The sequence below is a fragment of the Hemiscyllium ocellatum genome, chromosome 7 (assembly GCF_020745735.1).
Source record: "Hemiscyllium ocellatum isolate sHemOce1 chromosome 7, sHemOce1.pat.X.cur, whole genome shotgun sequence".
NCBI lineage: Eukaryota > Metazoa > Chordata > Chondrichthyes > Orectolobiformes > Hemiscylliidae > Hemiscyllium > Hemiscyllium ocellatum.
The window spans coordinates 64,930,467-65,073,506 of NC_083407.1; the positions used below are offsets into that span (position 1 = coordinate 64,930,467).

The following is a 143,040-nucleotide window of genomic DNA, read 5'->3' on the forward strand; positions in this document are numbered from 1 at the left end:
GTTCAATACAGTGTTAAAGACAGGATTCTTGGCAGTGTGGAGGTACAACAGGATATTGGGAACCACGCACATAGATTCCTCAAAGTTGCCACCCAAGTTGATAGGGTTGTTAAGAAGGCTTTCATTAACAGAGTTTGAGCTCAAGAGCATTGAAGTTTTGCTGCAGCTCTATAAAAACCTGGTTAGACCACACTTGGAATATTGTGTCCAGTTCTGGTTACCTCATTATGGGAAGGATGTAGATGCTTTAAAGAGGGTGCAGAGGAGATTTACCAGGATGCTGTCTGGATTGGAGGGCATGTCCTATGAACAGAGGTTGAGTGAGCTCAGGCTTTTCACATTGGAGAGAAGAAAGAGAGGTGACTTGATGGAGATGTGCAAGGTAGAGAAAAGCATAGATAGAGTAGATAGCCAGAGACATTTCCCCAGGGCAGAAATAGCTGTCACGAGGGGTCATATTTTTAAGGTGTTTGGAGGTAGGTATTGGGGTGATGTCAGAGGTAAGTTCTTTACACAGAGAATGGTGGATGTGTGAAATGCACTGCCAGTGGAGATAGTAGAATCAGAGATATTAGGGAGACTTAAACGGCTGCTGGACAAGCACATGGACAGCAGTAAACAGTAGGTTAGGTTGATCTTAGAATAAAATAAATGCTCGGCATAACATTGTGGCCCGAATGGTCTGTACTGTGCTGTACTGTTCTCTGTTCTATGTTCTATCATACAGTTATAAAGATCTACAGCACAGAAAAAAGGCTTTTCAGTCCATTCTGTCCATGCCAGCCAAAAACAGTCACTTATCGACTTTAATCCCATTTTCCAGCACTTGGCCCATATCCCTATATGCCTTGGCATTGCAAATGCATATCTAAATACTTTGTAAATGTTATGAGGGACTCTGCCTCTACCACCCTGACAGCTCGTGAGTTCCAGATTCCGACCACACACTTGTGGTCTAAACATGCAGCCTCTCACCTTAAAGCTATCACTCTTGGTCACTGATCCCCGGGTACTGAGTTGGATGATCAGCCAAGATCATATTCAATGTTGGAGCAGGCTTGATGGGCTGATTGACCTATGCCTGCTCCTATTTTTAATGTTTCTGTGTTACATAGGGAGGACATGTAGTTTGTGTGTAGTAAATTAATTGGGTGTTGATATGCAACTTGACATCCCAGTGGCAGGTTGAGATGCAGAGATCAGGTCAGCGACATGTTTGTGGCAGTAAGAGTCATACAAATAATATATTTGCAACTTCTGGCTATTCACAAATGTGAAAGATTTTTCAATGAAGTCCAACCTTCAAAATAAATTCATCATTACATTAGAATTATGGAGCATCTGGTTCACGATCATTTGAGGGTGGCACATCTTTTTGACTTTACACAGTTGCATGTGTGAAATCAGCAGATCCTTGACAGCATTTTGATTCATGTACAATATTTTAGTTACCCTTGATGTTGTTGTTGGACATCTTTTAGGATGCAAAGAAGGGAGGGTCAATTAAACCTCTAAGTATAACTGTCTCCCAGGTGCGTAAAACACCAGGTACTAACATGAACTTTCAAGAAAGATTGAAGAATATGCTGTTTTCTTCTACAAGAAAGTGAAGTGGGATTTGACACGGGACATACTAACACAGAGCACACAGATGCAAGATGGCCACTGAGCCATTTTATGGAAAAGAACAGCGAAGCATATACAGATACTGCCTGAGGCCAACAGGATACCAGCACAGATCATCAATAATTAGTTTAAGGTGGTGGGGGAGAGAATATATATCAGTGATATGTACTGTACTGCCCGCTGAAGTGTCTGATTCCAGCCTTCAGATTGTTAACTACTTGAGACTGCTTGTATACAAATGTTAATACCTTTGATTTACAGTAATGGAAAACGATCTTCCTTCTCAGGAAGAACAATCAGGACCAGTTGCTGCAGAACCAGACTTCTGCTTAGCTGCTGAAACTGACAATGACCCTGTAGTGTTTTCTGTAAACAAACCATGCTGCTCAAACAAAGACTTGATATCTGGACCAACATACCATGATATGTATAAAATATCATGATATGTGCTCCGAGGGTGAGAGAAGGCTCATAGCTGATAGCTGTGCTGGCAGACGTATCTCTCTCCTCAGTGCTCCGGTTTCTTTGTACAATAAACTCTGTCATTGAATCCCAATTCTGACTCTGAGACTGGTGAATTTCCCCACAGTGAAAGGAAATGTCATAACTCCCTTGTAGACATTAATGTGCCCCAATCATGAGGCATGCAGTACAAGGATCCTGGTGTTATAAACATGTGATTTATGAATTTATGAACGCAATCTCATTCCGAGGTGTAATTTGAAAGAACCAGCATATGATCACTTCCTACATTTATGAGATGCTCCTTTACATTGTCCTGCATTGTGTTCGGAATTGCATACAAATCAACTTGTGAATGGACTCCAGAACAGAGAATCTGCTTGCAGCCCAAGGACTCACTGTACATTTAACTCTCTGACTAAGCTAGCCTTAATAAAAAGTGATGCACACAGGAATAAAGTGCATGTGCTGAGTTCAACCACTAGTATTGTTTTGTTAAAGCACAGTGTGAGTCACAAATTTTTTGAGTGGACGTAAATGCTCATGAAGGGATGTTGAGTTCATGAAGTGACGTTATTTAAAGACCTAGCCTTTTAAATATTAATAAAAATAGGTGTCTGTGTCAACAAGAGTTGAAAAAAGTTCCGATGGAGCAATTACAAGTGCTGTTTGCTGAAATTTGTTAATATAATTTCAGTGGCTATCATGAATGTTTGGCTGCTCTCTTGGCTTGGCTGAATGGATGTTTCTCTTTGTGGGAACCACCAGAAATAGGGTGTCACCATTTCCAAAACAAGGAGTCTCCCATTTAAATGGCGGTTCAATCAATTTTTCCTCTTAGAAGGTCATGGGTATCTGAAATTCTCTTCCCCGCAGAGAGGAGGACACAGGATCATTGAATACTTTTAAGGCTGAGGTAGGCAGATTCTTGACTAACAAGACAGCAAGGGTATCAGGGCGGGTAGGAAAATAGAGATAAGATGATTATCCAATCAGCCAAGATCTTATCGAAAGGCAGAACACACACAACTAGTAAAATGGCCTATTCCTGTTCCTATGTATATCCACACACTGTAGTTATTTCAGTGGGTGAGGGAGCCCTAGTTTCACAGCTTAGTGACATCTTAAAGAGATTATTGAATGGTTAGCTGCCTTTAATGTGGTTTTATGAAAAAGGAGTTTGTCTTTATAAGGGACATATTATTTGAGGTTTAAGAACTTTAAATGATCCCTCATTAATGGGAGCGTTCCTTTTCCAATGCACTGAAGGTTAAAATGAACTTTTTGATGTTATTGCCATTTTATCACATTGTACTCCTAAAATCTGCCCAGGGTAGATTCTGAAAAATGGAATGTGTAAGGGCTTTGGATGGTAGTAGGGATGGCATCACATTGCCAAGGGAGCAATACAGTGCCATGAGGTGGCTGCAGGGGATGGGTTTGCCTTAAGCTGGCACGAAGGTATGGAGGTGCCATGGTGATTGGGAAGGGGGACATGACGCAGTGCGAGAGGTGAGGTCCAAAGGAACGAAGGATTAACAAAACAAGTGTGACAAAGTCCTAGAGAACTGAGGCAGCCTTTTAACCAACTTGCTTTGGTACTTGACAACCCTTATGGCCATTGTTGATCTACAGCTAAGGGATTGTGGGCCTGACTCTATCCCGCAATTGCCCCTGCCCCATCAAATACTACCTGCCTGGGAGTGAAAACCTGGGTCTGAGTACATTAGCATTGCAAACAACACCAATCGTTTATGCCTTTCAATTTGTCTCTGGAAACTGAATATTGCTATTGAAGATTCAATTTCCTCATCTTCTTAATGATAGCTGTTCTCCAAATAACATGTTCTATACTCATTCTGAAACAAAATACAATCTACTCATCATTGATTCATGGATTGACTCAGCTTTTTAAGCCTCAAAAGCATCAGTCAACTCACATAAATGGATTCATTTAATTATAATTTTTTTCACATTTGATATGAATGAAATCAAAGAAATATAGTATAATGACTGAGAGCTTAGAGAAAAGCAATGAAATTTAAATGTTACATTCCATGTTAGGTCTGCAACGGAAAGGAGATATAATGACAGTTTTAATGAATGAGAAAGTTTGCTCTGTTAAATGAGTATAAGGCACAGAATATTGATTAACAACCACTATAATTTGTGTAACTGAAAGCTTTGTTAGATATAGTTCAGGAGAAGCAATTCTGTCACACCTCATTTATGTCAGGTTCAATTCTTTGAAACTACAGAACATCATCCTCTTTCAGAGCATCAATGTGTCTTTCATTGATTCCACCAGTTGCATTAAAACAGTTTGACACGGAATAGATAAAGACACCTCAACCTGGATTTTCTAACAGGGTGACATGCTGACCTGAAATAGGGTGCCAAGATCTGCATTTCCTTATACTATGTTCATTTGTCTTGTGCCATCCTCATAAATTCACTGCAGTTCATCTGTTACTCAACTATGCCTAAAAGACCCTTCTATCTACTATCTTCAACTTTCTTGTCGAGAGAAGATTTCTGTAGCTGCTTAGCTCTGACAGAATGGCCAAAATTATGACATTTTCTTTCTGAATGTCACTTTTTAAGGGTTTGCTTTTGATGTTCTGATTTGAGAATCTACTAATTTGTTTTATAATCTATAAATGAAACTTTAGGGATGCATCTTAAAAGGTATCTATCATTTATTGTTCAAGCTTACAGAGCCTACACTGCAAACAGTCATCATAAGCATTCTGCAAATCCAAATACAGGACATTTCTCTGTGCAGTTAAAGCATGTAGGTCACTCCCTACCAGAATATTGCCAGATTTGCTCTCCTTTCCAAAGTGTTATATTCCATGACAAAAAAAGTTTTAAAAATGAAGACTTTTTAAAGAACAAAAAAAATTTAAAAATAAACATTAAAAAATATTTGATGCTTCCATTTTCAGAGAAAAACAAATTATCTACCAAAGCGCAAGAATTTTAAAATATTTTTAATACCCCAGAGATTCTGTTTCCATGCTGTACATCTCTATGACTCTATGACTCTAAGAGTAGAAAAAGTAAAAGCAGTACTTCTGCTAGCAAAACTAAAAAGGACTAACAAGCATCTGCATATAAAGCAGGGACAAGAGTAAAGTCATAGAGTCATAGAGATGTACAGCATAGAAACAGACCCTTCAGTCCAAACTGTCCATGCCGACCAGATATCCCAACCCAATCTAGTCCCACCTGTCAGCACCCGGCCCATATCCCTCCAAACCCTTCCTATTCATGTACCCATCCAAATGCCTCTTAAATGTTGTGATTGTACCAGCCTGCACCACTTGTTCTGACAGCTCATTCCATACACGTACCACTCTCTGTGTGAAAAAGTTGCCCCTTAGGTCTCTTTTATATCTTTCCCCTCTCACCCTAAACCTATGCCCTCTAGTTCTGAACTCCCCGACCCCAGGGAAAAGACTTTGTCTATTTACCCTATCCATGCCCCTCATAATTTTGTAAACTTATATAAGGACACCCCTCAGCCTCCGATGCTACAGGGAAAACTGCCCCAGCTTGTTCAGCCTTTCCCTATAGCTCAAGTCGCCCAATTGGCAATATTCTTGTAAATCTTTTCTGAACCCTTTCAAGTTTCACAACATCTTTCCAATAGGAAGGAGACCAGAATAGCATGCAATATTCCAACAGTGGCCTAACCAATGTCCTGTAAAGCTGCAACATGACCTCCCAACTCCTGTATTCAATACTCTGACCAATAAAGGAAAGCATACCAAACGCCTTCTTCACTATTCTATCTACCTGTGACTCCACTTTCAAGGAGCTATGAACCAGCAGCCAAGGTCTTTTTGTTCAGCAACACTCCTGAGGACCTTACCATTAAGTGTATAAGTCCTGCTAAGATTTGCTTTCCCAAAATGCAGCACCTTGCATTTATCTGTATTAAACTCCATCTGCTCATTGGCCCATCTGGTCAAGGTCCTATTATAATCTGAGGTAACCCTCTTCGCTGTCCACTACACCTCCAATTTTGGTGTCATCTGCAAACTTACTAACTATACCTCTTATGGTCGCATCCAAATCATTTATGTAAATGACAAAAAGTAGGGGACCCAGCACCGATCCTTGTGACACTCCACTGGTCACAGGCCTCCAGTCTGAAAAACAATCCTCCACCACCACCTACTGTCTTCTACCTTTGAGGCAGTTCTGTATCCAAATGGCTAGTTCTCCCTGTATTCCGTGGGATCTAACCTTGCTAATCAGTCTCCCATGGGGAACCTTGTCGAACGCCTTACTAAAGTCCATATAGATCACATCTACTGCTCTGCCCTCATCAATCCTCTTTGTTACTTCCTCAAAAAACTCAATCAAGTTTGTGAGACATGATTTCCCATGCACAAAGCCATATTGACTATCCCTAATCAGACCTTGCTCTCCAAATAATTGTACATCCTGTCCCTCAGGATTCCCTCCAACAACTTGCCCACCACCAACATCAGGCTCACTGGTCTACAGATGCCTGGCTTGTCCTTACCACCCTTCTTAAACAGTGGCACCAGATTAGCAAACCTCCAGTCTTCCGGCACCTCACCTGTGACTATTGATGATACAAATATCTCAGCAAGAGGCCCAGCAATCACTTCTCTAGCTTCCCACAGAGTTCTCGGGTACACCTGATCAGGTCCTGGGGATTTATCCACTTTTACCCATTTCAAGACATCCAGCACTTCCTCCTCTGTAATATGGACATTTTGCAAGATGTCACCATCTATTTCCCTACAGTCTATATTTTCCATATCCTTTTCCACAGTAAATACTGATGCAAAATGCTCATTTAGTATCTCCCCCATTTTCTGTGGCTCCACTCAAAGGCCGCCTTGCTAATCTTTGAGCAGCCCTATTCACTCCCTAGTTACCCTTTTGTTCTTAATGTATTTGAAAAACTCCTTGGATTCTTCTTAATTCTATTTGCCAAAGCTATCTCATGTCCCTGTTTTGTCCTCCTGATTTCCCTCTTAAGTATACTCCTACTTCCTTTATATACTCTTCTAAGGATTCACTCGATCTATCCTACCTATACTTGACATATGCTTCCTTCTTTTTCTGAACCACACCCTCAATTTCTTTAGTCATCCAACATTCCCTACACCTACCAGCCTTTCCTTTCACCCTTACAGGAATATACTTTCTCTGGATTCTCGTTATCTCATTTCTGAAGGCTTCCCATTTTCCAGCCATCCCTTTACCTGCGAACATCTGCCCCCAATCAGCTTTTGAAAGTACTTGCCTAATACCGTCAAAATTGGCCTTTCTCCAATTTAGAACTTCAATTTTTACATCTGGTCTATCCCTTTTCCATCATTATTTTAAAACTAGTAGCCCCAAAGTGCTCCCCCATTGACACTTCAGTCACCTACCCTGCCTTATTTCCCAAGAGTAGGTCAAGTTTTGCAGCTTCTCTAATAGGTACATCCACATACTGAATCAGAAAATTGTCTTGTACACACTTAACAAATTCCTCTCCATCTAAACCCTTAACCCTATGGCAGTCCCAGTCTATGTTTGGAAAGTTAAAATCCCCTACCATAACCACCCTATTATTCTTACAGATAGCTGAGATCTTCTAACAAGTTTGTTTCTCAATTTCCCTCTGACTATTAGGGGATCTATAATACAATCCCAATAAGGTTATCATCCCTCTCTTATTTCTCAGTTCCACCCAAATAACTTCCCTGAATGTATTTCCGGGAATATCCTCCCTCAGCACAGCTGTAATGCTATCCCTTATCACAAATGCCGCTCCCCCTTCTCTCTTGCCTCCCTTTCTATCCTTCCTGTAGCATTTGTATCCTGGAACATTAAGCAGCCAGTCCTGACAATCCCTGAGCCATGTTTCTGTAATTGCTATGATATCCCAGTCCCATGTTCCTAACCATGCTCTGAGTTCATCTGCCTTCCCTGCTAGGCTCCTGCATTGACACAAATGCAGTTTAATTTATTAGTCCTACCTTGACTGTTTGATTCGCTTCTGTTCTCAACTGTACCAGTCTTGGGTTGATCTCTTTCCTCACTATCTCCCTGGTTTCCACTCCCCCCACCTTACTAGTTTAAATCCCCCCCAAGCAGTTCTAGCAAATTTCCCTGCCAGTATATTAATCCCCTTCCAATTTAGGTGCAATCCATTCTTCTTGTACAGGTCACTTCTACCCCAAAAGAGATTCCAATGATCCAAAAATGTGAATCCTTCTCCCATACACCAGCTCCTCAGCCATGCATTCATCTGCTCTATCCTCCTATTCCTACCCTCACTAGCTCGTAGCACTGGGAGTAATCTAGATATTACTACTCTTGAGGACATCCTTTTGTAAATTTCTGCCTAACTCTCCATAATCTCCCTTCAGAATCTCAACCTGGCACCAGAGAAGCAACACACCATTCTGATTTTTCTCTGCTGACCACAGAAACGTCTGTCTATAACTCAGACTAGAGAATCCCCTAACACAATTGATCTCTTGGAACCCAATGTACCATCGTTGCATTAGAGCCAGTCTCAATACCAGAAAGTTGGCTGTTCGTGCTACGTTCCCCTGAGAATCCATCGCATTTCCTAAACAGCATACCTGTTTGAAATGGGTATATCCACAAAAGACTCCTGCACTAGCTGCCTACCTCTCTTACCTTTCCTGGAGTTAACCCATCTATGTGCCTGTATCTGAGACATCCCCCCCTTCCTATAACTGCCATCCATCACATACTGTTGCTGTTGCAAATTCCTCATTGCTTCTAACTGTCTCTCCAACTGATCCATTTGATCTGATAAGATTCACAGCCTTTATGGCAGATATAATCCTCAGTAACCCTTAAACTTTCTTTAAACTCATACATCTGACAAGAAATACATATCACTCTATTAAAGGTCATTTTTGCTCCTTCACAATCTACAGACCCAGAAAATAACACCATCTTAACCCCCTTCAAAACACTGCCCCAGGTTAAATTAATAGTTATGGCTTATATTTTAAGTTTAACCAAGAGATATATCTCCAAACACATATAATCAAGAAAGAACCCACTCTACTCACTACTGCAGATGCTCTGTAGGCCAATCTTAAAACAACGATTAACTTATCTGATTCTGTGCTCTGAACTTCGCCCAACAGTTCGTCCAAGATCTGTTGTCAATTTCACTGTTTGTTCATTTTCCCAGATGCACTTTGATGTCCAATGATACACTAAGTTGCATTGAAACTTTGGGAACAGCAGTAAACAAATGCAGGTGAACAAAACTTGTATATAACAATTAAAACATAATGTGCATTGAATAGAAATTCAATGGAAGAGTAAATGAGGAGGAATTTCTACGCTCGGAGGATAGTGAATCAGCGGAATTTTTTTACTGCAGAGGGCTGTCTTGACTGGCTTGTTAAATATATTCGGTAAAAACAATGACTGCAAATGCTGGAAACCAGATTCTGGATTAGTGGTGCTGGAAGAGCACAGCAGTTCAGGCAGCATCTGGGAGGCAGTAAAATCGACGTTTCGGGCAAAAGCCCTTCATCGGGAATACAGGCCTTGGATGCTGCCTGAACTGCTGTGCTCTTCCAGCACCACTATTCCAGAATCTTGTTAAATATATTGAATGTTGAGCTAGACAAATTTTTAATCAGTAGGGGAATCAAAGATTATGTGGCACAATGATTCAGTGGTTAGTACTGCTGCCTCTCAGCACCAGGGACCCGGGTTTGATTCGAGCCTCGGGTGACTGTGTGGAGTTTGTACATTCTCCCCGTGTCTGCATGGATTTCCTTCAGATGTTCTGATTTTGTCTGACAATCCAAAGATGTGCAGGTTTGGTGAATTGGCCACACTAAATTGCCCACAGTGTTCAGGGATGTGTAGATTACATGTATTAGTCAGGGGTAAATATAGGATGGGGGAATGGGCCTGGGTCGGTTACTCTTCGAAGGATTGGTGTGGACCTATTGGGCTGAAGGGATTCTAATTCTAATTCTGAAAGTGGAGTTGAGGGTTATCCAATCAGCTGTGATTTCTCATCAAATGGCAGAGCAGTGTCGATGGGCGAAATGGCCTACTTCTGCTCCTACTTCTATGGTCTTTTGTTAAAAGTATATTGACAGCCTTTTATGAATATTTGCAATGTCTGATTTCTACAGTAAACAAAAAGAAAAATCAAACCCATAGTAGATCAAGTCAAATTTCACTATAATTATCTGCTGGAATTATAGTAATATTTTGTCTTGCCAACAATATTTAATTAAAGTAGTGTATTATTTTACAGTAATGGAGACAATAAGTATAACATTGCCGTGTTAATGGTTAACAAACACAGAACACAAGAAAACACACTTTGGCAATTATGTGGATTTGTTTCCTTTGTAACTTCAAAATATAACTGGAAGGCCATTGTAGGCAACACTGGGCAATGTACAATCATTTTTCTTCCGACAAGCACAGACAGATTTGGTGATGCAGATTTGGGCGTTGGTATCTTTCTCCCATGGTGGTGCAATTTCCTGCACTGATAAATAGGACAAAATTTATAACCTTAGGTTATAAAATTTTACTAATGCTGCAACTAAATGTGAGCCTGCAAGTGACTGTTTTTGCCCTGCATGGGAATCTGCTTCAGTTTTTGTTTAACAGTACATGTAAAGTAATTTTCTTTCACTTGATGGAAGTGTTTTCTTCAACAGTGCCTGGCGACAATCCTGATATGGCCACTATTCATATGTAAATGTATGTTTTGCAAAGTTGTTCCACCACAGACACGTCACAATGACCTGAAGGTTACACCTGGGCACTTCTTGATCTGTATGGCAGATGCCTGACTAAGCAATTCATATTAATTTTACTGTTTCATTCAGGAACACAGGAACAGAGCAGGTCATTCGACTCCTTGAGCATTCAATTGTATTATTGCTAATCTGTGACCCAATTCTACATAAGCGTTTTTACCACATATCCCTTTACATCTTTGGTTAATAAAAAATTGCCAGATCTGGTTTTAATAATATTTGATCTGCATCGATTGTCTTTTGCAGATGAAATTTGAAAACGTCTAAGCCAGTTTAGTGCAATTTAATTTTTCTTTAATTTCTTTAATTTCAGTCCTGAAAGATCTGCTATAACCTAATCCTAGAATCTCACAGTTGGACATAGATTTCCTCTTTATCTGTTCTCCTTCATATAGAATCATAAGATAATATAGCACAGGAGCAGACCTGTCGGTGACAACTTGTTTGTGCCGACCAGGTATCCTCATCTGACCTAGTATTGTTTGTCAGCATTTGGCACACATCCATCTAAACCCTTGCTATTCATGTACCCATCCACTTGCCTTTTAAATGTTGTAAATGCACCCACCTCCAACACTTCCTCTGGCAACTTGTTCCATATAAGCACCAAGCTCTGTGTGAAAAAGTTGCACCTGAGATCCTATTTAAATCTTTCCCTTCTCACTTTAAACTGATGCCCTCGAGTTTTGGACTCCCCTACCCTTTGACTATTCACCCTATCCATGCCCTTTATGATGTTATAAAGTACTAGGAGAAAGTGAGGACTGCAGATGCTGGAGATCAGACTCAAAAAGTGTGGCGCTAGAAAAGCACAGCTGGTCAGGCAGCATCCGAGGAGCAGGAAAGTCGATGTTTTGAGCACAAACACTTCATCAGGAATGTTGCGGGGGGGGGGGGGGGGTGCCCAAGGGGGCTGAGAAATAGATGGGAGTGGGATGGGACAGGAGGGAACATAGCTAGGAATGAGATAGGTGAATGAAGGTGGGTGGTGATGGTAGTAGGTTGGAGCGGAGGGTGGGGTGGATAGTTGGGAAAGAAGATGGACAGGTAGGACATTTCAAAAGGGCAGTGCCAAGTTGGAGGGTTGGATCTGGCTTAAGGTGGGGGAGGGGAAATCAGAAAACTGGTGAAATTGACATTGATCCTGTGTGGTTAGAGGGTCCCAAGTTGGAAGATGAGGCGTTCTTCTTCCAGGTGTCGGGTGGTGAGGATTTGGCAGTGGAGAAGGCCCAGGACTTGAACACCTCATCTTCCGCCATATGACCCTCCTAACACACAGATTTAATGTCGATTTCACCGGTTTCCTCATCTCCCCTCACCCCACCTTACCCCAGATCCAACCCTCCAGATTTGTGTAGAAAGTTATGGATCATGGTCAGTAGCAATGTAGATGCAAAATTGGTTGAGTTATAAGAAACAGACAATAATGGACAATGGATTTTTTTTTTGCCCAGGGAAGAGTTTGTTTTGGAGTTTCCCAGGAATTAGTACTGAGACCTTTATTTATTCTGAGGTGTGTGTGTGTGTGTGTGCGCAGGGGTAATTTCAAAGTTCACAGATGACACAAAACGTGGAAGAAATCTTTTAACATTTTCAGGCAGAGGGTGGATGGAATGAGCTGCCAGAGGAAGTGGTGGAGCCTGGCACAATTGCAACATTTAAAAGGCACCTGGATGGGTAGATGAATAGGAAGGCTTTAAAGGGATATGGGCCAAGTGCTGGCAAATAGGATATCTGGTCAGCATGGACAAGTTGGATCAAAGGGTCTGTTTTTGTGTTGTACATCTCTATGACTCCATGACTAAATGTTAACTGTTAGGAGCTCAGTGTTGAACTCTAGAAGATTTTAGACTTCTATGTTGGTGGAATGGGCAATTGGGTAGCAGATGCATTCTGAGGTGATGCATTTTGATGGAAAGAACATTGAAGGACAATATATATGTGGGGTACAATTCTAAGGGGGGGGGGGGTGTGCAAGAGCAAAGAGTCCTGGGTGTACATGTGCATAGATCATCCAAAGTGACAGGACAGGTAGAGAGAGCAGTAAGTAAAGCATACAATATTCTCAGCTTTATTAATAAGGGCATAGAGTACAAGAGTAAAGATGTTAAACATGAATAAGACGCTAGTTAGAGCTCAAAAACAGAAATTGCTGGAAAATCTCAGAAGAACTGGCAGCATCTGTGGAGAGAAATCAGAGTTAACATTTTGGGGCCAGTGACCATTCTTCAGAATTGATGGTAGCTCACAAAATGTTGTTTTTATGCAGAAGGTAGAGGGTGGGGGAGGGGATAAGCAGTATATGATAGGTGGAGCTACAGCCAAAGAGATAGATTCATTGGACAGAAAGAGGAGTGGATAATGTCTAGCCTAGGAGAATGAATCAGGACTATTAGTGGCTAACCATGGGTTGTGTGTAATAGCAGACTATGTGATAACAAGGTCTAGGGGTGGGGTAACGACATGGAAGAAGGCACCTCAAGCCCTAAAGTTATTGAACTTGATTTGAGCCCACAAGGCAGTGGAGTTTCCAAACAGAAAATCAGGCGCTGTTCTTTCAGCTCATACTGAGCTTCACTGGAGCACTGCAGCAAGCCTGAGACAGAAATGTTGGCCAGGCAATAAGCTGGTGCGTTGAAGTCTGGAAGCACCTTCCTACACACGACCCATTGTTAGTCACTAATTGTACCTATTAACAGCCATTTATTCTCTGAGGCTGACCACTATTCACTGCTTTGTCTGTCCAACTGTTCTCCTCTTTTTTGGGCTCTATCTCCACCTATCCTTTACTCCCCCCTCCCCCCCCCCCGCCTTTGTTTCTGAATTCTGGCATCTGCAGTTCTCTCAGTCTTTTGATGAGTTAGACTTTAGGTGGAGTATTGTATACAGTTCTGGGTGCCATATTATAAGAAGGATGTGAACAAATTGGAGAGATTGCAGAAGAAATATACAAGAATGGTTCCCAAAATGAGAAACTTGGGGTAGGAAGCCTGATTCAGACAATAACAAGGGCTGCGCTATGTACCACTCCAAAAGATAAACAGAATTTGGGCCTGTGCTTTGTCATACAGTACCTTTTATTTGGAGCAAGTTAGACAAGAGCTGACAAGTTTAATTAAATAGAGGAGGGTGGTGGTGGATTGCAATTGTTCAGGTCTCCCTTCAAGGAAGAAGTGGAGAGCCCTGAAACTGTCGGGCCTTTACAGTGAAGAGGAAACTGTGAGGTTAGGAAACTGGGAACTGTTGAAATGACTTTGGGTGGCTGAAGAAGCTCAGATATAAGTTAGAAGAGGTTGGACAAGGGGAGAAAGAATGGCATCAACATCAGAAGAATTAAGTTGAGTGGAGCAGGAGCAGGCTGAAACAATGGGTCAGCCAGGAGATCCCTGTCTGTGAACTTTGGGATTGAGGAAGTAATGGCTTTTTGGATTGTGAGGTGGGAAGATCTCAATCAAGGGAAGATCTCCAGAGGAGATGAGGTCAGTAACCATTTTGTAAACAGCGACGTGATGGTCAGTGGTAGGGTCATAGTCCAGGGGGAGGTAGGAAGAAGTGGCTAAGAGTTAGCATTCTGCCAACAAAAGACCTATCATTCCCCTGTCATTTTCACTCTTTCTGGTTTCTTTACGACAACCATTCCCACTTCTTTTACCTTTTGTTCCATGGCACCTTTGTTATTTAATCTCTCCTATCCTCTAACCTAGCCCAGACATTTACTTTGTTTTACCACCCCCTCCTCATGCTCAACATTGAACCTCACTCTCCCTTTCTTCAGCACATAAGACCCTATCACATTTCTACTCTTTTGAGTTTAAGAGAAATCCTTCAACTTGAAATATTAACTTTGTTTCACTAATGCTGCCAGACTTACTGGTTTTATTTTATCTGGATTTATTTCAGATTTTCAGAATCTGCCATTTTTCCCTTTTGTATTTCTGCGAGAATGTAGATACTGATTACTTCTATGTAATAAGCCTTTTTCGTTTATAATGTTTACTTTATATGACTTTTTTTCTTTTTGCTTTGTAAACACAGGCAATGCTGGTTATTAACAGAAGGAACGTAAATTGGGGGGGTGTTGATACATAAGGAATAAGGGTTGAATTTCCTACTATTCTAATTGGATTAGTTTGTGGATAAGCTAGCAGCTTTGGGTGACTGTGTGGAGTCTGCATGTTCTCCCTATGTCTGCGTGGGTTTCCTACAGGTGCTCTGGTTTCGTCCCACAATCCGAAATTGTATAGATTGGGTGAATTGTGATGCTAAATTGGTCATAGTGTTCAGGGATGTGTAGGTTGGGTGCATTAGTCAGGGGTAAATGTAGAATAGTGGGGGAATGGGTCTGGGTGGGTTGCTCTTCAGGGGGTTGGTATGGACTTGTTGGGCCTAATCTTCGAGTAAAAAGTGAGGTGTGCAGATGCTGGAGATCAGCGCTGAAAATGTGTTGCTGGTTAAAGCGAGCAGGTTAGGCAGCATCCAAGGAACAGGAAATTCGACATTTCGGGCCAGAGCCCTTCATCAGGGCCTAATGTCCTGTTTCCACACTGAAGGGATTCTATGGTTCTGGGATTGATCCTATGAAAAAGATTCTACTCCCTCAATGTGCCAAAAAGTGAACAACCATATGTAACTGAGTTGTGAATGAATTGTTAACTTCACATTAAGGCATGACTGCTCTGTTTTGTAGCAGTCTTCTGTGCCATCTGTATTTGACTCACCAGGGCATGTCAAAGACTGGTTCCTCATTGACGGGTTATTTATTAATAACATAACTCATGTTTCAAATCTGGAACCCATATACATATACAACAGACTTACAATGAGAGCTATTCTCCACCTTGAACATTATAAAGAAACACCAGCAACATCCTCAAGCCATGTTTCTGCTATGGGTTGTGCAGGAATACTGTTATCTAAGAGGGGCCAACAGGTCTGTGTTCCATGGAATCTTGATCAGTATCCTGGGCTAACCCTGAGAAATCTTCCTGACTTTTGGTGAATGGATTAATGGACTGTTGTGATGCCCTGGAAATCTTTTTCAATAGCGGTATCTAGAGTTATGACTGTAACAGTTTGAACTTTCACTGTAGATCTGCAATGGAAGTTTTATTTAAGACAATGGAAACTCTGACATTAGGTCGAGGTAAAACTTTGTGCCAAGTTAGTACTGCTCTCCTCTTTGGTTTTGACTCTAAGAATAGGCTTCCTGGTACACTCAGCATTTGACTATATTCATCCAACAGATTTTTTCTGGATCCTGGCCCATCAGAATCCCTGTCTGACTCTTTGACAGCAGAATTGGCATATGACTTCAACTTCCAGTGAGGTGGTAGCTGCACAATATTTTCTCCCTGCTCTGTCTTCTGAGCAAGTGTGCCTATATCTCATCAAAGTCCTTCCTCTATTCTAGCCTCCAAATTACATAAAGTGTCAGTCTTTGAGCTGTGGTTGTGAGTCTTTTCACTTTCACTGCCTTTTTCCTCTTCCTCCACTGAGAGGGAAGGTTTCAGTTCTTAGGTGTCAGAAATATGAAAAGGATAAGCGTTGGGTTGTGGTCAGAATAGAGGAGAAAGTAAGAAGCACTTGCTAATACCAGCTGCGGCTTTAGAGTTACAGCAGATTGTAGTGTGAGGGAGATGTGGGATCAGAGGAGGATCAGGGCAAAACGGAGACATGAGATAGCTTTGGCAAATAGAATTATGGAGAATCCAAAGGGTTTTTACAAATATATTAAGGACAAAAGGGTAACTAGGGAGAGAACAGGGTCCCTCAAAGGCGGCCTTTGTGTGGAGCCACAGAAAATGGGGGAGATACTAAATGAATATTTTGCATCAGTATTGACTGTGGAAAAGGATATGGAAGATATAGACTGTTAGGGAAATAGATGGTGACATATTTCAAAATGTCCAGATTACAGAGGAGGAAGTGCTGGATGTCATGAAATGGTTAAAAGTGGATAAATCCCCAGGACCTGATCAGGTGTACCCAAGTACTCTGTGGGAAGCTAGAGAAGTGATTGCTTGGCCTTTTGCTGAGATATTTGTATCATCGATAGTCACAGTTGAGGTGCCAGAAGACTGGGGGTTGGCAAACATGGTGCCACTGTTTAAGAAGGGCGGTAAAGACAAGCCAGGGAACTATAGACCAGTGAGCCTGACGGTGGTGGGCAAGTTGTTGGACGGAATCCTGAGGGACAGGATGTACATGTATTTGGAAAGGCAAGGACTATTCGGGATAGTCAACATGGCTTTGTGCATAGGAAATCATGTCTCACAAACTTGATTGAGTTTTTTCAAGAAGTAACAAAGAAGATTGATGAGGGCAGAGCAGTAGATGTGATCAATATGGATTTCAGTAAGGCGTTTGTCAAGGTTCCCCATGGGAAACTGATTAGCAAGGTTAGATCTCATGGAATACAGGGAGAACTAGCCATTTGGACACAGAACTGGCTCAAAGGTAGAAGACAGAGGGTGGTGGTGGAGGGTTGTTTGCCACACTGGAGGCCTGTGACCAGTGGAATGCCACAAGGATCAGTGCTGGGTCCTCTACGTTTTGTCATTTACATAAATGATTTGGATACGAGCATAAGAAGTACAGTTAATAAGTTTGCAGATGACACCAAAATTGGAGGTGTAGTGGACAGCAAAGAGGGTCACCTCAGATTCCAACCGGATCTGGACCAGATGGGCCAATGGGCTGAGAAGTGGCAGATGGAGTTTAATTCAAATAAATGCGAGGTGCTGCATCTTGGGGAAGCAAACCTTAGCAGGACCTAGACACTTAATGGTATGGTCCTAGGGAGTGTTGCTGAACAAAGAGATCTTGGAGTGCAGGTTCATAGCTCCTTAAAAGTGGAGTCACAGGTAGATAGAATAGTGAAGAAGGTGTTTGGTATGCTTTCCTTTATTGGTCAGAGTATTGAGTACAGGAGTTAGGAGGTCATGTTGCAGCTGTACAGGACATTGGTTAGGCCACTTTTGGAATATTGCATGCTATTCTGGTCTCCTTCCTATCGGAAAGATGTTGTGAAACTTGAAAGGGTTCAGAAAATACTTACAAGGATGTTGCCAGGGTTGGAGGATCTGAGCTACAGGGAGAGGCTGAGGGGTGACCTTATAGAGGTTTACAAAATTATGAGGGGCATGGATAGGATAAATAAACAAAGTCTTTTCCCTGGGGTTGGAGAGTCCAGAACTAGAGGGCATAGATTTGGGGTGAGAGGGGAAAAATATAAAAGAGACCTAAGGGGTAACATTTTCACACAGAGGGTAGTACGTGTATGGAATGAGCTGTCAGAGGATGTGGTGGAGGCTGATACAATTGCAACATTTAAGAGGCATTTGGATTGGTATATGAGTAGGAAGGGTTTGGAGGGATATGGGCCGGGTGCTGGCAGGTGGGACTAGATTGGGTTGGGATATCTAGTCGGCATGGACGGGTTGGAACGAAGGGTCTGTTTCCATGCTGTACATCTCTATGACTCTATGACTATATATTTGTCCTTCTTCAATTCTTTCCCACTGTTTGATTGATTCATTTATTTCTTGTCACGTATACTGAAGTACAGTGAAAAGCTTTGTTTATGAGCAGTATAGGCAGATTATTGTAACTGAAAATGTGTTGCTGGAAAAGCGCAGCAGGTTAGGCAGCATCCAAAGAGCAGGAGAATCGACGTTTCGGGCACGAGCCCTTCTTCAGGATTCCTGAAGAAGGGCTCATGACCGAAACGTCGATTTTCCTGCTATTTGGATGCTGCCTGACCTGCTGCGCTTTTCCAGCAACACATTTTCAGCTCTGATCTCCAGCATCTGCAGTCATCACTTTCTCCTCGCAGATTATTGTAAGCAAGGATGTACAGATTAAAAAGACTTAGACAGAGGTATATAGTTTACATTGTATAGGGAGTGTGCTAGGCGAGATTAACGTTAACACGACCAGTATTATTTGAGGCTAGAGAATCTATTCATCAGTCTAATAATGACCAGGAAGAAGCTGATGTGTGTATTCAGGCTTCTAAATCTTCTGTCTCATTGAAGAAGTTGTAGGAGATCATTACTGGGGTGTGATGAGTCTTTGATGATTTTGGGAGCTTTTCTGTGGCAGCAAGCCATGTAAATAGATGCCATGGATGGACGATTAGCTCCCATGATGGCCTGGGCAGTTCACACCACACTCTTTAGTTTCCTAAGGTCCTGGGCAGAGCTGTCACCATACCAAACCATTATGCACCCAGACAGCATGCTTTCAATGGTGTATCTGTAGAAATTGGTGAGGGTCCTTATGGATATGCCAATTTGCATGAGCCACCTGAGGAAGAAAAGGTTTGTTGTGCTTTCTTGACCATCACATCTACATGGGAAGTCCAGGATAGATTGTCAGTTATTGTAACTCCGAGGAACATGACATTTTCCATCCTCTCAACCTTAGTTCCATTGATGTGGATGCAAGTGTGTTCTCCTCCTTTCTTCCTGAAATCAATGATCAGTTTTTTAGTTTAGCTGGTGTGGGGAGAGAGGTTGTTCTCATTGCACCACGTCACCAATCCCTCAATCTCCCGTCTGAATTTTGACTCATTGTTGTTAGATATCCATTCTACTATGGTGGTGTCATCAGTGAACTTGTAGATGGCGTTTATTTGGAATTTGGCAACACAGTGGTGGGTGTGCAGGAAGTACAGTAGGCGGCCGAGGACACATCCTGATGGGGCTCCAGTGTTGATTGTTATTATGGAGGAGCTGAAGTTATCTATCTTCACTGATTGCAGTCTGTGGGTCAAAAAGCTATGGTTCCAGTTGCAGAGATGGAGCTGACACTTCGGTCACGGAGTTTTCAGATTGGTCAGGAAGGGATAATTGTGATGAAGGCACAGTTGTAGTCAATGAGCAGGAGTCTGATGAAGGTGTCTTTGTTGTTCTGATGTTCCAGGGATGAGTACAGTGCTAGGGATGTGGTATCCACTGTGGACCTGTTACATAGGTAGGTAAATTGTAGGGGATTGAGGCTGGTTAGGAGACTGGAGTTATTGTGGGTCATGACCAGCCTCTCAAAGCACTTCATGATTACTGAGGTCAGAGCCACTGGGCAGTAATCATTAAGGCACATTGCATGTGCTTTCTTAGGTACCAGGCTGATGGTGGTCTTCTTGAAGCAGGTGGGGACCTTGGCTTGTAGGAGGGAGAGGTTGAAGATGTCGGTGAATACCTCCACCAGTTGGTCCACACAGGAACTGAGTGCTTGGCCAGGGACACCATCCAGGCCTCTCACTTGATGCTTATGGCCCTTCAACCTGCAAGAAACAGAAAATGTGTCAGCAAATGTCCTGACTATGTTTTAATGATATTGTTGACTGCCTGCAGTATGTGCAGGTTGTGAAGAGTAGAATGGTGTTAAATATGTAACAGTGAAATAAAGGACATTAATTTTATGTTTGTGTGCTGCTTCAGAGTGATGCCTTTTGTTGCAATGGGTCAAACCCTGGTTCTGAACCAGAAGCTCCGAGTATGAGTTCTAACTCAGAGCTTGCTGGTCAACAGAAATGATTTTGTAACATGGCCAGTCAGGTTGGGTATCTGCCTGCCACTCCAACCAATGCATACCAATAGTAGTCTGTAAGAATAGGAGAGATTTTTGGTCAGATATTTGGTAGAAACAGTATTGGAGCCACTGGAATTGCTATCCATTGTTCAAGATTACAACATGTGTAATGTGGTCTTCCTGAGTGAACTGCAACTTAGCATCACCATAGATTAACACAACTGTTTGCAAAGTGAATAACTACAGTAATAAATTGAGCATTGGGTCTTAGACAACAGAACACGGAAGAGGCTGGACCAGCCGCTATCTCTGGACGAGCTGACCAAGGCCCACGAGTCCTTTGAAAAGAATAAAACTCCCGGAAGCAACAGCTTACTGGTCAAGCTCTATTCTGCTCTGTGGGACTTGATTGGCAGGACCTGCTGGAGGTGTATGTCAGTATGCTTCTGGCAGGTACCATGAGCGAATCCATGAAGAAAGGCATCATCACCCTCATCTACAAGGGGAAGGGGGAGAGGGAGGAAATCAGAAATTGGAGACCAATCTCACTATTGAATGCGGATTACAAAATCTTGTCCAAGGTCATCGCCAACTGGGTCAGGTCTACTCTGGGATCGGTGATCCACCCTGACCAAACCTGTGCTGTACCGGGCAGGAAGATTGCTGAGAGTCTCGCTCTCTTCAGGGATACGATCGCTTACATGCAGAACAGGGGGTTGGACACCTGCCCCATCAGCCAGGACCAGGAGAAAGCCTTTGACAGGATATCACATACGTATATGAGAGATGTTCTCTCCAAAATGGGCTTTGGGGAGGGAATCCGTAATTGGATCATATTGCTCTACACCAATATTGTCAATGCCGACTCAATCAATGGGTGGGAATCAGATATCTTCCCAGTCAGATCTGGAGTCAGGCAGAGCTGCCCTCTCTCTCCTGCCTTGTTTGTGTGTTGCATAGAGCCATTTGCCGAGTCCATCAGGAAGGATGCGAGCCTGAGAGGGGTGACTATTCCTGGCAGCAGGGGCCTACAGGTTAAGGCTTCTCTATACATGGATGATGTCACTGTTTTCTGCTTGGATCCGCTGTCCATGCACAGACTCATATACATCTGTGACCAGTTCAAATGGGCCTCGGGAGCCAAGGTCAACCGAGGCAAGAGTGAGGACATGCTCTTCGGGACCTGGGCCGACCAACCTGAAGGTGCTGGGTATTTGGTTTGGAGGGGCTGGGGCGTGCGGCAAGTCTTGGGAGGAGCGTATCAGGAAAGTGAGGCAGAAACTGCGCAGATGGAAGTTAAATCTGCATCACAGGTAAAAAGCTGGTCATCAGGTGTGTGGTACTGTAAATGTTGTTATATGTGGCACAGGTCTGGCCTATTCCCAGAAACTGTGCCGTCGCAGTCACCCGGGCCATCTTCCATTTTATATGGAGTTCAAAGATGGCCAGGGTGCAAAGGGGCTTGATGTATAAAGATCTGGGCAACAGGAGAAAAAACACACCCAATGCCACCCTCACCCTGATGGCCACCTTTGTGTGTGACTGCATCAAGCACCAAGTTTCACTACGTACTGAGTTTCTACCTGTTCCTGCTGTTGCGAAGGATGGGGCTGGCCTCACTGCCGCGGAACGCTCCAAGTAGTTGGACCGTTCCGTATCACCTATCCTTTGTGGCGAAATTTATGATGAAAAACACCTTTGACCACAAACCCATCAGGAAGTGGTCAGCACATGGTGTCCTTGAGACCCTTCGGGAAAAGGAGAGGGTGGATCATATCGAGCGGTTCCCTGAGCAGACAGTCAAAGCCATTTGGCAGAATGCCTCATCGCCAGAACTTTCCAACAAGCACCAAGACATGGCTTGGCTGGTGGTGAGAAGGGCTCTGCCTGTGAGATCCTTTATGCACGCCTGGACTCTCTGCCTCACCGCACGCTGCCCTCACACACCTCCTTCTGGAATGTGCCTATGCAAAGGAAGTCTGAAGAAGAATGCAGTGGTGTTTGTCGAGGTTCATCCCGAGCAGCTCCATGACGCGGGACTCCGTACTTTACAGTCTGTTCCCCTGGATGCACACCGAGACGAACATCAACTGTGCCTGGAGGATCATCAACTCGGTAAAAGACGCTCTTTGGTCTGTCCCAAAACCTGTTGATCTTCCAGCTGAAGGAGCTGACCACGACTGAGTATTGTTGACTAGTACATTCCAAAGTCCAGGACTACATGTTGAGGGACATGCTGAAGCTTGGGGCAGCTACCACCACGGCGCGGTGGGGAAAGACCACTGTGCAACGTCAGCTTGCCAAAGAAGAACAGAGGGCCCACTCAGTAAGTGGGCTCTGCTGACGCCTCAGCTAAATATATGGATGATAAACGTACAGACCTGTATATACGAATGATTAATTCCAATCTCTATATGTAAAGAAATGCAAGGTGCGCCTATGAATGGCACCACCAATTGTACAGATCATCAAAATATTTTACGAATAAAATATATTTTTGAAATTTTAAAAAAAATCGAGCACTGGTTGCGATTAGTGGTGCAGTTGGTAGAACATGCCATTTAGATAAACACACTCACTTTCACAGGTCATGTGATATCATTAGACTTTTTCCTGCATTGATGTTAGGCCAACACTCCTGGCACTGATCTCCATCACAATTTGCTCCTACTGCCACTTCAGCATAAATCCTGAGGTTCTCCTCCCCTGCAGCAGATTCATTCTCATCTCCTGTGTCTCTTGCTCCAAAATCTCCAGTGTACAGTCGTGGTGTGGCTTCTTATATGTTCAGCCACAGCCCAAATCATCTCAGCCCAAATGACACATGAAGAAGCTCCCAGCACTCCATGCAGCAAAATGCACCTCCCTTTTAAGAGTTGCAGTCTACTTTAAAGCACTGATAGCCATTTAATATTGAGCCTCCTATAGATGGTTACAGCCAGTGAAAAGCACGACCTGCGCATTTCAATAACTTAAAAGTGTAAGTGATTAATTATCCTATTTACAACCCAATGAATAACAGTCATACCACAATCTGTGTGTGAGATTTTAGGAGTTACCCAATCTTTCCCTCCTCTTATAGTATCTAAATGTTATAAACCATCAATATTACAAATGCAGTATTTGGAATTTAGTCTATGTCTTATAATTGTGGAAGGATTTAACAACCTATATTACTGATTTAAAAATTAGTAAAGGATAATTTCAAAGTCAGTTTTTCTCATTGCATACTGAGCAGTTTAATATTTAGTATAGAAACTGATGTAGTGAAGAACAAATGCAGGCAATGTTTTTTAATTAATACTTCTTCATTTGTTGCAGTGCAGCTAAATCTTTTGGATTAGGAATCTTGTTCAACATGATTGGTGAGATTAGCATCACTGATCTAGGAATGTCTGACACACAGTTCACAGGCCTGTTGCATTTTATGAACTTGTGTTATTTGGCCACTGAATGCTAATGCCTGAGTCTTTTATTTGCTTGAATGTGCACATAATGTTCTACTCAAGCTGCTTTCTCCAGCTCGTTATATCGGCTTCAGCTGTTTTATTCTTTCCCTCAACCCCCCACCGTCTTTAAAACTTTCCTTTTCCTTCTTTCTTCAATTCCCTTTATACAGTATAATTAGAAATACGTGAGCATCCAAGAAATTGTATCTCTATTTACCAATTTGTTTATTTAAAATTCTAAGTATAGTATACAATTATACGAATATATTTTGTTAGCTTTGTTCTTATAAAAGTGAATTCACAATCAAATATCTCCTTTGCTACAATGGATCATTTTTCAGGAAATACTGTCCATAGAACTGACCATCTTGGCACTCCTCAGCACTTCAACTTATAGTATTTTCTCACCCTTATTTCATTTTAAGCAAATATGATACATTATCAGCTTGCCTCTTCAGATTGGTGCAATAAATAATACTTGTAGGTTTTTTTTGTATATGTTCATGGAATGTGTATGTTCCAAACATTTATTGGCCATCTCTAATTGCCCTGAAGAATATGGTGAGTCCTGGTGAGCTGCCTTCCTACATGCTGCAATTTTTGGGGTGTAAGGCTACCCACAGTGCTGTTAGGAAGGAGTTCCAAGCCTTCGAACCAGCGACAATGAATGAACAATGATATCTTTCCAAGTGAGGATGGTATATGACTTGGAGGGGAACTTGCACTCATGCATCTGCTGTCCCTGTGCTTCTAGATGACAGTGGTCATGGGTTTGTCAAGTGTTGTTAGAAATGCCTGCTGAATTAAAGCAATGCATCTTGTAGATAGTGCACAGTGCTGCCAGTATGCATGGTTGGTGAAGAGGTTGACTATTGATAGTGGCAGATGGGATGCCAATCAAGGTGGGCTGTTTGTTCTGGAAGGAATCAAGTTTCTTGAGTATTGTCAGAGCTGCACTCATCCAGGCAAATGATGTGTATTCCATCACAATCCTGAATTGTGCCTAACAGATGGTGGACAGGCTTTGCAGAGACAGAAAGTGAGTTACTTGCTACTGGATTCCTAGCCTTGGATCTGCTCTTACAGCTACAGTATTTATTTGGTTGATATAATTCAGTATCTGATCAATGATAACCTCCAGGATGTTAGCAGAGGGTAATTCAGCAATGATATTGCCATTGAACTTCAAGGGATGATAGTCAGATTGTTCTTACTGGCAATACTCAATGGCACACGTGAGCCACAAATATTACTTGACACTTCTGATCCCAAGTCTGAATGTTGTCCATATCTTGATGTAGGTGGACATGGACTGCTTTTGTATCTGAGATGTAGCGAATGGTGCTCAGCATTGTGCAATCATCAGTGATAATCTCCACTTCTGACCTTATGATAGAGGGAATGTTATTAATAAAGACGTTGAAGATGTATGGGTCTAGGACACAACTATGAGGATCTCCTGCAGTTTAGATCCAACTTGTTTTGTGCCAGGCATAAATTCAATCAGCAGAAAGTTACTCCACCTCCCCCCCCTCCCCCCCCCCCCCCACCGATTCCCATTGACTCTAATTTTGCTAGGGGCCTTGTGCCATATTCGGTCAAATGCTGCTTTGATGTCAAGAGCAGTCAGTTTCACCGCATCTCTGAAGCTTTGCCTTTTTGTTAATATTTGGACCAAAGCTTTCAGCAGCTGAGTGGCTCTAACAGATTCCAAACTGGCTTTCAGTGAGCAGGTTATTCCTTCTCCAAGTACTATTTGACTACACTGTCAATGACTCCATCCTTCAGTTTACTGATGAGCGAGAGTAGGCTGACAGGTGGTAATTAGCTGGGTTGGGTTTGCCCAGGCAATTTCCCACATTGCTGAATAGATGTCATTGTTGCAGTTGTACTGGAATAACTTCAGTGGGAGATTGTTAGTGCTGGAATACAAATATTTAGCACTATTGCTGAAACATTTTCAGGACCCATATCCAGTGCCTTCAACTATTGTTTTATGATGGACAGAATTGAATAAGTTGAAGACTGGCATCTGTGATTATCCACTTGGAACATCTGGCTATAGACAAATACAAATACTTTTGTGTTGTCCTTTGCACTGATGTGCTGTGCTCCCCCATCATTTAAGATGGGGATATCCTCATACTCTAGTGAGTTTTTTAATTGTCCAGCACTATTCATGACTGGATGTGATAGGACAATAGAGCTTAGATCTAATCAACCGGTTGTGAGATCACTCAGCCCCATCTATTGCATGCCGCTCTTACTGTTTGGCTTGCAAATGGTCCTGTGCTATAGCTTCTATGGGGTGATACCTCATTTTTAGGCATATGCGGTGCCACTTCTGGCATGCTCTCCAGCACTCTTCAATGAACCAAGCTTCATTTTGCAGATTGATGGTATTAATAGTGAGGGACATTCTGGGCCATGAAGTTATAGATTGTCAAAGAATTCAAATCTGCTGCTGCTGAATCAATAGTGACTCAAAGTTGTCTAATTTAGAGTTGATAGCTGTATTTAAAGTCCATCCTAGTTAGTTAAAAATCACACAACACCAGGTTATAGTCCAAAAGGTTTATTTGGAAGTACACGCTTTCAGAGTATTGCTCCATTGTCAGGTAGCTGGTGGGGTAGGATCCAACACTGGCACCTCCACATCATCCTATTTAGTACAGCAGTAGTGCCACACAATAGGATTGACGGTATCCTTACTGCGAATACTGCACTTTGTCTTCATGAGGACTTTCGGGAGGTTGTTTTTATTTGCTTGTGGGACTATTACTGATCTTCATGGATGGATGCATCCATAACAGAGAATGTTTTTTTTCCCTTGTTGATTCCAACACCATTTATTGCAGACTCAGGCTAGCAGCTATGTTCTTTAGGACACAAGCAGCTCAATGATACGAATGAGCTACTCTTGGTGATGAACATCGATGTCCCCCACACAGAGTACATTCTGTACTTTGCTATCCTCAGTTCTTCCTTCAAACTGGAGGAATACTAATTCATCTGCCTTGGTAGAGGGCAAGGGGGAGGTAGGTGCTAGTGAGTTGTAGGCTTCCTTGCCCATCTTTGAACTAATGCCACGAGATTTCATGAGGTTTACAGTGAATGTTGAGGATTCCCAAAGCTACTGTTTCCCAGCTGTAATCATAGTGCTGCTACATGAGATGGGTCAGAGATAGTAATGGTGGCGTTTGGGACATTATCTGTAAATATGATTGTGTGTGTGTGTGTGAGAGAGATTATGTCAGACTGCTGCTTGTCCATGGGACAATTGTCTAAATTTTGGACCTGGACAATCCCAGGTATTGTTAAGAAGGACTTTGCAAGATAGACACTGTAGTGTTTGCTGATGTCATTTGTGGTGCCTAGTATGATATCAGATGGTTTATCCAGTTTCATTTGTTTCTTTCAACTTTTCCCAGTTAGATACAACTGAGTATCTTGGAAGGTCATTACAGAAGGCAGTAAATGTTGGCCTAACCAGTCTCACCCACATCCCGCGAAATAATTTTTACAAAGGCCAATGTATGGATGGTAGATTTCTTATCCTAAAAGATATTATTGAACCAGATGGGTTTTTACAACATTGGGTAGCATGGTGGCTCAGTGGTTAGCACTGTTGCCTCCCAGTGCAAGGGAACTTGGTTCAATTCCAGCCTCGGGCAACTGTCTGTGTGGAGTTTGCATATTCTCCCCATGTCTGTGTGGGTTTTCTCTGGGTGCTCTGGTTTCCTCCCACAATCCAAAGATGTGCAGGTTAGGTGAATTGGCCATGTTAAAGGTATGCATTGTGTTCAGGGATGTGTAGGTTAGGGGTAAGTGTAGAGTAGTAGGGGAATGGGTCCGGGTGTGTTACTCTTTCGAGGGTTGGTGTGAACTTGTAGGGCTGAATGGCCTGTTTCCACATTGTAAGGATTCTATGTGACTGCCATTAAATTTATTTCCTAATTGCAGACTTTATTGAATTCAAATTTCATAATCTGTTTAGGTGAGATTCAAACCCATGTCCTCAGAACATTAGCCTGAGGTTCTGGACATTTTCACTTCACTAATATTTATATTTTTAACACAGGGACTGAGTAGCTCTGTTGTCACGGTGGCTAGTCTTCATCGATTCATGTTCTAGTTGAGGTACTCTTGAGATCTGCTTCCTTGCCCTGCCCTGAGAGTGGAAGGCACTGGTTAATTACCACTGGCAAAGCTGCCAAAGAAGCAACCTAGATGAAACATCAGCAGACAATATGTGGTGCAGATATTCATCAGATATCAATATCAAAAATGGTCTGCGGGGGACGGTGGTTCAGTGGTTAGCACTGCTGCCTCACAACACCCAGGACCAAGGTTTGATTCCAGCCTTAGGTGACTGTCCGTGTGGAGTTTGCACATTCTCCCCGTGTCTGTGTGGGTTTCCCCTGGGTGTTCTGGTTTCCTCCCAAAGTCCAAAGATGTGCAGGTCAGGTGAATAGGCCATTGTAAATTGCCCGTAGTGTTAGGTGCGTTAGTCAGAGGAAAATGGGTCTGGGTGGGTTACTCTTTGGAGGATCGGTGTGGACTTGTTGGGCCAAAGGGCCTGTTTCCATACTGTAGGAAATCTAATCTTAAAAATTTAAATTAGAAACAGTGGGCCACCACTAAATGTGGCATATCAAATCATTCACGAAGAATCCTAAAGGCAAGCAGGAAAATGCCAAGTCATAATTATTTTGTTTGGTGCAGTTCAATGCATAATGGGTGACTGTAGATGGATGAAAATTTCACCTACATCACACGATTTCAGGTCTCACTTTAGAGTTTTGAGTTCAATCTAGGCTGGCACTTGCTGGCAGACAAAGACATTGAAGGAATGTATACTGGATCACGGTTGATGGCCACTGGTGCTGATGTTTGGAAGAGACATTAAAATAAAAACTGGTTGGCTTTCTGAATTGAACGTAAAAAGATCCTTGACACTATTTCAAAGATAACCAGCGTATGTTTCCTTTGCTGGCCAAACATTATCCTGGAGTCAACATTACAAAAGGAATATCCTGCCATTACTCTCCGTGGGAATTTGCTGTATCGAAATTGTTGCAACATTTCCCGCATTACAGCACTAAACTTCAATGCAAAGTGGTTGTATCAGAGGTTGTTAAAGGTTCTGAATAAATAAAAGTATTTCGTTTCCGTATCTCCCCCTCCCCCATATTACCAACCTATTGTGGCTCGACTTGAAAAGTTCCGATGAATATTCATTACCTGTGCATGAACGCCTCTAGTATTCTGCTTGCAACAATTAGACTGGCTGATCAGACTTTAATAGATTACTACAAGTAGTCAACAATAATGCAGTGGTTTCTGTTGGAAATAGTGACCGTTAGTTGCCTCAATGAAAATTGCAAAATAAAACAATTACAACGTCCAAGGGCATGATCTAGATGACTGGATTGCTGGTTCGCGTTTGAAATACCTGTACAGTAGAGTTTTGAGAAGCTCGTGTTCTACTGAAGTTAGACAAGTTTGAGCAGCGCCTGCAGTAGATACCAGAGACCGAGGTTGAACTGGGGTGGGGTAGAGAAACGAACGCTCTCGGCTGGGGTCAGGTTACTTGCGGCGAGCTACTGATGGTGGTTGGGAGGGGCGAAGTGAGGCGAGGCATCACCGTCACTTTATAATCTCATCTTCAACGCAAGGCGGCTACTCAGAATAACAGCCCGAGATCAGACAAAACATTAGTAGGCACTTTCTGAGAGATCAGGAGGCATTTCCGATATGGCGGCCCCGGAGCGATGGCTTCTTATCTACCTGTCCTTGCTTTCTCTCAACAAATGGACTTCAGCTTTTAACTTGGATACCGAAAACGTTATTAAGAAAACTGGAAAGCCGTCAAGTTTGTTTGGGTTTTCTCTTGCTATGCACTGGCAGCGAAAGCCAAGAGATCAAAAAATGTAAGTATGTGTAGGTTTGATTTACTTTAAGAGAAGGCTCTATTGTCAGGCTGGAAGAACGGTACAGAAAGTTCCTCTGTGTGTTATGGTTTGACCGGGGAGAACACTTCACCTCAACTGAGTCCAAAACAGCTTTAGCGAACTTTTACATTAAACTTTGTGCGAAATGTTCCCGAGCTCCCTGCAGCAACCACTTTTCCGCCTGTGGCTGCCCTACCTGTTCACACTGAAGCTCAGAAACAGCGGCTGACGCAGAATGGTCGTCTGTGTCCCCCTCCACCGGGAACAACTTCACAGGCGACCCCTCATCCGGGTGGGGTGGAGGTGAACCCCATGGCCACTTCACTGCTCTCTGTTTCCCAACTGGTTTATGCCAGGGCCCCTTCTTAAGTGTTGATTCCAAAGTTTTTTTTCAATTGAGGGCAATCCTATGGGAATCTGAAGTGAAGGGGATTGTTTGGACTGAGCAGTGTGTGCCTTCCCGGTCAGTGGTCGTTTCAGGGATCATTGATGTTTAGGGCAGTGTTGAAGTTTTATCGGCTCCGTTTCGTTCTCCAGGGAACCTGATTGCAATCTGCCAGGGTCACATTACAGCCCCGAGTTGATCCCAATTGTCTTCAGTGAAAGGAATCCGAGCTTTATTAGCCGGTCCTTTAACCAAAGTGTAGAAGCAGGTTGTTTTCTGAGCAAATCTGATAGGGTTTTCCTTTCTTCCAAAACAAAAGGTTTGCAGTTGTTGCAATCTATTTTAATCATTCGGACCGAAAAATGCGGCGATTGTTTGTGATCCCGAGTTTGGGTCAACACCGTGGTGTACAAACTTTGGGAATGTGTTGGCTGTTGGGGGTTGGGGTGGTGGTGGTGGGGGTGGGGGAAGTGAGAGCTGCCTGGTTGAGAGTGCCATTGGCTGGGCGCTCCGGCTCCTCCCCTGCACAGACGCCGCTGCCGGGCCCTGGTTGCTATGGTGCAGAGAAATCCCGGAGCCTCACTCAGTGCAACAGGCTCCATATGGGGGCGGGGGACCCAACCGAAATTAAAAAAAACACACACTGAATGCTATCTCTTTCCTTTTGGAATGAAAGACCCTCTGACAAACAGCATACATTTAAAACCGAATGTCAGAATGTCATCGGCAAATAACCTTCACTTCAGACCAAGTAGCTCATCATCGACAAACCCAGTCTTTTTTTTATTTTCAGGAAATGCATACAATCTCCCCCCCCCCCCCCCCAGATTTTCTTTTTACTGTAATTGAACATATTTTAGGTGTGGAGCCGCATGCAGTTGGGTGTCGTCTTGTATCTGATGTAATTGGAGTTGATTCATTTTCACAAGGACAGCGAGTTGCATTTATGTACTGCCATGAGGTAGAAAGTATTCCAAAGTGATTCGAAGGTAAAAGGGGAAAGGAACAACAATAAAGATCTTTAAAGGAGCATTTTGAAAATGGGCGAGGAGATAACAAGGCTCGGACGTGACGGTTAGGGAAAACGTTCCAGAATAATCAAAACATCAGAAGTCCCAGGTCGGTTAGAGCGAATACAATTCAGACCAGAATCTGAAAAGTGATGGATGCGTGTTTGCAATATAAGGTTGGAGGAGGTTTCGGAATGGGGAATATCGAAGTTTTGGAAGGACTTAAAAGAACAGTGTAGGTTTTGAATGCATGGTATTGTGAAACTAAGAGCCCACTGGAAGCACAAGGACATTGGAACAAATTATTGCAATGCTGGGATCTGTACTGAAAGCAACAAATGGTGGGGATCACTGCGGGTCAGACAGCACCCATGAAGGGGGGGGGGGGGGAGCTTTCTTTCGATGATTACTGTCTAACTCGCTGTGATTTCGAGCATTGTTTGTTTTCAGAAAGGATTGAACTCGGTGAGATAAAATTAAGGTTTCCAACTCTAGTTTCTAAGCACAACGCAACATAGCAAGCTGTTTTAGTGAAGAGTGGGATGAGTGTTTGTGCAGCTGAAGGTAAAATTCACACAACATCAGGTTATCGTCCATCGCTGAAGAATGAACAATTTTTCAGTGGTGGAAATAGCTTCACTGGCTACACCACCCAGATTTGACACCCTCCTGCTCCGTTAGCGTGATCAAACCAGATTAAACGTGCATCTAGATATTATCCGTGTCTCCTTGATATCCCTCAGAGCAATGGGCATGTATGATTTCGTCAGGGGATGCCGAGGTTTTGGTGTTCTGACAATATTGCTTCTGTTCTGTCATTCGTGACTTAATGTCAAGTTGCTTAGTATCTCAAATGTAGCCAGGTGATGGAAAGAAAGTAGTCAACCTCAGTTGGCATGTAGACATTTTACTTGATGTTGACAAGGAAAACTTTGTTGGTATCTGAATCTGGGGCTAAGACTGGGAACTTTGGGCACTCCCAAGGTAACCACATTAGGGTGTGGTTTGAAATCAGTGAAGATGTCTTGACTTTGGAAAGTAATTGAGGAGCACAGCTTGATTTAAATACTGAGGTCTTGTCGTTGTTGTAACTAGGGTGGTCTTGATGTAGTGCACAGAGCAGAAACAGAATGGTGGTATTTGAGTAGGAAAGAAAGACACAGCTAGATAACAATATGTGGAGGGTATTTGGGTGACAGAGCTATGATGGTAATCGGAGAACTTTAAGAAGTGAGGGTGAAGTATAAAGGAGCAGTCTATGCAAGGGGTTTCCTAATGATGTGAAAAAACATTAAGTTAAGGAGATGTAGTTGATAGAGTTGGGTAGGAGGGGGAGTGTGGCACAAAAGTGGGTCTGTTAAAGTTCGAATTGGGGCTTGGAAAATGTCCAAACTTGGAAAGAGGAGGTTGAAATGGATGAGGAACTACTCTTCATCTTTAGGAAGAAAGGTTCTAGAAACTCATCTGGTTGGTCTGCATTTGGTTGATCATGGGAATTGAAACATTGCTTAGCTCTTAAACCTATTGTTGGTGTTATTTTGTGAGGCAGAAAAATAATTATATATTTTAAAATCATCTGAGTGACCTGAATAGCAATCACTGCACAGTTGGCAAGACCCTCAGCCTAGGATTTTCTTTGCTAAACTATTCAGTCTTAGCCTCATTTTCTAATTTTAGGCAATCTTTCAAATCCACCTCCTAGAACTGATGACTGATAATTAAACATCTTATTATTTGGCTGTGTCAAATTTGTTTCATAACATCCCTGTGAAGCACCTTGGGATGTTTTACTGTGGTAAAGGGTCTATATAAATACATGTCAATGTATGAATCTCTGCATCTAAGGTGAAAATTAAGACCATAAAATATTGTAGAGTCATAGAGACGTACAGCACGGAAACAGAAAATTCTGGAGAAACTCCTCAGTCTGATAAGATCTGTGGAGAGAAAAATATATTTAAGCTGGTGTGTAGTCAAGGAAGCTGAAAAATGTGTTGCTGGAAAAGCTCAGCAGGTCAGGCAGCATCCAAGGAGCAGGAGAATCGATGTTTCAGGCATAAGCCCTTCTTCAGGAATGAAGAGGGTGTGCCAAGCAGGCTAAGATAAAAGGTAGCGAAGAGAGACTTGGGGGAGGGACATTGGGAATGCAATAGGTGGAAGGAGGTTAAGGTGAGGGCGATAGACCGAAGAGGGGGTGGGGGCAGAGAGGTCGGGAAGACGATTGCAGGTCAAGAAGGCGGTGCTGAGCCCAAGGGTTGGGACTGAGATAAGGTGGGGGGGGAGGGGAAATGAGAAAGCTGGAGAAATCTGCATTCATCCCTTGTGGTTGGAGGGTTCCTAGGCGGAAGATGAGGCATTCTTCCTCCAGGCGTCATGTTGCCATGGTCTGGTGATGGAGGAGGCCAAGGGATTGGGGGGGGGGGGGGGGAGTTAAAGTGTTCAGCCACTGGGCGGTTGGGTTGGTTGGTGCGGGTGTCCCAGAGGTGTTCTCTAAAACGTTCCGCAAGTAGGCGGCCTGTAACCCCAATATAGAGGAGGCCACATCGGGTGCAGCGGATGCGGTAAATGATGTGTGTGGAGGTGCAGGTAAATTTGTGGTGGATATGGAAGGATCCCTTGGGGCCTTGGAGGGAAGTGAGGGAGGAGGTGTGGGCGCAAGTTTTGCATTTCTTGCGGTTGCAGGGGAAGTTGCTGGGAGTGGAGGTTGGGTTGGTGGGGGTGGGGACCTGACGAGGGAGTCGCGGAGGGAGTGGTCTTTCCAGAACGCTGATAGGGGAGGGGAAGTAAATATATTCTTGGTGGTGGGGTCTGTTTGGAGGTGGCAGAAATGATGAAGGATGATACGATGTATCTGGAGGTTGGTGGGGTGGTAAGTGAGGACCAGTGGAGTTCTGTCCTGGTGGCGATTGGAGGGGCGGGGTTCAAGGGCGGAGGAGTGGGAAGTGGAGGAGATGCGGTGGAGAGCATCGTCAACCACATCTGAGGGGAAATTGCGGTCCCTCAGCAATAGCTTGCTCCCTCGTTGGTTCTATTACATATTGCTGAAGAAAACCAGAGTTGAAAAATGTGGTGCTGGAAAAACACAGCAGGCGTTGCCTGAAACGTCGATTCTCCTGCTCCTCGGATGCTGCCTGGCCTGCTGTGTTCCAGCACCACATTTTTCAACTCTGGTCTCCAGCATCTGCAGTCCTCACTTTTCTCCTTGCTGAAGAAAATTATCATGGATACATTCAACAAATTCCTTCTCAAGGCTGCCCTGACTGAGCTGGTTCAACCTATAGATTAAAATCCCCTAGGATAATTGCCATGCCATTTTTACAGGCATTAGTTATTTCTTTGTTTATTGCCTGCCTCAATGTGATGCTATTATTTGGTGGCCTATAGACTACGCCCATCAGTGACTTTTTCTTCTTAGAATTTCTAATTTCATTCCAAATGGATTCAACTTTATTCTCCATAGAACCTATATCATCTCTCAGCACCACCCTGATGTTGTCCTTGAATACTAAAGCTACACCACCTTCCTTACTTTCCTGTCTGTCCTTCCAAATAGTCAGAAGACCCTTGGATATTTAACTCCCAGTCATGACCATCCTGTAACCATGTCTCCGTAGTAGCTACCAAATAAAATTCATTTGTGACGATTTGTGCCATTAACTCATCAACCTTGTTACGAATGCTATATACATTCAGGTAAAGTGCCTTTATGCTAGCTTTCTTATCCTCATGATTTCCAACATCTCTAACATCTTCTGAATTATCTTTCATTTTTACCTCTTTCATTGCCTGACTTGAACATAAACCCTCCTGCACAAATGCTAACCTGCTGCTTACCTTTTTATTTACAATCATGCTTCCTGTCTTTTTCCCTTTCCCTTCACCCAACTCACTAAAGTCCTAGTGATCACCCTATTTATCCTCTTCGCTAGAACACTGGTTCCAGATCATTTCAGGTGGAGACTGATCCATTGTTACAGATCCCACTGGTTCCAAAACTGATTCCAATGCCACATGAAGTGGGAACCCCTCTTTCCCACACCATTCCCTTAGCCACATATTTACCTCTCTAATTTTCTTATCCCTAGGCCAATTTGGCATGTGGCTTGGGCAGTAATCCACAGATTTTGACCCTCGAGGACCTGTTCATTAATTTTATTCCCAGTGCTTGATAATCCCCGAACAGGCCCTCCATCCTAACCTTGCCTATGTTGTTTGTCCCAACGTGGACCACAACAATGGATCGTCCCCCTCCCGCTCCAATATACATTCAAACTGGTCAGAGATGTTCTGTACCTTGGCATTGGGCAGGCAACGCACCATAAGTTCCATTTGCTGAACACAAGAAGATGAAGTGGTTGCTCAGGGCTGTCATTTCAACTCAGGCATGGTTGTAGGAGTTTCTCAGGTTGTAGTTTAGATTTCATTATCATCAGTTGTTTCTTCAATGAATCTGCCTCCAATATAACTTTAGAAATATGGAGTTCAGTTACATTCACAGCATGGCATATAATGAAGCAGTCTGTGTCTGCACCAGTAAAACCAGGACACCGTTCAAATATGGGTGATAATTGGTGATCTTTATGCCATATTCATGTCAGACAATGACCATTTCAAACAAAAGGGAATCCAACCAACATCTCATGATATTTAATCTATTTTGATTGCTAAACACCCACCACTAATATATTGGGAGTCTTTATTGGCTGCAAAAATAACTGGGACCATATGTTAGGAGAAGATCTGCAATTGGTTTGCCACATAGAGTGAGTTCTCAAAGTCTTTCCAATAGCTGCAAAGCACAAGTCATGAGTGTGTTAGAATAGCCCCACTTGGCTGGACAGATGTTATTTCAACAATACTCAACACCATTCAGGCCAAGCTACTGACTTGATTGGCATTCACCCAGTGGATTAAACATTCATTCCTTCCATCATTGGTACACTGTGCAGCTACAAGATGCACTCCTCCACACTAACTCTCCAAAACTTTAAGGCAATGATAACATCTCCTAAACCTGTGACCTCAGCCACTTCGATGGATTAGGACAACAAATATATGGAGACACCACTGTGTAGATGTGACCTTTAAGGAGGCACAGCACCTTGACTTAGAAATGTATTGCTGTTCATTCATTGCTGGCTCAAAAGGCTGGAACTTCCTTTAAAGCAGCACTGAGAGTTACCTATATCACATGGACTGGAGAGGCTCAATGTGTGGCTAACCAGCACCTTCCTGAGGGCAGTCAGGAATGGGTAATAAATTCTGGCTTTGTCTTCCTCGTTAGCAAGAACAATATTTGGATTGAGGCAAGAATTGTCAGTTGGGAAGCGGGCAAAGACTAATTTTGCTTGTTTTTACTCTGAGTTTTGGCTAAGTTTTCTTTATTCTTTCATGGGATGTGGGTCTTATGGGCAAGGCCAGCATTTTGTTACTTATCCCTAAATAACCTTGAACTGAGTACCTGTAGCTCATTGGGCCATTTCAGAGGGCAGTTAAGAGTCAGCCACATTACTATGGGTCTGGCGTCATGTGTGCTAGATTTACTGCACTAAAGGTCATTAGAGTGCAGGTCTTTCCAACAATCAATATTGTCATGGTCTCAATTATGGAGAGTAGCTTTTATTATTCATTAAATTTTCACCAGCGGCTGCTGTGGCATTTAAACCCATGCCCCCAAGGTATCAGTCTGCGGCATGTGGATTACTGGTCTAGTGACAGTACCACTATGCTATTGTCTTCCCCAAATTGTTGATGGGGTCTAAAGTTTTTAGAATATTAAATAAAGATTGAGTAATTTTGTTATGTAACTTGGGCTGAATTCAAAATTTGATATGAGAAAAGTTGACTTGCCTCCGTGATACTATTTTCAGCAAAGTTAGTCACAGTATCTTTGACTTATCAAAAATTGACGAATTGATCAGTTTTGTACAGTGGTTGTGTGTAGCCCACCCCAATTAAATTTCTCCTGTACTTGGAAAGTAATCATGCAGGTTTCTTAACCTTGAATGAAATTGAATTCTGATCTTGCATAAGTATGATTAAACCTCCCCTTCCCACATACTCCACCCACATACTTTAGATTCAAACCAAAACCTCTGCTGGAAGGTCAGGGTCTTTTGATTGGCTTTGCTGAATTTTAAGTCAGGCAGAGCAGTATGCTTTGTTTGGATAAAATCAAGATGATTACCTCTCTTTAAATGGCTGCAGCCCTTGTAGTACTTGTCCATTAACAATGCCTTTAAATATCTTGATTGTTTTCCCTTTCAAATCTCAAAGTTTAGTGATTATTCCAATAGTACAAAGAGATTAGTTGGATAAGCAATTAACTTTCATAACTAGCTAACTGTGAAATTATTGGTTACAAAACTTCAATTGTGCAATTGTTTTCTGGATGTTGCTGACATTACAGTTCTTGAACATAATTGGATATGCTTCTTGAGAATTGTTTTTGTAGACTGTTTGTTACTAATGAGTAGTGGTGAACTGTTAGCTGTTAATATCCATATAGGCATGTGAGAGAATGGCCCCCAGGCCAAATATGTGGCAGAAAAGACCCTTTACCAGCTTGCTGTCACAGAACAACGTTGTCCCCTGACTATCAAGATCCATGGTGAGCCACTGGACAGAAAGTCTCGAGCTGTAGGTAAGGAGAGACATTGAGTTTTCTCATTGCCACCTCCAGTGTGCTAGTGCAGCCTTCCTCCATTTGAGGAAGAGTGTTTAATGACAAAGACTTCCAAACTCAGCACCAAATTCATGGTTCACAGAGTGGCCTTGATATGTGTCTTTCTGTATGATCATTTCTCTGATGCAATGTATGGCAGTCAAGAACTCTCACCAGCAATTTCCCTTGCAAAATCCTGAAAGATGCTCAAATATCAGTGTCTTCTGTGAAGCCAATTTTAAGGCACTGGTTACTGTTAATTGGCTACATTGAGTGAGATACATTGATGCCTGAAACAAGACTTTGAAAACAAGCTCCATATTGGGGGTTTCATCACAGCAAGGGGTTAGTAGATGGTAAACAAAACACTTTAACGACATCCTCAAAACCTACATGAAAATAGGCAACATTCCCATTGACTTGTGAGAATCTCTGACCCCAAAGTCATAGCTCAAAATCATACAATTACAGAACTCTTACAGTGTGCAAGCAGGTGATTCAGCCCATTGAGTCCACACTGACCCTCTGAAGAGCATCCCACCAAGCTTCACACAATACTCTATCCCTGTAACCCTGCATTTCCTATGGCTGATCCACCTACACCACACATCCCTGGATACTATTGGCAATTTAGCATGGCCAATCCACCTAACCTGTACCTCTATGGCCTTTGTGTGGAGCCGCAGGAGATGAAGGAGTTACTAAATGAGAATTTTGCATCAGTGTTTACTGTGGAAAAGGAAGTGGAAGAATGTAGGGAAATGGTGATGTCTTGAAAAATGTCCATATTACAGAGGAGGAAGTGCTGGATGTCTTGAAATGCACAAAGATGGATAAATCCCCAGGACCTGATCAGGTGTACCCTCAAACTCTGTGAGAAGCTAGAGAAGTGATTGCTGGGCCTCTTGCTGAGATATTTGTATCATCGATAGTCACAGGCGAGGTGTTGGAAGACTGGAGGTTGGCAAACGTGGTACTGTTTAGGAAAGGTGGTAAGGATAAGCCAGGGAACCATCAACTGGTCAGTCTGACATCAATGGTGGGCAAGTTGTTGGAGGGAATCCTGATGGACTGGATTTACACGTATTTGGAAAGCCAAGTACTGGTTAGGGCTTTGTGCGTGGGAAATCATGTCTCACAAACTTGACTAAGTTTTTTTTTGAAGAAGTAACAAAGAAGATTGACGAGGGCAGAGCAGTAGATGTGATCAATATGGACTTCAGTAAGGCGTTCGACAAGGTTCCCCATGGGAGACTGGTTAGCAAGGTTAGATCTCATGGAATACAGGGAGAACTAGCCATTTGGATACAGAACTGGCTCAAAGGTAGAAGGCAGAGGGTGGTGGTGGAGGGTTGTTTTTCAGACTAGAGGCCTGTGACCAGTGGAGTGCCACAAGGATCGGTGCTGGGTCCTCTACTTTTCGTCATTTATATAAATGATTTGGATTGAGCATAAGAGGTATAGTTAGTAAGTTTGCAGATGACACCAAAATTAAAGATTTAGTGGACAGCGAAAAGGGTTACCTCAGATGACAATAGGACATTGATCAGATGGGCCAAAGGGTCGAGGAATTTAATTTAGATAAATGTGAGATGCTGCATTTTGGGAAGGTAGACAGGGTAGTGAAGAAGGCATTTGATATGCTTTCCTTTATTGGTCAGAGTGTTGAGTACAGGAGTTGGGAGGTCACATAGTGGCTGTACAGGACATTGTTAGGCCACTGTTGGAATACTGCATGCAATTCTGGTCTCCTTCCTATCAGAAAGATGTTGTGAAACTTGAAAGGTTTCAGAAAAGGTTTACAAGGATGTTGCCAGGGTTGGAGCATTTGAAGTATAGGGAGATACTGAATAGGCTTGGACTGTTTTCCCTGGAACGTCGGAGGCTGAGGGGTGACCTTATGGAGGTTTACAAAATTGAGGGGCATGGATAGGGTAAATAGACAAAGTTTTTTCCCCGGGGTGAAAGATATAAAAGAGACCTAAGGGGCAACTCTTTCATGCAGAAGGTGGTCCATTTATGGAATGAACTGCCAGAGGAAGTGGTGGAGCCTAATACAATTGCAACCTTTTAGAGGCATCTGAATGGGTATATAAATAGAAAGGGTTTGGAGGGATATGGGCTGGGTGCTGGCAGGTGGGACTAGAATTGGGATATCTGGTCGGCATGGATGGGCTGGATCAAAGAGTCTGTTTCCATGCTGTACATCTCTGACTAGATGCTGCAAAGGCTACAGGCCCCGATAATATTCCACCAGTAGCTCCACAACCTGCTGCTGCAGAACTTTCTGCACCCCCAGCCAAGCCCTTCCAGTGACAACAGTGGCTTGGTAAGTTCCCGGGGAGTGTTGAGGAACAAAGAGACGCTGGAGTGCACATTCATAATTCCTTGAAAGTGGAGTTGCAGGTAGACAGGATAGTGAAGAAGGCGTTTGGCATGCTTTCCTTTATTGGTCAGAGTATTGAGTACAGGAGTTGGGAAGTCATGTTACAGCTGTACAGGATGTTGTTTGGACCACCTTTGGAATACGGTGTTCAGTTCTGGCCTCAATCCTATAGGAAGGATGTTGTGAAACTTAAAAAGGGTTCAGAAAAGATTTACAAGGATGTTGCCAGGGTTGAAGGATTTGAACTATAGGGAGACGCTGAATAGGCTGGGGCTGTTTTGCCTGGAGCATCAGAGGCTGAGTGATGACCTTGTAGTGATTTATAAAATTATGAGGGCATGTATAGGATAAATAGATAGACCTGATAAAGGGATTTTGTCTGAAACATGGATTTTCCTGCTCCTTGGATGCTGCCTGACCTGCTGTGCTTTTCCAACACCACTCTAATCTTGACTCTGATCTCCAGCATCTGCAGTCCTCACTTTCGCCTAAATAGACAAGGTCTTTTCCCTGGGTGGGGAATCCAGAACTAGAGGGCATAGGTTTAGGGTCAAGGGGGAAAGATTTAAAAGGGACCTACGGGGCAACCTTTTCATGCAAAGGGTGATGCATGAATGGAATGAGCTGCCAGAGGAAATGGTGGAGGCTGGTACAGTTGCAACATTTAAAAGGTATCTAGATGAGTAGATGAATAGGAAAGATTTAGAGGGGTGTGGGCCGAGCGCTGGCAAATGTAATTTCGGATTAATTTAGGATATCTGGTTGGCATGGATGAGTTGGACCAAAGGGTCTGTTTCTGTGCTGTACATCTCTATGACTCAAAATATATCAGTCATTGAATCTTTTTGTATTGGCAGTCCAGACACACCTTTCCTTCCCTTTCAGGATCTTGCAAATTGCAGCTGGGTTTCTATCACTGCTTAGCACTTGTATTGAAAATAATCTGCAATGAACACTTTCCTATGGGTTAGCTTGAAAATCAAAATTTGGAAGCAGCAACATTACGCCATTTAACCACAAAAACAGCACCAAGAACTTTAGTAGGATTGTGTGGATTCTGCTTTGACCCCCCACTTCTGCAGTATATTTCACAAGTACAAAAGGACTTTTATGGATTCCTTCAGCAAGATCAGGTTCAGTGATTAAATAAAAGACCAAACTAAAGTCTTTGGAGAAAAGCACAAGAACTAGTGCAGACACAAAATGGAGCAGAGCCAGCTGCTGCCCGTGTTATCAGTTTTTACCTGCTTTTCTTCTGGTAGAAAAAGAAACACCACTATTATTTAGCAAGCATTCATTAAATACTGTAACTACTTGGCATTCACAGCAACAAATAGTATTCCATGTTTTACATCTTTTGTGAGTGAAGACTTAAATCTTTTAAAGTTGCTAGAAACTGACAAATATTGCTTTCCATATACTTGTCCATTGCAAATTACTTCCCCATTGATTACACTTCTTGCGGTTTGCCTGGCTATTACCCCTCCCTCAACATAAAATTCAATTACAAATATAACATCAAAAATAAAAAAAAATGTTATGGCCCATTCTTTGTTTTACAAAGTGAGGTTTTGTTGGTACTGTATAGATCACCTTAAAAGTTTGCAGTGCAGAACATTGACTGAGAAATTTTTATATGCAGACTGTGCACCAGGAGCCATGGTTCTCAGAATTGATCTTTGTGTTAGCTCAGTGCCTGTAGAAGTTGTAAAAGATTCATGATGTATGCAGCTGATATCCATTAAATGTACATAAATGGATAGGAGAACTTTTCCAGTCTAGAAATTGTGGACTGACTCTTCATTATGGATTAAATGGATGGCATGGTGACTCAGTAGCTAGCACTGCTGCCTCACTGTGCCAAGACCCAGGTCGATTCCAGCCTTGGGTGACTGTGTGGAGTTTGTACGGTCTCCCCAAGTTTGCATGGGTTTCCATCAGGTGCTCCAGTTTCCCCTCTCAACCCAAGAATGTGCAGGCTAGGTGGATTAGCCATGCTGAATGCAGGGTTATGGACGTGGGATCTGGGTGGATGCTCTTTGGAAGGTTGGTGCAGACTTGATGGATGAAATGGCCCCTTTCCGCACTGTAGGGAATCTGTGATTCATGAGTGAGGTGGATAGTGAGATTTAAAATATTTTACAGCACCCACCTCTGAGGGCGAAAAGTGCCTCAAAAGGAGTGAGTGGTTTGTACTTGAGTGGGCGAGGGAGGTACAGATGCATGCTGGTATCTGCCCACTTCATCTAAAAAGCATTGAGGCTGCCAAGTGCATAGGCAGACTTGTTAACACTTTTAACACTTCATCCCAGTTTTGTTCAATATTATGTCCTCCAGCTATACCCCTTGCATCCTCTCCCTCACTCAACTCAGTGATCCTTTCATACTAACTCATGCTAATGTATGTTGCCCTCACCAATTCCAATGATACCTCAGAATGTCCATCCTACTCATGCCCTCCACTCATCCCCAACCACCTTTTGTAAACCTAATGCTAACTTTGTGCTAGTTCACACCAACACATAAACCACCCCCATCTCCCTGGGGAGATGACAAAAACCAACCTGAGATGAGACATAATCGAGTTTTAAGCATTTTTACAACTTCACTCTACTTTTTAAAAATAACTCAATCATTTAAATATATTTAAATTCCTTTCAGTACCTAACCTCTCCTATTCATACTTCTAACACAGGATCAATGACAGCTCATCCCTTGATAGCCTCTTGTGCTGTTAATCAAACTGTACACTTGCAGATATTTCTTCCACTAACCCAAGCCCTTGACAATTGTGGAACCAGTCAGGCAGTAATAACAGCGTAATGATAGCCCTTACAGTTACCTGAGCAGAGATCTATTGAAACTGCTGAAACAAAAATGTAATTTTTAAAAATCTCAGTCATAACCAGGTAAGGAGGGCTGATTGGTTTTCATCATTTTTTTTAAAACCCTCCTCGATCAGTTGCAACAAATACTTTTTCACACTTTCATCTAGTTAACCAAATTTAATTGAACTGAAGGAGCGAATGATTATTTTTTTTCTTGAAAAAAGAAATTTTATCTTTCATATAATATAGCTATTTTGGCTAAGTGGCCTCAGGTGACTGTCAATGTGGAGTTTGTATTGCTCTCCCCGTGTCTGCATGGATTTCCTCTGGGTACTCCAGTTTCTGTCCACAGTCCAAAGATGTACAGGTTAGGTGGATTGGCCAGTGGATTGTAGTGTGCAGGGATGTGTAGGCTGGGTGGATTAACCATTGGAAATGTGGGGATGGGGTAGGGAGGTGGATCTGGGTGAGATGCTTTTCGGCAGTTCAGTGCGATCTGATTGGTAGAATGAATTCTTTCTGCTGTGTAAGGATTCTGTTGATACTGTGACATGCAGCACATACACAAGGTCCGATAATAAACTTATTATGAATTGAGGTGGTGTCTGTGCAGACAAGAAGGTTACTGTAGTTACGATTGACAGCTTGTAGTGCTTAAAATCTGATTCCCAATTTTTTTAACTCGTAATTTTTTTTCAGCAGGCGGCCTGGTAAAATACTGATAGGAAACATATATGTTTGCATGTCTACATACCTGAAGAAGGGCTTATGCCCAAAACGTCGAATCTCCTGTTCCTTGGATGCTGCCTGACCTGCTGCGATTTTCCAGCAACACATTTTCAGCTACATACAGCAGACAGTTGATTTCAGTTTGGCAATCCACCCTAGATATCACACTCTTTAAAGAAATCCTCTGTTTTATTGACTTTCCTGCACTCCACTCCAATAGTATCTCTTGGCTAACAGTTGGTCAACAGTAGCTCTTGAGTTTTTGGTGAATAATTGTTACTCCAAATTGCTTTTTCACTGACTTTAAGATTGAGAGAGAGGAATAGACAGGAATATCTTCCAGTCTTTTTGCTTTCAAATCTAATTTTTTCATCTCTCTGCTTTGTTGGCACAAACAGCTCCTATATTATTCAATTTGTATAGTCCTGGGTTTATCCATTGTTTTTCTAAGGGGCTAACTGGCAGGTGAACTTTTCACTTTTCAGTGTGTGAAATTATCATAAACATGAATTAAACAGGATGCAAATTTCTTGATGCTGACCTAGTTTTCTGTTTTCACTGATTTTGGATCAAATACTTTTGGTGCAGGCAGGTTTTGTACATCATGCATTAATCCACAAAGTTTCCTCAGTCTGTGGTCATATGATCACAGCAGCCAATTTAGGTCAGTATTTGATGCAAGTTTTGCAGCCAGGCTATTTTATCTAATATGGCAATGCTTATGATATCCCTCATTAAAATAATAAACCAGATGACCATACTCTGGTAACGAAGATTCCAACAGATGTTTATGATTATGTGCAAACATTACATTTCTCAAAACACTTAGTGTCTGGGCTAGTATCAAGTTTTTGGTTCCAACAGAACAGCTTGCTGTCAATGGCTCCATGTAAGATGGAGCCTGAGACTCTTTTATTCTTAGGCCACATGTTGTGACATTATGAGTGTGTCTCTGAAAAGACATTTTGAGATATGGACTGTGAGACATCATACAACATTTGCCCTTTTAAAAAGCCATTAGTTTATGAAGTCTCTGGTAATAAGGTTAGATGATGGAAGTTGGACATTGATAATCCATTTTCACCACAATTGTAATGAAACATAGGCAGGTGAAGTATTTTTTTCCCCAGAATTTTCAAGGGCAATGGTTTTAATTAACTTGACAGTTCTACATAGTGTTTGTGAGGGTTAGATAACCTATGTGGCTGTGTTGGAAATGTGTGCAGGTCTTCTGGATCCTGGTCCCACTTTTCATTTTAAATAGTCCCTAAAGCAGTCATGTACTTTTAATACAACTGAGCTTTCCAGTCTAATCTATTGCTGCAAAATTGCAAAATATTATTCAGGTTGACAGAATAATGATTTTAATTTAGGAATGAGTGCTTCAAGCTGTCCGTTCTTCTTGCTTTGCTGGTAGTCTGGTAAAATACTGATAGGAAACATGCATGTTTGCACATCTCCATACAGCAGGAGGTTGGGTTCAGTTTGGCAGTCCACCCTTTAACAAAATCCTCTGTTTTATTAACTTTCCTGCATTCCACTCCAAAAGCATCCCTTGGCTAACAGTTGGTCAATGTGATTCGAAGGTGGCTTTCCTTTTAGAAAGAATAAAGCACTTCACCCCAAAGGAGTTACAAGCTCTGGAATATACATACGTTTTCTTTCTTGCCTATTTCCTTGATGGAAACTTTGCAGGTGACTGCTGCCCTGCCAGCACTAGCCGAAATGGTGGTCCTCTCCACGAGCTTTCACAGTGAATGTTGAAAGGTTGTTCTGTCATTTCGGGGGGGGAGGGGATAACTGTAGATCCTGCTGTTATTTGAAATCCACTCATACACAGTATTCAGTGATTGTGGACATTCTAACCCAAACATTGGATGGAAATGGGAAGACACAAGATATAGTTGAGTGGGTAAAAAAGATCAGATGATTATCCAAATGTCTGACCACTGTTGTATTAATACCAGAGATGACAGTCTGTAGTGAACAGTGTCTGTGATGCTACATTAATATCACATCCAGTAGTGTATAGTGGGTTTATGGGTATGCCAATTAAAGTAGGGTTGCTTTGATCATATTGATGAGGGCTCTGTGGTGCGATGGTAGTGTTCCTGCCTCATAGCCAAGAGGTCCAGGTTTGTGTCCCACCTGCCGCAGAGGTGTATTATAATATCCCTGGACGAGTTGATTTAAAAATACCCAAACCTCGTGAATGTCATTATTTGTTCTGTCTAAGCATTTCAAACTAACCCCAGGGAGGTTTAGTAAGTGATACAAGAAATCCAAGTTTTCACTATATTAGAATGACCCTTTGAACCCTGGTTGTTGGAGACAGCCTTCCTTGCACATGGAACCTTGTACTGCTTCATTCTAAAGTCAGGTCAGGCACTGCCTGTGGATTTATATTGGCAAATGGAAAGCATTTTGCATTGATGATGAAGTAGTGGAATAGAATTCTTCTTCTCCATAAGGTCTCAATGCCCTAACTATGGACACCTAAGGTACAAATTCATGGATGTCAACAAGTTACAGTACTTCATCAATGTCTGTTCTTTTACTTTATACTAAGTATTTTGGGCAATTTGTCCAATGAGGCCATTATTATCACCCAAACTTGCCATCACCTGACACAAACAAGAGTGATGTTGATAAGATGAGAGAATGAATTACGATGGTCACTTTGTATTCAGTGTCAATAAGTCTGATTTAATGCAATTTAGTAAAATATAATGGGCGGCACAGTGGTTAGCACTGCTGCCTCACAGCACCAGAGACCTGGGTTCAATTCCCGCCTCAGGCGATTGACTTTGTGGAGTTTGCACATTCTCCCCGTGTCTGCGTGGGTTTCCTCCGGGTACTCCAGTTTCCTCCCACAGTCCAAAGATGTGCAGGTCAGGTGAATTGGCCATGCTAAATTGCCTGTAGTGTTAGGTAAAGGGGTAAATGTAGGGGAATTGGCGGGTCAGTGTGGACTTGTTGGGCCGAAGGGCCTGTTTCCACACTGTAAGTAATCTAATCTAATAACTTATGCTTTGAATGGAAAGTGATGATATTGAGCATTGAGAATTGAGAGTACATATTCAGAGGAGTGTAAGGGAAGCTGAGTTAATAAAGCCATGAGATAATATTGAGCATGTGTTAAACTTTAAGACTTTGGTTCGGCTACTGCAAGAGGTACTGGGATCCACATTAAATCAACTGTTTCTAAGAACTGAGAATTTAGGAAAGATCAAGGGTAATTGATTGTAGAATAAATGACAGCAGGAACTTGTACACAAAGTTGTGAGGCTGGGAAATTCATCTCTTGAAATGATCAAAAAGGAAACTTGTCATTCAAGGTTACACTGAAGTAAAAAGGGTTGAAGAACTATAGTAATACAGAGTGAGTCTGATTTAGCCCTCTTTTTGCTTTGTGATTGGATTGACCAAATGGCCTACCATAGTGTAATTTCTGTGTAGTAAATGAATACCCTCAGTAAGGATCACTGGCTACTGATCAAACCTAATATTTCTGGTCACTTCAACATTTAAAAAATATTAGTTGTTTTTAAGGTTTATAATATTATATTGTTAATTCTGCCACAAATGTTTGCCAATCATTTTCGGGTATTGTAACTCAAAGTACTTTCAGATAAGTGCAGTAGCTGGAAGACATACATCAATACAAGGACATCTTTCAAGAGAAAAAACACATTGCTTATGAGAAGTAGTCAGAAAGTATTACAATTTTGTGAACAAAATGAAATGGCACTTAGAAGAAACATGTCCTCTATATTTGTAATCACAAACCAATATCTGCTGGTAAACGTTAACCAAGTTAAACCTTATTGGGTGTGGTAAGGACTGCAGTTGCTGGAATTTAGAATCAATTAAATGTGGAGCTGGAAGAGCACAGCAGGTCAGACAGAATCGAAGGAGCAGGAAGCTTGATGTTTCTGACCTGAGTCCTTCATCAGGACGGGTGATTGAAGAGTCCCAACCCAAAATATCAGCCTTCCTGCACCTCTATGCTCTCTGACCTGCTGTGCTCTTCCAGCTCCACATTGTATTGAACTAATCCTTATTGTTGGATTGAACTGAGATGGGTGAGTTTGAAGTTAAGTGAAGCTTATTTTTAATAATGGAGAGTTTTTAACATTGCCTTCAGGAATAGTGCCACAGCTTGAATTCTTGCATGTAAACATTAACAGTGGCCTGCATTGACCTGTGAAAAGTTTTCAGACATTATTCAGATCATGGCTTACACATCTACATCTGATGGATGTGGATGTGTACGCTAATAAATGTATATTATTACGAACAGATCAAGGTGATTTATAAATCTACAAATTAAAAAAAGTTTTCAATTTTAAAGAGTTGCTTCGTTGCCTGTGTGAAATTAACTATCCAGCCTGCAAAAGGGAATGTTAGTATAATTAATCGATTATGTGTTCCATGCCTGGACCAAGGTAGTGGGGTCCTGTTTGCTAAAGCCAGTCATTTGGAAACTAGCAGAAAAGGAACCTGAACTTCCCACATCTTGTGGAATTTCCCCCAAATCCTGTGTATGGTATCAATGATTAGATAAATATTGTTAACAGATCTATGCCAATAAGACTGCAACCTTCATAAATCATAAAGGGTTTTATCCCCAGCTGGAACAGACATTTAAATCTCAGCTGTTTTCCTTGCAGCTATCTTAATGACTTTGTGCTAGCCCTTCAGACATTTTCCTCCATTTTCCATTGCCTTTTCACCCTGTCCTCTGGTGACTAGTGCTAGCCCATCACATTTAATTGGCAATGTTTCTATGAAATGCTCACAAGTTGGTTGTCACATAATAACCATAACAGAAGCCACAAGACCTATTATCAAGAGAATATTATCAGTGGTAAAATAATGACTCTTACAAAGGAGGTCCACAATTTGCTGAAAGACAAGTGTGTGTCACTCTTCATGACCATAGATTGTATTGTGCTTCAATTTAATGTTCCCAAAGCAAAAATAGATGCAATTGGCATCTTCTGTCACTTGAGAAAGCATTCTCTGAAAGTGAAAATGACACAGAAGATCCAAAGCCCTTTATCAATACTTGACTGATGAATGTTCCACATGAACTACTGCTGCCACAGTGCCAGAATAACAGTCTTAAACAATATCTCTTGCAGTCCTCACTTCCCAGTAAAACAGTTCCAAATAGTAAAATAGTTCCAATAGTAAAAAAACTGAATGTATTGTAATGTCAGGTGATGAGTACGACAGCAGCTACTACTGAAACACTCTTGCACATAAATTATTTTCTAAATGATCTTACATTTTAGCACTTTGCAGTAATGCTATGACACAAAATTCTCACACAGTAACACTGTTCTTCCACAGCAGAATTATTGACTCTCTATTTGGCTCCTTAACCTGAGATTCTTCTGTTAATAACCATGTCCAGATTCCTCTTACTTGTTATCAGACATTGAGATGGTGCTGCTTTGGCGTTTTCATGCTTGGACTAATGCTTGCAAGGCCTAGGAAAAGGAGGTGAGGCTTGCTACATAATGACATGAGCAAGCAATATCAGATGAATGGCAATGTAATGAAGTATTGCGTTCCTCTACTGAGACCAAAAAACCATTTGAACATCTGGCTTCTCCAAACTCCTCCTTCCTGCTTCACATCATCTGCTGCTTGTTACATTTATGACCGTTTTCACTGGAGTGAAGACTTTGATGTCGCTATCACATTTCGTCTTGTTTGATCCTCTTTTTACTATTTTCTATTTCTTGTTGGTTTGATTTGCAAGAGTAGTGGGAATGAATTAACATATATCACACTTGAATGAGTGAAATATGTCTGACAGCTTTAGATAATTTACCTACAGAGAGTGAAAAGGTTATGGGCAATAGAGGAATCTGCTTTTATCCAAAAACTGGTCTCTGGTGTGAAAGTAGTCAGCATAAACTTGCAATGCATTCCAACTCCAATAAAATATGGGATGTATTCACTGTCCTCTAAAGTGGCACAATAGGGAATAATGTAACTTTTTGGCATCAACGGCTGAGGCCTGAAACTGGAAGTTTCTCTCCCTGCCTGTCATCTTTTTTTTTAATGCACTCCCTACTTCTTTGACAAAATGTTTTGTCATCCACCATAATATCTACGATATGGCTTGCTATCACATTGTTTGACAACATTGCATGGGCTATTTGATGGTTGTTGTGTGCGGGTACAGTTGTGCTATAATGTCATATTGTGATGTGGTGGAGACCTAGAGTAACAACAGCGCAAAAGAATCCCAATTGCTTTGTTGCAAGGCTTCAATCGGTTAAATTTTCTTGACATTAATGTTTCTATTGTTTCAGTCATGTCCTTGAAAATATGCTATATTTATCCTGCGTAGTCATCCCTTTCCAGGTTTGTTAACTATTATCTGGATGCCCATCTGCTGCATGATGAGTCGAGGCATGTGGCCCTGACTTGCTCCACTTGCACCTCCATTGCATTATAAGGGAAACAGTGCTCATTTTTCTGGAGGAGTTGGTCAGGGCAGGGGTGGGCATAGGTGCAATGATGAGTGGTTATGAGGGGATAACTTTCCAAATAGCACTATTGAAAATACACTCCTGCTTTAAAAGACTTGCCGTTTAATGTCCTGCTTTCTCTAATGGTGAGTGGATCATCTGTATGAGAAATGCAGGAACAAAAAAGCATTCTGTTCAATGCTAAACGTACATAGGCACCATACTGGTTTCCTGCAGATTACAAAAAGGACCTGAAGTCTTTAGTACATCTGTCATTGGAAATCCTTGACTGCTATTGCAAGGAGACTGTGTTTAAAAAAAAATGTTCTAGGATGTACTGTCAGGACAGTTGAATATTCTCTGTATGAAGCCAGATGTAGAAAGTTTTGTCCCATCATAATGTGAGGCTATAAGCGCTTTGGAAAAGATTCAAAGATTGCATTTAGTAGGCAAGGAGACCGAAAAGTTGTAATTGTAGAAGAATGTAGACCTTGAGGAGAATTGATTTGAGAATTTAAAATCTGATTGAAGATTTGTAGCTCGGGTATCCGTTGTTGTGGTTCTGCTCGCCGAGCTGGAAGTTTTTGCTGCAAACGTTTCGTTCCCTGGCTAGGGAACATCATCAGTGCGGTGGGAGCCTCGTGTGAAGCGCTGCTTTGAGGTTTCTTCCGGTATTTATATTGGTTTGTTCTTGCCGTTTCCGGGTGTCAGTTTCAGCTGTAGTGGTTTGTATATGGTGTCCAGGTCAATGTGTCTATTGATGGAGTTTGGGGATGAATGCCATGCTTCTAGGAATTCTCTGGCTGTTCTCTGTCTGGCTTGTCCTATGATAGTGGTGTTTTCCCAGTCAAATTCATGTTGCTGGTTGTCTGAGTGTATGGCTACTAGAGATAGCTGGTCGTGTCGTTTTGTGGCTAGCTGATGTTCGTGGATGCGGATTGTTAGCTGTCTTCCTGTTTGTCCTATATAGTGTTTTGTGCAGTCCTTGCATGGTATTTTGTAAACTACGTTAGTTTGGCTCATGCTGGGTATTGGGTCCTTTGTTCTAGTGAGTTGTTGTCTGAGCGTGGATGTTGGCTTGTGTGCTGTTATGAGTCCTAAGGGTCGCAGTAGTCTGGCTGTCAGTTCTGAGACACTCCTGACGTATGGTAGAGTGGCTAGTCCTTTTGGTTGTGGCATGTCCTCGTTCCGTGGTCTATCTCTTAGGCATCTGGTGATAAAGTTGCGTGGGTATCCGTTTTTGGCGAATACCTTGTATAGATGTTCCTCTTCCTCTTTTCGCAGTTCTGGTGTACTGCAGTGTGTTGTGGCCCTTTTGAATAGTGTCCTGATGCAGCTTCGTTTGTGTGTGTTGGGGTGGTTACTTTCATAGTTTAAGACTTGGTCTGTGTGTGTTGGTTTCCTGTGTATCCTTGTGGTGAATTCTTCGTTGGGTGTTCTCTCTACTAACACGTCTAGGAATGGGAGTTGGCTATCCTTTTCTTCTTCTCGTGTGAATCGGATTCCTGTGAGTGTGGCATTGATGATTGTGTGTTTTTTCTATATCTGTGTTTTTGATGATTACAAAGGTGTCATCCACATATCTGATCCAGAGTTTGGGTTGAATTTGTGGTATGGCTGTATGTTCTAATCTTTGCATAACTGCCTCTGCTATGAGTCCCGAGATTGGTGATCCCATGGGTGTTCCGTTGATTTGTTTGTATATCTGATTGTTGAATGTAAAGTGTGTGGTGAGGCACAGGTCCAGTAGTTTAAGTATGCCGTCCTTGTTGATAGGTTCGGCCTCCTGTGTTCTGTTATGTATGTCCAGTAGGTTGGCTATTGTTTCTCTGGCTAGGGTTTTGTCAATTGAAGTGAACAGTGCCGTCACGTCGAATGATACCATGGTTTCTTCTTTGTCTATGTGTGTCTTCCTGATGACGTCCAAGAATTCCTGATCATACTACCGGCAGATAAAGGCAGAATGACGGTCATCCTAGATAAATCAGACTACATCAGTAAAGCACAACAACTACTCGCAGACACCAACACCTACCAAATGAAGGATTCCGACCCCACACCACAACTCACCAATAGAATAATCAACACACTAAGGAATCTACAAAAAAACGGACAGATAACCAAAGCGGACCAGCAAAGAATGAAACCTGAAAGCAACAACACCCCCAGATTCTATGGACTACCCAAAGTACACAAACCAGACATCCCACTCAGACCCATAGTGTCACTACCAGGGACACCAGCATACAAACTGGCCAAAGAACTACAACAAAAACTGAAACACCTAGTCAGCGGATCCAAACACTCCATACAATCAACACCGGAATTCTTGGACGTCATCAGGAAGACACACATAGACAAAGAAGAAACCATGGTATCATTCGACGTGACGGCACTGTTCACTTCAATTGACAAAACCCTAGCCAGAGAAACAATAGCCAACCTACTGGACATACATAACAGAACACAGGAGGCCGAACCTATCAACAAGGACGGCATACTTAAACTACTGGACCTGTGCCTCACCACACACTTTACATTCAACAATCAGATATACAAACAAATCAACGGAACACCCATGGGATCACCAATCTCGGGACTCATAGCAGAGGCAGTTATGCAAAGATTAGAACATACAGCCATACCACAAATTCAACCCAAACTCTGGATCAGATATGTGGATGACACCTTTGTAATCATCAAAAACACAGATATAGAAAAAACACACAATCATCAATGCCACACTCACAGGAATCCGATTCACACGAGAAGAAGAAAAGGATAGCCAACTCCCATTCCTAGACGTGTTAGTAGAGAGAACACCCAACGAAGAATTCACCACAAGGATACACAGGAAACCAACACACACAGACCAAGTCTTAAACTATGAAAGTAACCACCCCAACACACACAAACGAAGCTGCATCAGGACACTATTCAAAAGGGCCACAACACACTGCAGTACACCAGAACTGCGAAAAGAGGAAGAGGAACATCTATACAAGGTATTCGCCAAAAACGGATACCCACGCAACTTTATCACCAGATGCCTAAGAGATAGACCACGGAACGAGGACATGCCACAACCAAAAGGACTAGCCACTCTACCATACGTCAGGAGTGTCTCAGAACTGACAGCCAGACTACTGCGACCCTTAGGACTCATAACAGCACACAAGCCAACATCCACGCTCAGACAACAACTCACTAGAACAAAGGACCCAATACCCAGCATGAGCCAAACTAACGTAGTTTACAAAATACCATGCAAGGACTGCACAAAACACTATATAGGACAAACAGGAAGACAGCTAACAATCCGCATCCACGAACATCAGCTAGCCACAAAACGACACGACCAGCTATCTCTAGTAGCCATACACTCAGACAACCAGCAACATGAATTTGACTGGGAAAACACCACTATCATAGGACAAGCCAGACAGAGAACAGCCAGAGAATTCCTAGAAGCATGGCATTCATCCCCAAACTCCATCAATAGACACATTGACCTGGACACCATATACAAACCACTACAGCTGAAACTGACACCCGGAAACGGCAAGAACATCCATCAACAGACACATCGACCTGGACCCCAGATACAAATCACTGCAGCTGAAACTGACACCCGGAAGCGGCAAGAACAAACCAATATAAATACCGGAAGAAACCTCAAAGCAGCGCTTCACACGAGGCTCCCACCGCACTGATGATGTTCCCTAGCCAGGGAACGAAACGTTTGCAGCAAAAACTTCCAGCTCGGCGAGCAGAACCACAACAAATGATTTGAGAATTTTTAAAATAAAGGAAGAATCCACCTGTGTTGCAAGAGGATCAGCTATTTGAGTCAGATCATTTAGGGAGGATTATGGAATGTAAGTACAAATTTTTGAATTCATAGAAATAGATTAGATAATAATAATGTGTTTTCATAGGGACACTAATCTCTGGAATATGTTGTGAACAGATTCGGTGAGCATGCATTCACTTCAAGTATGTACAAGGGAATTGAGTGAAAGTGGCTGCCTAATAACAACTTCCAGTTTAATAGTATCTTTTAGTTTAATAAATGTACTGAGATCAATGCAGAGGAGCATTTTAAAACTAAATCTAACTGTCATTAGCACTATGTTAAATGGCCAGAAACATTGACGTCAAGAAGGTTCTTAAAAGAGGAAAGCAAAGTGGAGAGGTGAAAGAAGGAAATTCTAGAGCTTATGACCTAGGCAGATGAAAGTGCAGCCATTAAATATGGAGCAATTAATATTGGAGATGCTCAGGGGCTGAAGGGCGTTATAGAGATGGGAAATGATAAGACCTTTGAAGGAGTTGAAAACGAGGATGAATTTTAAAATCAAGCCTGTGTTTGATCGAGAGTCGTTATAGGTCAGTGAGCACAGGAGTGATTGGTGACTAGGACTTAGTGCAAGTCAAGGGATAGACAGTGAACCAAAACCAATGGCTTCAGTCTAACCACTACCTAATTGGACAAGATTGCAGCTTGTACTTGATTTTGAATAAACAGTCTGATAATTTAATAGCAGAGGTCAAATCCAGAGAGGAATAAGCGATGGTCAATAAACGCTGGCCAAGCCAGTGACACCCCTATTCCATGAACAAATATTGTACAAAAAACTAATAGTAAGGTTGAAAACATCCATTTCTTTCTTTACATTTATTCATGTGATGTGGGTGTCACTGGCTAGGCAAGTATTTATTGCCCATCCCTAATTACTTCGGTGAAGGTAACAGTGAGTTGCCTTCTTAAACAACTGCAGTCCTTAAAGTGTAGGGACACCCAGTGACAGTGAATGAATGATGATTACAGTTCCAAATCAGGGTAGTGGGTGGCTTTGAGAGGAGCTTGCAGGTGATGCTGCTGCCCATGTATCTGTTGTCCTTGTCCTTCCTGGTGGTTTTCCAGTGTGGAAAGTACTTTTAAAAGAGTTTTGGTGAGTTCCTGGTGTGCATCTTGTAGATGGTGAACACTGCTGCTATTGTACAATGATGGTGGAGGTAGTGAATGTTGCAAGTGGTGGATTGGTGTCAATCAAGCAATTTAATTTGTATTTGATGGTGTGGAGCCACTGGAGTATTGTTGTAGCTGCACTCAGGCAAATGGAGAGTATTCCATCGCACTTCTAACTTGTGCTTTGTAGATGATAGGCATTGGGGAGACAGGAGGTGAGTTACTCATTGCAAGATTCGTATCCTCTGACCTGCTCTGGTAACCACGGTATTTATATGGCTAGTCCAATTCAGTTTCTGGTCAATGGCAACCCCCAGAATGATTATGGGGAATTCAGCAATGATCATGTCATTTAACATCAAAGGGAATGGTTAAGTATTCTGTCTTGTTGGATTTGGTGATGTCCCAACCCTTCATTGGCACAAATGTTAATTGCTGCTTATTGCACAAATTTGGATATTGTCAAGGTCTTTTTGCATAGGAACATGGGCTACCTGAATATGTAAGGAGTAGTAAATGATGCTGATCATTGTGCCATCAGCAATGAGTTTCCCCACTTCTGATCTTAAGATGGGGAGAAGGTCATTGCTGAAAAAGCTGGAGATGGTTAACCCTAGTCTTAAAGAGACTGACCTCACAGCCATCTTAATTTAAGCTAGGTATGATTCCAACCAGCAAAGAGATTTTCCATTGACTGTCATTTGCTTATTGAAAGTGTGTGAGTTCATAGTAGAACCATAGAATCGAAAACAGGCCATTCGAAGAGCATTTGGAGGAAACCCACATAGACACTGGGAGAATGTCTGTGTGGAATTTACACAGTTGCCCAAGACTGGAGTCAAACCCAGGTCCCTGGTGCTGTGAGGCAGCATTGCTAACCACTGAGCCACTGAGATTGATTCACCTAGTGATGTCATGTTCTGTGTAATGCTTGATCATTATTGGGATTGGAAAGAGTTTCCAAATGCTTTTTAATAATCTTAAAAAAAAGTGTATATATATTTCACGCCATCCAGGACAAAGCAACTTGCTTGATAAACACCCCATCCATCGCCATAAATTACTACCAATTCCCTCCACCAATGTTGTACGGTGGTAGCAGTGTGTATCGTTTATAAGAATCTCCTAGGAACTTGTATGACTTTTCAAGGGAAGGGGATAGAAGTAATGAAGTGTGGGTTTTACAGTGTGACAGGATGGTACACTTTATGTTCCATCTGTTCTATATTGTATATCAGCTGTTCTTTTTCTTTTCTCATGTTTATTCTTCAAAGATGTACAACTGGAAGACATTAGTGAATCCTTCCCTCTGGTTTATATTAGTGAGTGCAGTACAGACCAGAGAACAAACAATCAACCTGCTGTACTTTACTGGCTAATAGACAATCGGGGATTCTGAAAATAATTGTTAGATTGAAAAAATTAAATGTAAAACAAAAAATAATTTACCACTTGTTTTTAAAGACACTCTTGTAACATTGTTCCTATTGCGCTTCCTTGAAAAAGCCCAATTATATCTTACAGCTGTCCTTGAACGAAGCATGAGCAGTGCTATGGAAATCAAAAACAAAACCAAAAAAAGTCTCTCAACAAAGCACAGGTTAGTTAGAATATATGAACTAAGAGAACAAACCAATCCTTCAGGTTGGGTCAACCTTCTCACTGAGAAATATGACAAAATGGGTAATCACAAGACAGACAGGAAATGAATTGAAAGGAGAAAAAGAAATGCAAACAAGCAGAAAGGAAACATTTTTTGACAAGTCAAAGAGGGTTCAGAAGTAGAATGATGTAATGGGTAATCTCAGTCAGATAATAGGCTGAATTATTCTGACACTTTTATTTTGGATGTGACAAAGGTGTAGCATCTGGGATTTGGTGCAAGTTGAAATTGTTTTGACGCTGAGAGATACTGCTAAAGTCTAATGTTATTCAGATAATAAATTTGCAGGATACCTGGCAGAGAGATGAGATGTATAATTCCTGAAATCTATAGAGTCATAGAGATGTACAGCATGGAAACAGACCCTTCGGTCCAACCTGTCCATGCCGACCAGATATCCCAACCCAATCCAGTCTTACCTACCAGCACCCGGCCCAGATCCCTCCAAACCCTTCCTATTCACATACCCATTCACATGCCTCTTAAATGTTGCAATTGTACCAGCCTCCACCTCATCCTCTGGCAGCTCATTCCATACACGTACCATCCTCTGCATGAAAAAGTTGCCCCTTAGGTCTCTTTTGAATCTTTCCCCTCTCACCTAAACCTATGCCCTCTAGTTCTGGACTCCCCAACTCCAGGGAAAAGACTTTGTCTATTTATCCTATCCATGCCCCTCATGATTTTGTAAACCTCTATAAGGTCACCCCTCAGCCTCCAACGCTCCAGGGAAAACAGCCCCAGCCTGTTCAGCCTCTCCCTGTAGCTCAGATCCTCCAAACCTGGAAACATATTTGTAAATTTTTTCTGAACCCTTTCAATTTCACAACATCTTTCCGATAGGAAGGAGACCAGAATTGCACGCAGTATTCCAACAGTAGCCTAACCAATGTCCTGTACAGCTGCAACATGACCTCCCAACTCCTGTACTAAATACTCTGACCAATAAAGGAAAGCATACCAAACACCTTCTTCACTATCCTATCTACTTGCACTCCAAGGTCTCTTTGTTCAGCAACACTCCCTAGGACCATACCATTAAGTGTATAAGTCCTGCTAAGATTTGCTTTCCCAAAATGCAGCACCTCGCATTTATCTGAATTTAAACTCCATCTGCCATTTCTTGGCCCATTGGCTCATCTGGTCCAGATCCTGTTGTAATCTAAGGTAACCCTCTTTGCTGTCCACTACACTTCCAATTTTGGTGTCATCTGCAAACTTACTAACTGTACCTCTTATGCTTGCATCCAAATCATTTATGTAAATGACAAAAAGTAGAGGGCCCAGCACCGATCCTTGTGGCACACCACTGGTCACAGGCCTCCAGTCTGAAAAACAACCCTCCACCTCCACCCTCTGTCTTCTACCTTTGATCCAGTTCTGTATCCAAATGGCTAGTTCTCCCTGTATTCCATGAGATCTAACCTTGCTCACCAGTCTCCCATGGGGAACCTTGTCAAACGCCTTACTGAAGTTGAAAAATGTGATGCTGGAAAAACGCAGCAGGCCAGGCAGCATCCGAGGAGCAGGAGAATTGATGTTTCGGGCATAAGCCCTTCTTCAGGATTCCAGCATCTGCAGTCCTCACTTTCTGCTAGAACACCTTACTGAAGTCCATACAGATGACATCTACCTCTCTGTCCTCATTAATCCTCTTTATTACTTCTTCACAAAACCTCAATTAAGTTCATGAGACATGATTTCCCATGCACAAAGCCATGTTGACTATCCCAAATTAGTCCTTGCCTTTCCAAACACTTGTACGTCCTCTCCCTCAGGATTCCCTCCAACAACCTGCCCACCACCGAGGTCAGGCTCACCAGTCTATAATTCCCTGGCTTGTCCTTACCACCCTTCTTAAACAGTGGCACACGTTTGCCAACCTCCAGTCTTCCGGCACCTCACCTGTGACAATCGATGATACAAATATCTATGTTGAACTCCCATGGCCCAAGTTGTCACTGAGATGAAAAGGGTGTATGCCTCAGGCAAAACGGAGTCAGAGCTGTGAATCTGAAGACTGGACCCTATATCTGGCATCCACCATTTTTGGCATCACCTGTGGAAAGAAAAACAGTGTTAACCTTTTGAGTCCAAACTGAGGTGGCTAGTACCAGAAAACCAGAAATTAGAGGACCAATATATCATGTTAGAGAAATTACAAATGCTAGAGGGTTACTTAAATTCCCTGCTCTTGAAACTTTGGAAAAGGAAGTGTGCTGCTTTCCTGAATTGGGAGGGGGGAGTGCTTACAATTTCAATAGCTGTTTGTTAACCTAAGCCTGAAGCTATCATAATATTAACACTGCTTGACTGCTTTCACACTTATTGTCATCCCAATGAGGGCCATAATGGACCATGGTGGTGAGTTACAGTCAGGTCTTTCAAACAAGCTGCATTGATACATAGAAAGCCCTGTGACTGTCTCCACAATGTTTCCTTTGTAGTGGCCCTGACTCTAGTATGCACCCATCCACCTGCATCAAAATTCTATCTCCCAAATCACTTCTCTTAAGCCTGGAAATTTGTTGATTCTGCATATTCATGCCTGGAGTGACAATTTGAGCATAACCATTCAGTGTTGAACTTAAGTTTGCCTACTGGCAAATCAACCATGTATGTCTCTTAATCCTATTCTATTCTTTTACTCTGCTGATCATTTGGGCAATAAGATAAAGCCGTCACCCGTGACTGTGCATGGTAAGCCTTGTAAGCTATCAATTTAATCTTGTTTGAAGAGATCCTGGAAGCCTGAAAAAGTTTTGTTGAATTACAACAATATCCAACATACTTTGCGTTAACATCCAAAAGGTCATCAACCTGAAACATTAACTCTTGAGTATTTCTAGCATTTTCCATTTCTTTTAATTGCTGTAATGGTATTTAGTTTTAAACTTTGAGCCTTATTGTGGGATTTGTTTGTGCTTGTACGTACTTGTTCTATATGTTGTAGTTTTGAGCTAGTTTAAAAGAATATGTGATTGTCCTAGAAATGTATGTGCTGAAAATGTGTTGCTGGTTAAAGCACAGCAGGTCAGGCAGCATCCAAGGAACAGGAAATTCGACGTTTCGGGCCAGAGCCCTTCATCAGGAATGAGGAGAGGGTGCCAGGCAGGCTAAGATAAAAGGTAGGGAGGAGGGCTCTCTTCCTCCCTCTACAAGGATTTCAGTGAGTCTCTCTCTCACTGCACCCCCCAGATCATCTCCTCTGCACAGAAGCTCTTCAGCCCTCACCTTGACCTCCTTCCACCTATCACATCTCCATCGCCCCTCCCCCAAGTCCCTCCTCCCTACCTTTTATCTTAGCCTGCCTGGCACCCTCTCCTCATTCCTGATGAAGGGCTCTGGCCCGAAATGTCGAATTTCCTGTTCCTTGGATGCTGCCTGACCTGCTGTGCTTTAACCAGCAGCACATTTTCAGCTCTGATCTCCAGCATCTGCAGACCTCACTTTTTACTAGAAATGTATGTCACAGCTATGCATTTTTTTAAACTGGTGTACTTTATCTTTAATTCTAAAACAGACTTGTTACTATTATTAAACCACACTGAGAGGGAAGCAGTTTGAGATGGGGGAGCTTTCATTTGTCTTGCCATTGTTGTGCAGTTCTGCTAACCCTCATGTTTTGGCTGCTGAAAGGTTCTTTTGTGTGTTTCCTTTTCAGAAGTTTACAAGCTTCCCATCAGTCTTTTATCCTTTGTTCAAGTTCATGACTGATGGTTTCAGAAACGTCATGCACATTTAATAATGGCCTGGGGCAATTACTTGACACCATGCTTAATTTCATGAAATGAAAGCAAGTAATTGTATTCTTTAAAAGATAAAGGGGGAGGGAAGGCATTCTTACTAAATGTTGGTTTCTCTATTGACGCTGGCATTTATGGAATCTGTCCATGCACAAGTGATCCAGTGAGAATCCTTTCGCTTATTCAGTTGTTGAATGAAGCATTAGCATCTATTTGTCAGTTATTTATTTCAATACAAAGTTTCATGAGAAGAATGTGTACATCATTGTGGTTGCACATCAGCAAGAAAATATTTAAATATGTAGCAACATTAAAGTCAAAATTGCGAGGTTGATGGGGGGAAAAGAAATGTAACTTTTAAATAAAATAGCACACTTCAGTCAACCATTTTGGATTTGGGATTGCATGGGGCAATGGTAAATGGAATATTCACGGCAATGGGTTGAAAAACACAATTCTAAATATTAGCTGCAGTCAGATTCTGAGGATTTTTGTATCTGCTCTTGGCAGCCATTTTGAGCCAAATTCTAGCTTGAGGTTTCAGACCACGAAGATCACTCCAATGACCCTGAGGCCCGACTCAGGAGAGAAGGCGGATGGGGATGGTGAAGGGACTTCTCCTGCACTGAAGCATGCTCAATTTCCAATGTATCATATATTTTAGTTAAAGCTGAATTCTTAAGGCACCTCAAAGAGCAGAAACATGCCTCTATAGGGCTCTAGCCAACTTGGCAACACTCACTGAATGTGCTTCTGAGCCTTGGTGAAACTGAGTTGTTGAAATAAATTGAAATTATCCATTTACTTTACATCAAACTCGTATCAATCCTGAGCTGTACATTTCAATTTTGGTTTGGAAGTTTAAAAACTATTTAAATATTTAATCCCCTTGCGAAAAAAAAAGTAACTTGTACAGCACCACACTTCCAAAAGGATATGTTGGCTTTGGAGGGGGTACAACTTAGCTTTACAAGGCTAATAACTGGATGTTAGTGAGTTTTGAGAAGATTTGTAGCTCAGATTGACGTTCTGGATGTAGGTTTGCTCGCTGAGTTGGAAGGTTCATTTTCAGACATTTCATCATCATAGTAGGTAAAATCTTTCAAAGTTTGGGAGAAGATTTGTAGCTCGGGTGCTCGTTGTTGTGGTTCTGTTCGCCGAGCTGGGAATTTGTGTTGCAAACGTTTCATCCCCTGTCTAGGTGACATCCTCAGTGCTTGGGAGCCTCCTGTGAAGCGCTTCTGTGATGTTTCCTGTGGTTTGTAGTGGTTTGTCTCTGCCACTTCCGGTTGTCAGTTCCAGCTGTCCGCTGCAGTGGCCGGTATATTGGGTCCAGGTCGATGTGTTTGTTGATAGAATCTGTGGATGAGTGCCTTGCCTCTAGGAATTCCCTGGCTGTTCTCTGTTTGGCTTGCCCTATAATAGTAGTGCTGTCCCAGTTGAATTCATGTTGCTTGTCATCTGCGTGTGTGGCTACTAAGGATAGCTGGTTGTGTCATTTCGTAGCTAGTTGGTGTTCAGGGCAAGCCAAACAGAGAATAGCCAGGGAATTCCTAGAGGCATGGCACTCATCCACAGATTCTATCAACAAACACATCGATCTGGACCCAATATACCAGCCACTGCAGCGGACAGCTGGAACTGACAACCGGAAGTGGCAGAGACAAACCACTACAAACCACAGGAAACATCACAGAAGCGCTTCACAGGAGGCTCCCAAGCACTGAGGATGTCACCTAGACAGGGGACGAAACGTTTGCGACACAAACTCCCAGCTCGGCGAACGGAACCACAACAGGTAAAATCTTTGTCTGGAGACTCATTGAAGATGTTACCTAGTATAGTGACGAAATGTCTGATAATGAACTTTCCAGCTCAGTGAGCAAACCTACATCCAGAACTAATAACTGGAGTTCAAGTGTTATGAGGAGAGATTATACAAAGTAGGCCTTTTTCTTAGAATTGAGAAGCTTGAGGGCTGATCTGATTTGAAGTTTTCAAACCATTAACAGAGAAAGACAGAGTAGATGAACTATTTTCACTGGTTGGATTCTAGAAATAGGTAGCATTGTCTGAGAATTAGAGCCAGGCCATTCAGGAGAGATGTTGGAAGCACTACTACACACACAGGATGGTAGATGTTTGGAGCTCTCTTCCACAATGACAGTTGATGCTAGATCAATTGTTAATATTAATTGAGAGAGTGAAATGTTTTGCAAACAAAATTGTGATGGCATTTTGGCCAAAGCAGATACATGGAAGTAGGTGCCAGATGAGCCATGATCTCTTTGGTAGAACAGGCATGTGGCTGAATGGCCCACTCCTGTTTCTATTTTGACGAGTCAATTTACCCTTTTAGCCTTGGTTTTAAAGAAATTCAGGTTTTTTCCCTGTTTTTTACTTGGTTTTCTAAGGTTTAACACTCCACCTGTAGTGATTAAATAAACAGTATTGTAATATTACTCAATTGACTGATGCTGGCAGTCCCTCTGCTTGAAGGTGATGCTACTTTGGCTTAAGTTTCTTTTTAATTTTGTCTCCATTTTCATGTGATTGAGCAGGGAGAAAGTGAGGACTGCAGAAGCTGGAGATCAGAGTTGAGGATGTAGTGCTGGGGGCGGAGGGCACGCCGGGTCAGGCAGCATCTGGGGAGTGGGGAGTCGGCATTTCAGGCAAAAGCCCTTCATCGAGAATGATGGTGGGGGCTCTTGCCCGAGGCATTGATTCTTCTGCTCCTCATGTGCTGCCTCACCTGCTGTGTTTTTCCAGCACCACATTCTCAACGTGATTGGGCAAGCCATTCTCAACCTGCAGATCTTTGGGAATGTGGGATAGGATGTTCCACAGAGTAGTGGAATCTGTAAAGAGCATTTGCTTCCCTATCTAGCACTGCTTTGTTTCATCATTGAAGATGTTGTAATTCAGTCTGCAGCGCGAGAGGTAAGCTGTCCCATTTCTGAAGAATTGGTAGTAAGCTCCTTGTGATCATTAATTTCAAAGTTGCTGTGCTTCACAGAGCTTCATTGTGTCTTTGAGGCATTTTCTTTGATCTCCCTTGGAATGTTGGACATGTGACAGTTCAGAAAGCAGGCCTGACATGTGAGACAATCTTCAGCCACTCAGTTAGTATCCAGTTTATCCGAGTTCACTTTCCAGGGATTTTCCTGATACCTGAAGAGTGAGCTTCAGCAAGGGCACTTGTTTTTTTTTATCAATGGTCTCTACCACTGTGCCAGAGAATGTGGTAGCGGCATTGCTGTTAGAATTTCAAGTGCTCTTGCATGTCGCTGAAATGCAGTCAAGTCTGCGCTGTACAGGAGTGCAGTGACAAAATCCACAATAGTCTAGGACTACTTGTGAGCTTGCAGTGATCTTGCTCTTTGTAAACACCTATTCCTGTAGTTTGTAGAAAGGTGAACTGGTGCATCTGTGATCTGGTGTTGGATCTTACTAGAGGTCTTTGCTGAAAGGTGGGAAGAGCCCATCCTATTTCAGATTAATTCCACCACCATAATTAGGGTTAGACCATTTAGCTAACCAAGCTTGAGTTAAGATATATGTTTTGTTTTGGAAATATGGAAGGACAAGCCAAATCTCTTGTATGGACTCATTTTTTTTAATGAGTGTGAGAGTCAAGGGTTAAACGCAGGCAAGTGGAATTGAGGGTAATCGGTGAATCTTTGGGTTGAATGGCTTGGTTCTCTGTCTTATAGTCTCTTGGTAACATTAAGCACCACTCAAATGAAAAGCATGGTGGCTCAGTGGTTAGCACTGCTGCCTAACAGTGCCAAGGACCCAGGTTTGATTCCTGCCTTGGGCAACTGTCTGTGTGGAGTTTGCACATTTTCCCCGTGTCTGCATGGGTTTCCTCCCACAATCCAAAGATGTGCAGGTCAGGTGAGTTGGCCATGCTAAATTGCCCATAGTGTTAGCTGCAACAGTCAGGAGTAAATATAGGGTATGGGAATGGGTCTGGCTGGGTTACTCTTTGGAAGGTCAGTGTGGACTTGTCTGAAGGGCCTGTTTTCATAGGATTTTCATACGACTTAGTGTGGTAACAGGCCCTTCGGCCCAACAAGTCCACACCGACCCGCTGAAGCGGCAACCCACCCATACCCCTGCATTTACCCCTTACCTAATACTACGGGCAATTTAGCATGGCCAATTCGCCTGACCTGCACATCTTTGGACTGTGGGAGGAAACTAGAGCACCCAGAGGAAACCCACGCAGACACGGGGAGAACGTGCAAACTTTACACAGTCAGTCGCCTGAGGCGGGAATTGAACCCGGGTCTCTGGCGCTGTGAGGCAGCAGTGCTAACCACTGTGCCACCGTGCTGCCCACATACTGTAAGGAATCTAATCTAATTAATGTATGTTAAAGTGAATGAGCAAGTGTGTTCTGTAAATACAATATTTTTAATAATGCCCAGTGAAAGGTAAATAGTTTTGTTACACCTCTGCAAACAGTTTGATTTGTGTTAAGGCATATTCAGGAATCACCTTGCAGTTGCACTTGTGGCAATAAGAGATGATCTGGATTTATGCAGCAAAATGTGTGGATCTCATTTGCTTTGAAGTGAAGAATGTTTTATGTTTTCAGCATGGTTTCATGTTTAAAATTAATCCCATGATATAGCGTAGAAGATGTTCAGCTCTGATCTCTCAAAGCTGTGGGTAGACAAAGCTAGTTTCCTTCAATTTCTTACAAACTTCGTGGCCTTGATCTGTCCTATATGTAATAATTTAATTGGTGTAACCTACTGGATTTTTTTCACATTTTTTAACCTTTTCTTTTTAAAAACAAATCTTCTCAACAGGTTATTAGTTGGTGCTCCAAAAGCAGAAGGACTTCCGAACCAAAAAGCTACAATTACGGGAGGATTGTATAAATGCCCCATTACAGCTGAAGAAAATGACTGTGTGCGTGTCATTTTTGATGATGAAGGTAAGTATTGTCATGCTAAAACAAGTTCACAAACAAGGAAACCAAGTCATACGCATAGATCCAGTGAAAATGCTCAAGAGCAAATGCTACTGGTTTGCAGGTAATGTTTTCGACCACTTGCCATGCTGAAAGTCATTTTATAACTTTCCCTGCATTGTAAGAAACTGAATGCAAATTAACAGTTGCCAATTGGAGTACTAAACAGCAATTCACAGACCCCTCCCATGCTTTATCGACAGTTAAAAGTATAATTGCTGAGGTTTTTCACACATAGTCAGCTTTCTCTTTCAATGACTGTGACTTTAAGAGATCTTATATAAAAAAACTCCTGAATCTTCAGGATTTTTTTTCTTTACTTAGTGTGGAAACAGGCCCTATAGCCCAACAAGTCCACACTGACCCTCCGAAGAGCAACCCACCCAGACCCATTGCCCTACATTTACCCCTTCACCTAACACTACAGGCAATTTAGCATGGCCAATTCACATAAACTGCACATTTTTGGACTGTGGGACAAAACCGGAGGCACCCAGAGGGAACCCACACAGACACGGGGAGAATGTGCAAACTCTACACAGACAGTTGCTTGAGGCGGGAATTGAACCCGGGTCTTCTGGCACTGTGAGGTAGCAGTGCTAACCACTGTGCCACCATGATTCATAATTGTTCCATTGATTTTAGATTGCTTATTCAGTTTATTAGACATGCTGTAATTCTGAATAAATTTTAAATTTGTGCTTTTATGAAGTGAAATGTGAATTTGACTTTTTTAGAAGAAGGACTGGAAAATTTTGGAGATTTCTTACATTCAGAACTGATTGAATTTTTATTGATTTAACACCCAAAAAAACTTAGAAATTTAATATTGAAAATAATTAAACACTGACTTTCAAATTCTCATGCTTTTCAGTCTGTTTACGCAGTTCAAATTACTTGACTGCTATTATTGTCACCTTTAGGATCTTTTCTGCCCATGAAGCATTTAACTGTTCCAGCTCAAAAGTACTCTGAATTATTAAATGAGTTGAAAATAAACCATTGATGTTTCAAAGCTTCAATAACTGTAAATGACATTGAAAATTAAACAGTGTCAGCATGTGTAACTGAGCAAAAACAAGTGAGAGTTACCAGAGCCGTATACCCAGACACAGTGAAACACCAAAGTTCAATGAACATTAGATAACTGGTGAGCCAGAGCACTTGTAAAGCAATCTGCTTAGTTCAGTTTCCAGTTTTGATTTTAATTTAATTTATTATACTGAGATACAGTGAAAAGTATTGTTTTGTGTGCTACCCAGAGAAATCATACCTTACTTAAGTGTATCAGGATAATAGAACAGAAAGCAGACTTTAGTATAACCGCTATAGGGAAGGTGCAGAGAATGGAGGAAATTCCGGTAGTCTCTAAATCGGCATGAGCTCCAAACCACTCCGTTTCCCAAAACCTGCTGTACCCAAGTAAAGGAATGGGTGCAGATGCAGGAAGATAGTCTCATACGTATTTTGCAACACCATTTTATTATGTGGCCCTATACTTACAAATCGACTTTGATCCATCTTCACAACTTCTGTACTTAGCTCACCTTGGCATGGATTTACCTGCAGCTAAACTTTAAAGAGTTTATCTTGTCACTGAGCTAAATAAAAGTTGATCAAGCTAAGACAAAAAGAAAAATATTTCATTTGTCTTAAGGTTTCTTCCTTTTTAAATTCTATAATAATGAATACATGTTTTCATGGAAGGTGTCTTTAACCTAGGGTGGGGGTTTCAATACTAGGGGCCATCTTTCTAAGGTGAGAGGAGAAAGATGTAAAAAAGGGACATGAAGGGCAATTTTTTTATTACACGCAATGGTTTGTGTGGAATGAATTCTCACAAATGCTGCCAGATTTGCTGTTTTCTGTTTTCATTCGCAGTATCTTACTTTCAACCAAATAGAGATCTATTTATCTCTTTAGTACCGTTGTGTTCTGTAAATTACTTTTCTCATCTTTATAACTTCTATTGTATTAATAACATATATGCATCAAATGAAAATTAGACAAACCTTTTGTTTTTTGTGGAGCAGTTTTAAAGCTGGAATCTTAGGGAGCCATTGTGAGAATCCACTAGGGAGCGACATTCTCTCAATCTGCTCTCCTTAACCTTTTGCTTTCTGCTAGTAACAGACTGAGCTGTGGGAATCGTGCTGAGCTGCTGCTTGTCATATATTAGAAATGGTTAATGTAAATCTTTAAGGTATTTGTGTCCTGATCAATATATTTTCACCCATTTGTAGCTGATTTGACACAGGAGAGTAAAGAAGATCAATGGATGGGTGTTTCTGTGAGAAGTCAGGGACCAGGTGGGAAGGTCATGGTAAGTTTTTTTTTGAATTTTTACTCCGTATGGTACTTTGTAAAATATATAAGCTTGAGAAAGTGTGCTAACCATGTAGTAATTTGCTCACTTACCATATTACCCCAGAACCGTCTCAATTCCTGGTGTTGATTCCAACTAGGAGGCAGTTACAGAGGTCAGAGATCAAGTGGCAACTTTTATTCCCAGTGTAGACATCATCCTTTTCTTATTTTGACGTGACCTGAAGACACCTGAGGAAGATTTCAGTACTGATTTTACCTCTAAAACTCGTTTTTGTTTTGCTTGTGATATGTTTGTGAAACATTTAGCTCTGGTGTTGTCAGAACACTGGGGGAGCACGGTGGTTCAGTGGTTAGCACTACTGCCTCACAGCATCAGGGACCCAGGTTTGATTCCAACCTCGGGCAACTGTCTGTGTGGAGTTTGCACATTCTCCCCATGTCTCTGTGGGTTTTCTACCACAATCCAAAAAATGTGTAGGTCAGGTGAATTGGCCATGCTAAATTGCCCATCATGTTGCGTGCATTAGTCAGAGGGAGATGGGTCTGGGTGAGTTACTCTTCTGAGGACTGGTTGGGCACAAGGGCCTGTTTCCACACTGTCGGGAATTTAATCTAATCTAATAAGATTAGAACAGGAAAAATATTTAAATAGTTTGGCCTGGAACTATTAAATACATTTAATAGTTACTTAAAGGTGGGCTAACTAGAATAACAAAAAACAAAATTACTGTTATTAGATAACGCCTAGCATTAAAAACTGATATGTTTTATTCATTTCAGGTTTGTGCTCATCGGTATGAGCAAAGGCGATATGTGAATAAGGCAGACGAGGCTCGTGATGTGACTGGACAGTGCTATGTTTTGAGCCAGGATCTTGTTTTCCGTGAAAATGAAACCGATAAAAATGTGAAACTTTGCCTTGGGCGACTTCGGGGTCATGAAAAGTTTGGTATTTGTCAGCAAGGTGTAGCTAGTGCTTTCAGCAATAATGGTACTTACTTTGTGTATGGAGCACCAGGTGCCTACAACTGGAAAGGTAACTTGTAATTTCAAAAAAATTGTAAGTTTTCTTTCATTTCTTTTTAAGATGATGTGGATGTTAAGAATTAGCCACTAAAAACTGCAGATAGCATGGCAAGAATAATATTATAAATTAGATTAGATTCTGGGTCTGGGGAAGGTGCATTGCAGTAAGATGGTGGGGGATTTGTACTCTGGATGCAACCGAATACATCCAATTTGCTGCACTGGCATGTTCCAGATGTTGCATTTCGCAACGATGAACCTAAAGGGAAGTTTCATGAGTGAGGACCTAATCCCTGTTGAATAATGCTTCTGCATTTAAAGTGATTGACAAAAGAATCAGAGGCATTGTGAGGGAAAGCTTTTTTTAAAAACAGTAGGTATGTAGGATTGAGGATGCATGATCCAAAGGTGTGGCAAAGGCAATTTCTGTTAAGACTTTCAAAGGGAATTGGATAATAATTTGAAGTGAAAACTTCTGCTGGCTTATTTAGTAAAGGCAAGGGAATGGGACTAACTGGGTAACTCTTTCAGAGAGTCAGCATGGACAAGACAGAGTAAATAGGCACCTTCTGTGCTGTAGCCATTTTAAGATGCAATAATAAAAACATAGGACTATGCTACATTTTAGATAAATCAGGCAGTTTGATAGGACCAGCTGAAAGTTTAACAGATGATTATTTTCAGGCAATTTATCTGAATGTATAACTTTAAATATAAAACTCATGTTCCTACAGGCTACATGTTCAGGTAAGTATGTGTGAAAAGTTTTACTCATGGGTGATAATATTTAAGGTTCGTTTAAGTGCTGCACAGGCAAAGCAATCCTGAATTAGGACCTCGCGCACACATTCAGTACTTTGTATATTTAAGTTAGGGACTGAACTTCTCCTTCAGGCATGGGCTTTGGAAGCCATTTTTGTTTAAGTGCTACTGAAAAAAGACTTTTTTTTTGCAAATAAGTTTTTTGTCTTCTCCTGATGAGTGCAAGACAAAAGACAAAGTCATTGGCCAAACGTTGTTTATCTTGATATATACTTTGCTAAAGGTTGTTGTATATTAACGTGCAGACTTAAAAGTTTTCAATATCATTATCAAAATAGATAAAAAATGTAGTTTCTGTCCATTTGACCATCTATACCACGATCTAGAAGTGAAAAAATCTAATCGTTAATGTAGTGAAAGAATTAGGATATGGTGTATGATTGCGTTGTACAGTGTTTCTATTGATTGCACATAATTTTCTTCTTGGAATTTGGAAAACTACCTAAGTACAAGAACAAGTTTTAACAGATATTTCAAACATTTAATAATGTGACCAATATGATTGTAACTGTAGATAGTGGGATTATTGATCTGTCCCATTTTGTGCATTGGGATAAGATGGCTGCGTGAGGTTCAGTTATCCCCGCTATCCAAAAGTAGAGTGTTCCTGAAATCATTCGTAAACCAAAATGGCATAAAACAAAGAAGTAATTACCAGTAATTTATATGAGAAATACTTTTGAGTGTTCCCAGACCCAAAGAAAATCTAAAAATAACACACACAAAATAAAATAATACCAACATGTAGTAAAAGCAGGATTCAAATGATAAATACACAGCCTATACAAAGTAGAAATAATGTATGGAGTTTGATTCATCAGAATCATGAAGACAGCGAGCACACTGGAAGGCTGAGAGGTGGTGGAGGTGATGATGGTGTGTTAGGCTGAGTTGTCAGAGGTTGGGGTGTAGGAGAGAGTGGAAGAGGATCATGTATTAACACTTCCTGGAAAGGCGCTTGGCGCTTCTCTGTCTGTGCGAGCCCTTTCGTAAAAGAGAAAATCCTCCTTTGGTGAGCAAAAACAGGTACTAATGTAGGATTTTCATAAAAAGCGAACTGGCGTAAAGCAAACGTTTAAAAAGCGTTATACCTGTAACCTGCTTCCAGCACTGCATAAAGATGCTCATTATCCCACTTAACTATTTGTTCCCTTAGGAATAGTACATGTTGAAGAAATCAAAAACATTGAAGACCTTAACTTTGATGGACCCTATGAAGTTGGTGATGAAAGCAAACGTGATGAAAAATTGATACCTGTTCCTGCTAATAGCTATTTAGGTAGGTATTAATAATTTTATAAGAGAAAGGGATAGATAATTTAAAAAACAACATTATGAAGGATCTGGAGAGAGGGCAGGCACATGGGGCTAATTGGTAGGTAACCTGAGGAGATTGAACTGATCAGGCTCCAGTGCTGTACGATTTTATCTATCTGCAATTCACATTACAGCAATTTCTATAACTAACCACTAAACCTCCCTTTGTGACCCTACAATATAGGGTGCAAATCTCGTGGTTTGCTTACTTTCTAACCCCACATTAAAACCATGTTAGAGAAAATATGCTGATGGACTCAAGTAAATAGGTATATTGAGGTGCGCAGTGTGAGCACATATGACACTGTGTGCATGTACTTCTGAGTAAAAGATTATAAGAGAACACTTGTACAGTTAAAGCCACGTCTGAGTCGTGGTCGCTATTATTGTAATGGTACAGTTAAATTAAATCTTCGAAAACAACTGTTGATTTCATATTGTATGAGCTTTCTAGACTTTTGATCACCATAAGGTAGATTTTCTGCACCATCCTCCTTTTTAGTTTGGGCTTCATAAGGTTTGCAGTTTCCAGTGTAGAAGAGGAAAGCCACTTGTTAGTCTAACGAAATGATGCTCTTGTCTTATCAAGAAGATATAATGTGTTGCAACCAGATATAAGTTACATGAGTAAGAGACCTTGTCCTCCAGACTATCAGGAACCTAGGATAATGGGTGTGTCCCCTTTCTAAATTCTGAGATGTTCTGCCTTTTCCCACCCAAGTCCATTTTGCATCACCAGCTGCAGCTTAATGCAGCCCTCAGCATTAACCATTTCACAACCATTATTGGCTAAAACAGGTATTATACCCCTCAGTGGTTTCTATTGGACTTTCGTTCCCTTATCAACTCTCATCCTGATGGCAACCTGATGTCATATGGATACTTCTGATCGGAGATGTTTATAAGGAATTCACCCTCTCCTCTTTTTTTCAGAACTATTTGTGTATTTAAGGCACAGTTTAAAAAACATAATCATGCAAATTTCAATATTTTGTAATATCAATGAACTAATAATTGATGATCCCTTTTAAATAATGCTGACTAGATAGTCTTTCCTGCTGTTTAATATGTATTAATCTGAGGTTCAGAAAAGGCATTAGATGAATCATTGAACTGAAGCATTATAGTACTAGTGTCACAATAGATAGGACCTGTGCTGCTCAGCATGCCACTGGGAATGTTTACCTCACACAGCTGACGTGTGTTTGAAGATGATGCCAGCACATTTTGCACCACAAGCTTAAGCTCAAAAATATAGATGTGCCTTTCCTAGTCTGATCAGGAATCAAATATTAAACTTTGAATCTCCTCTGAATCTAATCCAGATCCTCGCTGTCTGTTTCCTTTAACAATGTATCTATGGCTGTTTTGCTGATTAGATATGCAGTCTAATCCTATTGTTTTGCATTAGGCTTCTCTCTGGACTCAGGCAAGGGAATCACATCGAAGAAAACATTTACCTTTGTATCGGGTGCACCAAGAGCCAATCATGCTGGAGCGGTTGTTTTCCTAAAGATAGAGGAACGCACAAGAAACCTAATGACTGAACATGTCCTGGATGGGGAAGGATTGGCATCCTCTTTTGGATATGATGTTGCTGTGGTGGACCTTAACCAAGACAGGTGAGGAGGCATTTACTAATTTAGAATGCTAAGATTTTGAGAAATGAAGAGGTCCTTCGTACCTAAGATGGTGCCAAAGCAGCAACATTACAAATGTTTCACTGCACTCATTTTAGTGCAAGTGATGATAAAGCTCATTCATTTCAGTTCTAAGTATTTAGTCATTCTGTGGACTGAGTACCTCCAGTTGTTTAGATGTTATTATTTCTGCAATTAAATGAATTTTCCAGTTTGCTATTTTAAACAAATCGTGGTACTACAATGATAAAATAGAAGAGGGATGAGCATTAAATGGACAACAGTGTCCAAAATGTTTCTTTTTTAAAAAAAAGTACATTAAGGCAGCACTGCCATCTTTTGTGAGAGAAGAGGGGAAGGGTACTGAGGTTATTCTCTCCATCAGAGCCATTAGCTGTCTGCTCACCACTGTCCACAAATACTGACTTCCCTCTTCAGGTATTACCATGGCTTATATTCACCAAGCCAGAAGAGTATCTAGTTTCTTTCTTGCTGTATATCGACTATCATGTAAATTTGGTTTGTCAGTCATGATTGGGTATTTGAGACTCCTGTCTGGAAATAGGGCGGGTAAATTTGAAGAATACTTTTCAGGTGGAGGAATTTTTTTCCGCTGTCTTCACTGTTGTTAATTTTAACTTGAGCTACAGCAGAGGAAAAATTCAGATCTCTTAAATTTGCTTTGTTCCCAACATCTAGTCAAAACTAATCAACTAATTTTCAGCATAAACATTTAGTCCAGGAAAATAAAAATTATATTCAAAAACATTCATTTGTCAGTCCCTTAAGTCTGACCAAGGTGACCAAGTTTCCCAAACTAATTCCCTAATAGCAGTAAGGAGATTGAAGAACTCATAAGCTGGCAGATTTTGGAAAAAGTGCAGATGTAGCAGAGTTGTTGTTATGGGTGACTTCAACTTTCCCAATATTGACTGGAACCTTCTTAATGCAGATGGTTTGGATGGAGCCATTTTTGTCAGGTGAGTTCAGGAGGGCTTCCTTTCTCAGTATGTAGACAGGCCGACGAGGGGAGAGGCCATTTTGGATTTGGTGCTTGGCAATGAGCCAGGGCAGATGTCACATCTTGCAGTGGGAGAACACTTTGGTGACAGTGACCACAACTGCCTCACATTTACTATAACCTCGGAGAGGGAAAGGAGCAGTTACCAAGGGAAGATATTTAATTGGGGAAAAGAAAATTTATGATGCTATCAGATAGGAGTTGGCAAGTACAGATTGGGAGCAATTGTTCCACAGAAAGGGCGCAACAGACATGTTTAAGGAGCAGTTGTTGCGAGTGATGTACAAATTTGTTCCTCTGAGACAGGCAAGAAGGGGAAAGATTAAGAAGCCTGGGATGACTAGAACAGAGGAGTTTCTCATCAAAAGGAAGAAGGCAGCTTAGGTAAGGTGGAGGAAGCAAGGATCTAGCACAGTTTGAGGATTACAGGCTTACTAGAAAGGAGCTCAGAAATGGAGTGAGGAGAGCCAGCAGGAAGCACGAAAAAGGCTTGGCAGGAAGGATTAGGGAGAACCCAAAGGCATTTTACTCATCTGTGAGGAATAAGGGAATGATCAGGGAGAAAGTAGGGCCGATCAGGGATAGTGTAGGGGACTTGTGCGTGGAATCTAAGCAGACAGGGGAAGCCCTAAATGAGTTTTTTGCTTTGGTTTTTTTCTAAGGAAAAAGACCTTGTTATGAATGAGAACTTTAAAGAGCTGGGTAACAGGCTTGAACAGATCAAGATTGATGAAGTTGATGTGCTGGAAATTTTGGCAAACATTAAGATTGATAAGTCACCAGGGCCAGTCCACATTTATCCTAAGTTGCACCGGGAAGTGAGAAAGGAGGTTGCTAAGCCACTGGCGAGGATCTTTGCCTCCTCACTCTCCACGGGAGCCATACCAAGGATTGGAGGGGGGTGAATGTTCTTCTTCTCAAGAAAGAGAATAGGGAAATCCCTGGCAATTACAGACCAGTCAGCCTTAGGTCTGTGGTCAGTAAGATTTTGGAATGAATTCTGAGGGATAGGATTTATGACTATTTGAAAAAGCATAGCGTGATTAAAAGCAGACAGCATGGCTTTCTGAGGGGCAGGTCATGCCTCACAAATCTTATTGAATTCTTTGAAGAGGATGACGAGACACATCAACAAAGGTCGAGCAGTGGATGTGGTGTATATGGACTTCAGCAAGGCATTTGATAAGGTTCCCCATGGTAGGCTCATTCATAAAGTCAGGAGGTATGGGATACAGGGAGAGTTAGCTGTTTTGATTCAGAATTTGTTGGCTGACAGAAGACAAAGAGTGGTTGTAGAAGGAAAGATAATGCCTGGAGGTCAGTGGTGAGTGGTGTCCTGCAGGGCTGTGTTCTTGGGCCTCTGCTCTTTGTAGTTTTTATAAATAACTTGGATGAGGAGGTTGAAGGGTAGGTTAGTAAATTTGCCGATGACACAAAGGTTGGAAGTGCCGTTGATAGTATCGAGGGCGATTGCAGGCTGCAGCGCGACACAGACAGGAAGCAGAACTGGACTGAGAAATTGCAGATGGAGTTCATCCTGGATGAATGTGAAGTGAAGTATTTTGGAAGGTCGAACTCGAATACTGAATATAGGATTAAAGATAGGATTCTTGGCAGTGTGGAGGAACAGCAGGATCTTGGTGTTAATTTGCATTGATCCCTCAAAATTCCCACCCAAGTGAATAGGGTTGTTAAGAAAGCATATGGTGTTTTGGCTTTCATTAAGAGGGGGATTGAGTTTATGCACCACAAGGTTTTGCTGCAACTCTACAAGACCCTTGAGTATTTTGTCCAGTTCTGGTTGCCCTATTATAGGAAGGATATGAAGGCTTTGGAGAGGGTGCAAAGAAGGTTTACCAGGATGCTGCCTGGACTGGAGGGCTTGCCTTACGAAGAGAGGTTGACTAAGTCTGGACTTTTCTCTACAGAGAGAAAAGAAATGACCTTATTGAGGTACTCAAGGTAATGAGAGGCATGGATAGAGTCCATAGCCAGAGACTTTTCCCCAGGGCAGGATTGACTGGCATGAGGGGTCAAAGTTTTAAGATATTAGGAGAAAGGTATAGTGGGTGCATCAGAGGTAGGTTCTTTACACAGAGAATTGTGAATGCATGGAATGCGTTGCCAGTGGTGGTGGTGGAAGCAGAGTCATTAGGGACATGTAAGTGACTGCTGGACATGCACATGGATAGCAGTGAATTGAGGGGTGCGTAGGTTAAAATATTTTACATTAGGATTAATCCTCGGCACAACATCGTGGGCCAAAGGGCCTGTACTTCTCTATGTTCTATGTTCAAATGAAATACCTTGCATTTATCCAAACTAAACTCCAGCAACCACTCCTCAGCACCTTGGCACAATTGATCAAGATCTCTTCGTAACCTTAGATAACCTTCTTCACTGCCCACTATACCACCAATCTGGGTGTCATCTGCTAACGTACCAACTGTGCCACCTAAATTCTCATTCAGATGGTTTATAAAAATGACAAACAAAATGAACCCAGCTAGTCACAGGCTTACTGTCTGAAAAACAATCCTCCATCGCCACCCTTATCTCCGAACATCCACCAAGTTTGTATCCAATTAGCAAGTTTTCTCTGAATCAAATTCTCTTTTGAAACCCATGATTAACTCTATTGCCACAAAATGTTTGGTTGTACTTTCAGATCCTAACCAGCTTTGGTTCTTTTCCTATTCACCACAAATCAGTGGAGATCTAACTTTACTAATTAGTCTATCAGGCAGAACCTTGTCAAAGACCCATGTAGACAATGTCTACTGCCCTGCCCTCATCAATCTTTTTGGTTACAACCTCAAAAATCTCAAATCAAGTTTGTGAGACATGATTTCCCATGCCCAAAGCCATGCTGACAATCCCTAATCAGTCCATGGAGCTCCAAATGCATTAAAAATCCTGTCTTTCAGAATCCTCTCCAACAACTTACTGATCACTGATCTCAGAATCACCGGCCTATAGTTGACAGATTTCTCCTTACAGCCTGTCTTAAATAAAGGCACAGTATTAGCCATTCTCCAGTCCTCCCGCATCTCACCAATGGATGTAGATGATACAAATATCTCTGCTAGGGGCTCCACAATTTCTTCCCTAGCTTCTCACCACATCCTGAGATACATTTGATCAGGTCCCGGAGTAAAATCTCAAATATTGCTGAAAAGGAAGACGTGCTGTTGTAGCTTTTAATCTTCCACTTATCAGAACAAACTGACAAAGATACGAATTCTATATTTCATACAATTACAAAAATTTAAACCGCAGAGATCGTTGAACAGTCTTAAGGGATTAACTCCAAGAATGATGGTCTCCAGCTATGTAGATGTAGTGGAAAAGCTGGGACTGCTCTTTGTGAAAAGAATGTTGAGATTAGATTTGTTCAAGGTGTTCTACAACCATGAGGGGTCTGGACAGATTAGATAGAGACAATTAGCACTGCAGCAGCATCAAATACTAGTGAACGCTGATTTGTGGTGAATAGGAAAAGAACCAAAGCTGGTTAGGATCTGAATGTGCAACCAAACGTTTGGTGGCAATAGAGTTAATCATGGGTTTCAAAAGAGAATTTGATAATTATATGAAGAGGGGGAGAAATTGCAAGGTGGGCGTGGGACTAAGCTGTTCCTGCAGAGTTCCAACTCTGACAAGACAGACTATTCATTTTCTACTACACCATTCTGTGAATAGTGAAGAATAACAATGCACAAATTATTCTTAATTTAATTTAGGCGCTTGCCTTTATTTTCAATTTGAGACATTATGCTAAAGTGCCACCCAGTGCCTTTGACATGGAATTGCATGTTGGCACAGACGCTGGCTTTAAACAGGAAAATACAATACCATATTTGCTGAGCTAAGATTACCACACCAGCCTTTTTAGCATTTTCATTAATCACAGCATTACTGATCTACCACATTTTAGAAAGCTTTTGCCATAGACAGGCAGAAAGAAAGCACTAACATGTCCAAAGTGTTGTTCACAATCATGGGGAATGGCAGGATGCTTTGTATCCCATGAAGTACATTTGAATTTAGGTCATTATTGTAAGGAAGGAAACCAGATAGGAACACACCAGTGTTTTCTGATGAACTTTGAGCTCAAATTTTTCAACTTAACCATTAATGGAAAAAAATGCTAACATTTCCAGTAGCATCTGCGGAGCAGAAACCAAGTTAACATTTCAGATCTGTACCTTTCACAGTTAGAAACGTCATTAGTTTTGAACACATGAAACAGGGTAGGATGGGAGAAAGACAAAAGTGAATTTTTATGATAGGGTGGAGGCAAGGCGAGATGAAGGATTACAGTACAAGGTCAAAGGTGATGGGATAAAAGTTGTGTTTAGAAGAGGTGAGGGTAAATATCATGACTAACTGCTATTTGAAAATGATGAAAGAAGGAAGAAATAGCAGCTGGTGGAAGTTATATTAAATTATTAAATCTGAAGTACAGTGTTAATCCCAGAAATCATGACCGTGAAATGCTGATTGTTGTTTAAAAACTCACCTGGTTTACGGAAGTCCCTTAGGAGATAGAATCTGTCACCCTTACCTGGGCTGAGTTGAATGTGATTCTAGAGCTGTACAGTTTGGTTGCCTATTAACTGCTCATTGAAATGTAAGTCCCTTTCTTCAAGAGTAATTCGAGCAACCAAATCCTCAGCTTGCCAGTCACACCCACTTTCCACCGATGAATAAAGAAAAAAAATAACAAGGGTGCAACTTGGGAAGAGCAGTGCACTCTGAGAGTGCTACTGAGATTCCTGATTTTTATCTGCTCAAAATACTATGTTTGGAGGATGTACGCATCAAAGCATTGTATTGCATTGTTGTTCTTGTATTCACTTTTGAACAAGTTCACTAATGTATGAATTCCCATAAAATTACCTGTCATAGATTTTATTTTCATCAAATCCCTGCAGTGTGGAAACAGGCCTTTCGGCCCAACAAGTCCACACTGACCCTCCAAAGAGTAACCCTACCCAAACCCATTCCCCTACCCTATTACTCTACATTCACCCCTGATTAATGCACCTAACCTACACATCCCTGAACATCATGGACAATTTAGCATGGACAATTTAGCATGGCCAATTCACCTAACCTGCACATCTTTGGATTGTGGGAGGAAACCAGAGCATCTGAACAAAACCCATGCAGACACAGGGAGAATGTGAAAACTCCACACAGACAGTTTCCCAAGTTTGGAATTGAACCTGGGTCCCTGGTGCTGAGAGGTAGCAGTACTAACCACTGAGCCACAATGCTGATTCAAAGCTTGAGGTACTGCATTTGCAAAGCAAGCATGCTTCAGTGACATGGCCATGCAGTCATGGTATGTTCTGGTATAATTCAAAAGCAAATTACTTCTGAGTCGCAGATTCTCTGCTAATAACAGTTTCATAGCTTTTATGTAGCACCTTCAATGTAAAAACAGAGTCCCATGGCACCTCAGAAGACCATAGAAAAGAATCTGAAATGCGGACACTAATGGAAATAGAATTTCCAAATCTTTGTTGGGTTTTCAGGATGGTCTTAAGGGATAAGAGGGAGTTGAAGTCATAACAACAGAGATTTCTTTCAGTGACTCGGGTGGCAGAGGTAAGTAAAGTAGGAATTATCAGGAATATCTGATGGCATAAACTGTTATTATGTTGTTCATTACGTTAAAGACAACCACTGCATGTCATGCCAGTGGCTGAAGATTTAATACAATAAATCGGTTTATGAGGGAATTGGATAGTCACGTGAAAATGTGGAATATAGAAAATAGGGAACAATCTGGAGATCAGCATTACATTGGATTATTCGGAGGGATGGAAAACAAATCAAACAGTCTGCTTTTCAAGATTAGAAAGATTAGAACAAACAGTCTTACCACAAATTCAACCCAAACTCTGGGTCAGATATGCGGATGACACCTTTGTAATCATTAAAAACACAGAAATAGAAAACACACACCAGATCATCAACGCCACACTCACAGGAATCCGATTCACGAGAGAGGAAGAAAAGGACAACCAACTCCCATTCCTAGACGTGATGGTACAGAGAACACCGAACGGAGAATTCAGCACAAAGGTATACAGGAAAGCCACACACACAGACCAAGTTTTGAACTATGAAAGCAACCACCCCAACACACAAAAGAAGTTGCATCAAGACACTGTTCAAAAGGGCCACAACACACTGCAGTACACCAGAACTGCAAAAAGAGGAAGAAGAACACCTCTACAAGGTATTCGCTAAAAACGGATACCCCCGCAATTTCATCAACAGATGCCTAAGGGAAAAACAACGGAATGAGACAACCCAAAGGACTAGCCACACTCCCATACATCAAGAACATTTCTGAACTGACAGCCAGACTACCATGACCACTAGGACTCATAACATCACACAAACCAACAGCCACTCTCAGACAACAACTCACCAGGACAAAGGACACGATACCCAGCCTGTACAAAATTGAAAAATGTTTTGCTGGAAAAGTACAGCAGGTCAGGCAGCATCCAGAGAGCAGGAGAATCGACATTTCGGGCATAAGCCCTTCTTCAGGAAAGCCCTTCCTCATTCCTGAAGAGGGGCTTATGCCCGAAATATCGATTCTTCTGCTCCTTGGATGCTGCCTGACCTGCTGCGCTTTTCCAGCAACCCATTTTTCAGCTCTATCTCCAGCATCTGCAGTCCTCACTTTTTCCGTAGTGTACAAAATCCCATGCAAGGACTGCACAAAACACTACATAGGACAAACAAAGACAGCTAACGATCCGCATCCATGAACACCAACTAGCCACGAAACGACACGACCAGCTATCCTTAGTAGCCACACACACAGATGACAAGCAACATGAGTTCGACTGGGACAACACTACTATAATAATAGGACAAGCCAAACAGAGAACAGCCAGGGAATTCCTTAAGGCAAGGCACTCATCCACAGATTCTATCAAGAAACACATCGACCTGGACTCAATATACCGGCCACTGCAGCAATCAGCTGGAACTGACAACCAGAAGCGGGAGAGACAAACCACTACAAATGCCGGAGGAAACAACACAGAAGCGCTTCACAAGAGGCTCCCAAGCACCGAGGATGTCACCCAGACAGGGGAAGAAATGTCTGCAACACAAATTCCCAGCTCGGCGAACAGAACCACAACAGTCTGCTTTTAAGTGTTATTTATCTGCTAATCAACCTATTCGGACATGTGATGACATGTCTCTGTGTTAGGTGGGTCTTGAACATGGGTGTTTTGGTCCAGAGGTAGGGACACCACTACTGTTCCACAAGATCCTCAAAGAGTCTGTTTCTCTGATGTAACATTTCATGATCAATGAACCATATGCTTTCTGCAAGTTGATTCAGAGAGTCAGAAGAGGGCAAATGTGTCATTGAATTCATGCCAGCTCACTGTAGAGCAATTCAATCCACCTTGCTGCTCTTCTCTAACCCTGTAACCCTCTGGATTTATATCCCTCAAGTGAGCTTCTAATTTTTTTTGACAATTTCTATCATTGACAATTTCTACTTCCAACTCCCTTAGAGCCAGGGATTTCCAGGTCATAAGCTTCTCCCTCTGCTCCTCTCTTGCCCAAAAGCTTCAATCCATTACTTCCAGCAAAATGGCGGCAGAGTTGGGCACTCCACCTGGACCTCCTCTGTTCAGCCTATTCTTTTTCTTTTCTTTTTTTTCTCTGTTTCTAGCAGTCCCTGAGCAGTCACACAGGGAGGTGAGTCACTGGGGTGGTCTGAGGGCAAGGGAACCCTGAGGGTGGTGCGTGAGGGCAAGAGAACCCTGGGAGTGGTGCGCGAAGGCAAGAGAGCCCTGGGGGTGGCGCACGTAGGCAAGGGAGCCCTGGGAGCGGTGCACATGGGCAAGGGAACCCTGGGGATGGCACGCAAGGGCAAGGGAGCCCCGGGGGTGGCGCATGTGGGCAAAGGAACCCTGGGGATGGCACACGAGGGCAAGGGAACCCTGGGGGCAGCGCGTGAGGGGGGTCAAGTCCCAGGAGCAGCATGACTCAGCCTGTTGCAGTTGAATTGAATGCCTGGGAGGAGCGGACTGGAGGCTGGAGCGGAGTGGGACAGTTGTTGGACTGGGGCCTGATGCAGACGCTCAGACCACGTGCTCAGCTGCTGCTATTTGTAACTCTTTACTGGATTGCAATGTCAATCCTTTAACTTTGCTATAACTTATTTTTAAGACACTGTAAGTAATGCTGCTACTTTTCCTTTTATTCCTTTTTGTATCCAAGATTTGTACCTAGGTACTTGTACCTAAGATGGTGCGTTTAGAGGCAGCCATTGCAAAAGCTTTTTCACTGTTCTCCTGTACTTCTGTACTGGAGTACGTGAGACATAAAGGATATCCTATTCTAGTCCTTGTACCATCAAAGAATGGAAACCGTTTTCTTTCTAGTCCTGCAGAAAGCAGCAGTCTGAGTACTGATCCTTGGGGATCCCCACAGCCTGCTGTGCTACAGACTGAAAATTGGGTAAAAGCTCACCAACCATCACTGACTTGCTTCTCTGTGAGCTTGCAGTTGGAATTTTGTTTCTCTCAAGCTCAAACTTTCTCAGTTGCTTGCTGATGTCCCAACAGTGTTTTTAAGTGTGCATTTCCAAATCATTTACTTTTTTAGATATAACTTTGGAATACCGATTTTTAAAATTGTGAAGGTGTCAGCACAAATTGAAAATATTTATCCCTCCATCAGGCCACTTTTTCCACATTTATTTAAGGCATGATGGTAACTAACTATAACAATTGTAGGGGTTGGAATATGTGAATACAGTAAACTGAAATAGTTAAATTTGGTTGTATAAATGTGTGCATTCCAATTATGATGTGCTGGAGTAACTGTCAAAAAAAGTCTACATTTTCCTTCTGTGCTTTAAATGAGATTTTTGTTTTTACCCAGCTGGTTGGATCTTGTAGTAGGAGCCCCACAGTTCTTTGACAGAGAAACAGGAATTGGTGGTGCTGCATACGTTTATATTAATCAAGGAGGAAATTGGAAGAACATACAGCCTATTCGTTTGAATGGGACCAAAGATTCCATGTTTGGACTGGCTGTTGAGAATATAGGTGACATTAACCAGGATGGGTATCCAGGTAAGATTGTAATTGGTTTAAAAACTGAACAACGAGTTTATTTTTTAAATAAGATGAGAATTTATGTGCTTATTATATTACATTGCAGACAGCCTGACAACACTCGACTTGAAATATAGTATGCAATTTGTACCTCAAATATTCCTGCTGATAACACTCTTTAACATAAACCTTTCTGTTTGAAATGTCCTATGGAAATATTTATGTTGGTTCTTCAATAATCCTATAATGAAATAACTATGTAAGTACTTAGGTTCATCAAAATAAATTGATAATGGTCATATCTCTAAAAATGTTTCTAATAAATGCCTAACTATTGTTTCATAAGTAACCAAAATTCTAATGCACAAAGGTTTTAAGGAAAGTATAATGTCAAAACTACTTATTTCACAATGTTATCAGAAAATGTTTTATGCCTTTAATACCACTTTGGAGATGAATGCTTGAAGTTCTCAGCTTTTCCTGAAGGCCTTGGCTTTGACGGTTTTCTCAGAAGTCGTAATATGAAAATCTTCTCAAAATGCATTAGTAGTATTTACAATAAGTGAAATGAGAGAATATTTCTCTTCTCTGTTCTCAGAAAATCTACTAACCTTTTCAACGTTATTGGAACAAAACTAGTGGACAAATTTCAAAAGCATTATTCAGTTAAATGTTGGACCAAATGTTTTTTTTTAATCAGTGAGTGGAAGAATTGAAGGAAAAAAGTATCCTTTTATAGCCACAAATGTGTAATCAGTAATATTCAAAATGTAAACTCTCTGTCCCAAATTCTGTTTAAACTTCAGAAGGTGTTTAAACTGAGGCAGACACTGTCTGGCATTTGGATGTCATTAAGAGAAACTGCCTGATTTTTGTTCTGTTACTTTTAATGGAATGATAATTAGGTGGAACGTCTAAAGAGAACACTATCCTTAAGTGAGATTATTGTCTATCTGATGAAGATGAAAATCTGCCCTAGCTCAGGGAGATGGACAATTCAACTTTTTGATAGCACTCTTATTTAGCTAAACCTATACTAAGCAATGTGGTATGAGGCTGAACATCCTGTCACATGTGCCTATTACAAACCTTTTTGCTGATTCACTAATGTTTGCAGGGTCTGGGAAAGTTTCCTAATTCAAATATTTTGAAAGTAGTTTGGATATCTGAAAACAATTGAATAAATAGCATGTGACACTGGGAGAAATGAACTTGCCCCTCAAGGAGCCGAGATGAGTTGCAGTCGGCCATCTTTATAAATGGGCCAAAACATAAATATTCTTGAAGTTCTGGTGGCTCAGACTCAGTCACTAAGTGGGATCAAGGAATCTCCTGGCCATGTCCCCTTCTTTCTCAGATACAGATAAATTTAGTTCGGCTGGACAGAGTTTTGACCCAAAATTGGCTTCAGGTATCCAACAGCAGAATCTTGGGTATGGTGTTTTTGGTCCAAGCCTATTTTCTGGACCTTTTATTAACATCTTCCAAATTAACGGCACATAGTCCTCCAATGATGCACGAACATTTAGGGCTTATATTAAGTCCACTACAATGTGTATTTTCAAAATTAATTTTGTTCCCTTACTAACAGATGAGGTAGGGATTATTGATTGAAAATTTTCATAAAATAATGGACAATTGCAGATTCCAAAACACCAGCATAAATTGAACTTTACTTACAATGATTACGTAAGTTGTGTTACCCACCAAATATAGACATTATTCTTGTAGTGCAGTGTATCCTTCAATTTATTTTGAGTAATATCAACAAATATCTGTTAGTAGTAATTATTAATCTCTATTGGAAAAGTAGTTACCCATTCTTTGCATCTTTTTTTAGATATTGCTATTGGAGCACCGTACGAGGAAAATGGCAAAGTTTACATATACCATGGATCTAGTTCTGGGATAAATGTGGAACCCTCTCAGGTAAAACTCTCACCAGGGTTTCACCTTTGTAGATCATATACCATACAGTACTGAAGAGGTCCTTAGGTCCATTCAGACTGTACTGCCGAAAATGTTTTATAATGTGTTCATAAAGTTTTGTTACTAATAAGAAAAACAGTTTGAAATCCTAATTATGGAATGTGCAAAAAAAAACACTTTTTAGTATGTTGAATTTTTAAGTTGTGTGTTAACACGTTTTCTGCAACTTATACATCTATGAAATAGAAGGCCATACAACAAACAGCAAAGCCAAGACCTAACTCCTAGCAATTTGGCTGCAAACTACAACATATGCAAGATCCTCAGCATTTTATAATGAGTTATATAACTAATATTGATGTGAAGCTGATAAATCAGTATAAGAGAGATTTGAGAGAAGATATCAGATTAGAAGCAGCATGCAAAATGGAGTTAGTAACCTGCAATGGATTGACATAAGTGTGGGACAGTCTTAGGGATAAGGTGCCAACAGCCTCTGGCATAGCATCTCTGTGGATAGTCACAGCCCAGAGATACTAAGGAGAATTATTGAAGTATTCTAACAGTAGTATTAGCCTAAAGCATATGATAAAACATGGAGGTGACCTGAAATCTAGGGTGTTAATTTTGAATTGTCTAGAGAATTGCATAATATTGCAAGAGTCTTTGCATTGTAAAGGATTGGCTATCCTTTCAATTTTGCGTGAATAGCTTTTTAATCTAATAGCATTCTTACAAATGTGGCTTAGCCATTTTGTTTCAGCAGAAGGTGGTCTTGAAACAGAAGCAAGAATGGGATATCAGTCAGGGCTTGTAACTTTGATTGACAGCAATATTTGAGTGCGTTAGGATGGAGACAGATGATTTCAACCTTATCTAATAAATTATTTAGTGGTCAGAAGTTCCCTTTTGGGGAATTATACTAGTCATTTGAATCAGCCTAGAGAAGATTTCAGTCTTATAATCAGCAATCCAAGGATGCTTATGTTTTCTAGTTTCAGCCTAATTAGCACATATAGTTGCAGTGGATTTCAACTAATAGTTTTTACTAGAAAAGGCTGAGTAAAGATCATGAGGGATACAAAGTCTTTTAATTAGGAATAACTAGTGATGTTGAACTCAAAAAGGAAATAGCATACCTTTCCAAAAAGGTGATGTATATATTAGGGAAGGAAGATGGGGCCCTAAAATGGGCTTTGCCTGTCCGACATAATCTTGGTGTAGGCCTTCATCTTTACTACAAATGTGCACCGGAGGGAATTAGAGGAGTAGATCATTAAGGTCAATCAGCCTGTGCTCCGGATTTGATGTCAGCAGTGCCATTTTAGAACTCTGTGATATTGCTTGTCTTAACCTCACACTCTTTAAAGGAATATTCACTTATTTATAGGTTAATTTGTTGAGGCTCTGTATATTGAAGAGAGCTAACTACATTTCATTAAATGAAGCAAAGAACTGCAGATACTGGAAGTATGAAATAAAAACAGCAATTGCTGGAGAAACTCAGCAGGTCTGGCAGCCTGCACTTCATTCTCTCTTGCCTGAGTAAAGCAGGTGAAGTGAGTCTGTGGCTTTGCTAGGATCGCAGACCCCATCAGAGTGAAAGGGCCATTGACTTCCTTCACATTACTTTGTGAGCTTCCACTGTTCTGTCTTATATCAAAATTAATAGGGATTCTCATCTTTCAATCTCTGGTTGGTAGTGAATTGTACAGATCGATATCCTGGCTGCAGTTGAGGGTGTCACCATTCTGTAGCAATCTACCCTAACATCTACATTTGAGCTTCCATGGCAAAGCAGATGGTGGCACCAAGTGATCCAGTGACTACATGCCTGATTATTCCAGTATGAGACCTATAGGCCACACTGGGCAGCACGCAAACCATCACAACCACTTTCCCATGGGCAGTGTGCTAAAGCTTTAGCTAAAACACAGCCTTCATATGCCTCAACCACCTTGGAGGAGCTCTGCAATCCTCCACAAAGTGAGTGTCAAACCTGACCTGCTGCATGCAGCACAACATGACCATCACAGGGAAACAGCTCTTACCACCAGCAGTACGATGAGCAGACACAGAGAGTGGAATGGGGAAAAATGGTATCAACCTGGATAGCCCCTTTCTGGCTTGAAAAATGTGTGATAGTAACAGCCATGTCACTTTGTAATCACTGACAGTCTTGCCTTTTACTTTCCTTCTGTCACTGACCATTATTTATAGAAAAGTTGTTTTTTTAAAAAGGAGCTGAAAATGTGTTGTTGGAAAAGTGCAGCAGGTCAGGCAGGATCCAAAGAGCAGGAGAATCGACGTTTCGGCCATGAGCCCTTCTTTAAAAAGGAGGCCAATCAGCCCATTGAGCTTGCTTGGCCCTTCAGTTCAGGCATGGCTGATTATTTCTCTCAGTGTGGTCCTTCTGCTCTCTCCGATATCACTCAATGTTAATTTTAAAAGCTATTCAGTGACTTGGCCTTATTGCCTATATGGCGGCGAATTCCACAAGGTCACAATACAGTATTCCAAAATAAAGAAATTTCTCCTCATCTCAGTCCTGCAACCCAAGACAGTGATCCCTTGTTCTGGACCCCACAGTTGGAATGAGCACCATCCGGTCTGTCTAGCCTGCCAGATTTTTTATACTTCAGTGAAATCCCCTTTCATTTCTCTAAACCCCTGTGAATGTAGTTCTAATCAGCTCAATCTCAATTCACAGTCATCCCAGTTATCAACCTGGTGAACCATTGCTGAACTCTCCCAATGGTAACCACATCTTTCCTTGGGTGAGGAGATCAAACTTACGCACGTTTCAGATGTGGATGCACTATGCCCCCATACAGCTGCGACAAAACTTCCACACTCCTGTACTTAAATCCCCTTGCAATAAAGGCCAATAATCCCCTGTTTGTCTTCCTAATTGCTTGCTGCGGCATGTCTCCATAATTACAATCACTGTACGCCCTTTACCACTGTTTATGAACTTAACTCATCCATTTTATTATGAATGGTAGTGCATTCAAATACAGCACCTTTAGATCTGTCTTTTTAATATTTCTGCACATTCTTTTCGTTCTGTAACCATGTTTTCTGCGAGCCCTTGTTTCCTCTATGCTGGTTAATTTTTAAGTTATCTTGGCCATTCATGATATTACTCTCCTTTTTTGATCTATTCAGCCAATGAGCAGAAGAGTGAGCACTGGCTGGTTACATCATAAATGGGCAGCCTTTAGATCATGTGTATATTACAGACAACAAACTGCATGAAATGCGCATTTCAATCCCCACATCTACACTATCTGATCTATCCAATTTATCCACCTCTGGTATTATGTCTGATTTATATTCTCATAACATATTAACATAGATTGAAATTTTCTTCTTATCCTTAACTTTGTGCTTCTTCAATTTGCTCGTAATTTTGATTTTGAACTTAAAAGCCATTTTGAAATTACACATGAGAAGTATTATTTGTTTGTCATTCCTGGATGTATAATTAGTCTACATAGTTCGTGCATCAAAAACCTTCAAGATTTTTGAATGAAGATTCTTTTTGCAGTGTAAGGTTTACGTGCTGTATTTGGAACATTTGGAGGTGGATTGTTGTACTGAGTGCTAATCAGTTATACTTGTGCCACTGGGAAGAAAGATGTACCAATGCCAGCATCCTTGATCAGGCCAACATCCCCAGCATTGAGGCACCAACCACCCTTGATTGACTGCAATGGGTTGGGCATGTTGTCCACATGACTGACACGAGACTCCCCAAGCAGGTGCTCCATTCCCAGCTTTGAAATAGCAGGCGAGCCCAGGTGGACAGAGGAAGCACTTCAGTGATACCTTTTAAGGCTTCACAGGTGAAATGCGGCATTCCCACAGACACCTGGGAATCACTGGCCCAAGACCATCCAAAGTAGAGGAGGAGCATCCGGAAAGGCGTTGAGCACCTTGAGACTTGCCGTCAGGGAAGAAGCAGAAGCCAGGTGAAAATGGCGAAAGGAATGCACTGTCACATCAATGCTCCACCTCCCCCTTCCCACAATCCCCTTCTGCCCCAAGTGTAACAGAGTCTGCAGAAGCTGCATCGGTCTGTACAGTCGCCTATGGACTCACCCTGAGAGTGGAAGAGAATAATCCTCATATGTGAGGGACCGCCAGTGATGTTTATTGAGATATAAAGTTTAAATGTTATTAATTGAATAATTCTCCTCCCTCTTTGCATTCATTCCAATTGTTACCTCCATTCCTTTTCTCTTTCCTTCCAGATTCTCAATGGGAATGACGTTGGGATCCCTCTATTTGGCTATTCTCTTGCAGGCAACCTAGATGTCGATGCAAATAAGTACCCTGATCTGGCTGTTGGCTCACTCAGTGATGTAGTCGTGATGTACAGGTGAGATATTGTGCAATAATCCCGTTACGTAGCATTGCTAAGAATAAAATATTGCAAATATTGGGGTGAAAGTAAGGCAGAACCTATAAATGTCAAGTTCCTGCCCACAGTGTCCTCTGCCGGCAATACCATTTCAGACTGCAGTATGTACAACTGCTGTGCAGAACTTTCTTTCAATTCCTGTTAAACTGGTTGGCAATGTTAATCGCTCTACCCTGCACATGACTGCCAGATTAGCAGAAAGCTATCATGACTCATTGCTATACAATAATTCGCTGCATTTGTCCTTGTGACCGTTACATTGGTTGATTGACCAGTGATAACCTTTTACTGTTTCCTGATCTCTGGGACCAATCGTTCTTCCTGTTTGTAATTTTTTAAAAATTCTGTTCCGCTGCATTTTCCACTTGCTGTTGGTTGGTAATGACCTCAGTAATGTTGCAATCCTGCATTAACCATTAATCTTCCCGCTCTGACTGAAGTGACCATGAAATGCTAACTGTCTCAATCTGTCTCCTTACCTGAGGCATGGTGACCCTTGGATTAAACCACCACCAGTTGTCTCTGAAATGAGAGTGCGGGGTTCCGGTCTGATAGGAGTATGGTGACTTTTATCCAGCACGTGTAACGCAGGTCGCAAAATTTACTGAGTTATATCTCCAGCATCTGCAAGTTCTCATTTTCTACTGAGTTAGCACAAAGTCATGCTGGTAGGAATTAAACATCTCTAGCTGCACACCTGCCAGTGGGTGGATAATTCAACCCTTGGGATTAGCCTTATTGCTTTTGTCTGTTCCGTGATTAGACCTTGTGTCTCAGTGACCAGAACACATGTAGTACATGATAGTCTGCCATAGTCTGGTTCATGACCTTTTCAGACTCTTACATTCTATAATTTTGTCAATGAATTTCAATATTATGTTCTTTTTATTGATTGATTGCTGCTCATCATTTAATTAGATACCATGAGCACTGTGGACTAAGAACAGTTATCTGTTCTCTTTTCATTCTTAGTTCAGTCCAAAGATGTGCAGGTTTGGTGGATAGCATGGTCAACAATGTCCTGGGATATGCAAGCTAGGTGGGTTAACCATGGGAAATGCGGGGTTACAGGGAAAGGGTGGGTCTGGGTGGGATCTTCGGAGAGTCGGTGTGGACTCGATGAGCTGAATGGCCTGCTTCCACCGTTGTAGTCATTCTATGATTCTAATTCAGCTATAGCTATGAAGTACATATTTCAATTATTTTCCCTACCTTTGTGTAGCATTTTCTCTGACTTCTCTGAAGCTTCTCCCATTTGAAATGCTGCTCCTGAATTTTATTTTTTGCACAAGTGACTATTTTGCCTAAAGTGCTGAACCCAGGTCACAACCACCGTTAGAAACAGATTCAGATTAGAACGAGGCCTCATTAGCAGGGCCAGCATTTAATGGCCATTCCTAATTGTCTAAGGGAAGCTGATAGTGAGCCCCTTGTTAGCATTGCACTTCATCTGGTGTAGGTATCTACTCCTACCCCCTCTCCCTCAATGCTTCAACAAAATTGAAGCATCAGTAATTTATTTCCAAGTCAGCATGGTGTGTGGTTTGGAGAGGAACCTGCAGGTGGTAATGTTCCCAATCTTCTGCTGCTCTTGTCCTATTAGGTGGTAGAGATTGGAGGTTTAGAAACAGGTGAGTTGCTGCAGTGCACCTTGTAGATGATACACACTGGGCTCTCTAATGGTGGTGGAGGGATTAATGTTTAAGTTGATGGAAGGATTTTTCATCCAAGATGGTTGGATTCTCTTCTAGGAGATGCTCATTGCTTGATGCTTGTGTGGCACAGATGGTACTTGCTACTGAATGTTATCTTGGGCATGAAGTACCTACTTCATGATTTGAGAAGTTACTACTATTTCACAAATAGTTTCTTAATCCATTCACTGAATTCTCATTGCGTTTGTTTTAGTGAATAGTGTTTTCTGTAGAACTCAATCAAAGGCTTATTGGCAATTGATGTTGGATGTTTTGTGCCTTTTTTGACTACAAGTTTCCTCTTTTCAGTCCACGCTGACTGCTGTTTACTGGATCATTACTGTACAGATAACTCTGGTGTTCAAACCAAACCATTATTTTGCATAGAAGTGAAGTGAATGTAATGTGTCTGAGTCTGTTTTGTCAATCGTTTTTTGAATGTAATGTGGTGTGACCCTGTTTTTTTCATCTTTCTTACCTCCCCAGTGTTGCTTGACTAAATCTTATTGATCAATAGTATTTCACTGACGTCCTGTCTAAGCTGTCAACATTCTAGGATGCCACATACCTTTTGGTGAATTATCTTTGAGCCTTTTTGCTGTTTACAAGATTTCCATCTCACTATACAGAAGTCTTTATCTTTAGCCAGGCATTTTATTTGTTCTTGATCTCTTTCTTAGGGCACGACCTGTTATCCAAATCACAAAGAGAGTCACGACTACACCCAATATTATTGATATGAAGAAGAGCTATTGTAGTAACAATCAAGGATTTTGGTAAGTAATTTAAAATCTTAAAAAAAGTGTCAATCAATCTATATTCATTTAAGTATACCCATAATGTTTCTCACCAGCATAACAAATTGGTGTGTTCCAACTAAGAATCAGCAACTGTTGATGGATGTAGGTCAAGGATTGAGGAGCAGCTGATGGGGCAAAGATTCGTCCAAAGGTGCAGACTGTCCTGAGAGTTTTTACAGGGCCTTTGATAGGTTGGTTGCAGAGATCATGAACAAAAGGGTGTAACCTGGTGACCATATTTCCTGTTTCTAATATATTTCAGTGAATCTTGTGTTAAGGGATCTGTTAGAGGGGATTCTGCTACTTCTGAAATATCAGAGACATGATTCAGATATTTGCTTCATATATTGGCAGGTTATTTTCCTGAAACTTGAGTGGCCACAAACAAACCAGCTACCAAGAATATTTAAATAATTTCATTTGAAAGAAGATGATCTTCAATCCAGCACAATATTTGTCTCAGTTTTTGAAAATGTTTTTAAAGTGTATTTACCTTCAGTAACTGAACAGAGATTAGTGCTTACCTCTTAGACATTTTGTCTTCCCTAGACTCAAGTGTGTACCTGAGATTCTCTTCATGGGCCTCTGTGATTCAATTGTTGACTCCTGCTCTAAAATCAGAACAGAAACCCGTACATTATCAACTCTGTCAAATCCTGCTACCCAAACAAGCCTGAATTATGAACATTAAGTGAAGAACAAAATCAGAAAGTTTGGTTCGGAACTATCATACAGAGTAATAGAAGTACATGCTGGCAATAGTTATTGCAAAGTAAGGGACAGAATAAAAAGGACAGCTTGGAATAGTTTGTCAGGTCAGTGAAACGGGAACAGACGCACAGAAGCTGAGCAGATCAGAATGTGCTTCAGTGTGAAATTCAGGCTCGTTACATCGGATGTGTGGTGAGGAAATGATTGAACTTGGGGACAACTGCTAAAAATGTTTAAAATGCTAGAAAACTGAAGAAATCTTTTCAAAATGTTCTTATGAGAATCTGGAAGTCTCTTGATGCTATGTTATCAACATGGAATGATCAGGAAAGCTGTGATGTAACTGTGTTACAGGCTCACTAATGAAAGCTTATGTAAAACAATTCATTTGAGTAAATGAATTATATTTAAATGTTTATTATACTGGGAACAGTACCAAACCAACAGAAGATTGTTGTTTTAATGCAGTCAAAGAGAGCACCTATTGTTTTTCTATCTATTCTCCATTGTGAAAGGAACTTGCATCCAAATTGTGACTCCAGGATCTAACTTTTTCTAATTTGTTCAGCCTACCCATTCCTATAGGAACTAAGAAATGGGTATTTAAAAGTTGTGTGTATACTAAAATATACAATACCTTTTCTTTACAGCATGAGCGTCAAGGCATGCTTTATGTACACAGCTCATCCCAGTGGTTTCAATTCCAGGATAAGTAAGTGAAAGAAAAATCTCCCCTGTCATTTTTGTATTTTTCTGATTAGCTATTAAGTTGCTAATATGATTAATTCCCTATTTAGTTGTAAACTATTGGATTGAAGCTGACACTGCAAGACATAAGATGGGTCGGAAGCCGAGAGTCAGATTTATTTCTCCTGGGGATGTTTCCACGAACAATGTGACTGGCAGTCTCACACTAAACATGCAAGGAAAAGAGAAATGTGTGACTGAAGAAATGCAGCTGCAAGTAAGAACTTCTTAATATTAAAAATTTAGGCAGTGCCCTTTTGTTGGTGTCTGGGGCTGTATTCATTTTAAAATAATCTTGACATCCTTATTTGATTCAGTATTTTAAACCATCAAGCACATTGAGGTAAAATTTTTCAAAGTTATCTTTAGTGAAGGATGATACATATTGGAGGTTATTTGGTGCACTATACAAATTTAGGTAACTTGTTTTTTCAGGGGTCGGGGCATCCAGAACTAGAGGGCATAGGTTTAGGGTGAGAGGGGAAAGATATAAAATAGACCTAAGGGGCAACTTTTTCACACAGAGGGTGGTACGTGTATGGAATGAGCTGCCAGAGGAAGTGGTGGAGGCTGGTACAATTGCAACATTTAAGAGGCATTTGGATGGGTATATGAATAGGAAGGGTTTGGTGGGATATGGGCTAGGTGCTGGTAGGTGGGACTAGATTGGGTTGGGATAATGGTCGGCATGGACGGGTTAGACTGAAAGGTTTCCTTGCTGTACATCTCTATGCCTAGAAGACAACCTATTTAAATTGATTTATGAAATGTTAATTCCATATTGAATGTATAAGTATGTAGACCTAGTTCCTCATTTGGGACAGTCTTGTATTAAAGATGGCTATTATCTGGCAAAATGCTATCTTGGTGGTTTTTATGCAGAAAAACCTTTATTTAGTTGGGGCCTCCTAGGATTCAAACCCAGACTGCCAAACACTAGCCCATGTTTCTGGATGACTAGCCAGTGACATTACCGCTATGCCACAACCTCCACCCTCAATGGTGCCTTGCCAATTAATTGGGCAGTTAGAGAGTAGGCATGCATGTTAATGTCTTTTCAGCACTAGACTATGTTCTGTATATTTAGGGGCAGCACGGTGGCACAGTGGTTAGCACTGCTGCCTCACAGCGCCAGGGACCTGGGTTCAATTCCCGCCTCAGGCGACTGACTGTGTGGAGTTTGCACATTCTCCCCGTGTCTGCGTGGGTTTCCTCCGGGTGCTCCGGTTTCCTCCCACAGTCCAAAGATGTGTGGGTCAGGTGAATTGGCCATGTTAAATTGTCTGTAGTGTTAGGTAAGGGGTACATGTAGGGGTATGGGTGGGTTGCGCTTCGGCGGGTCGGTGTGGACTTGTTGGGCTGAAGGGCCTGTTTCTACACTAAGTAATCTTAAAGGAAAGGTGGCGATAAGGGTGTCATTGCTAACTAATCCACTTCATTTTGAATATTTAGGAGCATATTTATGATATACTACACCCTATTCCCATATCAGTTGGAGTACTGCTCAAGCAGTCAAGACGCAAGAAAAGGCAAGATTCCAACTTAATTGACTTGCTTCCTGTCCTTGAGAAGAGTGACCCTCAGCGTACAGAGGTTAGGGTTTAGTTTATTGTTTCGCTGATATATATGGCATGTGTGTTTGTAGGTTCCTTCAATATATTAATTCTTCACTGCAAACTTTAACCACAATTTGAGCTGATTTTAGCTATCTAACTCTTTTATACCTTTTAAGAGAAGAAAATTTTTATTCTGTGGTGAATGTTTTCATATTTTAAATACAAAAATCTTGAAATGCTGCATTTTATTCCTGTTAAAGTGTACAACAAATCAACTATATGTGTGTGTATTAGATTGGTGTGATACTCCCTATGATCTAAAGTGCAAATGCAAATTACACAGGCATTTGCTTTGGCTATAAGCAGAGCTCACACTGGAGTACCAAGTTGTCATGGGCTAGCCTGAGATTTCTGTTCACTGAATAGCTTCTGTAAGTGTATTTCATGCAAAAGTTTCGAGGTTGTACAGTTATGGATTATCTAATTATTATTTTGATACAGGTTGAATTTTTGAAGGAAGGCTGTGGTTCTGATGGCATTTGCAAGAGTAACCTCAAGTTAGAATATGAATTTTGCTCCAAGGATCAAAACCAGCAGAATAACTTTATTCCTTTACCTAAGTAAGTCTTTAAATGACCAGTTGGATGTTTGTTTCAACATTTAAGCAAAGTTGTGAAATGGACCTATGTGGTTACTGTTAAAAGCTGTAATGATAGAAGTAACATCTTTCAATTTAAGAGGTGTGATCTTGGTAATAGTTCACATATAATTGTTCGTTAATTCAATTAAGAAGTAAATAAAAAGAAGTTACGCCTAACCTAAACAGCCCAGATCTCCACAACTGAGGAGCTTTGAGCTTGTTCATTTGAAGTTGTAAATCAATAATAATTGCATTTATTTAGCATCTTTTGCACATTAAAATATCCAAAACTCTGAATCACTGTAGCAACAATAGGGCAGTTGACCAAAAGTAATTTTTTCAGGAGTGACTTAAAGGAGGAGAGGAAATAATGAGGAAAGTAATGACTTAGAGTCTAGACGGTTGAAGATATGCTCACCATGAGAATAACTAAAATTGAGGAAAATAGACCGGCCAGAATGAGATGCATTCTGATATCTTAAAGCAGGAATGGACTGGAAGAAATTAGATCTGGGGTAGGCCCGGGCCATGGGTGGATTTGAGAACAATGTTGAAAATTTTAAAATTGATGCCTCATTTGAAGCTCAGCAAATGTGGGGATAATCAGGGAGTGAGTAAGGATAAGTGCACTGGGTTTTTGGATGATTTCAAGTTTATCAAGGTTAGCATATGGGAGTCCAACCAGGAGTGCATTGGAATAGTCCAGTCTGGAGGTAACAAAGGCAGGAATGACATTTCAAATGCCATTGAGCTTAGGTAGGGGCAAGGTTAGAAAATCTTAAGAAGTAGAATTGATTGGACTTGTTTATTGTTTCAGACAGTTGGATACTTTTGGTGTTGAGGGAATGGAGAAGGTAGCAGGGACTGAAGCCAACTGGTTCAGTAATGTTCTTTAGGGAAAGAAATTGACCAAACTTGCTTTTTCTGGTTGACATGTAACTCCAGACCTACAGCAATGTGGTAGACTCTTAACGATGGCATCCAGTCAGCAGAGGGTGGTTCAGGAAGTTCTCAAAATTGATTCTGAGCTTCTTGAAATATCATAACCTCAGTTCAGACATGGACAAAGAATCCTGCTGATCCTACCTATTGCATTCACTCCACTGAAGGATTTTTGCTAAATCGTATTGATGACCTTTTGGAAGCACTGATGATAACAAGGGAACAGATTGTACTCTGCGTGGGAGCCTTCCATTTCTATCACCAACAGTGGCTCAGTAACACTTCTCCTGGCTGAGCTGGCCACGTGCTGGAGGAAAGTTTGAGTCTGCAGCACGTGATGAGAAACCAACCAGAAAGAGAGACCAAATTGAGTGTTTTCACTAATCTATCTGTCACAGATGCATCGTTCTGTGATCATATCGGTTGGAGTGAATGTCTTTGTGCAAAAGACCTTGCTTCACATTGAGGATGTGCTTCGTTATATTTGGTGTGACTGCCGTATGAAATGGGATCAATTCAGAGCTGATCTATTATCTCAAAATTGGACCAGAATTGCATTGCACAGTGATCTGTAATTGCTATGTGCCTCACTTTACCACCAAGGCAGGGGTCTTGTTAAATGAATATGCCAGGAGCAGCACTATAAATAAATAGAAAAAGCTATGTTGCTGTTTTTGACAAACCTAAGTGATTTCCATAGCCAGTGGACCAAGTGGAAGCTCTGCGGCTGTTTTCCAGGAAAGGTATAGCACTGGCAACAGCCTGACAATGTGGATAATTTTCAAGGAATGTCCTTTTTACAAAAAAATAGCAAGGCAAATTATGCACAAATCTGTAATGGGATGGAATATTCTCCACGTGAGCTGGCTGGATGCAGTAACATGACAAATATTCAAAACCATTCAGGAAAAAGCAGCCCGTTTAGTTGGCTCTCCAGTTACCATCTTAAACCTGCTCATCTTCTGCGACCACCAACTCTCAGGATGGCCATTTTCCAGGGATCTTTTTGACAGCATTTTCCAAATCTCTTCTGTAGTCAGAAAAACAATGGCGGCAGACACATGTATCACCAGTTGCACGTTACCTCCAGGCTTCACCCATGTTAACTTTGGAAATATATCACCATTCCTTTACTGTAACTAGATCAATTTCGTTGAATTATCTTCCTACCAGCTCTGTAGATGTAGCCAGGCCACAGATAGCAGTGATTTGAGTAGGAGGGTCACCAACACCTTCTCAAGGGCAATTTGGAATTAATAATAAATACTCATTATCAGTCATAACCACTTTCCCTGTATGAATTTTCTTTAAAATCTGGAGTCTACCCAATACTTAGTAAGAGTAAATTTCTGCTCATAAAGTTCTGGATTGCTGATTGAGATAATGGAGCAGTCAAGAGGTAGTGAGGTGATGTGATGTATGAAAAGTAATGCTGTGTTTTCAGATGTCACTGAGGACAGCATGTAGATGAGAAATGGGAGAGCTCCTGCATAGATCAGAAGACACAGGGGTCACTAGAGGTATTGGTGCAAGATGAGATGCCATCAGTTGTGATATTCTAGGTATGATTTAGACAAATATGAATAGAACTAGATCAGAGCAACCCTAACCATGGAGAGCATTGATGGAGGAGAGTGTGCCTCAATATGAAAAGGCCTGAAGACAGGTCAAGAATCACAGCAAGGATACATTTAACTTCCATCACGTAAAATGTCATTTTTAACTTTGAGAGCTTTTCAAAATGGGGGCAATACTGAAACTTGATATGGACAGATTCAAACAACTCAAATTAATTCTTTCTGCTTCTTCAGGGATAAAACAATTCCAGTATTTAAATTAAAGGACCAGAAGGACATAGGGCTGAAAATAACTGTTACTAACAAGCCATCAGACCCCAAAAGACCAGAAGAAGATGGAGATGATGCACATGAAGCTCACCTGACTGCAACATTTCCAGACACTTTAACCTACTCTACATATCGAGCCCCGACATCAAACTCAGTAAGTGCTTAATTTATTTCTCCAATCACTCCCTTTCTTAATCCCTGTTCTGAAATTGCTGATCTTACAGATCTACTGTTGTATAGATACCAGCAGTCCAACATTACCTTATTCAAGCCAACCCTGTGAGACCGGCAGTGAGTGTGATTCAGCTTGGCATCTTTGGAACCCAATATTGTCAGCACCTAATGCCTATTAGGGATGTTAAACAGTGTCCAAAATGGAAATCCTGTCCTATTCTCTTCCTACTTTTGCCACTGCAAAATAATTCAGCAAATTGATCTTCGATTAAGATAAATGCTCGGCACAACATTGTGGGCCGAAGGGCCTATACTGTGCTGCACTATTCTATGTTCTATATTCTATGTTGTAAATTATAAAGATCCAAGTAGAAGCAGCTAGCTCACCTTAAACATATCAATTTCCTATCTATTTCAATAGGAGTTACATAGAGCAGTACTTTTATCAAACAACCATATAGGAGAGCTAAATTCTTGTTCTTAATTGTTGTCTCTTTTCCATACCTACTTAATTATTTACAGACATTTTACACATGTATGGCATTGTTTTTAAATTAGGATAAAATATTGTGCACAGCGAATCAGAATGGGTCTCAAGCAGTGTGCGATTTGGGGAATCCCTTAAAAAGAGGATCTGAGGTAAGCTATTTTTCACTTCAAGTTGTTAGTCAAATATAATTAAGTTGTTTATATTTCCTAAGTGTGAAATTGTACCATTAACATTAGCCCTGTTTCTGACTTAATATATTTTTCACTAGGATCTGATTTGTGTTTAACATAAATCTAATATGTTAGCCATTTTGGTTTTAGGTTGTTTTCTACTTAGTCATGAGTACTGCAGGAATTACATTGGACACCAGGAACCTTAATATCAATCTACAACTGGATACGTAAGGCTAACTTAACATTTCTATTTATTTAAATGAATATATATTTAGAATTGCAGCTGCTGAAGAGGCAATAGCATCTTATAAATAAAGAGCAAGGGTATGCCATTATTGTCCCTCACTGCTTTGTCAATGCTAATCTGGTTGTTTCCTCAAATTCCCAACCCTAATAGATTTTCATCTACTTGCTGAACAAAAATCAATCCACTTCTGCCTTTAAAGTATTCAAGGATTCTTTGCCACCTTTTCACGAAGAGGATTTCAAAGATTCGTGACATTCTCTGAAAGAAAATTCTTTGCCATTGCTCTGTTTTAAGTGGGTGATCCCTGATTTTTTTAAACAGTGCCCTCTACTCGTTGATCATCCCATAAGAGGAAACTTTATCTCCACATCGGTTTCAACAAAATTCCTCAGGGTTTTGGATGTTTCAATCAAGTCATCCAAACCTCCAGCCTAGCTTGTCCATCCTTACTCAAGGAGACAACTGCCCATTCCAAATATTAGTCCGATAAACCTTCTCCAAACTGTTTTTTCAATCCATGTACATCCTGCCTTGAATAAGGAGACCAATAGTATACACAGTACTTTACATGTGATCTCACCAGTGCCCTGTGTAACTTTTGTATTCCTTTCCGCTCGGAACCTTTCTTAATTACAGTACTTTGCTGTTCGAGTATACGCATGTTTTGCGTGCACATGGACATCCAGATCCCTCTGCTCCTATTTTGTACCCTTATTAGATGTTCATGAAATGTAATTCCAGAAGCAATTACTGAATAATAATCAGAAGTACCCAGACCAGGTTACTATGGCCATTTAGCTCCACCAAACATCAACAAATTCAAACCTCTACTTGCGATCTTCTGAATTACTTGCTGCCTTGATCAGCTTAGCTACCAAAGAGCCAACTTTAATATTTTGATCGATTGATTATTTTGTGATTGAGTCTTTAATTTCCATTTACAGGACCAGCGAACAGGCTAATGTATCATCAATTGCTACTGCTCAAGTTATGATTGAACTACTTTTGTCTCTGGTTGGGTGAGTAAAGTGTCCTGCTTTCTGTCCTTTTGGGTGTGAATATATTCTCTATTGTGTCTGTCTGCTGCGTTGAAGGAAATAAATAGAATAAACATTGAAGCATAAGTCATGTCATTTTGTTTGAACAGTGCTGCCAAACCATCTCAAGTATATTTTGGAGGTTCCCCAAAGGGTGAGAGTGCTGTGAAGACTGAAGAGGATGTAGGGAGTTTGATTCAGTATGAGTTCAGGGTAAGTGTAGCAACATAGAGTCATAAAGACGTACAGCACAGAAACAGAATCTTCAGTTCAACTCGTCCATGCCGACCAGATATCCTCAATAAATCTAATCCCATTTGCCAGCATTTGACCCGTATCCCTCGAAACCCTTCCTATTCATATACCCATCCAGATGCCTTTTAAATGTTGTAATTGTATTACCCTCTAACACTTCATCTGACAGCTCATTCCATACAAGCATCACCTTCTGCATGAAAAAGTTGCCCCTTATGTCCCTTTTAACTCTTTCCCTTCTCACCCTTAATCTATGCCCTCTAGTTCTTGACACCCGAAACCAGGGAAAAGATCATATCTATTAAACCTATCCATGCTCCTCATGATTTTATAAACCTCTATAAGGTCACCCCTCAGCCTCTGATGCTCCAAGGAAAAGAGCCCCAGCCTGTTCAGCCTCTCCCTATAGCTCAAACACTCCAATCCTGGCAACATCCTTGAAAATCTTTTCTGAAGCCTTTTCAAGTTTCACAACATCCCTCCTTTAGCTGGGAGATCAGAATTGCACACAATATTCCAAAAGTGGCCTGACCAATGTCCTGTACAGTCAAATGACCTCTGAACTTGTATTCTCAATGCTCTGACTATCCTATCTACCTGGGACTCTGCTTTCAAGGAACTCTGAACCTGCACTCCAAGGTCTCTTTATTCAGCAACACTCCTCCAGGACCTTACCATTAAGTGTAGAAGTCCTGCCCTGATTTGCCTTTCCAAAATGCAGCACCTGATCTTTAAAAGTAAGTTAGTGATGAAATTTCCTTAATATTTTAGATGTTAAATAATATGCAAAGTGTTGTTAGTTTAAAACCTTGCCTGGAGACTGACTGTAACTTATTAAACAGTGAAAAGAATTACATTGATTTACACTTCAAAATGTGTTCTTTCCCCACAGATAATCCATTTGGGCACCTCACGTAAAACTCTGAACAATACCTGGCTACAAATCAGGTGGCCAAAAGAAATAAATAATGGAAAATGGCTGCTCTATTTGGTGAAAATTGATTCAAAAGGCATCGATAATATTAAATGCATGCCTGAAGATGAAATCAATAACCAAGGTTTTAAGGTAATTAATAGTTGATTTTTAACTCTAAGCTGAAATTAATTTATAAGGTTATTGTGTCTTGAGTGTAATAAAGCATTGCTTTTATTGGTGAGTTCTGCTGTCACGAACATCAAGTTGAGTATTTCTCATACAATCAATCAAACATGTGTATTTGGTTATTTTTAGTAAGTAACCTGATTTAGGGAGAGTGTTTTACTTTTCCACAGAAGCCAGCTTTAATTCTTATTTGTTTGTCCTTTTAAAAAAAATGTTGATAGTAAGGTGGAGCACACACGCTAGCACAGGGGGAAGAATGAGAAATCAGTATTGTGACATATTGTCTGTGGAGTGTGTTTATATAGTTTCCTTCATGCAGACACTTACTCTCCCCTCACTAAGAGCATTGGTAGAGGAGAATAGTCTTCTGGTGTCTCTGTCAAGTAACTGTTCTTTCTGACACACACAATTTCTAGCAATGAGCACCATGTAATGATCAGGCTCAGGAAGTGTAATGTAGTTTTTTTGCTCTCATTTTCTAGCTGGGAAGTGAAGTGTTTATAAAGGCCTAAGTGCCACATCAGCTGAGATCAGGTAACCTAGCACAATTTGGGAATAACACTTCAATCTTTGTGATCTATTTACGTCTCAGATATACATTTCTATTGATAACATCTATTTACAGACATAATCCACTAATTATTGTGATTTCTTGTAACCTATATGCAGTTATTTTATTTCAGGAAGTTCCTAATCAAATAAGGAAAAGAAGACAGCTTGAGGCCAATGGACCCAAGAAGTCAAGAATAACGTTATCTCCTAAAAGAAAATATATAACTCTAGTAAGTGCAGATAGGGATCCAAAACTTTTGTTTCAAAATTCTTTTTGTTCCAAAACTGACTGTGAGACTATACAAACATTCTACAGGATTGTGACCAGATGAACACTACTAGATGTGTTGATATAAAATGTCCCCTTCAAGGACTTGATAGCAGTGCGTTCCTGGTTTTACGTTCAAGGTTATGGAACACCACTTTCCTAGAGGTAAATATGAACTGAATAGTGATTGCTAGTCTTTGGTATATGAGCTTTTAAAATTATTTTTAATAAAATCCTGTGCGTTTAATATACTTTCCGTTATTTAACAGGAATTTTCCAAATTGAATTACCTTGATATCATTGTTAAAGCCACGATAACTGCTGAATCTCAGGCCAAAAACATTGTGATTAATAACGCTGAAACTAAGGTAATTTACTTGTGATTAAGAAGAAAGTAAAGGTACAGTGTTTCAAATCCAGTTATCTGGAGTTTTTTTGTTGTGCTACTTTGTGTTACTCATTTAATAACAATTAAAATTAAAATAACTTGTTAGTTTCTTGAGCTAAGTCCTGCCTTGGCTCTGTGGCATACTGACAGGTTACTGACATTGTGTACCTGTCTTTTTCTGTGCTCCAAGGAGTCCAAGTGACCCTTGTTCAAAACTGCAATTCATATCAGCCAAACTAAAATTCAGCAAGATCCAAATTCTGGCAGAGACTCAATTCCTAGGCTGCAGCACTAGAGACACATTACATGTACGTAAACAGCATTTCAAGAAACGCCAAAAACCGTTTTGGACAAAATAAAGTTCTCATGATTTAATTTAAACACACCACTATATATGTGATAAATAATGTTTTCGATTAGATTCCCTACAGTATGGAAACAAGTCCATAAGACCATAAGACATAGGAGTGGAAGTAAGGCCATTTGGCCCATCGAGACCACTCCGCCATTCAATCATGGCTGATGGGCATTTCAACTCCACTTACCAGCTTTCTCCCTGTAGCCCTTAATTCCTCGAGACAACAAGAATCTATCAATCTCGGCCTTGAAGACATTTAGCGTCCCAGCCTCCACTGCACTCCGTGGCAATGAATTCCACAGGCCCACCACCCTCTGGCTGAAGAAATGTCTCCGCATTTCTGTTCTGAATTGATCCCCTCTAATTCTAAGGCTGTGTCCACGGGTCCTAGTCTCCTCGTCTAATGGAAACAATTTCCTAGCGTCCACCCTTTCCAAGCCATGTATTATCTTGTACATCTCTATTAAGTCTCCCCTTAATCTTCTAAACTCCAATGAATATAATTCCAGGATCCTCAGCCGTTCCTCATATGTTAGACCTGCCATTCCAGGGATCATCCGTGTGAATCTCCGCTGGACACGTTCCAGTGCCAGTATGTCCTTCCTGAGGTTTGGGGACCAAAACTGGACACAGTATTCCAAATGGGGCCTAACCAGAGCTTTATAAAGTCTCAGTAGCACAACGGTGCTTTTATATTCCAACCCTCTTGAGATAAGAGACAACATTGCATTCGCTTTCTTAATCACGGACTCAACCTGCATGTTTACCTTTAGAGAATCCTCGACTAGCACTCCCAGATCCCTTTGTACGTTGGCTTTACTAATTTTCTCACCATTTAGAAAGTAGTCTATGCTTTTATTCTTTTTGCCAAAGTGCAAGACCTCGCACTTGCTCACGTTAAATTCCATCAGCCATTTCCTGGACCAGTCTCCCAACCTTCTGTAGACTCCCCACTTCCTCAGTACTACCTGCCTGTCCACCTAACTTCGTATCATCGGCAAACTTCGCTAGATTTCCCCCAGTCCCCTCATCCAAACCATTAATATATAATGCGAATAGCTGTGGCCCCAACACTGAACCCTGCGGGACACCGCTCGTCACCGGCTGCCATTCTGAAAAAGAACCTTTTATCCCAACTCTCTGCCTTCTGTTAGACAGCCAATCCTCAATCCATCCCAGCAGCTCACCTTGAACACCATGGGCCCTCACCTTGCTCAGCAGCCTCCCGTGGCACCTTATCAAAGGCCTTTTGAAAGTCTAGATAGACCACATCCACTGGGTTTCCCTGGTCCAACCTACTTGTCACCTCTTCAAAGGATTCCAACAGGCATGACCTCCCCTTACTAAATCCATGTTGACTTGTTCTAATCAGACTCTGCTCTTCCAAGAATTTAGAAACCTCATCCTTAATGATGGATTCTAGAATTTTACCAACAACTGAGGTTAAGCTAATTGGCCTATAATTTTCCATCTTTTGTCTTGATCCTTTCTTGAACAAGGGGGTTACAACAGCCATCTTCCAATCATCCGGGACCTTTCCTGACTCCAGTGACTCTTAAAAGATCTCAACCAATGCCTCCACTATTTCCTCAGCCACCTCTCTCAGAACTCTAGGGTGTATCCCATCGGGGCCAGGAGATTTATCAATTTTAAGACTTTTTAACTTTTCTAGCACTATCTCTTTTGTAACGGCAACCATACTCAACTCAGCCCCGTGACTCCCTTTAATTGTTGGGATATTACTCATGTCTTCCACTGTGAAAACTGACGCAAAGTACTTGTTAAGTTCTCCTGCTATTTCCTTATCTCCCATCACTAGGCTTCCAGCATCAGTTTGAAGTGGCCCAATGTCTACTTTTGCCTGTCGTTTGTTTCTTATGAACTGAAAGAAACGTTTACTATCATTTCTAATATTACTGGCTAGCCTACCTTCATATTTGATCCTCTCATTTCTTATTACACTCTTTGTTATCCTCTGTTTGTTTTTGTATCCTTCCCAATCTTCTGATTTCCCACTGTTCTTGGCCACTTTATAGGATCTCTCTTTTTCTTTAATACATTTCTTGACTTCCTTTGTCAGCCATGGTTGTCTAATCCCTCCCCGGATAATCTATCTTTTCTTGGGGATGAACCTCTGTACAGTGTCCTCAATTATACCCACTTTGGGTATAATTTGTCCTTTGGCCAGCAAGTCCGCTCTGACCCTCTGAAGAGTAACCCACCCAGACCCATTCTCATACCCTATATTTACCTCTGACTGATGCACCTAACACTATGGGCAATTTTTATCATGGCCAACCCACCTGACCCACACAATCTTTGGATTGTGGGAGGAAACCCATGCAGACATGGGGAGAATGTGCCCGTCAGTCGCCCGAGGTGGGAATCAAGCCCGGGTCCCTGGTGTTGTGAGACAGCAATGCTACCCACTGAGCGACCGTGCCTCCATGTTTGTTATTACTGATTAATACCTAACTGGATTGAAGCTCTGTGTAAAAGATGTCACCAAACTTACATTTTATGCTCATCAGAACGTTAAGGAATGATGGCAAGTAAACAATAGACATATTAATCATATTTTCCTTTGTCCACTGTGGGTAATTGTCCAGAATGCATTTGACATCGTAAATTTGTAAAAAAGTAATGGATTAATTCTGGGATAATGAACATGGACTTGTAAAAGCAGGACCTAGAGTCATTGAGGCCTTCAGCACAGAGAAAGGCGCCTTTGGCCTTCTGTGTCCACTCCGGTCACAAACAACCACCAACTATTCTGAACCCTTTTTTCTAGCGCTTTGTCCATAGCCTTGTATGCCTTGGCATCACAAGTGCACATCTCAATACTATCTAAATATTATGAGGGTTTCTGCCACTACCAATCTCACAGCCAGATTCCTCCATCCTTTGGGTGAAAAAAGATTTCCCTCACATCTCCTTCTGCCTCTCAACTTAAATCTGTGAATCCTGGTCATTGATTCCTCCACTACATAGAAATGTTTCTTCCTGTTCTACCCTATCCCTCCTAATTTTATATATCACAACCTCCGTTATAATAAAACAACTCGAGTCTGTCCCAGTCTCTCGCTTCATAACTGAAGCTCTCCAGCCCAGGCAGCATCCTGGTGAATTTCCTCTGCACCCTCTCCTGTGTTATCACATCTCACCTCTAATGTGGATTCCAGAATTGCACACTATTTTAGCTGTAGTCAAACTAACGTTTTATACTAAATGATTTCAAGCATAAGAGTTCTAGGAATGACAGGAATGAGGTAATGTTTTGTCTGGCTATGTCTGCTTTTCATGTGTGTGAATCCAATAAAAAATGTTACCTAAATTGAGGTATTCAGAGATCATAACAATATGGATAGGGAGCTGGCTAGGATATAAAGATGGTGCAAAGAGACAGTGGTTTGGCTCCGAAGGTCTGAAATTTCCTCCGTAATGGCTCTGCCTTGACTCCTTTTAAGATGATGCTTACAACTCACACACTTGATTTGCATTCACCTGCTATAAAATCTCTGTGGTCTTTTTTTGTCCTTATTTTCTTTCTTCACGTCCCTGTGAAGCACTTTGGGATGTTTTACTATATTGATAATGCTCATAAATGAAAATGTATTTGTTTCTGGAATTAGTAGAATGTAGGTCATGATATAAGTTATCTATCTATCTATTAGGATCACTTTTGTTTGCTAATTACATAAGTAATTGAAAAAAGGCACAAGTATTTTGAAGCTTGCTGATGCCAAATTTGAGTGGATGGCCAACTGTGAGGGAGAATGGCAGGAGGACATTCAGCATGGGAATTTAGATAACTGAGTGACAGGTGCATGTCATGTATGGAAAAAATTGTTTCCCTTTTTAAGAAATGAAATATGTTCTTAAAAGGTTATGTTGTAAAAGTGGATTATCAAAGTTTTAGTCATTCAGCAAGTGGTTTTTATATCTATATTGAACATAAAAGTAAGGAGGTGATGTTGAGCTACACTTGGTGCAGTTCTGAGCATGCCAGAGTGAGGAGTGCCATTGAGGCCATAGAAAAGTTTAAAAGGTGGGCCAGGTTAGCAGCAGCTCAGAATGAAAATGATGCAGTTATTTCACACGCAAATTTCATGGATGATCAAACCGTAGTTTACAAGGTTATGAAAAATTTTGAACAAGTAAATTATGAAAGATTACTGCTAGTATTTACAAGTAATTGACTAAGAACAACAACTAGAAGGATGAAGGGAGAAGGTGAAATGTTAATGCATGTGAAGACAGTTTCAGGTACATGGGCAGCTCCTGCTATAGCTGTGAAAATCACGTGGTGTTAAGCTACTAACGAAGATGTTTCAAGATCATTGAAAAGACATCTGCCAGACAGGGCCCTCTGCTGACAATTTCACTATAAACTGTAGTTGATGGACATGCTTTTCTGACTTTTCCAATGGATTGGGTAAAGCCACACAATATTTGAACATTGCATCCTGAATGTCCATGTAGTTCTCTCAATCACATACAGGCAATTTCTACTTATGAGCCCAAAGTGCATATGAAACAGGCACAAGTGGTGTCTCCCATATTGGAAGATGTTTAATTTACTTTAAAAATATTTCCAATCGATTTTAAATTAATGAGTACAATGGCAGATGGTCAATCCTGTGTATTTAAAAAAAAAACCTGATATGCAACTTTGTTATCCTGTTCTTTCAGGTACGAGTCACAGTGTTCCCTGAAAAAACTGAGAATCATTACTTTGGAGTTCCTTGGTGGGTTGTTTTTGTCGCTATCCTGGTTGGAATTTTGCTGCTGGCGCTGCTAGTATTTTTATTATGGAAGGTGAGTGGCACTAGAGAGGAAGCAAGTTGAGCTAACTTCAAAGAAATTTGGTCTGCAACATGTCTCTGATTCCACGTGGGAGTGGTACAGCTTGAACTTGTAAAATATATAAAGGTTTCAGCATACCAAACCTCTGGTTCAGTAGCTTATGTTTATCTTTCAACGGTAAACTACACGGCATAGCTTTATTTCATCCTAAGTTTTTCATTTATCATTCTTCATGTTTGAGCCTTGGTAGTGAGTTAAGGTATTACATTTATTCAGGAAGATTCCGTTCTCACCTAAAACTTCCCTAAATGCGTACTCTTCCCTAAAAAGGTCACTTGCTGGCAGCTAGAAGTATGAGCCATACCCAGGAGACCTCTGTCCTGATATTGTGCACAAGAAAAGATAACTGTGCACAGGCTGAGAATTGAACCTGGTCTCTCTGTGGTGTAACTTGATGTTAATATTTCTTGTGCAATTTTACTACCTCTTGAGGTGCTAACTTTACATTGGAGCACAGTTCCAAGAATGGTGGTAACTCTCTGGTCTTTGACTTCAATGACATTGTAATCCCAAACAACAGTGTTTGTTTATTTGTGAAAAATGTCATAGCTGAACCTGTCCTACACTTGCCCTATACCCACAGATATTTATTCCAACAAAGTTTATAGGATTCAATTCATTTGGATCCTTGTCTGATATTGTAAAAGCTTTTACAGAAATTGTATCAGCTCATTTTTTAAAAAATGGGCACAGCACAGGACATGGCTAGTTGAGTCATTTAGGTTTGTGCTGGCAAAATGGCATATTCTCTCAATATGCTTTGTCATGATCCATCTGGAAATCTCCCAGTCTTCTCTAAGAAGATCATCCTCAGCTTCTCCAATCTAACACTTAACTGAAACCCTCATTCCTCAGAATGTAGACTTTGTTTCTTATTTTCAGCCTGTCATTGTCCTTCGTACCAAAATGTATCATATCAAATTCCTTTATGTTAAACTTAATTTGCCACCCATTCCACCAAAATTGTCTGTCTTCTTGAAGCCTATCATTAGGCTACACACAGTTCGGTATTCTTACAAGTTTTGTATCTCAAGTTCTATTTTTTTATTTCAAAATCTGCAAATTTCTACCCAGTACACCAAAGTCTAAATCATTAAAATATATCCAGAGCAACAGTGATCATGATACTGACCCCTTGGAAACTCTACTGTATACAGTCATGCCAAATGAAAAGCAACTGGTCAACACTGCTCTGATTCCTGTAACTCAGCCAATTTTCAGTACATGATTTTACCTCTTATTTCATGCATTCACAGTGACAGCACTTTATAAAATTTTTTTGGGAAGTTTACATAAATCACTCATTAATCCACACTTACTCAAGCAACTGTTAGTTTTATCCCAATTGTTGTTTCTGAAACATTTCTCACCACCTGTTGTTGCAAAATTTAACTTAATAGTTTTTTTTATTTGAGCAAAGATATAACATTTGCAGTTCTCCTGTTTTCTGGCACATTTGATGCATCTTTGAAGGATTGGTAGATAGCAATTTCTGTTGACATCCTCCAATGAGTCATAATTCATCCTGGTGACGTACCAACTTGCAGTGGAACCAGCCCATTCAATATTTTCTCTTTATCATTTTTTAAACAATTCAGAATCTCAAATACTAGCTCTTTCATTATGATTTTAGCAGTGTCAATTTCCTTCAAAATGCAATATGGGCAAAGCACATAGTACCTCAGCAATGTCCCCTGTCTCCATGCTAAAGATCCTGATTTTCCCCCACACACCTCTCCTTATTACCCATCAACTATATACAGTAGTCAACCCCCTCCCTTACCCATGCGGATACGTTCCAAGACCTACCTCCAAAGCCTGAAACCGTGGGTAGAAGTGAACCCATGCATTTAAATGGGAAATTTACCTTCCCGGCAGCTCCTGGTCCCTGGTTCTGGAAGGTTCCTTATAATTTGTTCGGGCCATGATAAACTGCAAGTAACTGAAACCATGGAAAACGATTCCGCAGATACGGGGATCACCCTGCATAAGCTTAGGGAAGACGTTTGCATTCTACTTTTATTAGCTGCAAGTTCTGTCCTCAAACTTTTTTTTAACTTATCCTCTGAATTTTTTCAGTCTGGTTCTCTTAATTTATAAACACATCATTTGTTATATATTCCACACCAACCCCTAACTCCTGCCCACCAGGGGTACATACTTAGACTGTACATGAACCACCTTTTTAAAGGTAGCCCATTTTTTAGCACAGATTTGCTGATCAGTTTTTGCTTTCAACTTATCCAAGACAAATCCATTCTCACCTAATGAAATTGGTTCTCTTAGTGAAGTGTTTTAAATCTAGATTACTCCTTGTACTTCCTGCACTTAATCTATACCTTAAGAGATTCTGATAACAGTTGGTCTGAATATTCTCCAACTGATACATGCCCCATCTCAGACCCCAGAAGCAGACACAGCAATACTTTCTTTATTACTTAAATGAGAATTTTCTAATCAAGAAAATTCGATTGAGTATACTTCTTTCCTCTGTGCCTTTTGTTACTATCAGATTATGTCAGTATAAGTTAAGTTTCTATTATCGTTGCACTGTAATCATTGTAGCTCTCTTGAAATTTGCTCCTCTTTATTCTCTTTTATCAACATTGTTGTTCCTCTTGCTTTCTTTTCTTCTCCATCCATTTCTTGAATACCTTGAATTTTGGAATATTTAGTACCCAGTCCTATCTTTTTTTGAGCTACCTGTTATCACTATAATATCATATTCCTATGTGGTTATCAATACCTACGGTTCACCAGTCTTCCGTACCAAAGCATGTGCATCCACTGCAAACTAATTTAGATTTATTGCATTCTGTTTTAATCTTCGCCCACTTGATTTTTTATTGTAATGCAATGTGTTTCTCCTAATTTTTTTGTGAACTTTGTTTCCCTTTGGAATTCTATATTCTGGTTCCAATCATCTGTACCAAGTTAGTTTGAATCATGGCAATCTGCCCTGGAAGACATTGGCCCCAGTTTTATGGAGGATACAACCCTTCTGGCCAGTATGCATCCAGTCTTTCCTTGAGCTGCATGTAGTGACCTGGGGATTTAAAATGCCCCCTCAACCATTTCCTGATCTGGCACATGGCAGTGGGAGCAATTCAGAGATCACTAGATTTGTGAGCTTCTTTATTAATCTTATGCCTTGCTCTCTGAACTCTGCCGAGGAGAACTCTCTTTCTACCTATGTTATTGAAACTGATAAGGGGCATTATTCAAGACTGTTGACAGACAAATGCATACCACTTCCTCTGTTGCACTGCAATCACTTTGATATTCTTGACCCTGACGCCAGACATACAACTCACCTTTCCAGATTCAGGAGTCTTTTCATGTAACTGTTGAATTCTCAATTAGTATTGTTTATCTTTCCCTTACTGCCCTTGCTCTCCCATATATGCAATGCCATGTGTGATGCCATAGATCTGATTGTGGCTGCACTTCAAGGAACCTTTGCCCTCCCCAACATTCAGAAGTGAATATCAGTTGTAAAGTGAGATGCAGCACTACTTGCTGCATCTCCCTTGATGATCTGGTGGTATTCATTCCTTCTCCGCCTCTATTCTCTGAAGCTGCGGGCTGACCACACCCAGAGTAAGCTATGCAAGTGGCTCCTAGACCCCAGGATAGGTGCCAGGTGGTGCTCAAGCTCTGAAACTTGAAGCTTTAGCTCCCTTGGCTGATGGTACTTCCTACGTACATGGTTGTTCACAACATGCGCAGAGCTTCCCCATAGAACAGGATGTGTACCTAGCAAAGCTAAGGTATCCTGTCATACCTTACATAGTAACCTTAAAAAAAAGCTTAAAGTTTATCACTTGATTTCATTATTTTTCACCTGATTTAATTATTCAAATTAATTATCTTGGCCTTGAGCGTGATCTAAGGATCTAAATATTTTAGATTAGATTAGATTCCCTGCAGTGTGGAAACAGGCCCTTCAGCCCAACCAGTTCACACTGACCCTCTGAAGAGTAACCCACCCAGACCCATTTTCCTAACACTATGGGCAATTTAGCATGGCCAATTCACCTGGCCTGCACATCTTTGGACTGTGGGAGGAAACCCATGCAGACACAAGGAGAATGTGCAAACTCCACACAGACTTGATATGTGATCCCTTTCATTGTGTTGCTCTGTGCACCCTGCATTCAGTTTCACTAATTCAGGACAGAGATGGAACCTTCTGGTTATGGTACTTGCATAATGCCTTTGTTCTCTAGGATATGAGATGGGGAAATTTACTTTTTATGTACCTCATTGAGTTCTGTTGTAAAGCTTTCGGTTCTGGAGCTTGATATTGGAAAATGCTTAACATTTAGTTGGATTTTTGATTGGCAATTTACTGAATCTTGCTAACAGTTCCAGAAATTACAGCAGACTACCCCTCTTGGGTACCCTTTACAGGGGCCTTAAAGATTCTCTTAATTTCGTAATCAATTCAATAAAGTGTGATGAGTCAGAATATGATGACTTTGAAATTAGTAAGTGCCAATTGACCAATTCCTTTATTTAAAAAAAATGCATTTTAAAACTACTGATGAATGTGTTCTGAAACAGCATGTGTTTCATAAAATGATATCCACATTAACATTAATTGTTCAGCTTTTCACCATACTGTGTACTGATAACTGGCGTTTAAAAAAATTGTGATTATTACACCACTTGTTTTCTTGTAGCTTGGCTTCTTCAGGAAAAACAGAAAAGCTTCTCACAATGTTCCTTGGTATTCCAAGGCTGAGATCTCCGTTCAGCCATCTGACAAAGAAAGACTTACTTCTGATGCATAATGTTGACCCACTTCCCTCATTGATTTGGTAAATAGTCCAATGGTCTCCGATTCATGGCTTGGAGGGGCATGGTGTGTGGAGCTTGGCATCATTTTTACTCCCCGCTTACTTCCAACGCACAGCATTAACATCTAATCAAATCCTTTCTCCATCATTTAAGTTGCTTTATGATGTTGGGCTTTGGCGGTGGGGAGAATTTAAAGTTGACACAGAACTCAAATCAATGAGAAAACAATTTTTTGAATCGATGAACTGCCATCTATATTTAAAGGCATATATTTATTCAGCCAGTAGTAACATATAGTCATTAATAAAATCTGAATTTACAATGTTATTCTTCACAAAGGAAATAAGAGAAAATTATCTAGTATGTTACACACTAAACATGTAATATAAAGCTGCTATTAAATTAATTGAGACATTTGGTACCACTTACGTGTTAATTGCAGCTATTAATGACCTTTTGCATGGAAATCTCCTGCGTGGGAAATGGTGCTTTTTCTTCAGGCCACTGGAAATGGGAGCTTTCAATCTTCGGTTCTCTTGCAGGTTCCAGCTTTCAGAATTTATATCTGAAAGGTCTATCTTTACTTTTCCTCTGTTGCTATTTGGAATGCTGTGTTCAGAACTGATAAATGTGCTGCATGTCTACATTGTATGTTTTGTAATGGGCATTAACAAAGAACGTTTTTGACCTTGAATTACTGTTTGAGATTCATTGATTGTTGTTGGTCAGATACTTATAGTCTGTAATTCTTTCCTTTCATGAGCCAAAATATAGGGCTGTGTTCAGAGGCAGGTGTGTGTGTAAATGTCTACTACCTTTTACCATATCAATTTGCAGTATCCGCCCCATCCCAGGTTCATTTGCCAGGAAGTGGCTAGGAGGTGCTGTACTACCTGCCCATTGCATGCGTAGCCTTTGAAAACATTGTTGGCGAGTGACTGAAATTAGCCAGTTGGTCTCTAGGTTTCTGGATGCATTTGGGAACAGCATAGTTGCAATGAGGCAGTTACCTGGAAGGTGATCATCACTTTAGACAAACCTAGAGGTCCTCCCCTGGTTTCAGTTTTAGCCACAAGCTGTCCTGTAGCCAGACTGCTGAGACAATTTTCTTCCTCATCCTAATGTAAAGCTAAAAAAGTTAGAATAGGTGCAAAAAAAACCAAAGAACTGCAGATGATGGAAATCAAGAACAAAATCTGAAATTGCTGGAAAAACTCTGCAGGTCTGGCAACATCTGAGAAGGGAAAGCAGAGTTAACATTTTGGATCCAGTGACCCTTCAGAACTGTTCTTCAGTTCTGAAGAAGGGTCACTAGACCCGAAATGTTAACTCTGCTTTCTCTACACAGATGCTGCCAAACCTGCTGAGTTTTTCCAGCAATTCCTGATCTTGTTAGAGAGTGTGTGCCTCTGTCTTGAGTGTCCTCTCCCTCATTCACCTGAAAAGACATTCTGCTGCTTTTTCTTTTCAGTGCAGACAGATTTTTTTTTTCTTTGCTCGCTTTGTTCCCCCACACTGCCCGTAAGAGCGGTAGTGCTTATTTTTCCCAGCACCCACGTGATGTGTGTGCAGGTGTAAGGCACAGTGAAGAACGAGTGTAGAAATCTTTATTCATAATCTACCACCGGGAAGAAAGGAAACACCCGAGTAGCCGGTGGCAAGCAGTGCCCTTCTCGACAAAGGGCATTGCTGCGTGATCAACTCAGTGAAGGGGAGGGCAGGGATTAAATCAAAATAGAGTTGGAGGAGGAAATAAGATACTCCACTCCCTGCGGTGCCCATCTCTACCTGTACACTGGCAGATTTATTATTGGCCCTTTAACTTCATGACTCCACCCACTGGCCTTAATTGAATGGTGAACCTCCATTTTTGCCATTCATTGGCCAGTTCAGTGCATGTCAAAGCCAGGTTTCGGACTCCCATTTGACCTTGACAATACAATTCTGAAACCCACAGGAAAAAAGTCTTGTCTGAAGTATTTATAAAATGAAACCAAATGTTCCAGAGATATTAGTGCAGCAAGATCCTGGAAAAGCAGGGGACTGTAGGATGTCAATTATAATGCTTGAATTACCATCCTGGCTACAATCAGTGAACTGAACACAGACCATCTTACCTTGTTTTGTACTGAAGTTACTTTCTAAATAGTAACTGTTGAAGGTTAAATTGCTGCTAATTGTTTGTGCTATTTGGTTATCTCTCAGCAGGATGACAAGCCCCTGTAAGTGACTGACACAAAATGTTTTATTTCTGGTGGTATCTCAATTGGAATATGTCTGTGGAGGGTTGGAATGCTTCCGGTCAGAGGATACAGTGTTTAAAGCAATTGATTCCTCTAATTCCCATATTTCCCCTTGTTTTATAGTGTGGATTTTTTAAACGCTCCCATTATGATGACAGTGTTCCACGATACCATGCAGTCCGAATCAAAAAAGAAGAACGACAAACCTTTGAGGATGTAAAATTAAACAAGAAATTTGACAAGAAACAATGGATGACAACATGGCAGGAAAATGAAAGCTACTCCTAAGAACCACTTGTCTTTGTATTGTTAAAATGCTGAATTTAGCATGCCATAGTAATATGTGCTATGTTGGTACTGCATTACTGTGCATTGATTTCTCTTCAACTGTCTAAGAATGGTTCTTGATTACAGAGATTTATGTAGTGCAGCCCATACCACAGCGTGGTTGCCATTCTTTAAATACACCCAGAATGCCTTCTGGATTGGTTGGATTTTGAACCACTCATTGTTTGAACAATTTTGGTGGGTAAGATTTGCCTTGTACACCAAGTCTCCAGCAGTATGGGATTGAATTAGTATCTGCTCCAGAATATAGGTGTGAAAAACCTTCTAATTTCATTCAGTAACATTTGGTCCTCGCCATTTTTAATCTTTAATGTGCAATAGTCAACTGTGTAACTGACTATTGATTTTCAATTGATGAATGTGTTTCAGTGTCGCCAGGACCCAGTTTGTGTGATCAGAAATGAGTCAACATTTTGAACTGGGATTGAGTTTTAAACAAAAAAAACTGTACATTTTTGTAAATAGTTATATATTTTAGAATGTCCTGGTATTTATTTTGTCATAAATTGTGTCCTTTCACTAATCATTAGTATGCCACAGATGGCTAAGTTTCCCATCCGGGATGATAAAAATGTTGTGGATGCAACTTGAGTATAGAAATTTAGATTTGAGTGAAAAAAGATGTAATATCTAGAGAAAGTGCTGACCAATTTGTCTTTGCTTAGATTTATACTGGGTTAGTTTTGCCTCCCATATGGTGTTGAAAAGAAATGAAAAAATATCTAATGAGCTTGCTAAGTTTGTTTAAAAATGGCCTGGTGCAGCATTCAGTTGATTCAGTTGTGTGGTCAAATCAAAAAGTAAGTAATTTGTTTCTTCCCAGACCTGAATGTAAGTATTCGACTGTCTATAAAATTAAAGGAAAAATCGCAGACAAAACTTTACCTTTAATTTAATGTACAGAGGGTATATACACTCAAATTATAAGCTTGAGGAAGGACAATTATGAAGCTTTGCTACAGGAGGAAAGAATACTGTAATGAAGCTTACTGTTTGAGAGCATGAATGTAATAAGTAAGTTGCGTAGGAGGAAGAAGAGAGGGTGATATGGGAGTGAAGAGAATAGAGCATTTTCCAAACTAGCTGCAATTATTAACCAAGGCAGTGGGTCTACTGTAATAATCGACTCTTTTGAGTAAGAAAAGCAAATGCGAAAACAGAAGTTTAACACTGGATGGAGGTAGGGGAAGCTAAGAAGAGGATATACCATTGCAATGAAGAACTGTGCAGACTATAAGCTGTCTGTCAGGCTCTAGCAGAAAAAGAAGTCTCACTTTTGTACCAGGGAACTTTTCAGGCACCCATTGTTAGAAGTCACCCAGATTGTTTGTTTCTCTTTCAAGTAACTTATGCTTCATTTCCTACACAGTCGGCTAAAAACTTGGGGTGAATTCTTACTTTTGAGTTTTTTGCTACTTTTAGAATCCACTTTCCCCTTGTACTTTTAACTTCTCCAGAATGATTGTGGATTTGCATGACTGCATAAGTAGCTGCTAGCTTAAAACAGTTGGGTGCCTGCATAGCCAACTGGTGAGCTGTACAAAATACAAAAGAATTGTTACCAATATATGTGACTAACAGGTGGTACTACACTATACTTGGGCATCTCATTTTACTGACACACAGTAAAATGAGATCTCACCCATAGTAGGTGCTAGTCCAGGCACTGGGACTATTACAATCGAATTTTTTATGATGGATGCAAATGGCATGAATATTCTATATGTGCTACTGTTGGAAACCATTTTATATTGGCTAATCTTTTGTGTAGGATTTTGAGGTTTTGGGATTTGACCTGTATCTTCTTTCTTCCTTGTATAACTAAAGTCAGGTGTAGCCTTCATAGTTACTGTTACTTGTGCAGGCATCACTGCTGAGTGTGTCCCTAATGGTGAGCTACAGCTCAAATAAGTCTTTTCTTAGCTTTTACAGAACACCTATCAATGTGTCTTTGTGTGCCAGTAGTGTTTTATGAATTTGTTTTGTAACTGCTGTATTCTTCATGTGCAGATAGGACTGGTTTAGTTTGGGATAATGTTTGGCATGGACTGGTTGGACCGAAGGGTTTGCTTCCATGTTGTGTGACTTTGTTTTGTGTTCATATTTTCTGCAATATTCATGCATATTGTTTTAGTAAGTTTGCAACATGATGCATCCCCCCCCACCACCCCCAACCTCCCCCCCCCCCCCCCCCCCCCTCCAATGTCATATCACTTTCCCTGTCTCATTTTTGCAAAACTAGCAAGTATTCTTGCCCGGGAAATCTAAATCCAAACTGCAGTTGTTCCCAGTACACTGGGGCACCGTTTCATTAAGAATGAACTTTTAAATATTCTACACAACCCTTCCTCATGTCAAATTCACTGAATACATCAAATTCTTAAGTATTCTCTTTCTAATTCATGTCTTCCAATAATTTCCTCGCCAGTTTATTGATTTCATAATTGATGTATTTCTGAAACAGAACAAAATATAGTTTTACAGTTGTAAATAACCTCCTCTTGTAAAAGGTGTGGTAAGACAGAACTGATTAGGTTCACCCTAGGGACTTCTTGAGAAAGGATAAAGTTTTGAAAATTGGTTTTTGGTTCAGAAAGGCAGTAATTATCAGGTACTTTAATTTTTTTTTGCACGTGTCTTATCATTTCATAGGTCTGCCCTGAAATATGTTGCCCCACACGACATTCCTCACAGCAATTATTTACCTTCGTTTCTTGGTAGTGCAAAGCTTAAACATTGCTAAGAAGAGACAAAAAGTTGAAATGTTTTGCAATCATCAGGAACAAAAAGCAAGAAAACCAACTTAGAACAGAAGCATCAATGTCTACAGCACGAGAAGTAGTTACTGTTTGATTTGACTAATCCTGGCATGGAGATGCAGTAACATAGTTAACTGATTAAACTTCAAACCAGGCAAGTCAACTCTGATCAGTCAGGGTGTTGCTATGAAAATGTAGCAGGAATTGGCTGTTTCCTTAGCAAGATATAGAGATGCCTGAAAGGCAATGGTCAGTTTGATCTAGTTTCAACTGATGTCCATATTTTCCAGTATGGATCTGTGGATACTAATTGAGTGGGACGCTGGGTGGTTTCATCCCTCTTCTTAACATTTAGATTCTGAAGTCAACTATAAATGCCTTGATTAAGCACAGACCAGAACTGGACAGAGTATGACTCAATTGGAATTTGGATGTTTTTCCAAAGAACTCTGATGTAATGTTAAATCTTACACATGCATTTTGTAAAAACTAGTCTTGGAATTCATAAAATATAGTGACAGAGCTATCTCCTGTGATAATTGTGAGTATTTTGTTAATTGTTTCTTTAGACGCTTCCTTTAGAAGCTAATCTTCTCACAAAGCTTGAATTATAGATGACACAGTAATGTGTTACTGTACCTCTTAAATGGAACAACATTAAATTTGTTCTGTACATTGTACAAAGTTATAACGGGGCAGTATTGTTTGCCAAGTTTAATATCTGAACTATTCTTTAATGTGGACTGCTACGCTAACACAACATTGTCATTAAGAAATAATCTTAGTAAATGCAGTATCTTTAGGTTAGTCCACAAATCAGACTCAAAGCTTAGCCCAGTCTTGTGACATCACAACAGATGTCACAGGAAGATCGGATGGCCTGTTGGCCTTTTTTCAACTTAAAATAGCATTTTGTAAATTAATTTATTTCATTTTCTGCATTTTTTAAGGACACATTGAATGTTAAAATCTATTCAGCATAGAAATGAGAAGGCTTGCATTCATGGTCTTATTTCATTGTGAAGGGAATTTACATCAACTGAACACTTTTTGATCTGTAATCACTACTGTGCTGCAAAGCCAATTAGCAGGGTCCCATAAACAGTGATCTTGCTTTAATCTTGGATCTAAAAGATAACATCTCTGCTAATAAAATGCTTCCGCTTTGCTGAATGGATTTTATGCTGAGATTCTGGAGAGAGGGCTATGATTTCACAATGTTCTGATTTGGTGACAGGATTGCTACCACTTAGCAAATGCCAGCTCTTTTGAAGTGAATCAGAGGTAAAACTGTTCAACAGTGACCACAGAATTAAAACAACATTAGAGGTTCTGTACAGTTCCAGAAGTATGTAATATGACAGACATCATGTCTCTTAGCCTCTCAGCACAGTGTGATTTACTTTCATTCCAATGTCATTAACATTATTTATATTTCTTAGAAGTTTGCCTATCACTAGAAATGTTAGGATTTTAACAAATAAACAAGTTGTTATGCAAAGAGTGATCAAAGGGAAAATGCAAAAGAAGCACTTGAAATTAGTAGCCAGCTTTGGTTAGAACTGACTTTCATTCTTTCATCTGAGCACATTTCTTGTATTGCATCTCCAATACATTATTTTTTCTTAATTTAAAACCTTTTGTAGATGTTACCCGTTTCAGAAATCTCTTCACAATTTGAATTTTTAAAAATCTAGCAATACGTTAAATGGTTTAAGTGCTTTGAATGAAGACTGAAATGGTCAGTAGGTCAATGAATTGAGATCTAGTTATTAGCCGAAAGTTAATGATATGACAGTTCATCTTGCTTTTGAAGAAAACATAATTTCAGCAGTTTTTCAGTTGAGACATTTGCTCTACCTACAAATAAAGGATTGCTCTATATGTAGGTAATTATAATCTGCTGCAATTACCTGAATTTTCCTTTGCTGTGACCTATGTAGTTAGCAACAAATTTAAGATGGATTCATTCCAGAAGTTCCAATTGAACAAAATACTTCACATGAAGTATTTGCATTTCAAATAATATTTTTCTCTCTCTCTACCTCAACTATACCTAATAGAACAATTTTTAAAAATCTTCTCTATTTTCAAATAATTTTGCTCGATACTGAGGATGTTCCATTCATTGAAATGAATTGATGGAATTTGAGCAACTTGGAAAATTAGCTACACTGTACATTGTCAAATTATAGCCAAAACATAACCCACAGCACCACAACTCGGGGAAAATGGCTTAGTTGTCGACGAGAGATTGAGATCATAAAGCTAATACATCAATTATGATTTTTAAAACATAATTGAATGTTTACCTTCTATCCTGTCAGTGAAAATATGCATTTTTAAATTATGTTCAAATATTTAGTGATTTAAACAAAAATCTTTCAGATTGCATCTTGACTGTGAAGGGGGAAATATAATACGGATAGGGACATTTAAACAAGTTGTTTTTCTTACAGGAACTGTTATGTTTTTGTTGAAAATTAGGGACATTTAACTGTATTGGCAAGTCCATATTAAGGCAATTTTTGTTTAGTTGAAACACCTCCTATTAATTCCCTATGTAGAGCGGTTTGATTCAAAGTTTCTCATTGTGATGTTTTATGTGAAAGAAAAGAGAACTACTGTATTGTGGCATTTGGCAAAACAACTAAATATATTTCTTTATATTCAGGATTGCCTGACATTTGCAAATGTCACAAAAAAGCAGTTGCCAGATAATCTGCTGAGAACTGCTTCTGTTTAGCTGCATGAGAACCTATGGGAAACTTGAAGCTTTTGACAGCACTGTCTTCCATCCTCAGATACTCGGACTCTCTGATGAAATCTATTAGCATTACGTGATATCTTAAATGGCCTTGAGAATAATTTTCAAGCATCATTATGTGTCCACTATACAGAATTTGTTACATGGTTTACTCTAGATAATTAAATTTCAAAATTGAGTTTAATCCAATAAAAACCTGGAAATGTTAACTTTAGCTTTCCGTTATGTGTCTGTTGATGCAAGTATCTCTTCATTTTCCCTGTTCCCTAGAATATATGTGTATGTGTATGTGTCATGTACAGATAGCTTGATGGTAGAATAGGCACTAAAACGCAAGTAATGATTCATGGCATTGCCTTTGAGCATTACACTTGTCAAGTCCATGTAAGAGTTTAAACTTTTCTTTGTTGAATCTAAAGTTGTTTGACAGATTAAACCTGAACTTTCTAAATACAGGTATTTTCTCAAAACTTTATTTTGGGGAAAACTGAAGTTTAAATACTCCTTTTTGCACTTAGACTTCTGGAGTGTTATACTAGTTAGGCAATACCTATATTAATAGAACCTGTAGATTTTCTAAAAATGGTCAATACAATAAAGGTTATTTATCAAGAATACGTCCCTCATTATCAAAAGTTGAAGGTATTTTTGTTCTCTTTTCCAAATGATTCATGAGTAACTGGAAAATCAATGTAAATCCTGGCCGCTATGTGTGTGGTGAACGCTGCCTCAAGTTACTATTCTCCATCTAAGAGAAAGAGAATCTTTTCAGTAGAACAAAAGTAATCTGTTAATATTCAAAATTAGAAACTGTGAAAATGATTAACACTTTTCAATTATTATCAGTATAAACATTTCTGTTGATCAAATACTGGGAATTTGGTGGAATAATAGTATAAGGAGTAGTTTGGTTCATATTCCCCTGCCTGATTTATCCCCACAACTAACCACTCACCCCCAGTTCCCACTGAGCATGGTGTTTAAAATTCCTCTATGTATATTGTTTTGCTTTCTAAACACAACCACTTTGTTTCACTAACATCTGTTTTGATAGTTCAAATTTTATTGAACCTCATCCATGCAGCAAAGTTACTTAATGGTAAGTATACTATCTGCACAAGATTGAAGTATTAATTGTTTGAAGAATCTGACTCTTGGAAGGCTTTTCCATTGATAGTAGGCATTCTTTGGTTCATCAACGATGTCTTACATATAAGTTAGTTTTTTTAAAATGTAGTAAGATATCCTAAAGCTGCATTGTTGATGCATTATAAAACAAAGTTTGATTTCATAGTGCATGAAATAGAGACAGATGAACAAAAACTTGGTCAAAGAGGTGGGTCCTATGGAACATGTTAAAAGGTGGAGAAGTACTGAGAAGAAATTTATACTTAAGAGTTAAGTAGTCAATGGCATGAATTCCATTAAAACCAAGGATGTACAAATACCTAAAATTGGAGTACAGAGATCTTGGAGGGTTCATGACAAGATTGATTTCAGACTCTAATATGAATGCAATGTAAATCTGTAAACACAACCATCTCTATTTACACATTGTTTTTAAAAGAAAACATAGAGGAATAATTGATACTGTTGTATTTTCTTACCTTTGGTTGTTCAGATACTTTCCAGTTCTGATATTTTCTATGAATGGGTCATTATAATTTGCTTCTCAGAAAATATCGCCATTACTGGTTAATTGTAGCACGTTAGGGTGAATAACATGCTTTAAAAAAATGCATTATATAAAAAGTCAAAGATCCTGTCCTGTCTTAATTGTTCCATCTCTTTATCTCAAAACCATCTTGGCTGACTTTCTTATTTGTCTTCAAAAGTAGACAAATCATGATCCTTGCAAGAGGGTCGGTCATCATTAATGGAGATAGAGAGGTCCAGGAAAGGGAGGGAGGTGTCAGAGATGGTCATGATCCTGTCATTTCACCAATAAAACATGGTACAACTACAATTGTATAATGAAAACAATCAAACCCTAAAACAACCAACGAATGATCTGCTTTCAGGAGGTAATGATTGTTGGACTTCAGTCTGACAGGTCATCTGGTCCTAATGGACTCATATTAAGATCTTGGAAGAAGTGGCTAATGAGATTATTGGTGCATTGATTTTAATTTTCTAAAATGACCTAATCCATAGACAATTTCATTAGATTGCAAAATAGAAAATGTAACTCCATTATTCAAAAGGAGAAGGCAAGCAAGAAATTATAACCAGTTGGTGTAATATTTATCAGAGAGAAAATGTTAGTGCCTATTTATAAAGGAAAGGTTTGGGGAACCAAAATCCTAGTTTTGTAAAAAGGAAATTGTTTAACTAAATTATTGGAATTTGTTAAAGGAAGTAACATGCTATGGATAAAGGAGAAACAGTACTGAAACAGAAAATGTACTGTATTTAGATTTACACAAGATGCTGTCTCAAAAATTGTGGAAAATAAAAATTCATGGTATACAGGGTGACATTGTGATATGAGTAGAAGATTGTTTCCAGGTAGCAAGCCAAGGTGTAGATATTAAATGGATCATGTTCTGGTTGGCAAGATGTATTGTTGTGTGACTGGGGTCGATACTGAGGCTTGAATTTACAGAGATTACTTGAATATAGGAAACAAAGATATGGTTGTTAAATCTCTGACACAAGGATAGGAAGGAATGTAAGTTTTCAAGAGGTTAAAAAGGGATATAATCCATTAAGTGTGGAAGCAAAACTGTGGCAAATGGAGTACAATATGGAAAAAGGTAGGATTGTCCATTTTAACGTCAACATTTTCTCTAGGGTAGGGTGCCTCTATCATTGTTACCTTCTATCTCTCAGATGGTTGCAGACTGACTTGGGATTGAGTGATACCTTTTAAATCCTGCAAACTGATAAAACGATGGCTTGTTATACATCCTTCCCTTCCCTTTTCCACACAATATCAAATACATGTGCCTTGTATACTATTAAAATGCTAATTAGCCATTCTCTAGACCCTAATAGAATTCCATCTTCCAATTAGATGGGCAGTTCAAAATATAACCATTTACAAAATCTGACAATCCTAACACCTCACTCTAAGACCTGTGGGTAATGGCAAGAGCATCTGTGCTAACTGTAGTTAGACAGGTAGTCTCCAGCGTGAACATTTTTCACCTCCTCAGCATTAAATAACCAAGCTACCCGTGTTTGTTGTTGGACGTGATTTAAACCAGACCACAGTCCTCTCATTTCTCCATTTTTACATTGTTTATGATCTCTTTAATCTATAGTCTTTTAAATTCTATGTATGAAGTTGTACAATTGCAGCAAATCATCAGGCATCCTTTATAAGCATGTTCTAAACCTGTGACTTCTACCACATCAAAGGACAAGGGCAGTAGGCACATGGAAATGACACTATCTAAATGTGGTCTTCCATGCCTGATACCACCCAGATTTGGAGAGATAATGCTGTTCCATCATTGTAACTGGGTTAAGAAACATTTAACATAAATGCTGTAATGGGGAACTTTTTACTTTTTCTGGTTAGATGAACAAATGGCTTCATTCATAATTATCTTATGATCTGGATTGATTTCTTTGGCGTGATGTTAGTATTCATTATCAGCAATGGAATTTGTTTCTCGTCAGTTACCAATTAGTTGGAGTAATTTGAACAATTCACCTCAATACAACATTCATTTGCCTCCAAATAGAAATGACAAAGTTAAATTGGGCTAATATCAAGTTTTTTGATATTCATATAACTATATTCCTGTAATCAACTTCAGAGGAGAAAATTGGAGGCAACATCCTGTGAAGAAATTAACTTCATTTCCAATATTTCTAACTTTTGACTGACCACTTAGTGAGATCATTGAAATGGGTCTGGAACTGGCCATTTCTGTAATTTATCTTGGTCCAATGAAGTTTATTTTGTGTTTTTACCTTATTCTGCTTCTTCAGGAGGAATACAATTTAAAAGCTATTTCTGAGCTAGTGCCGTGAGAAATGTGGTCTCAAACTTTGTAGACACTGCTTTGTGAAAATGTAATAACAAACTCTGGTTTCTCTTCAGATCGTATAAATCTTTCGCCTCTTACTAAAGATATAGATGAACCAAGCTTGGAATGTGAAATCCCATGACTGTGCATTGTGATAACATAGTGGTTTCATTGTGTTAAAATCCTTTATGGTTGCAGAGTTGAATTTCATAGCAAACAGACTGTTCTCCATTCTGGCTGCCGATTCTGCATATGCACTTTTGGCACCAATTTAATGAACATTGCCGGCATACTTCTGGAATGCAAAATTAGCGAAAAATCCTGGCACAATCCTGGAGCAGCTTTTAGTCAGACTGAACCTGGAGAAACAGAGGAATGAAAACTAGCCCACTCTCCAGATGGAATCTTTGTGACTAATATGGAGCAAACTTGCATCACATCAAAAGCAAGTGCTTCTCACCACCCACCTTCCCTCTTAATTTCTGTATAAATCTAATAACAGGATCAAATTTCCCTCATCTATCAGATTCTCTGATGACAGAAGTAAATTCATGTTTTAAATAGATTACTGGCTGCTACAACTAGTTCTTATCTCTGGTACTGACAGCTTAGGAGTGATGTCACAGAATAAGTGAAAAAAAATCACACGCCACCAGGTTATAGTCCAACAGGTTTATTTAGAAGCACTAGTTTTCAAGGCGCTGCTCCTTGGTTGTGCAGCAGGATCAGAAGACACAGAATTTATAGTAAAAGGGTTACAGCGTCACAGAGTTGTGATGATAACCAAATTACGTCTTGCATCTTTTAGGATGGGGTATGCTGGTTTGGGCTCTTTAATATGTAAATTCGAGAACTCCTTTTAAGTTACATTTTCAAGGTGGCTTCAGTTTATCTAAAAATAAGTGTTGTCTGAGCTAAGAATGTGTTAAAGGTGTGAACTTAAAGTCTGTCCCAATGTTCAGCCAGTTTAATTTGTAAAGTGGGACTTACAGAATATTACATGGATTTATGTAGGTTTTGAGCAAAACAAAATGTAAAACTCCAAATAAACCTGTTGGACTATAACCTGGTGGCGTGTGATTTTTCACATTCTGTGACATCACTCCTAAGCTGTCAGTGCCAGACAGAGATAAGAACTAGTTGTAGCAGCCAGTAATCTATTTAAAACATGAATTTACTTCTGTAAACAGCTCATGTATGAGAGAGGGTCTGCGTGAGTATGTACGTAGGAGTGTGTGACCTTTGGGTGACCATCCTCTAAGACAGACTTTAGGACAAGCAACAATGCAAAGTGGGCGAGCAGAGGCTGATTGCCAAGTTTGATACCCATGGGGTTGGCCTCAACTGGGAACTTGGGTTCATGTCACACTGCTGTACTATACACACTTATGTGCGCGCGCACGCACACACATCCCTACATACTCATGCAGACCGTTTCTCATACACAAGCTCTCTACCACACGTACACACATGCACTCCCCGTACATTTACCCATGCATGCACCCTCTCACAGGCTTATACCCCATCACACGCATGTTCTTTCACATGCACTCATAGCCACAAGCACACACTCGCACACATCCACTCTGTCCTGCACGCGCACACATATAAACATTTGGGGTGGATCTGTACTTGCAGAATTACATTTTACTTTGCTCAAAACCTGCATCCATGTAATATTCTGTAAGTCCTACTTTACAAATAAAACTGCCGCAACATCGGGATAGACTTTAAGTTTACACCTTTTAACACATTTTCTTAGCTAAGACAACACTTGTTAGATAAACTGAAGCCACCTTGAAAATGTAACTTAAAGGAATTCTCGAATTTACATATTAAAGAGCCCAAACCAGCATACCCCATCCTAAAAGATGCAAGACGTAATCTAGGTTTGGTTAATATATCATCACAACTCTGTGACGCTGTAACCCTTTTACTATAAATTCTGTGTCTTCTGATCCTGCTTCACAGCCACCTGATGAAGAAGCAGCGCTCTGAAAGCTAGTGCTTCCAAATAAACCTATTGGACCATAACCGGGTGTTGTGTGAATTTTAACTTTGTCCACGTCAGTCCAACACCAGCTCCTCTAAATCATCTCAGAATAAGTGGAAAAGTGTTTGGCTCAGTGATAGTATCTACAAGACTCTGAGTTAAACACAAACATTTCTAACTCGATCTGAAAGATTCCCACACCAGATTTAATGTTCAGGAGAGGTTTAAACTGAAACCCTGGACTGAATTTTCTCAGAGTTTGGCTAAGCGTCAAGTTTGCTGAGTTTCATGGAGGGTTTCTCTTCTTTAGCCCTAGTGCGTGTTCTCATGTCTTCTCTGAAAGTCACTTTGTTACTTATGCACCACGTATCTATGGCACTCTGCTTGGCCTATCATCCCAATTGCCAGAGACCGAGCCCTGCCAAGTCTTCCAACACCATTTTTAAAAGTGCCATTGTCCATCAGGCAGGGGTTGCCTTTCACAGTGCAGGCTTTTGCAGAAGAACAAACATAAAAGCCTCTCAGGACACATGGATCCCTCAGTGGAAACTTCATTCACTCCAATACAAGTGCACATGCATTACTGTTTTGCTATTTAGGGACTAAGCTGCACAGGTTACCTGTACTTAGCGCCATCCCATATCAAAACCCTATCTAAGGGAGTACTATTCTTTTCCAAGTGCCCAGTGTATTCAACAGCTCAGGCATTCAAACCAATGTGATGTGATGTGCCACTATCAAAGCCAAGCTGGGTGAGACTTTTGAAAAAGATCCCCATGTTAAATATTCCGTCCTTGACTTACTGTCCTGAATGTTATCTTCCTTGGAAAACGGGTATATTCATCAATACTGCTTTTGAGTGTGCTGTGACATGTTTCCTTCATTACTACAGTGATGTACTGCTGAATGCAAAGCCCTGTAGTAAAAGTGCTGCTGTGGTGAGAAATGCCAAACTCTGGTTCAGCCATCGCTATCCCACGTGACCTAGATCTGTTTTTCAAATGATTAGACAGTGACTTGACTAATGGCAATTATTATATTCTGGAAGAACCAATTCTTCTCTGTTTTTCTAAAAGCAATACATGTCACAAGATATTGTAAGATTTGGGGCGGATGTTAATTCTAGATCGAAGTCAATTTCAATAATAGACTGAGTGTCAAAGATAGTCCTGAAAGTTACAAGACTCATTCTAGGTACAAATATGAGAAATGTTATAAAGCATGTGAGAATATAAGTCAGAAGAATTAATCTTTAATGAAAGCAGTAGTTTTCAGCCTATCCACTTTGCAAAACCAGCTTGAGCCGCTGATTGACTTGGCACAGATCTTTTTCTGAAAATGTGTTGCTGGAAAAGCGCAGCAGGTCAGGCAGTATCCAAGGAGCAGGAGAATCAACATTTCAGGCATGAGTCCTTCTTTCTGTTGACTGATGTTTTGCTGTTTCCAGTCTTCTTTCTTGTGCCTGAACCAGAAGAATGCTCACCATTGCCCTCTACATATGATCAGAGACAGGGTGAGCTCCAATTGCCTTGCCAATCTTGGATGGACCAGTGTCTGCCCAGTTCCTGATTGGTTTATTTAAAGGTAATAGTCATTTTCCTACTGTGTTCCAAATTTATTGTTTGACATTCCATTCATTTTGTTAGGTCAGTCTTTTGTAACAGCACATCCCCCCAGGCTTAGTAACTCCATAGATAAAGTTGTACCTGTAAGGCTATATGCATCTGTTTCGCACTATGTAGTGTTACCTCCTAGCGAATAACTATCATCACAAATGTCCTAGTTGTTGCATTGTCAAAATCTAACATCCTTTAGCTATACAAAGCATGTGTGACTCCACAATAATGCTGATTACTACAACATACTAAAGCTCAAAATAGCCATTCAAAACCAATCTACATAATTTTGTTACATACTTTAAATTACAAACTAAATTAATTTAAATATTGCTAGGTCCTAAGTGAAAGCTACTTTGTCTCAAAGCATTTTCACATTTGGGGTCTAAATTTACATTAGCTTAAAAATAAGAATAATCATAAAATTGTAAAGCCTTACTTTTGACCTGGGTGATATGCCTTTGTTTCTTGCAGAAACTGTTTATACTAACAATAGTTCAAACAGATTTAACGTCTCACTTGCTACCAGATAATATGATTCTTTAGTAATGGGATGGGGCATTAGTTGCCCATTTCTAATTGCCCTTGAGAAGTTAATGAAGCCCTGTAAGCTTGCTTTGCCATTTGATAAGATCTTGAATAACCGCAACTGCATCTCTCAGTCCTATGCCCCTATCTCTTACCTCTGTTTTCCTAGCCATGACATTGTGTTATTTGATTCTTTACACCGTTCTTGCAGATAAAACCCCTCCGGTTTTATGTGACAAGTAACAATCACACCCAACAAACAGGACAGAATAATCAGATCAAACAAAAGAGAATCTCCCCTTGATATTTCATATCCCTTGATGAAATCACTATCGCAGAATTCCCATTATCAACATCCACAAGACACATTGCAGCAGCTCACGAAGCTTCTTTCAGCTGTACCTTCCAAACTTAAGATCTCTATCACCCGCAAGTTCCCTTCCAATTCGCACACCGTATTACCTTGCAATTATATTGCTGCTGCTTCACTATCATAAGGTAAAACACCTGGAACTTAACACTCCTATTAAACATAGGACTTAGGAGCAGGATGAAGGGTTCTGGCCCGAAACGTTGAATTTCCTGTTCCTTGGATGCTGCCTAATCTGCTGTGCTTTAACCAGCAACACATTTTCAGCTCTGATCTCCAGCATCTGCAGACCTCACTTTTTACTTAGGAGCAGGAGTAGGCAATTTAATCTTACGAGTCTGCTCCACTGTTAAATAAAATCATACCTGATTTTGCTGTGGTCCAATGTGGTGTGCTAATACTTCATGGATTATAGCAGTTCAAAGTGACACCTTCTCATGTAAAATTTGGGGTAGATAGCGAATTCCTACCTAGCCAGCATGCTTACATCCTGTGAAAAGATAATTAAAAAATCAGTTTAATGAATTTCCCATAGAGAAAATAGCAAGTTCAGAACTGCCATAATCTTGATTAATAATCACCTGTATATGCACTCATAACATTTTACACACAACATTTCCTCCATTATATTTATGCTAGATCTTTCCAAGTAAACTTGGCACATTGTAGTGATTCCCTCCAGCTCTCATTGATGCTGCAACATCCCAGTTTTTAATCCCTGACCAAGTAGAATCACACTTATTTTCTTAGCCACTGCGACTGTGCTTTCCAAATTCTGCAGGATTTGTTACTTCAAAGAAAAATTATTATATAAAAATTAGTATTAGAAACAAAGTCTTTAAAACAGCACCTAAATTATAACCACATCCACTTGACAAATTACCTCCTATTCCATAAACAAACACAGCAGAAGTCTACAAATCTCAGATCTGGGGCAGAAATATCTTTTGAATCTGGATTTGGCTCTGAGATGACTACTTATGGAGCATGTGCCCTAAGCAGGTGACCAGAAGACAGCCTGGAATCAGGTCTCAGCATGACCTTGATAAATATTGTCCAGAGATACATGAACTCAAACAGAAACGGCAGTAACTGTGCAGATTCACTGCAGTGTCAGTTAACAGTGTAGGTTTCTTTCTCTCCCTCACTGACCATGTGTGGTCACTGTCTTTTGTCTGTCTTTCTCCCTTTTAAAAGTGCAATTGTTCTGACTTCTTTTCCCCAAAGTTCCAAAGCAAAGCAACAGGCATATAAAGCAATAATTGCTGCTCCTAGAATTCGAAGAAATCATCTCCAACACCTAAATTATCTCAAAAAAGGAGCAGCTCTTCCAGCCACAATTTTTTCTCATCCTCCATCTTGGATTACCCAGAATCCGTCTGCAGGTGTAACAGATAATTAAGAAGGCAAACGGAAGATTGTTCTTAATTGCTAAAGAGATTGAGTTTAAAAGCAGGGAGGTTATATTGCAGCTGTGTAGGATGCTGGTCAGGCCATACTTGGAGTACTGTGTGCAGTTTTGGTCTCCTTACTTGAGAAAGGATGTACTGGCAGTAGATGGGGTGCAAAGGAGGTTCACTAGGTTGATTCTGGAGTTGAAGGGGGCTGGTTTATGAGGAGAGACTGAATAGACTGGGATTATATTCATTAGAATTTAGAAGAATGAGGGGACATCTTATAGAAACATATACAATTATGAAGGGAATAGATAGAAGTAGAGAGGATGTTTCCACTGGCAGATGAAACTCAGACAAGAGGGTATAGCCTAAAAATTAGGGGGAGCAGATTTAGGACTGAATTGAGAAGGAACTTCTTCATCCAGTGGGTTGTGAATCTGTGGAATTCCCTGCCCAGTGAAGTAATTCAGGCTTCCTCTGTAAATGTTTTTTTAAACTAAGATCGATAATTTTCTGAACAGTCAGGGACTAAGGAATACGGCGAGGGGGCAGGTAAGTAGGGCTGAGGCCACAGGAGGATCAGCCATGATCTTATTGAATGGTGGAGCAGGCTCAAAGGGCAGGGTGGCCCATTCCTGCTCCTGGTTCTTATGTTTGGAAAATGCTGTGTAAGGATCTTTGGTGAATTTCTGCAGTGCGTCTTGCAGAAAATACATGCTGCTGCTGGTGGAGGGAATGGATGCTTGTGGATGTAATGCCAACCAAGGGAGCTGCTTTGTATTGCCTGTATTTAACATAAAACAATACAGCACAGGAGTGGGCCCTTCAGCCCACTGTATTCATGTCAACCATGATGCTATTCTAGGTAACATCCTTCCAAGCAACATTCTGGTAAACCTCTTATGCACCTTCTCCAAAGCCTCCACATCCTTCCTGTAGTCTTGCCCGAGCTGCATGGTGTACTTCAGGTATGGCCTGACCAAAGACATATACAATTGCAGCATGCTTGCCAACTTTTATACTCAATGCCCAAACTGACAAAGGCAAGCGTACTATATGCTGCTTTTTCCATCTATCCACTTATGTTGCCACTTTTAGGGAGCTATGAGCTTGCACCCAAGGTCCCTTTGTATATCAATGCTCCTAAGGGTCCTGCCATTTACTGTATACTGTACTATCCTCTTGCATTTGACTTCCTAAAATGCATCACCTCATATTTGTCTGGATTAAAATCTAGATGCTATTTCTCTGCCCGATTTTCCAACTGATCTATATCCTGCTGCATCCTTTGACAACCTTCCTCATTAAACACAACTTCATCAATTTTTATGTCACCTGCAAGCTTACTAATCAGGCCACTGATATTTTCATCCAAATTATTTATATATGTATATTACAAACAACAGGGATCCCAGCACTGATCTTAGTAGAACACCACTGATCACAGGCCTCCAGTCAGAAAAACATCCTTCCACAATTGCACTCTCTTCTATAACCAAGCCAATTTTGTATCTAACTTGCCAACTCTCCATGGATTTCATCCAATTTGATCTTCTGTACCAGACTACCATGAGAGACCTTGTCAAATGCTTTAGTAAGTCCATATACATTCCATCAACTGCCTTGCCCTCATCAATCATCTTAGTTACTTCCTCAAAAAACTCAATCAGATTTGTGAGAAAAAAACCTCCCCTGCATAAAGCCATGCTGACTATCCCTAATGACTTCATTCTTCTCCAAATGCAAGTATACCCTGTCCCTAAGAGTCTTCTCCAATAATTTCCGTACTGCTGATGTAAGGCTTACCAGCCTGTAATTTCCTTTGCTTAAACAAAGAAACAATATTGGCTAATCTCCAATCTTCTGGGACCCTGCCTGTGCGTAAAGAGGATACAAAGATCTCTAGCAAAGCCTCAGCAATCTCCTACCTTGCCTCCTTCAGTATCCTGGGATTGTTCCAATCTGACCCTTGGGACCTATCTTCCCTAATATTTTTCAAGACACTCAACACCACCTCCTCCTTAATATCATCTTGCCTTGGAGTATCAAAAAATATCTCTCTAAATTTAACATTATCCACACCTTTCTCCTTGGTGAAATGAATTCAACAGCCTGATACCAGCCCTCAACAATTGACTAAAATCCAACAATTATAATCAGTTGCAATATTTCTCTGGTTTTCTAACAAAGTATTGTGTCAGAGTTATAGAAATCAGTACCATAATAAATTAATTTAAAAAGCTTTAATACTGTCATACACCCCATAAAAAGTTTATTTGAGGTCTAAAGTCCTCATTTTACCAAATTAATCAGCTCTCAATCAACAGGATACTAGAGGGGAAAGTAACCATGGTTGCATAGGTAGCAATATTTAGTACATTGTCCAATACTTAAGAACATTCAGAAAGAAAAACAGAAATTGTTGGAAGATCTCAACAGGTCTGATGGAGAAAAATCAGAGTTAACATTTTCTTCAGAACTGAGCGGTTGAGAAGGAGAGCCCTTCATGATAAACTCAGCTGGTGGCATCATACTGCTTTGCAAACCAATCCCCTTTAACATGACCCTTAGCCCCAGACTACTAAAGATGTAGATTGTCTAAGTGATATGTAACACACCACCACCGCTAAGTGGCATGAAAGCACTATGTCACAAAGTAATTACACGACTTAAGCCACTGGATGGCAGTATGCAGCAACACAGTCCTGTGGTTTCTGTGTATTCACACTTGGAATCAGGTAACAACCAAACGTAGCACTGAAGGAACTCGTATGTCATACTGAATTTCTTTGAACAAATAGGAAACAAGACAAGATAAAGTATAAAGTTCAAAAATAAAAAGACAGAAGTTTAGATAGTAATCAGTTAAAGAAAATTTGTATCTATGTAATAATTGTAATTAGTTTTCAAGCTCAAACATATAACTGAGATTTATTCTTGTGAAATTGTGGCTTCAACTATTTAGAGTTGTTTGGGAGACCACATCTAGAGTACTTAGAGAAGGATTGGTTCCCCCATTTAAGGGAAGATATTATTTCATTGCTAGCAGTTCAGAAAATGTTCACTGGGATGATTCCTGGTTATGGAGAGATTGTCATATGAGCAAAGGCTAAACAGGTTAGAGCTTTACTCCCTGGAGTTTAGAAGAATGAGAGGTGATCTCATTGAACATGTAGGGTTCTTAAGGGGCTTGACAGGGTAAAAGCTAAGAGGATGTTTCCCTTTACCAGGGAGCATCATCTCAGAATAAAGGCATACAACTTTAAAACTAAGATGAGGAAGATCTTCTCTCAGAGTCTTTTGAACTCCTTGTCACAGAGAGCTGTAGGAGCAGAGTCCTCGTGTATATTTACACCTAATGTAGATTTTTGATCAGTGGGGGAATTGGTTCCTATTTCTTGTGGTCTTATGGTTGTGGTGTATTTCAAAATAAGCTACAAAATTTGTCATTCAACTTTATATTCCAATGGTGCATTTCTCCAATAGATTCCACATTTAACTGAGATATAGAAATGTATTCCTCTAGATCAACAGGATCTTTAGAAAAGGATGGTTGTGACCATGAAATTCTACATTCACCAATTATTTGTGCTCACTAATCAACAATGACATTTCTTGTTCAGTCATACGTCCACTTTAAAATTCTCATTTTCAAATTTCTCTGTGACTTAGCCGCTCACGTCTCTCTGCCATCCCCTCCAACTATACAATATTCCCCTCTCAATTTTAGTCTTTGCACAAGCACAATTTTTATGATTCCATCATGGATAGATATGCCTTAAATTGCTAGACTCTCTATATCCTTCACAGGAAGGCCAAAGGTTTGGTTCACAGGGAGTCTCCCCTTCCCGACACTGGGTCTCACTAACAGGAACTGTCTACCTTTGAATGAGGGCCCCCGAGAGCCTCTAAGTAACCACAACAGAGTTTGCTTTCCAGACTTCCTGGTTAGTGTCCCACCCATCATTGGGTTGAGCAGGATGAGCCTCTTGTGTGGGAATTAATTACCACTAATTAGTTGTGGTCAGCCAGAAGCCTTTGCACACCAGACTTAATTGAGGCAGAAACCTGAAGGTAGCAGGATTATGCCCTCCTTTTATCTGATTAAATATGCCATACTGGGGATGGTGTGAAAATCTGCCCTTAGTTTTATTTTATATGGTAATAGCCAAGTTATCAATTTAAACACCTGTTCACTGGCTCATTCTTTTTTGGCAAAACATTTAACTATTCATTCTAATGTACAACGTGGTTTTACGACTTTCTTTTATGTTAGTCTAAACTCAAAATACAACGATGAGCATATTAGCTCTAGTTGCGAAAAAAACTATTGAAATAGAAGTTACTGTGTATAATTCTTCATATTTTAATTCTAAAAGGCTAAAGCTGTTTGGACATTAGCTAGCTGCATATCAACATGACCAAGGAAATAACTATTATCAAGTATGAAGGTCTCTAATTATGAGAAACAGTTCTAGAACATTGTGCTGCTCAAAATAAGAGCAGGACTAAGTGATTTTTATTAGCCCATGGGATGTGGGTGCCAGTATTGACTGCCCTTACCTGACTGGGAGAAGATGGTGGCAAGCTTCCTTCTTGAACTGCTGCAGTCTTTCATTGTAGGCACAGCCACTGCTCTGCTCAGAAGTAAATTCCAGGATTTGACGGAGCAACTGTGAAGGAATAGTAGTACCTTTCCAAGTCGAGATGGTGTATGATATAGAATTTGTATGTGGTGTTGTTCTTATGTACAGTCCTTGACCCTCTGGGAGGTAGGTGCCATGGATTTGGAAGGTGCTGTTAGAGGACCCTTGTTGAATTTCTGCAGTGCATCTTGTAGATGATATGCAATGCTGCCACTGTACATCACTGTACAAAGGTGGTGGTGTGGTGCCAATCAAGCAGGCTACTTTCTCTGACATGTTTATAAACTTCTCAAAGATTGTTGGAGTTGCACTCATCCAAGCCAGCGAGAGAATTCCATCACATTCCTGATTTGTTGATTATGGATAGGCATTTGGGGTGCAGGAGGTGAGTCAACACGGCATACTCAGCCTCTGACTTGCTTTTGTAGCCACAGAATTTATATGGATGGTCCAGTTCAGTTTCTCGTTAATTACAAGCCGAGGATATTGTACGTGGGAGATTTAGTGATGGTGGTGCCATTGCATGTCAAGGGGCAATGGTCAGATCTTCTCTTATTGGAGATGATCATTTGTGTCTCAGGTGTGAGGTGTGAATGTTACTTTCTACTTGTCAGCCCAAGCCTGGGTGTTGCCCAGTTCTGGTTGCATCTAGACAAGATTTGCTTCAGTATCTGATGAGGCATGAATTGTTCGTGCAATCAGCAACAAAAACTCCCCTTATGATGGAGGAAAGGTCAACTATGAAGTCACGAAATATGGTTGGGTCTCACTACTCTAGGCAACTCTTGCACTGATGTCCTGGAATTGAGACAACTAACCTCCAACAACCAGAACTATTTCCTTTGTGCTAGGTATGACTTCAACCAGAGAACTTCCTTCCCACTCAATTCCTATCGACTCCTGTTTTGTGTGGGTTCCTTGCAGCCTTTATATCAAGGGCATCACTAGAGGCGTGGAGTTCAGGTCCTTTGCTCCATGTTTGAACCATGTGGAATCCAAACAGAATTTTAGTGAGCAGATTATTCCATTACAAGTACTACTTGATAGTAGTCACTGATGACAGCCACTTCTGTTACTTTGCCAATGATCAAGATCAGACTGATACAGCGATATTGACGGGTTGAATTGTCTTTTTCTTTGTGCAGTTTTCAAAGCTGTTGGCTAGATAAGTGGCTAGCTGAAAATGTGTTGCTGGTTAAAGCACAGCAGGTTAGGCAGCATCCAAGGAATAGGAAATTCGACGTTTCAGGCATAAGCCCTTCATCAGGAATAAGTGGCTAGGTGTGCTACTGGTTCTGGCACACAGATCTTCAATACTACTGGCGGAATGTTGTCAGGGCCCATAACTTTTGCAGCATCCAGTGTCTTCAATTGTTTCTAAATATCATGTGCAGTGGATCAAATCATTTCAAGACTGATAGCTGTGATGCTGAGACTAAAGGAGGAGGGCAAGATCTTTTGTCCATTTGGCACATGGCTGAAGACAGATGCAAATACTTCAGCTTAGTCTTTGGCAGTGATGTGCAGGGCTTCCCCATCATTTAGATGGGGGATAGTTGTGTTGCCAAAACCTCCTGTTGTTAACTTGTCCACCAACATTTCCAATTGGATTTGGTGGAACTGTAGAGCATAACTGCACAGCCATTGGTTGTGAGGTCACTTAGCCTGTCTTTGCATGTTGCTTCTGCAGTTTGTCCTGCCAGTTGACATATGTTGTAGCTTCACCAAGTTGACACCTCATATTTTGGAATGATTAGTACAGCTCCTAGTATACTTTCCTGTATCGTTCATTGAACTAGGATTGATCTCCCAGCTTGATAATCTTAGAATTGTTATGGTGCTATTTGGTCTGTCAAGTCTTTACTGATTCTATGAGCATTTGATTTACTTAATCTCCTGCCTTTCCCCCCAGATACTTGCACATTAGATTAGTATTTAACTAGAAACAATGATCTGTTGAATGCGCCAATGGAAACTGTCTCCACCACACTTTCAGTGTATTTCGGATGTGAACTATTCCCCTCACTTTTGCTTCTCTTGTAAAACACGTTCAACCCATTCTTCTGGTTCTCAATCCTCTTATGAGCACTAATAGTTTCTACACTGGACAGTTATATCTGAGTTAGATTGGTGAGGATAGATTCTCCTCAGGTAGTTTTACTCCACTTTTTGTTGCCCTCATCATTTGCTGCAGACATAATCTAACTGCTATGTTATGAAGATGTGAATGAAGGTTGAAATTTGACAATGCTGTCACTTTAACAAGGTTATTTTGTCCTGGGCTTTTTTTAAAAACAGATAGGTCGTAAAGGCAGATGTGCTAATTTGTCTGGAAAGAGCTTAGTTTAACAACAGCAGGGGACTGACCAGTTATAGAGTCATAGAGACGTACAGCACAGAAACAGATCCTTTGATCCAAGCCGTCCATGCTGACCAGAAATCCCAACCCGATCTAGTCCCACCTGCCAGCACCCGGCCCATATCCCTCTAAACCCTTCCTATTCATATACCCATCCAAATGCCTCTTAAATGTTGCAATTGTACCGGCCTCCACCACTTCGTCTGGCAGCTCATTCCATACACGTACCACCCTCTGCGAGAAAAAGTTGCCCTTAGGTCACTTTTATATCTTTCCTCTCTCACACTAAATGTATGCCCTCTAGTTCTAGACTTCCCCATCCCAGGGAAAAGACCTTGTCTGTCTACCCTAATCATGCCCCTCATGATTTTATAAACCTCTATAAGGTCACCCCTCAGCTTCTGACGCTCCAGGGAAAATGGCCCTAGCCTATTCAACCTTTCCCTATAGCTCAAATCTTCCAACCCTGGCAACATCTTTGCAAACTTTTTCTGAACCCTTTCAAGTTTCACAACATCTTTCCGATAGTGTTAAAAAAAGGTTTTGTTTAAATCGGGATGGTTTGACCAGCTGCATCACACCTAAAATATCCATTTCATTTCTGCCTTTAAAATAATAAAGAGTTAGGGTCTCAGCTACCTTCTTAAAATATGTTGAGGGGGTCTGGCCTGGTCCATAACAGACTACATTGGTACCATAACATAAAAGTAGCAATCCAGTGCAAATATAATTAATCTTCAACTGGGTCTTCATTTTTTGAGAACGGAAGAACATTGAATCCATGGGAGACTGTTTGAAGGCATGCTGGTCACACATTTTTATTACCTTCAAAAACTTATTTTAATTCTCACCTGGATTCTGGTGTAGCAAACAGTTGGCTGCACATGCTATGCTAAATAAGACAGGTACAAATCAGGGAAGGAGGGAATTTTAAATAAGATGAACTACACCCTGGAAATGGGGATAGTCATACCAAAATGTTGGTGGTTTTACAGAAGTACAGAAATTACTGAGTGCTTAAAAGGGTTAAGTTTGCAAATGTGTGCCCTTTAAAATGTTGCACACTTGCTCATGATAGAGGGATATGCTAAGCAGAGTGAACCTGAAGGATGTTCAGAACTTGAAATGCAACAAGAATGAACTTAAGCCACTGCCCAGTAACAAACAGAGTGTTTGGCAGTGAAAATTCATGTCATAGACTTACACAGCTTGGAAACAGACCCTTCGGTCGAACATGTAAACGCTGACCAGATATCCTAAACTGATCTAATCCCATTTGCCAGCATTTGGCCCATATTTCTCCAAACCCTTCCTATTCATGTACCCATTTCAGATGCCTTTTAAATGTTCTAATTGTAACCACCTCCACCCCTAGCAGCTTGTTCCAAACATGCACCACCCTCGGGGTGAAAAAGTTGCTCCTAAGATCTCTTTCAAATCTTTCCCCTTATACCCATGCCCTCTAGTTTTGTATTCCCCCACCTGATCCTAGCACCACATTTTTTGCCTTACCATTATCTACTCCCTCCATTTGTGTTGCCCCTCACAGCATCTTATCACTAAGCCCTTTTAATTGGGGTTTGTTCCTGTGATCATTCGGTCCAACTTGTCCATGCTGACCAGATAGTCAAAATAAATCTAGTCCCATTTGCCAGCATTTGGCCCATATCCCTCTGAAACCATATATTCACATCCCCATCCACTTGCCTTTTAAAAGTCTCATTATTTGTAAAGTTTTGTCACCAAATTATAACCCCAGAAGATTGAATATTTTACTACAATGAATTGGGGACAAAACATATTTGTAACATAAATGCAAACTGGACTGGAAGTTTTTATTAGTTCAAGGTAGGGATTTGATCATGAATTCTCCAATAATTGTATGGAGACTTCATAAAGAGCTGAGCACAATATACAACCAGCTAACTTCAGTGGAGGGTGGGAGAACTCAGGGTTAGTGTGGATGAAGTATCTTGCAAAGTCTCCTAAATTTATATTTAAAAGGTAGTCTATTCCTGAGATGCTGCCTAACCTGCTGTGCTTTGACCAGCAACACATTTGCAGTCAAAGTAAGACCCATGTTACCCCATTATAATTTTAACACATTGCTAGTGTGAGAAACAAAGCTCACTCACTTCAATAATTTCAGTATGAGACAAGATCTGAATCATTAGTGTCACTTATTTTACACTTGCAAGTGGGTGCGATGTCCAAAAGGCAGGGACAAAACACACTGAATTCAACAAATACTCAATATTTATATAATTTGGTTCCGACATTTTTTTTTCTTATTTCATTGTTCTTCCCCCCCCCCCGTTTACATCCTCCACTTCCCTAAGACCAGCACCCATTACTCCTGTTTATCTCTTGTCTTATCCGGCCTTGTCTGTGACAAAGTGCTTATTTCTGGCCTCACAAGGCCATTTGACCTCATCCTGCTGTGGGTTATTGTTAGGCATTTCTTGCCTTACCATTATCTATTCCCTCCATTTGTGTTGCCCCTCACAGCATCTTATCACTAAGCCCTTTTAATTGGGGTTTGTTCCTGTGTTTCTGTAAAAGTGGGAAACAGAAGTTTATACCTACTGTTTAAACAGGCATATCTAGTTTAACTGCCTCTCTTCACAGCATTTTATCTAGTGCCTGTATTTCTACCATTGTTTTGCAGTTCCGTTTCTTTCTTGCATACATTTTTAGCTAATACAAAAAAAAATTATGCATTTCCTCCACATAGTTTCCATTCTTGTTGATTCAGCTCTTGGCTGAAACAATTACACACTGATGTGAGTTCATTTATTTTTATATAATCAATTATAATTGCAGAAGTAACATTAATTTACCTATATCCCACACTAGCGTTAGCAAACTTAAACCAGATTTCAGTCAAACAATATTAAACTATGACATTTCCATAAGGATTAGTGAAAGAGAACACACATTCCAAAAGAAAACTTGAAAACTTAAAGTACTGTCGTCAGTTGGTAGTACAGAACTTCAGTATTGCTGCAAAATGACATTTTGTCAAAGCTTTTTGTTCTGTACATTAGGACAATTCACGAGGAAACAAATTCAAGGAGAAAACTAACGTTTGTTTATACTGCATAAGTGGAGTGTGCAAATTGGTTGGCAAGTGGAATTTGATTAGTAAAAGCATTGCCATGTAGAATGCATCCATTAATGCTGATTGACAGTTAACATTCTTTGTTTAATTTTAAACCAGACATGTTTGAGACCTTGGTGCCATGGTAGTATCCTTACCTCTGGACCAAAGGCTTGGGTTCAAGCTCCACCTGCTCCGAAGGTTTGTTAACATCATCTCTGGACAGGTTGATTAGAAAATATCTAAGGTGAAAGTGAGGTCTGCAGATGCTGGAGATTAGAGTTGAGAGCGTGGTGCTGGAAAAGCACAGCAGGTCAGGTAGCAACCGAGGAGTAGGAGAGTCGATGTTTCAGGCAAAAGTCGTTCAACCAGATGCTGCTGATCTGCTGTGCTTTTCCAGCACTACACACTCGACTAGAAAATATCTAAACCAAGCATATTGATACTGATTTCTCAGGGCAAAGCCCCGACTAATGAACCAGCAAATAACTATCACCTTTTTTTTAAACAGTTGTGGTGTGTGTACAGTCTTGACATCCACAAACAGCAGAGCCTTGTGTATTAATATGTAGGTTCCAGTACTTGCAAGGTCGTCACACGGAGGCCATCTGACAATCCTAAACTGTTTGCCAGTATAACTTTTTGCGTATTCAGGATAATTCAGTAGATGTTGTACATTGCAGAATCACATCTAACGTTCGACACTGTTGCAAGTTTTGTAAGTGCGAGCTAATTGGGTATGGTCAGCCTGACTTGATGCAACCAGTTAAAGTAATATACTGTTTGGTACGATCAATCAAACACCATTTGTAGTAGTAACATCGTAACAGCATGAAACAATGAAACCAGTTGCTCAAACCTTTGAGATAGCATAGATTTTCTGAGTAATGTAAGACAGACTGGGCAGTTTACAGGACCAACAGTGACTGCCTTTCATGGGTTTATGTGGTATCCACAAAATTATTTGGGTAGTCGTTATCTTGCAGGATGGCTTTGACACACCCTTTTTCAGTATCAAGCTTGCACAGTAAAGAAGTGGTTCAACTCCATTTACAAAGTTTTGATAAGGCCAATCTAAGATCATGGAATTGTAGGAATTCCAACATGCATACAGACTAGTGGCATTTGCTACTAACAAGATGCTACCATCAAGCCACAAGGACATTCTATACATAAATGGCTCATGTGGTTTATAAATTCAGTGCCAGTGTGATGCTAGGTATCTAGGTGGCACAGAAAGGCTGGCAGATTGTATTAAACAGCAGTCCCTTTCCAACAAGTAAAGCACTCAAATCAGTACGTACTTATAAAACTGCCTGTTAGATGTGTTTCTGCAGTTAAAACATTTGATGGGTAATCCTGAATATGCAAAGAATTATACTGACAATCAACTTAGGATTGCCAGTCAGGCTTGCAGTATGGCACACTGCTGAGCATCACAAGCTGGGAGACGATGGCATAGTGGTACTATCGCTGAACTATTAATCCAGATACCCAGGTAATGTCCTGGGGATCCAGATTCAAATCCCGCTTATGGTAGATGCTGAAACTTAAATTCAACAAAAAGAAATCTGGAATTAAGAGTCTACCAATGACCATGAATCCATTGTGAATTGATAGAAAATCCCATCTGGTTCACTAATGTCCTTTAAGGAAGGATACTGCCATCTGGCATTCCAGATCACAGCAATGTTGTTGACTCTTAATTGCCCTACCAGCAATTAGAGATGGGCAATAAATACTGGCCTAACCAATGACACACACACATCCCATGAATGAATTTAAAATAGCTACATATCTAAATACATAGGGTTCTGTTCTTTCTAGACAGATATGTGCACTGCTCCTGTCTCAACACAACAAAATAGGTGAGTCATTCAACCTGCCTGGTCTACATTTTGAGAAAGCCGGTGTTAATTGTTAATCAGCATTAATGGATGCATTTTCCATGGCAAAG

At 40.6% G+C, this 143,040-nt stretch overlaps 1 protein-coding gene across 1 annotated transcript; it reads left to right on the forward strand.

The window, feature by feature from the left end:
• The first annotated feature begins 29,492 nt into the window (after positions 1-29,492).
• LOC132817116 (integrin alpha-6-like) lies at positions 29,493-121,631 on the forward strand. Its single transcript, XM_060827296.1, has 26 exons — positions 29,493-29,823; positions 65,539-65,666; positions 67,946-68,025; positions 68,811-69,066; positions 71,035-71,157; positions 72,607-72,817; positions 82,797-82,990; positions 84,813-84,901; positions 89,158-89,285; positions 91,702-91,797; positions 93,183-93,244; positions 93,330-93,496; positions 94,732-94,872; positions 95,337-95,455; positions 98,229-98,418; positions 98,997-99,077; positions 99,249-99,328; positions 100,293-100,367; positions 100,496-100,598; positions 101,533-101,706; positions 102,426-102,524; positions 102,611-102,727; positions 102,832-102,930; positions 108,001-108,126; positions 112,860-112,997; positions 115,344-121,631. Exons 1-25 carry the CDS (start codon positions 29,648-29,650, stop codon positions 112,968-112,970), a joined length of 3,225 nt encoding a protein of 1,074 aa, XP_060683279.1. The 5' UTR covers positions 29,493-29,647; the 3' UTR covers positions 112,971-112,997; positions 115,344-121,631.
• Positions 121,632-143,040: the final 21,409 nt, after the last annotated feature.

Bases quoted from the DNA above. Each gene is read 5' to 3' on its own strand.
- LOC132817116 (XM_060827296.1), top strand. From the start codon at position 29,648: ATGGCGGCCCCGGAGCGATGGCTTCTTATCTACCTGTCCTTGCTTTCT. The intron at 99,078-99,248 runs GTAAGCTATTTT...TTTTGGTTTTAG, and splicing joins CCTTAAAAAGAGGATCTGAG to GTTGTTTTCTACTTAGTCAT. The intron at 100,368-100,495 runs GTGAGTAAAGTG...TTGTTTGAACAG, and splicing joins CTACTTTTGTCTCTGGTTGG to TGCTGCCAAACCATCTCAAG.